Source organism: Eupeodes corollae, chromosome 1, assembly GCF_945859685.1.
Source record: "Eupeodes corollae chromosome 1, idEupCoro1.1, whole genome shotgun sequence".
In the NCBI taxonomy this organism is placed as follows: Eukaryota; Metazoa; Arthropoda; class Insecta; order Diptera; family Syrphidae; genus Eupeodes; species Eupeodes corollae.
In genome coordinates this window covers 62,495,612-62,639,790 of record NC_079147.1, presented here as the reverse complement: position 1 = coordinate 62,639,790, position 144,179 = coordinate 62,495,612, and the positions used below count along the sequence as shown (strand labels likewise).

Sequence of the window (144,179 nt, the reverse complement as noted above, 5' to 3'; positions counted from 1 at the left end):
TTATGCTCCCATCAACCATTGTAAATATCAACTTAAATGAAATGTTTAAACTTTAGTCGTTTTTGGTTATGGTCTTGGGAGTGGGTTGCTCTATAAAAAGGAAAACAAAAAATAAAATATTTTTGCTACTGAAAAACTGATCATAAACAAATTTACCGATCTCAGATTTCATTTTGGTTTCATCATTTCTTAAAAGTTCTGGGCATTAATGAACATGAATTCAATCGGACGGCAAAACATAGAAGAAGAACATCGAAGATTTTTCCATGATTCAACACCGGTACTTTCTTCAACCTATTTTAAAGGTGATAATGCTATCAAAAAAAGATACTCATCTGTGTTTTTCGAATCGGAAAAAACTTGTTTACATTGGCTATGGCCGGAACTTCCGTCAAAGCCCCGTTTACATGTGAAAATGGCATGTGTATCACCCTTTACTTCAGAAATATCGGCAATACTTTCAACAGTTTTTTCCAGAAGTTACTGAAGGTCAACAGTGGCAGTTGTTTCCAAAATGTCTCTTTTTTTCGGAAGCATTTGCTTTTTGAAATTTCTCAACTTATATAAACTAGGAAATAAATCCTTATGAAAATCATTAACTAGAGATCACGATGTATTATATTTTGTTCGGAAAGATCAAGATCTAAGTATAGTGGTAACGTATCTTTATCATCTTACAAGAATCAACTTCAATACCAGATGAATATTTGGATGAATTAGAGACTAAATGATTAACAATTCTTCTCTTTTTCGTCTTTATTGACGCATCTAAAAATGGAGTTTGGGGTCAACCCCGACTAGTATGTGGTCTATCATTAGACGATGTACTTTGTGAGTGATTTAATGATGCTGACAACACGTGTAAGATTATTATTAAGCCAAGCTTCGTGTCGCTTTTTGAAAAGAATATGATTCCTTGAACATAGCTTCCATTTCCGTTCCAAGTTTTCATCAAAGTTTTTAATTTTGGACCATACATTATTAACTAACCAAATTGAAAATTTTGACATTTCTCAACGTTTAAAGCTTACTAGAGTCGAAATAAAAGATTTTTAGAAAGATGTCTATGCGTGCGTGTGTACGTACGTTCGTACGTCCGTACGTTCGCGACGTTTTTTCGTCCTCCATAGCTCAAGAACCAGAAGAGATATCAACTTCAAATAAATTTTGTTATACAGATAACAAGGCAGAAAGATGAAGAAAGGGCTCTCAAGAAAATTGCGTGGGTGCTTTTTTTACCATAGCAGTTTGAAAAAAAGGTGAAAATTTTGGTTAACCCTAAATATCTCACGAACCAAAAACGCTAGAGACTTGAATTAAATTTTATATAATATATTGTAACGTGATACCAAACAGGTATATTTTTTGAAAAAAATCAATATAACGGTTTTTTTATAAACCAATAAAACTGAAAAAAAATGTGTCACCTCCAAAATTTTTAGACTGAAATATGATTTCATCTCTAAAAAAATTTTGTGCAACGAAGAATAATGTTTTTGACATTTGATAAAATTTTGAGAAAAATCTAATTGACAGTTTTTCTTTTTTTTAACAAAAATCTAAGAAAAAGCATTACTTTAAGTTTGTAAAAATTGAATATTGATTCAAATATCTTTTCAAAAACTTGAAATTTGGGCTTTAATCTTATTTTATTTTATTAGAAATATTGTTTTCAACATTTTGAAAAATTTTGAGAAAAATCGAATTGACAGCTTTTTTTACAAAAAATAAAAAACCTAAAAAAAATGTATAAAAGTTGGTAAAAATTGATTTTCGACTGAAATATCTTTTCAAAAATTTTAAATATAGGCTTCCAACTAATTTAATCTTATAAGAAATATTGATTTCAACATTGTATAAAATTTTGAAAAAAATCGAATTAATAATTTTTTTACAAAAAATAAAACTTATAAAAAAAACAATACTAAAAATTGGTAAAAATTAAAAATATTGGCTTCAAATTTATTTTATTTCACAGATAATATTGTTTTTAATATTCAGTAATTTTTATATAAAAATCCAACAGCCTGTTTTTTCATAAAAAAATAGTACGCAAATTTGGTAAAAATTGATACGAGTACATATAGACAAACTTTTAAGCAAGACAAATCGACAGACGGGATGGGAAGTTATCAGTGTGGGTCGCATCCCAGCCTCTTTTTGTTTTATTTTTAAGTATGTAAACCTTAAGAGTATACACTAACACTATTCTGTTCGATACATTTTATTACTCAGAAAATAAGTAACGTCTGGCGGCCCTGTTCTCTTACTCTATCAGCTTTTTCATTAAATTCAAGAAACAAACATATTTTCAAAAGTTAATTTTTTAAAGCTTTGTCTTCTAATATCAGCTCCAATCTACCAGTAAGCAGACTAAAAATCGTTTAAATAGTCTAAACTCCCAGAAATTACATAAGATGAAAATATACCAAAAAAGCCTGAAAATTCTCCATTTTAAATTCTGTTTTATTTTCCTAGGAAAAAAAATATTTTTTTCTGGCATACTTTTTCATTTTGTTTCTTCTTGCTTCTTTATTTTGCATTTATAAAAATGAGAACAAGAACAGAATACACTTTTTTTAAAGGCACAGAATTTATAATGGTTCTACATAAAAAAGACTTGAAATCCCTCTAAACTAGTGCGTTTAAGCTCTTAAATACATATTTATAAAATTGTTGCAAAATTAATAAATATACGTTTTTCATTTAATTTTCGATAAGAAATATTGCCTAGTTTTTGAGATAATGAATATTGAATCAAAAAACGAATGTTTTTTTTATATCCAAAAAATAAAATGTTACATTTTTTTCATGAAATATTTTTAAGACAATAAAAGAGCTTGTGCAGAAAAAAACATCATTAAAAACTTAAAAACAAAATAACGGGTCTATGGGGTTCAAAATAAAAATTAAGAGAATTTAATAAAAAGCTATCGGTTCGTTCTTGAAAAAATACGAATTTTATTTTTTTGACGAACAATTTGGTATTATTACAAACTAACGGAATGGGGGACCAACTTTTTTCAACTTCTCTACCATCATGTTTGATTAAACACTTGCCAAATAGTTCCTATATGAAAGTTATCTTATAACAAAATGTTGGCACTTTAATCTTTGCAATAATGTATGCGGTCAAGATACCAATTTTGTATTTTGATTTTCTGAGGCTACTTTACAGAACATTTTGAAGCAGTTCCCAAAAACTCGTCTATATATAAAGTGTGTGAGTCCACTGATTCAAAATCTGGAGCCACACTTGTAATCGTGGCCATATAGTGGTCATAATTAACGTTCTGGCCATCATTGTCCTTAAAGAAGTACAGAGCAATTATTCCAATGGGCCATAAAGCACACCAAGGTGTCAGTTTTTGTGGATCTAGGACAATTATATTTTTTGAAGTATCAATTCAACTAAAAATGAGTTTTTCGCTAAACAAGGTGTTAGTGTATTCATATTGAATTGTCAAACATAACTAAAAATAAATCACGTGAGAACTGATAAAAAGGCCTCCAGCTAAAATAGTGTTGCCAACTTAAATTTTTAAGACTCCAACATAAAAAAACAACCCATTATAAGGAAGTGTCAAGCTGAACAGCTGTTCATTAGTTATCTCACTTCCCAAGAAAAATAATAAAGAATTCAAAAGGCAGCTGAATATTTTCTCTAATTTGATTTAAGCAAACGCAAGCAATTGCTAACTTGGATGATTTAACAAGTTTAATAAATTAGTCTTTTAAGCTTCTTTAGGACAGCTGTCTTTAGTTTGTCGAACTTTGAAATGGGCCTACAAATAAAATTAACAGAACTTTTGCTATAAATTTGATAATTGTTTCTTACAACAAAGATAAAAGTTCATTCCGAATGAAGAACAGTTTTAAATATCATATCTGGCTAAATTTGTTGAGAAGAAATATAAAATGTTGTTAATATAAAAAATTCAAACCACCAGAACTCATGATATCGTCCGCAGCAATTATTTGAAGCTACCTTTCGCTTTCATTTCAGTTGCGAATTTCAACACGAAAGGTTGTTGCTCGCGCTTCTTGTACCGCAACTCAACGTTCTAAAAACAAAAACTCTTAAATATGTATACAACTTATCATTTTGGAAAATATCGCGTTGTTTTTGTTGCAATATGTGGTGAGTTTAATATTTAGAAAAACAAAACAAAAAAACACTTGTTTAAATTAAATTGAAATTCCAGCGAACATGATGAGTTTTTCCATTGGAGCCTACATGGCATGGGTTTCACCTGTGATGCCAAAACTGCGTAATCAGTCTGCAGACAGTCCATTAAGTTATAGAGTAACTGCCACACAGGAAGGTTGGATAAGTTCTATGGCTTCAATTGGAGCTTTAGCTGGTAAGTTCAAAATGTATTTGGTGAGTTTAAAAGTTTTAGTGTTTACTTTACACGTTTAAATTTCACTTGAAGGTCCTACATACAGGGGGATTTTCAAAATGAAAATTGTTGATAGGGAGAAAGATAGGATCAAAAGGATATTGTTTTAGTTTTTCCACTTTGGTAGGATAATTGGGAAATAAAAACAAGATCATTTTTGAAAAGTCAAACATATATATAATAAGTCGAAAGATGATTTAAACATTTTATATTGCTCTGTTTTTTTTTTTACAACCGACATAAATAATTTATTTGAAGAAAAAAGATAAAAATTTGATCTTTTGTTCTTAGTTCGACATCTTCAGTTTCATCAACTTCGCAGTCAAATTTGTATTTCATCAAATAAACTGTTTGTAAACATACAAACGCGTTTATTTTATTTATCTCTGCTCATAAACAATTATTAACAAAAAATGATTCCAAATAATTATCTATATTTAGATTTAGTCAATAGTCAAAGTAGGTACCTGAATTAACTTGTTTTAAAAATTTTGGTTTATTTCACGCAGTTTTTATACAATTTTATAGGCTTTACTGTTTTCTTCAGCTCTAATCATAAGTTAGGAACAAAATACTAACTTATCAAAATAGAAGTTTATTGACCCATTTGAATTTGATACAGGGCATATCGTAAAAACAAATGATATTTACCATTAACTGCACATTGACTTCATAAACAATTTAATGTCAACATTTTAATTCAGTAAATAGAAGAGAGCCATATATCTGAAGTTAGGCCGTAGAAAATGTCAACTGTCAAAAACCAGAAGTATTTCACGGCCTTCAGTTTGTAATCGGCAATTGCTCTTGCAAAATATCGACAAATAGCACTCTCGATATGATTCTCAACACACAAACATTTATGAGCTTATTAGGGAGTTATTGTAATCGGTCCTATTTGTTCAGAGGAAAAATTAAGACCATTTTATTAGTTGTTTTGTAATTTTAGTAAGTTTTTGTAAAAAAATGTCAAGTGGATTCTTCTAAAAGCTGAAGTAACTTTTACCAACAATATTTTAAATGAATTAAACATCATTCTACAAGTTCTTAAGTCAATATCAACAATTACTTATTAGTCGGAAATCAGTTCTTACAAATTTTGTGTACAATTATATTTTTTTGTAAAAAAAACAATCAATTTCATTTTTCTAAAAATTTAACAAAACAACGTTTTTTATAAGATACAATTAATTTAAAGCCGATGTTTTAATTTGTTGATACCAAATTTCCTTCCAAAATCAATATTTTTGGAAATTTTATTTGTTTTTATTTTTATTGTTTTTGCTGTCAGAAACACTATTTTTTGATGCATATTAAAATTTTAGATTTTATAAACATTTTTTCGCAAATATTCGAGAGGAAAAATATTTTTTTTCAATTTTTTACCTATAAAAGTATAAGAACTTGATATCACGTCACGGCCTTCCTTTACGGCGCTATTCTGTGGAGTGGAATCAAAGACTTACCGAGCCAGAGCATTGGTTTCTATGCGCCGTAAATGATCCAGCTATCTTCTATCCTTCTGTCTAAGTCTACGTCGCTGTACTCCATTCACCTTCTATGCAAACAGGACAGTAGCTCACGCATAAACTTTTCCGCTTTCATCCGGTTTTGTCATAGTTCATGGTTTTTTCCCAAACAAACAGCGATTAGCAAGAGTAGGTAAACAATGTCCTTAACTACCTCAAAGTTACGTTTGTCTATGGTGACCTTTTTAACCGAGACGTCAGTGTTGAAGGCCCTTTCTTGATGACAATATATATTTTGTTTTGCCCTCATTAACCGCTTAAACCATTTTTGCCACCTCTTACAAAAAGCTCCATTAACATGACTCTGATTTCTTCCGGTTATGTCAATATCATATTTATATGCTAGTAATTGGACAGTATTTTGGAAGATAGTGTTAACGTAGGGGCATTATTATCTCAAGAACGAAATCGCTTGACAGTCCATCACTTTGTCTAAAGCTCGTTTTTGCCATTGAAAGGTTCGGTTTAGATGCTTTGAAGAGCGCGGCACTCAAGCCATCTGCTCTAGCGGCTTTGTTAGACTTCATATTATAAATATATGGTAATCTAAACTTCGTCTAAGCCGGGAAGACGGGATTGTTGGCTTGCGTCATCGATATTGAATGGATCGTCCTGTCTGAAAGCGGAATTCGGTTCGTGCGTCGTCGTGGTTATACGCTCTGCAGAAGTGGGCCTTCTTTATCCTCAGCATTTTTTTATATTATGCTCACACTCAAGGGGATATGAATACCCTTCTAATGTACACAGTGCGAGAAATTAAGAAGGGAAGATAGGATTAAAAAGGTGATACCGATTCACATTGGTTTTGAATGTCTGTACATTGTAATGAGTGGGAAACTGGGAAATATTGAGTCTGCGACTAAAGAAAGAATCTCTGTACTTTACAGTACGTTCGAAATTGGGTTCAGGGGCAAACTGATGAGCATTTCTAGAAGAATGGATGTTACGGTTCAATTCTTTGAGAGGAGGAATCCAACTGGCTATTTCATTAGAGCATTGCTTAAGGAAGTAGCGATTAAATAATAAGAAACATGAAACCCTACGACCAACGGTGCTCGAGAGATGCAAAAGTTTCAGTAGGACAACGGTCTCCTAACATTTTTAGAGCTCTCTTTTGAATTCTGTCCAAGAGATTCAAGTGGGTAATAATAGCACCTGCCCAATTATAAGAATTGTACTCGAGTTTCGGTCGAATATAGGCTCTATAGAATATGGATAAATCAGAAGGGGTTAAATACTTCTAGCATCTTCGGAGAAAGCCTACACACTTAGCAGAATTTTCGCGATGTCAAGTGGTTTGTAATGCTCATACCTAACACTGAGCTGTTCAGTCTCGTCGATGCAAGTACCACTCATGGATAGTAGCATTGGGGGAAGGCTACGCTTTTGACGTGAGGAGACAGCATTGAGTTTTCGAAGCATCAAATTCTACACACAATTTAATCAGCTTATAATACGCTGCCGTTTGTAGTCCACATCCGAAGCACAAGAATGAAAATCTACAAACGAATATAAGAAGCTGTCATTAGAGAAACAATTAAATTGGCAAGAAGATTCAGACAAAAGTTCATTTATACATATAAGGAAAAGTGTCGGAGACAAAACGGAGCCCTGGGGCACACCAGCGTTTATTTTGTGGATATCAAATTTGAACCCGTCCAATACTACTTGAATTGAATGTTCCGAAAGGCAATTTCTAACCCAACGAAGAAGGGATTCATCAATACCAAATGCACGCATTTTTGATAAGCCAGCTTGGTGCCAAACTCTAGCAAACGCCTTTGAAATATCAAGTGAAATAATCTTACTTTCTCCAAAACGATGTAAAGATTTGTTCCACTGTTCGGCTTTATCATGGTTCATGGTTTATCCATGAGATCACCAGTGGATCTATTGCAACGAAAGCCATACTGCCGGTCATTAAGAAGCTTCCGTTCTTTAAGAAATTTTTTAAGCTGAAAATTGATCAGAGTTTCCATGACATTGTAAAGAACGGACGTAAGTGCAATTGTACGATGGTGCTAATAGTGCATGTCACTCATTGGCAGCATCGAATTAACAGCATACTGTGCTGCAAGCAAATTGGCTTTATTAATCAAGCTTACAAAAGGATTGCCATTAGAAACGAGCGTAAAAAGTGACGATGACGCACATTTGCGTGCCTGTTGTTTGGCAGTATTTGCCTGCCGACATTCCTCATCAAACTAACAATTCGTTATTTGAAGTCAATATCTCTGCTGGTTTTTGAAATATGGCTGATGAAACGTGAAAGAATGTCAATTTTTCAATTTTGCAAAACGAACCGGTTACATTAACTTTCTATGAGAATTTAATAATTGATGTGGATTTGGCATCTATAGCATCAAAAATAAGGCTGATGCAGAAGTCTCTTTGTTCGAAAATTCTTATTTCCTTACTTTGTTGTGTGTTTTATTTAATGGCCCAAAAAGCGATGTCATATCCATGCTTGCTGCAATTTTAACAGAAACTAACGACAATATGTCAAGATGTTATTTCAATCTGTCACTTACACATCTCTAAAACTTCACAAAATCATTTTCTTTCTCTCACAGTCCCGTTCTTTGTTGGATCATTGGCAAATACAATTGGACGAAAATGGACACTTCTCTTATTCTCGTCATTTATAGCAGTTTCGTACATATTTCTAATACTAACCAACGATATCTGGTTCATATATTTAGCACGGTTTTTGCAGGTAAGTCAAATAAATATGGCACACTTTTAACTAAAAAAGTTCTGATCTTAAATAAAAAACAATCTTATTTACAAATCATTTAGGGTTTCGGGGGAGGTGGTGGAGCAGGTGTGATTCCAATGTATATTGGTGAAATAGCCACCGACGATACGCGAGGAGCTCTGGGTTCTCTAATGACAATCTTCGTAATAAGTAAGACTATTTTAACTTGCTTTAAGATTGACATAACTAAGTAGGTTTTTTTGACAGGTGGGAATCTCTATACTTACATCATAGGTCCACATGTAAGTTACTTGACGTTGCAATATTGCTGCATGGCTGTACCAGTGCTGTTTTTTGTCATCTTTGTCTTCATGCCGGAAACACCATATCACTACGCCATTAAAGGACAAGACGCTAATCTTATCAATTCTCTCCGAATCTTGCGAGGAAAAAGTGACATTGATGTTGAACAAGAAAGAATTAAAATTCAGAGAGATGTCGATGAGTCCATGTCCAATAGAAGCCGAATTATTGACATTTTCCGCAACCGTACTTACAGGAAGGCCCTATTCATTACATGTGGTTTGCTATTTTTCCACGAAATGAGTGGTGCCAATGCAGTGACACTCTATAGTCAATCGATTTTCATGAGTGCTGACTCATTTTTGGATCCAGCTTTTGCGACAATAATTCTTGGAGTAGTTCAGCTGATATCGAATTTCATAACTCCATTTGCCATTGAACGTGCTGGACGTAAGAAGACTCTATACATATCGTCAGTTGGAATGGCGGTACCATTGATTGCACTTGGATTGTTCTTTTATTTAAAAGAAACCAATGGATTGAATATCATTTGGCTTCCAATTCCAGCTTTGATGCTGTTGAAAGCTTCATATGGCTTCGGTTTTGGACCAGTGCCTTGGGCATTGATGGGTGAAATGTTCCCTTCGAATATCAAGCCAAATGCAATGGCAATAGCGTGTGCATTAACTTGGGCAGTTTCTTTTATTGTTACACGTTGGTTTGCTGAATTGTATGTTTTGGGAGCGTTTTATGTATTTTGGCTGTTTGGCGGATTTTGTGTCTTGGCGTTCTTCTTTGTTAAAGTTTTTGTCATTGAAACTAAGGGATTGAGTTTACAAAAGATTCAGGAAAAACTACAAAAACCCAAATAATTTGAAAAATTTCGAAAAAAAAATGTATTGTACCTAATGTTTAAGTAGTTCTTTAAGATTATAATGAGGATTGACATTACAAAGAAAGTTTTACTTGACTATCTCCAACGAATATGAAAAAGACGCAGACATATTTCTTTCATTCCTAAACGTGAATCGAATATCAATCTTGCTGGCACTAGAACCCAAACTCTTCTTGTGCCATCTAAAGTTTTTTTACGGGTATTGCGAGGAATTGACAATTCTTCGAAGAGTTATTCTTGTTATGAAAAGTGCTTTATCAAATAAGCCGTAAATTGTAGGAAAGTTAAATCTAAGGAAATAAAGCTAAACAATTAAACTTTCTTCCATGTTCTTGAATTAAATATATTTAAGTAACTTTTAAATCGTAAGGTTAAGTTATATTGAAAAATCTGTTCAATCGCAACTATAAATTTAGTTTTAAAAATGGATTTATGATAGGTAATACCATCATCCATAAATGAGTCTTAAGTGTAATGCGGCCTTATTCAAGTATTGGTATTTATTGCATATTATGAATTATGAGATAAGAAGTTGGTCCAAATACATGTTTACTACAGAATTCTAAGAACTTTATCAAAAGTGAGTCAACTCGCTCACTAAAATAAGAGTTGTAATACTGAATTATGAGATTCACTCAATTATCGCTATGTTAACCCCTATAATTTCTGACATCTAAAATTCAATTCAATAAACAAAAAAACTATAACGAATGAAAAGAAAAACTAAGTGATAAAATGAAAACCCTAAATAAATTTATTAATTTAATGATTTTAAAAATGAACAAAATATGAATTCTAATGCATTTTTTATAGAATTTTACAGACCAATCTGCTAAGAGGAGTAGATTGGAGCTATATTTATATATTTTTTTTTACAGGGGGAAATCTTCAAAAGACACTTGGCATTATTCGGCACCAAGTAGTGTGGGACTTTTAACCACTAAAACCACCTCTTCATCAGGACCAATCTTTAAGGATCGACTACAGATTTTTCTTTCTTAACTTTGTACAATCACTTTGGGGGAAGTTTAAACTTTTAATACTTTCCCATGTTTTTTTAGACCATAAGCTCATGAGGCTTTGTTCTTCTTAATCTCCGAAAATGGTTTATTATATTTAAGACGGACTCCATTTCAGAATTAGTATGACTTTGCAGTCTCTGGTTGTGCGATACAGAGTATTATTTAACAACTTTTGTAACCATTTCTATTTGTAAGTCACGATGTAGATCGGTATTTCTTATGTACCAAGGTGCATTAACTATTCCACGAAGGACTTTGTTTTGTAATTTTTGGATGATGGTATTTGATGATCGGTATTTGTTTTCTTTGTGCAGCCCTATAATTGGATTCCATAGGTCCAAACAGGATTATACTTGATTATACAGCATTATTTTGTTTTGGATTGATAAATCAGAGTTGTTACCACGTAACCAGTACAAAGTCATTACAAGGTATTAAGCCGTATTGGCGTAAGGTACAGCTTGATTATTAATGAATATTATTTATCTTTTTATTTGTAAAGTTTAAATGTGAAGATTTTGTTTCATTGCGTTTGATACGCCGTTTTTCAGTCCAAGGTGTCAATGTGTCGACGGCATTTGGTAGTTTTACTGCTGCCTTAGAGACATATTTGACAGGTACCAAAATTGCGGTATCATCTTTTGCAGATGATGCCATAATGGTGTGATTACCAACTGAAATATCCCTTGTGTATAGTTAATACAGGGTAGGACCTAGGACACTTCCTGTGGTACACCGGCTTCTATTTTCTTCAATTCCGAGTATTCTCGATCTTTCCTTACTCTAAACAATCGGTCTGAGATGCAGACCCCTCTTTACCACTGGGCCCAGGCCCAGGGCCCCCAATCACCAGGGGCCCCCACATTGCTAAAACATCACTTAACCTCTATTGGTCTTTTTTCAAGAAAAAAATATTTCGATATAATTTAAGATGCATAATGAATGATCAGAATTTGTACTTTCCTTGCTGAACAACAACCTTTGGTGAACAATTTAAATCACATTCCCTGCGAAATTATATGTGTGTTGATCCGAAAAAAGGAAGAAATCTAAACAACAGAAAGAATTAATGGAGAAATTACCGAAACTGACATTGTATTTCACTTCAATTGCAGGAGAAACGTCTGCAAGTAATCAATAATAATCAATACATTAATCTCTACACATACATCATTGTATTCGTATGTGGTCAGCCTTATTGTGAGTGTCACTTTTATAGATTTCCATCCAGAAAATATGTCAAATTACATACAAATTTTTATTTTTCCGGAAATCCGAAAAAGTAAAAGTCCAAACTTCATTTGTAAAAAGAAATTAAAAATGTTCAAACACACATTTTTATTTCATACCTAAGTCATTTTCTTCAGAAATATTTATACATTAAAGGGGAGCTGCATGACAATGAGTCGTCATCTTCCCAAGTTGAAGAAATTTCGTCCTCCACATCTTCTAAAAATTCCGGAGATGAATCAAAAAGCCAGGGGCAGGGCCCTAATCATGAAACTGCAACAACTCGGATTGTAGTTGTTGTAAGGTTTTTAGCTTCGAGTGGGCTTCCATTTTGCGGTGCTAATGAGATCCTCGGATCTCCCAATAACGGGAATTGTTTGGGATGCATTGAGTTGCTTAGCGAGTTTGACCGGTTTTTCGCAGATCATTTAAGAAAATTTGGAAATCCATAAAGTGGTCATGCGTTTTTTCAGCAAATATCTGTAATGATTTTATTCATATCATGGGAAGACAGGTTTTGAAAATCATTGTAAAAAAAGTCAAAATGGCAAAACATTTTTCAGTGAGCGCTAATGTTGATCAACTAACATTTATTATTCGCTACGTAAAACGAGCCTGTTGGTTTTTGGACTTTATTCCAATTAACGAATATAGATCTGATTATTTAGCGGAAACCATACTGAAGTTTTTGGAGGATCATGACATTTTGATAACAGATTGATAACAGATTTCAGATTCCAAAGCTACGGCAACGCGGCAAATATGTCAGGAAGGTTTTCTGGTCTGCAGGCAAGAATAAAAGTAAATTGTAAATTTTCCACTTTTGTAGAATATGCAGGGCACTCATTAAACTTGGTAGGAGTGCATGCGGCTGGGTGTGTCTTAGAAGCAACCAAATTCTTTGACATTATTTAAAAATTGTTAAACTTATTTTCGGTATCTTCTTATCTATGGAGTGTGTTGACTGCTCATTTAGGCCAGAGAGGAAGCATTTAGTCTTTGCAAAAAAATGTCTAAGCTTGAATTTACCATACTTACAGAACTTTGGAACTCTGTATTGCAAAAAATTAATAAAACAAGTACTTTACTTCCTAACCAAAATATTACCCTGGATATTGCAATAAATTTGCTGAGTGAGCCAGACAAAAACCCCGGATTCTGAATATAAGGACCTTCCTGAAAGGATGAGGTGCAGAAGCTCACGATATACTGTTTTTGACGGCTCTGGGACGTCAGTAATTCTGAGTTCAAAAGAAAGATTTAAAATTGAAACCCTTCTTCCCATTGTCAACACACTAAGCGTTCATTTGAAACAGCAACTAGGTTCGTATACAAAGATTGGCAAACGTTTTCACTTTTTTTCGATTAAAAAATCTGAATTCAAAAGACTTAAAAGAGAACTGCAAATCTTTTGCTAAATTTCACACCGGAGATTTAAATCGAGATGAACTACATGCTGAATGCCTGTATTTAAAAGACTACTTGAAAATTAGTCGACACGAAAATGAAAAAAGACCGATTCATTAAACTTTGTTTATTTTAGTTTTGAATTTTTATATGAGATATTTATTTTCTGTTTTTATTTTTAATATGTTTATGTTTATGTTTTAATTGCTGCAATAACTAATTATCTTTTTAATGAACTAAAAAAAATGTATTTATTTCCAAAACAAAAAGAATAAATATCAATTCAAAGCTATATGATTTTTTCTGTATACCTTTATTACATAACATGACATTTTTATATAATCATAAAGGGGCCCCGTTTTCGAACAGTGCCCAGGGCCCCCAAAGGAGTAAAGACGGCCCTGATTAGATGAACGATTTAAATATTTCAAAGTACTGCCTGGGAAGACCCCTTTGCAGTTTAAACTCAAGTCTCTCATGCCAAACCTTGTCAAAAGCTTGAGCAACATCTAAGAAAATAGCTGAACATACTTGTTTTTCTTCTATTGCTTTTTCTATAACATCCGATATTCTTTAAACTCGGTCTATCGTGGAATGTTTATTTCGAAAGCCAAACTGATGGTTTGGGATTAACCTTCTTTCTTCTATGATTTTGCTAAGTCTCTTCAGAAGCAGTTTTTCAAAAACTTTTGCCATAATTGGTATAAGCGATATTGGTCTGTAAGCCGTCACTTCTGTACGTGGTTTACCTTGCTTTGGTATGACAATTACTTCAGCAGTTTTCCAATGGTGGAGATCTTAAATTTATAAAACTAAAAGCCTTTCTCTAAAAGCACTCCAGTGTGTTTTCTTATTTACAAGCTTTGGATTACTTTTTTCTAGTACTTCCGATTCACTTAGTGATAGAATCACTGAAGTATGATCTGATGACAGGTCATAATTACCTTCGACACTAATGTGATTTCGTTTGGTTCCTTTAGCTGCGAAAAAGTCAATAAGGTCCGGTATTTTGTTAGTATCGGAAGGCCAGTAAGTTGGCGACCTGGAGGAATAGAATTCGCAATTGTATTTACGGCCTGCTTGGAAAAGTCTTTTGCCTTTTGTTGAACCCCAATGGGTGTGTTTTGCATTAAAGTCTCCACCAACAAGAAAGTGATGCCCACGAAGATTAAATCTGTGTAAAGTCACCTTCTGTCGGAGCTATATATGAAAACTTAATATGGCCCAAAGCATCTACAATATCATAGATGATGAGTAAGTACATGTTTCTGTATTCTGTGTTCTGTTGTTTGCTAGGAGTTTCGTAAAGGCACGTATTGCTATAATAATGGTTGGTTTTGTTTGAATTTACATCCCTCAGAAAAGTTGATTCCAAGATATTTGACGGATTTTTTTTGGGTCTTGATACAGTGAGAGTCAGGGATAAGAGTTGTTGAATAAAACATTGTCTAACGCATCCAATAGAACCCATCACAAAAACATGGAACGCACCTAGTGTCCATTTTATTTTTATCCAAGCATATCTATATCAATCTCATTCACGCGATTCAAATCTTTCCTTAAGCGAACAATCAGCTTACATTCATTATTCTCTAAATAAAATTCTATGTATACTTGGTTGTACATTTTTTCTCTTTTATTTCAACAAGAGTTTTCATTTTGTTTCTAAACCATTCTTTGAGGCTGTTCTGAGCCAAGTTAGTTCTTTTATTCTATAGAATAAAAGCAGAGAACGATTTCAGGGCTTATAGAATGAACTGAATCGTTATCGAAAAGAAGTGTCGCTGTTTGTATGTTATTGACAATTGGTGGCGAAGTTTAAAGCCACCACCGATTATAAAATTGGAATGGTTTTGGAAGAATGCTTAATGTTCGTTTGGGATGCGCTTATTTATTTATTGTAAAGGGACACAAGGAGAAAGTACTCATTGTTGTCCAAAGTGAGGCCTACGCAAGTCACCTCGAAGGTGGTTAAACCAGGAAGAAAGACCTTACCACAATGAAGAAATGAGTTAACTAAAACAGCAGTGCAAGTTTTAGTAGAAGTATTTTTATCCATTTGGAATAGAGAGTATTTTGCAAAGAATAGCTAATGCCTTGAGTCTAATCCAGTCTTAGAGAGCATAATGACGTTGGGTTTATTTGAATTGTATTTTCATAATTTCGGTCACACCAATTAATAGGAATCAACGATAACGAAGTTTGTTACTCTATTACTAGAATATTCAATACGAAAAAAAAAGCTCTGATTTCTTTAGTTCTTCATGAGCTCGTATTGGCAAAATTCTGAGTTCAAATTCGCTTAGCAAAAAAGGTATAAAACAAATATTTATTTCGAAAGTGATTCAGTTCATCGAAGCAGCTTTTGACAGTGTTTCTATAGAACGATTTCTATTCATACTTTCGGATTTAGTACTGTCGAATCATTTACTAAAGCTTATACAAAATTTGCATCATCAAATAGAAGAATTTGGGCTGAAGTAACACGAGGATCAACAATTATACCGCTAACTAACTGGGCCAACGTTTCTGACCCAAAGACGAAGCTTTGTGCAGGCGATTCAATCACATACGCAACAGATGATGGTGCATCTCCAGAAATCGCTGCCAGAAGAATACTCCCACAAAACACCTATATAAATACTACCTTCAGTGGGGAAAGTCAACAGTATCAAAAAAGAATTCATATGCTTCCGGACACCAGTCACAATCATCAGAAGAAAATAAGTATTGCTACACGCTGTGATGAAGTGAAAGTGAAGTTTCCGAGTTAGCAGCCAAAATAACAACTAAATACCTAGAGATCAACTTTATTAACAAAAATAAGTTCAAGAAGCATGATTACCTAATGTTGAAAACATCATTTGCATTTAGTACAACCATTACTCAAGAGGCGACCGGGATTGAGTAAAAATACGAAGCTGCTTGTATAGAAACTGATAATCTGACCAATCTTAACGTATGGATTCCTTATCTAGGAGTAAGATACTACGAATCTGCAAAAGTTCAACAACACCTCAAGCAACAATTAGAACCAAGTGAAAGGTTCTAAAATAAACAAATTTAAACAAAACAATTTACTCCGAAAAAAATTTAATGTTAAAAACCAATGTCCAAACTTTTTTTCCGAATGCTAATACCTATTTTGGATATCCAAATATGGTTGGCCAAACAATTGAAAATCATCTATCAAATCTTTTTAAATATGATCTTTAAGCAGTCTAAAAAGTATTGATTTATTTCCTAAAATAACAGCTCTTTAAATACATACTTTCCATTTGGTAAAACAGTTTCTCTATTTACTATAATCCCGAAAAATATTTCTAAAAAAATCTTTTGTCGAAGTTTTGTTACGCTCCCCAGGAAATTCGAAACAATCGATTCTTTTCTTTTATTATCAATGGGAAAAATGTGTCTTATATTATGGCAATTCAAGTGACAGATGAAATTAACAGTTGTCAAATGCCAGCGCTATGAAGTTCATGAGACTTCTTAGACGATGCTAAAGACGCGCTATAAGTTAAACATTTCACTAAATATCAGTTTTGCGATAGTTATCAGAGGGACTATCGAATTTTCTTAAACTAATGATTTAGTATATTAGGGAATTCTGTTTTTAAGAACGTCAGAAACATGAGTAATGCCAAAAAAAGATCAACTGTGATTTTTTTTATCAACAGTGTTGGCTGCAATGATTTTCCGCAGTGAATTTAGAAATAGAGACAACACGCATATGCAGATCTACTGCACGCAAACTTATTACATTTATCTGTCAGTCTTAGGTAAATATTGCATAATAATTCAGATATTTGAACTTATAATCTCTAAACAATGGGGAATAATTTAAGACAGAGAATTGTGCATGCACTTTTTTCAAAAATGATGTAATAAAACTGGTTCTAACAGTGAATTCTGTCAGTAAAAAAAGAAAGTAGATACTTCTCTTAAATATCTGTTGTAATGATTGATCTGTTTTTCTCATCGAATAAAGCTGGTTTTTCATTTTCACTCACCGCCCCGTGTTGCCATCGCAAAATAATACAGATAGATGCATTTTTATCTGGAAATTATTTGAGGAACAATATAACTTTAGTACGTGATTAACTTTCATAGAAGTTGGAGTTACAACGATAATGGTTCTTATATTTAAGCAAGCTTTTATTTAAATAACTCAGCATTTTGCTTGCAATGAGTTAATTATTGAATAATTAATGATTTTTTAAAGAACAATATAGTTTATTTAAATTCGAATTCCTTACAAAATGTATATAAAAGGATTTTTTGGAAAATATCGTATTTTTTTAGTTGCAATATGTGGTGAGTGTTTGTGTTTGAAATAAAGTGTTCCTGAGAAATAAAAATGTATCCAATAATCTAGAAATATTTTAATTAATTATTTAAAATTCAAGCCAATATGATGGGTTTTTGCATTGGGTCTTATATCGGATGGACATCTCCTGTAACCCCAAAGCTGAGAGAACAAACCCCTGATAGTCCATTAAATTTTTCAATAACTGCCACTCAAGAAGGCTGGATTGGTTCTTTGATCTCAATTGGAGCGTTCATATGTAAGTTACAAAAATATACGCCAAAAGCTTATAATAATAAAATCGCAGTTCATTTTTCATTACTCGATAAATTTATTTGTTTACATAGAATATTTCAGTCTTCAAGACTTGTGCAAATTTATTTTAGTATTTAATCCGTGCCTTAGAAATATTAAATAACCAAATTTAGTGATTCAATTAAAATTTGTTAATCTTACGACATCACTGATAAAAGATTCAAACTAAACCCACTCTATAAGTTTTAATCCGTCTTGTCTCTTTGTAAACTAAGATTCAGTTGAGATGTGCTTAGTTCGTCTTCGTCGATATTTATGACTGAGAGACTATTTAAATATTTAAAATACTTTTATTTCCGTTTGCTCTTTTATTTTAGCATCCCTATTTGTTGGAGATGTGGCAAATGCAATCGGGAGAAAGTGGACCCTTCTCTTCTCTTCACTTTTCATAATAGTTTCGTACATATTTTTAATACTTACAACTGATGTCTGGTTTATTTATGTGGCACGCTTTTTACAGGTTTGTATGGCGTTCTTTGTGTTTACCTTGACTTAATCATATTAAAAGTTATAACTTCAGGGCTTAGGTGGAGCTGGTGGAGGAGCTGTGGTCCCAATGTACATTGGTGAAATAGCCACCGATGATAACCGAGGAGCTTTGGGTTCACTTATAACTATTTTCGTACTTAGTATGTGTTTTTTTCCTCAGTGTTAGCAAAACCTAACTATTTTTTTAATGAATAGGTGGAATTCTTTATACTTATATAATAGGGCCGCATGTGAGTTATTTGGCTTTTCAATATTGCTGCATAGCTATTCCAATTTTGTTCTTTGTGACATTTTTATTTATGCCAGAAAGTCCATATTATTATGCGATGAAAGGTGATAAACCGAATCTCATAGATTCGCTACAAATTCTGCGAGGAAAAAGTGCCAACGAAGTGGAAGATGAAGCTTCAACAATTCAGAAAGAAGTCGATGATTGTATGTCGAATCAAAGTCGAATTGTTGACATTATCCATAACCATTCCTACAGGAAGGCTCTTCTTATTGTCTGTGGTCTGTTGTTCCTACAACAAATGAGTGGTACCACTGCAGTGACATTTAATAGTCAATCGATTTTCATCGATGCCGGGACAAATTTGGATCCCGCTTTGGCGACCATCCTTCTTGGTCTAGTTCAACTGATGTCAAACCTTTTAACACCATTTGTCATCGAACGTGCTGGACGTAAGAAAATGCTCCTCGTTTCATCGATAGGAATGTCCATAGCTTTGATAGCCCTCGGCGTGTTCTTTTACATTCAAGCATTTGGAAATGCATCAAAAGTTATGTGGCTTCCGATACCGGCGCTAATAATGTTTAATATATTTTTTGGATTTGGTTTTGGGCCCATACCTTGGGCGATGTCTGGTGAAATGATCCCACCGAACATCAAGTCAACAGCAACAGTTTTGGCAGGCACAAGTACGTGTGTGGCGCTTTTTGTAGTAACTCGGTGGTTTCCTGAACTAAATGCATTAGGTTCATATTATGCATTCTGGGTGTTTGGATTATTTTCTATTTTAGGATTTGTGTTTGTGTACTTTTTTGTCATAGAAACAAAGGGCTTGAGCTTACATATGATTCAAGAAAAATTACAAAGCTCATAATAAATTTAAGCTTAAATTGAATTCGTGTAATAAAAATATCTATTAAGTTACGTTTTACTCAGGAAATTATTATTAAATGCAATAATTAAGTTGAACTAACAACACCGTTTGCTTTTAAGAGACGTCTAAAGTTGTTTAACGAATTAAGTTTAATATTTTAATAACCATTTGTCATGCCAAGCCAAGATTTAAAATAAAGATTACCAAATAAGTTTTTATCTGAAATGACATAAAACACGGATGCATTTAATAATAATAAATAATTGTGTAAATGAATAATAATGAAAAAACCACATTCATGTAGAGTTTTATAGCATGTAAGGTGTAAGAATAAAAATAATTAAGATTTTAAAAACGCTGAAAATCTGTTCTTGTCATTTGAGAGTATGTACTTGATTTTGTTTCTTAACAGAATGTCTTAGGTCGCTTCAACAGCGCAGTGCTTAAAGCTAAGCAGTTAATCAGGAAACCTTCTGAATCACTTACAAACATTCATCGAAAGTGAAAATAAATCACAGTATTACCACTTAAATGCTTGGTCAACGTAAAAGAAGATTCTGTTCTTCATTTAAAACTGCCTAAAAATGTTATTAAGGAGTTCTATGATCTACAAAACCTAAGACGATTGTGAAATAAGCATTATTTTAAAAGGCTTTTCAAACGGCAAAGCTGCACTTCGTTCATTCTTGGTGATTATCACGATTAGGATTTGTTTGTGCTGTTTTATAGTAAGAGCAACGTCAGGAGAGATTATTGCCTGACACTTTTGTTAAAGAATACTGTTGATATGCCTGCCTAGCGACTTTAGGCATACATTTTGCTGATCGGCAAGACTACGCAGGAGGTGACTATTTGAAGGTATTTTGATACATCTCTTCATTATTTTTATTGGTCGCATTGAGAAGGTCAATCCATTAAATTTTCCACATACCACAAATCAACACAGCTAACTCATAACTCCTATTTGTCAATAGCTTAACTTAGAAGCACCAACAAAAAGTGATTATATAGTTAACTAAAAGAATATTGCTTTTTAAGAAACGATAATTTTGTTCATTCGTATAACAGATTATCTTTATCGTGATATACAATAATCACAGTTCTGTTTTCTAAAAACTATCACATTTCAAAAACACCGTTCTTTTTGATTCTCATCAAATAATGTCTAAAGTATGATTTGATTCAAGGACGCATGGTACTGCACACTACACGCTACAAATTATCATTAAAAAGTAATTAAGCTTGTAATGTAAGTCTCGAGAGAATATTTAAAAATATACTTTAAAATTTAACTAATGGTCGCAAATTCTTATCAATGACATAGCTCGTTTCTCCAAATTGTGCAAAATAACCATAATTAACTTTGAGCTTATAATAAATAGCATTACAGAGTGGTGGTTTTTATTTGATGTTGGAGCAGTCAACCTAGCCAGAGAAAGAGAAGGCAATTTCTCTCCATTCCAGTAATGAGTTCAATTTTAACAGACGGAGGCGATCACGATAAAGGGGTCAGATCAAACAAGGTTTTGAAGTTCAAAATCAAGAAATCTTTGTTGGATGTTTACTATTCTTGATATGTGTATATTTGATATTGAGACCAAACCTGCGAAGCATATTAAAGTAGAAGTCGGACAAACACAAACGTCATGTTAGGCTATTGGGGTTCGTAAGGGTTGGAACATTTTTTGGGCCCACCTTTAAAAAAAAATCTTTCGCAGAGTTGGCCCTTTGAATTATTTTGTCAATGTGAAGTTCAGTTCACGGTCAGATAAAAGGCCTAGATCTCGTATTTTTTCTAATATATATATGGGAAGATTATGAAGACAGTAATGACAGGGAGCTGTTTCAATTTGTTTACGCGAAAAGGTCATTGTTTGGCACTTTCTAATGTGAAGCTCTTAGCAATTTTTAGTACACCAGGTTAAGAAGTTGTCAAGATCTGTTTGTATGAGAGACAGTCGTCATGAGTTACAATGATTTTGAGAAAAATTGTTTAGTGACCATGTCATTAATTGTAAAGATAAAGAGGGGATGGTCTAAATGACAACCTTGGGGAACGCCAGAAGTAGCTAGAATAGGATTGGAACGAGCGAACATAATATTCCAATTTTTGAGGTAAGAAGTAATCCATTTCAGGAAAGGAGTTGCTAAACCTTAAGAGGAGAGTTTGAAGAAATTTCGTCAAAACGCTTTGCTGAAGTCAGTGGAGACAATATCAACTTTATTGCCGTTTTCTAAGGCTTTTAGAGTGAATAAAAAGAACTCTACGAATTTTGTTATGGTAGATCAATTTTGTATGAACTCGTGCTGTGCTGGGGTAATTAGAGATCTGCAACGGAAGCCGAGGAGTTCTTATAAAATGGTTTCAAAAATGTTTGAGATATGCTAAAATTTAGCAATAGGTCGGTTAATTCTTATGAATTGGAATTATAAATAAAATATGTTTTCCATATTTAAGGAAATGTTCCTTGAGATAAGGGCAAATTAAATTTTTATATAGAACAGTTGTAAGAAAAGAGGGTAATTTTTTTAGTAAAATAGCAGAAAGGCTAGGCCTCAAAATGAACTCATCATAATTTCTTTTCATTATCTGATGGAGATATTCAATCGGGTAAGACTAAGAATGGGCCCAACGAAAAATTCTGCAAACGCTCCAAAATAGGTCCGATCTGGTTTAAGAGAATTTTGTGAGAATGAATTTTTAAAATATAATGCAAAGTAGTTTTGTGTTATTATTTTATAATAGGAGGTTTGATTGTTGGAGGACAATGAGGATGGGTACTTAAGGGTGGGTGGAATTTCAATTTTTTGGATTTTTAACAGGGCTCAGCGATTAAAAGGTGCTAAGGGTCCCCTTAGCTTATACGTGAAGTTCCATTTTACTATTAAGAGCCTAAGTGCTTCCGGATTGTTGTTTAAGTTTTGAAGAAAAGCTGAACTTTGCCTTAAAATCTCCAATCCCTTGCTCCACTTATTTTTATCAGATTTCACTAGAACGCGAGGCCTGATTTTTTGGTAAAACCTTTCGAAAACTAAATAATATTACTTTTATAATATAAAATATCGTCATTGAAATTAAAAACATTAATTATTGTAAGTACTTATCGGGAATTATTATTTAAATTATGATGAAAAAATTTCAAATCACGCGAACATCGGCCATTTTCAATTTTAATTTTCTTAATTCAAACGTAGAAGAAGAAGAAAATTAAATAAATATTCATTCTTTTCGAGTAACAGCTAAAAGCACCACTCATCACTTCTTTTAATTAGTTCGTTTCTTCGCTTTTGAATTTAAGAAAAAATGTAATTTTGAGCTCCTAATACATCCGATTATTATTGATTTCATTCTGTGTTAAGTAATAGAAAAAGTTTATGTGTTTCGTGTCATCAATAAAATGGAACGCAATTCTGGGCCACAGACGTTTTTATGCGTTATTGTGAAAAACTACCATTAACTCAGTTCCAACCTATTCCGACGAACTTACCTGCACTTTCTGCTGATGATATATGCACAGACCAAAAATACTTGTACGGAATAGTTGAAGCAGTTTCATCCGCTATTTCGCACATCCGGAAAACTTATTGCTTACAATGATCACAAATGCCCAGCTTCATATTCGTGAATTACTTGCTCGTCGAATTTTAAAAGCTAGATCAACAACTTGAAAAAAATTGCTCCTGTTCCAAATCCCGAAGGTAAATTTCAATGTTTTAACAATTCAACATATTACGACCTTTTGAGTTGGCAAGACAAAATTATTGAGCCACCGAAATTAAAAACCCATAACCGAAGAAAATCTCATAATGTTTGTTAAACAAAAAGGAGATGGAAATTTAGATTGGATGCGCCTTCCTTGTCACACTTAAATTGTTGAACGGGCAGTAAAAGCTGTTACTGAAGCTTCAGTTACTTTGTGTGATAGTTTAAGCAGACAAGGATTCATAATAACAAAGAAGGAAAGCTGAAAGAAATGATAACGAGTTAAAACAAACATGTTTAAGTTAGAGAACATCAGCTTTATTTCAGTTTTTGTTGTATTTCTTGTAAACTAAGTCCTTTTGTTTCGATCACATAAAAAAGAACAAAAATTAAACTTAAACCACATAATCCTGCAAACAACCAAAAAGCATAATAAGATCCAAGAGCATTTATCTCCGGATAGAAACGTGTTACCAAAAAAGTTAAAGCCCAATTAAGTGCAAAAGCGAATGATGAAACGTTGGCTTTTATGTTGGTCGGAAGAATTTCGCCAAAAATCACCCACACCACTGGTCCAAATCCAAGTGCATACATAACATCGAATAAGATAAGTGCAGGAATGGGAATCCAGAGAATTCCCGAGGCATCTCCGAAAGATTGAACATAAAAGAAAGTACCCAATGCAAGCAAAGCCAATCCCATACCTAGATCGGATATCATAAGCATTGTCTTTCGACCAAAACTTTCAATAACAAACGGAGTAACCAAACTTGCCACCAATTGAGTAATGGCAAGGAAGATGGCAGCAATTCCGGGATCTAGAGGCGACTTGGCACTGATGAACATTGATTCACTGTTAAATGTCACTGCATCGGTGCCACAAAACTCCTGGAATATCAAAAGTCCACAACATATGAAGAATGCTTTTCTATTGGCGGAATTTCGTAGTATCTCCATAAATGTTCCCTTACGTGACATGTCTTCATCGACTGCTGACTGAATTTGATGGAATTCATTATCAATTGTTAATCCGCAATGACTTCGAAGAAACTCCAGAGACTTGATCGCTTCGAGTTTTCGTTTTTTCAAAGCAAAGAAATAAGGTGTCTCTGGCATGAAGAAAAACGTTGCAAAAAATACTACCGGTACAGCTAGACAGCAGAACTGGAGAACCATGTAATTTACAAATGCTCCAATCGTATAAACAAAGAGGATTCCACCTTGAACCAAAAACGGAAAGAATTTTTTAAAAAAAGCTAGTTTTCCAATTGTTCCCAGAAACCAGGACTTACCCATCATAAAGAGTATAAGCATAGAACCTAAAGGTCCTCGAGTATCATCGGTGGCTATTTCAGCAACGTATATTGGCATCACTGTTCCCACAATTCCACACGCAATTCCCTGAAATTAATGTAGGTTAAATTCAACCAAAATAAAAATGATAGGTTCTTACCTGCAGAAAACGTCCTACATAAATATGCCACACTTTGCCTGCGAGCAAAAACAAAGTATATGCAGCAGAAAATATAAACGCACTCAGGAGTAAGGTCCATTTTCTTCCAATTACATTGGCCAATTTTCCCGCTATTGGACATCCTTAACATGAAAGAAAGAAACACAAATTATTAAAAATTTTTGAATGATATGAAGATTATTATGACGAAAAATTAATGTAAATAGTTTCAAAACGAAATGTTTGAACTTTTAAATTAAATTAATTAAAATGTTGAATTAAATAAATTGGGTGGTACAACAGTCCTTTGAGAACTAAGGCGTAATGACTTACAACTCTTAACAATTCCTATGTGCGAGTTGTCAGGGATGGAGAGGACCAACAGTTTTAATACGAATCCGAACGGCTTATTTGAGAAAGCACTTTTCATGACAAGTTTAACTTTTGGTTAACTTGTCAATTCCTCTCAAGAGCCAGTACCCGTGAACAAAACTTTAGATGACATAGGCAGGGATCGAACTGGCATGACAGTCCAACGGGGTAAATATAATGCCACGGGTGGATTTGGAGACTTTCCGGGCGGAGAATTGGTTTCCATGCGCTCTTCATGACCCTGCAAACTTAGTCGTTGGACTTTTACCCTTCTTGCTAAGTGTACGTCGCTGTAAAGCCCGTACAGCTCGTTGTTTCATCACTCAGTTTCGATTCATATGGGAACGTAGAACACACGAAGAGCTTTTCTCTCGCAATGGCCCCAGGTGCTTTCATCCGCTTTTGTCATAGTCCATGCTTCTACACCGTATAGCAGGACTAGGATGAAAAGGGTCATATAAAGCGACACTTTGGTCTTTCGAGAAAGGACTTTATCACTCAATTGCTTTCTTAGCCCAAAGAAACAGCGGTTAGCAACAGTTATTCTGCGTTTGATCACAGCGCTGGTGTTGTTTTCTGTGTTTACAGCGGAGCCTAGGTAGACGAAGTCCTTGACTACCTCAAAGTTACGTCTGTCGATGGTGACATTTTGACCAAGACGTCGGTGTTATATGTCCTTTCTTGATGACAGCATGTACTTTGTTTTGCCCTCATTAACCGTCAAACCCATTTTTGCCACTTCTGCCTCAATACTCACAAAAGCCCCATTGAAATCACGCTAGTTCTTCCGATTTTGTCAATGTCATCAGCATTTGCTGGTAATTGGACAGACTTTTGAAAGACAGTGCCTCTCGTGTTGACGTATGAGCTCCGCACTATTCTTTCAATAACGATGTTAAAAAAATCGAACGCAGCGCATCACCTTGTCTAAAACCTTTTTTGACATCGATAGGTTCTGCTAAGTTGTTTCCTAACTATAAATAGCAGCGTGAATTCTTCATGCACAAAGAGACGAATTTGGCAGGGATGCCAAAACTACACATGGCTCTTACACTTCGTCTGTAAAGGCTGTTATATGCGGCCTTGAAATCGATGAAAAGATGGTGGGTGTTGATTTGGTGTTCTTGGGTTTTTTCCACGATCTGCCGTAATGTGAATATTGGATCCACTGGGGACTATTATGTTGTTGACGATGGGCTTTACACTTTCACATGTAACGGCAGAGAAGATTTTGCAAGCGTTGTAAGTAGACTGATTCCTCTATAAATGGTGCAGTTTAGAGGGTCTCTATTTTTCAAGATCGGGCAAACAATACTGAGGTTCAATTCATCGGCCATGCTTTCTATCGACATGAATGTTCCTAACCAACTTATCTTTAAAGACTCGGCATTTAAACCATTTGATCCAGCGGTTTTGTTAGACTTCAGCTTAGATATATCAATCTTTACTTCGTCTAAGTCGGGAGGACAGGATTGATGGCTTTCGTCGTCTATGTTGAATGGATCATCCTGCCTTACAGCGGAATTCGGTTCGTCGTAGCTGCTATACAGTCTTCAGAAGTGGTCCTTCCATATCCTCAGCATTGACTGCGGTTCCACAATGATGTTTTCACTTTTGTCTTTGCAGTATTCGGTTCTAGGTTTATGTACTTGTGAATTTCGTTCCAACTGTTCATAAAACTTTCGAACTTCACTTTTAAACCTCTCAATAACGACCACACGCTTCTCTTGTTCTCTCTTTTTCCTTCTAAAAAGTCGATATTACTTTTGCCTCTTGTGCTCATAGAGCTCATGAGCAGCTGTCGTCCTTTTATGCAGCACCGCTTTGCGTGCCTGTTGTTTGGCCGCATTTGCCTGCCGACATTCCTCATTAAACCAGGGGTTCCTTGAAACCCAGCACATCAGAGGCGGCTTCTCTGATTGCATCTTGGCAATGTTGCCACTGGTTTTCGATATATTATGTTGGCGGCAGAGAACTTCGAGATAGGTTGCTTGTAACTCGGTCGGAAAAGCATTTAGCTATCTCTTGCGATTGTAGCCGTTCGACGTTGTACCTTCTCCCATCACCTCCCTGTTTTGCCTTGGGTCTGGGAACCCAAAGTGCTACCTTGGCTACAACGACGTAGTGGTCCGAGTTTATGTTAGCTCCTCGGAAAGTTCATGATGCTGGAAGCGTGTCTGGCGTCGAACGCCCAGGACAATTTTAATATCGTAGCTAAGGACACTGCTTATATATTTTGTCTAAGAGCTCGAAAAACATATCTTTGGTGTTATAATCCTTCTTCTTTGTGGCCGAATTTAGCCTTGATGCGGATGGTCATGAGGCGCTCGTTGATGCACCGATAGCTCAATACTTGTTGCCTTAGTCTGGCTCCATCCAAATAAGTATTGCCGTCTACCCCAATGAGAATCTTTAAACAAGGTTCTTAATTATTGTAGTCTTAAATTTTGATAACATTCAAATAGATTATAATATTTTAAAAGAAAAACGCAAACAAAAAAAATACAATATAAATCATGTGCTCTAAAACTTTTTCTAATAAGTTTCGTTATGTATTTGGATTCTGTAACTCAAAGCATTTCTACAAAAATGGTAGGGATTCATTATATTTCGTTTGCAGTTAAGAAGCGATATTACATCGTCACAATGGATCTCATTCCTACCAACAAAGGTTCTTCTCAACTCTTTTAATATTGTACATTTTCCAATGAAATGTTTTATATCTTCTCTTACCGACATATTATACATTGTGCAAATAACCTGAAGATCTTCACATCTCATTTTGAAAACCGCAGTTATTATCTTTTGAAATCGATCTTAAAATAATTTCTTTTACAAAGACTATGTTACTATGTACTGAAAAACTTGCAATACATTCCTTTCCATTGCAAGCTTGAACGTTAAGAATAAAGTTAATATCACAGTAAAATGCTTATTCTTCTAACTTTCAGCATAATATTTTTAACAAAATCACTTTATATAATCTGTCACCATCCGTATTGAAAACTCTTAAAAGAAAGTAATGTGCTGCTCAACTGCTTTGATGAAAAGTGGTGATAGCCAGGTTTAAATAATTATCATGTAGATCAATTTGTCTTTGAAATAGCCTTCCATAATCAAGTTGCACGTCCAGATATTTCTGTTTTTACAACTTCGTGGTTGAAATTTATAGCCAATCTGCCAAACCCGTTTTTAAATACCATCGCTTTTGTTTAAACTGGACGTTAAATTCCACAACTTGCAGTATACTTCGAGAGCAGTTAATCATTAGTTGGAGCGTTTCTGGAGAGTAAACAAACAGGACAACATTGTCTGGGCTTTTATTAAAACGCCAGCAAACTTTATACCCTTCGATAAATCATCAATGAGATCATCAATAAACGAAGAAAACAAATGAGAACTCGAGGGGCATCTCTGTTTTGCACCCATTCTTGTTTCAAACTAGAGCTTTTATCACCATTCCACATCGTCGTCGCAAAACCAAATCAAAAAAGTTTCCTATCACCATTCCATACTTTTTGGACAATCCTTTGCTGTAGTACTAGTAAAACAAGGCTTTTCTATCGATCGACAAAAAAGACATAAACTTGCTTTTAATGCTCCAAAAGAGTACCAGCAATAGTTGTCAAAATGAATCTATTGTCCCTTCTAGAGTAACCGCTACGAAAGCCCTCTGGTATTATTTAAGGTAGTTTTCTGGATCAGTCATATAGCCTTTTTATGGATTGGAAATATAATCGCTTGCTACAACTGATTCCAGTTTGTAGTATACATATTTTCGTATATCACGGTAAGGTTTTGAATAAATTTAAAAACTTCTATCGACTCCTGGACCTTTTTCATCTCTGAGTGTTTTTAGAAAGTGAAATTCAAAACTAGTCTACTTTAATAACGATAAAAACCAAATGACGCGGGAGCCATTTGGATCTCTTAAAATCTAATATTTGTAGTTTCAAGTCTGGGGTTATATTTGTATTTCCTTTACATGGAATAGCTCTATAAGTAAGGCTATTAAAGATAATGAAGATAATATTATTCAATATTCTATACAATATTAATTTCATTTTAAGATTTTTATATTATGAATTTGTTTTTAAAAAGTATGTAGTAATCTCTCACCAATTAATCCTCCAATTGATAAAACCGAACTTATCCATCCTTCCTCTTGATAATTCACACCTTCTGCCAATGGACTATCGTCTGTTCTATTTCGAAGTATTGGCATTACTGGTGATGTCCATCCTGTACATGTTCCAAAAGCTAAATAAGCTATATTAGCTAAGATATTTAAAAAGAACACAATTAAAAATTAAAAATAATTCAATGATTTTAAATTAACTTAAAAAACTTTCCACTCAAACTCGCTAAATAAACATTTAATTTTCCTTTTAAAAACATTTAAAACAAATAACTTTTAAGCAAAGTAACTCTGTGGAATGGCCAGAAGCAAATACTACTTTTTTATCATGCACAAATTTAGAATAGCTTTTAAATTTAAAACATAAAAATCAAAATGCTTCAAATATATATCTTATCTGCATAAAATGTTCCTAAATACTTAAAATAATAAATCAAATATAAGAAAAACAACTATGAAAATAGTTTAATAAATTTAAATCAATGTTTCACACTTCAAAGTATAAAAAATAAACTCTTGAGAGTTCACTTGAAATTTATTATAAGCACTTGCAGTTAAAAAACCAGCTTGAATATCAATATTAAAAAAATGCTGACAAGAAAGCAAAGTAGGTTGTTCCCTTTGCTGATGCGTCAAGCGTAAGCAACTGGAACTTTATCAATGAACGCCGGTTGTTGAAAATGTTTTCTTGATAAAGAAAGTAGCGAAGACTTATCTTTGCAGTTGCATGTTTTCTTCATGAGTGTAGACAGACCACAAAACGTCTGATCACTTCATTGATAACGCAGCTCTCAACAAAGTAATATTTAGATTGAAACGATTTCCAACGGCGGGAGTAACTGTGGCTACCTGTGGTTTCGGCTTCTTCAATCTTCAGTATCGAGCCCTTTCCGTCATTTTATCGTAGATATTTTTGTTAAAATAGAGAAAATAATTTATTAAAATATTTTCATGTCACTAGATATGATATGAAACTTGTTGTCCCTTAAAGTCATGTAAGATACTGTCAATAATATCCAATGCTAAATTAACACATAAATAGTTATTTAAATAAGTCGTTTACGATTTTTTTTCGGCGCCTACGATACTATGGCGGGAGGTTGACTAACAAAATAATAATGAGCCTCGGAAATACTCTAGGAACCCAAATACTACTAATACTGAACTACTCCTCAATTACCTAATTTCACTTCGATAAAAATGCAGCTCCTATAAAAGGGGTAACAATATGACTCAGTACGATTAGAGCTTCTGTGATCTTGAGTTTTTTGAACAAAAACTAAGGTATTCAGCTTACTGTCAAAAGAAGTAAGGTCCCTTAATAGACCACATGCATCCGAAGAATTAGCAGAGGCCCTAGTTTTCTATAAAGCAGATATCACCGCCTCTGTCCAAGAAATGCGATGGGATGGGCTGGTCAAAAAGAGGATGAATAAGTAACAATAACAAAACCAACAACAAGGCTAAATTCGGCAACATAAGGCGCACACGCCCCACAGAAAAGAAGTGAGACAACATCAAGGAGCTCTTGGACAAAACATATAAGCAGTGTCCTAGCTACCATATTAAAATTTACCTGGGCGATTTTATGCCAAGCTAGAAAAAGAAAACATCTTTGGTGAAATAATTGGGAAAAACAGCCTGCACGACAACACGTCCGTTAAGGGATTCAGACTCAGCGAATTGACTCCTCGCCGAAACGCGTGTTTCGTACCCCAGCTTCTAAACAGGAACTAGGAGTTCTCCGGATCAATCTACCGTAGATAATCTAATTTCATGTCCGAATTTTCGAATTTTTCGAGCAGCTAAAATCATTGCGGACCACAACCTTGTTGTAGACAAGGACAAGTTAACACTTCGGGTTTCCAGACCCAAGGCAAAACAGGAAGATGCTAGGAAAAGATAAAACGTCGAACGGCTGCATTCGTAAGAGATCGCCAAATCCTTCTCCCGCCGAGATACAAGTAACGTCTTTCGAAATTCAATGCAGCCACCACAATTGATGGAGACCCAGTGGCAATACTGCCAAGGTGCAATCAGAGAAGCCACCTCTGACGTGCTGGGTTTCAAGCAGCACATATAGAGGTCTAAGATGTTGAGAGTTCAAAAGCAGAAATGAAGTTCGAAAGTTTAATATGCAGGTGAAACGAAATTCACAAGTGCATAAACCTATAACCGATGGCTGCAAGGGCAAAAGTGGAAATATCATAGAGGCACCGCAGTCAAAGCTGAGGATATAAAAGGACTACTTCTTCAGACTGAAATTGTGACGACGAAAAGGAATTACTCTATCAGGCAGGATGATCCATTCAACATAGACGACGAAAGCCAACAATTCCGTCTTCCCGACTCAGACGAAGTAAAAATTGGCATATTGGAGCAGATGGCTCGAATGCCGATCTCTTCAAAGCATCTGGAGATGGAAGAAAGCATTCCCGATAAATGGAAACTCAATTTGTCCGATTCTGAATAAAGGAGACTATAGACCCATCAGTCTACTCAACGTCTTCGCTTCTTCTCTATGTGAACGTATAAAGCCTTCTTTCACCAACCTGATAAGTAGATCGTTATCAATGCGGTTTTACACCGGGAAATTCTACAGTCTATCAAATACTCACATTTCGGCAGATAATGGAAAAAACCCAAAAATCGACACCCACCATCTTTTCATCGATTTCAAGGCTGCATATGACAGCACCTAAAGGGAAGTGCTTTATAGAACCATTTCTAGTTTTGGTATCCCTGCCAAACTCGTCCGTTTGTGTAGGATGACCAATGCGAATTTGCATTGCTCCATAAAGGTTGGAAACAATTCAACAAAACCCTTTGAAAAGGCTTTGTTGAATTGGCACTATCTTTCAAAACTGTCCAATAACTGGCATATGAAGATGACATTGACATTATCGAAAGAACTTACCGTGATTTCAATGGGGGCTTAAGTGAGTATTGAGGCTAAGGTGGCAAAAAAGGGTTTAACTGTTATTAAGGCCAAAACAAATTACATGCTGTCATCAAGAAAGGCCTACAACAACCCCAACATCTCGGTGAAAAGGTCAATTTCGGCGGTGAAACCTTGAGGTAGTTAAGGACTTTCTCTACCTAGGCTCCGCTATGACAATAATAAACAATTACTCTTGCTAACCGCCGTTTTTTTGGCTAAGAAAGCAATTGAGTAGTGAACCGCTGCTTTGGGCGACCTAAGAGTCGCTTTATAAGACCCTCATCATCCCCCTCCTGCTAAATGGTGGAGAAGCATGACGACAAACTCAGATGAAAGCACCTTGGATCGTTTCGAGAGAAAAGTTTATCGGGTGATCTATGGTCCCGTATGCATAGAAGGTGAGTGGAGATGGAAAGACGACCTGTACGGGCTGTACACTTAGGCAAAAGGATAAAAGTCCAACGACTGAGATGGCTTTATCACGTAGAGCGCATAGAAACCAATGCTCCGGCTCGAAAAGTCGTTAAATCCACTCCCATAGGACAGAGTAGGAAAGGAAGCCTGCGGTTCAGGTGGAGCGCACGTGTGGAAAGTAAACTCACCCAACTTGAAGTGTGAAACTGGAGACATCTAGCTTGGGACCAAGCCCTTACCTTTGTTAGGCAAGGCCCTCAAAGGACTGTAGCGCAACCGTAAGTAAGTCAAAACAACTTGACGTGAATTCGAAAAATAATAATATCTTCAATTTGCAAAAATAAATTGGACAAATATAAAATAAAAGACATGAAATCTCACTAACCTTAAAAATGTATTATTTGTCTTAAAACTCTTCTTAAGTACGTAACTTCTGAACATAATTTTGTCTTAACCTCTAAAAACAATATCAACTTTTGTTCAATTTCTCTTGTATTTCTTGTAAACTTAGTCCTTTGGTTTCGATGACATACAAAAGGACAAATAAAAATCCTAGACCACATAATCCTGCAAACATCCAAAAAGCATAATAAGATCCAAGCTCATTTATGTCCGGATAAAACCGTGTCACCACAAAAGTAAGCACCCAATTGAGTGTGGTAGCGAACGATGAAACAGTAGCTTTAATATTTGTCGGAAGAATTTCGCCAACAACAATCCAAGTTACAGAACCAAATCCAAGTGAATACATCACATTGAATAGGACGAGTGCAGGAATGGGAATCCAAAGGATTGACGTTGCATCTGAAAATGTTTGAACGTAGAAAAACAATCCAAGGGCGAACAGTCCCAAGCACATTCCCATAGCCGAAGTCATAAGCATTGCTTTGCGGCTAAATCGTTTGATAATAAATGGATTAGCCAAACTTATAGCTACTTGGGTGGCAGCCACAAAAATAGCTGCAATCGCTGGTTTCAGAGGTGATTCGGCACTTATAAATATCGATTCAGTATTGAATAACACTGCATCGGTTCCACAAAGTTCCTGGAATGACAAAAGTCCACAACAGATGAGGAATGCTTTTCGATTCGGGGGATTCCGTAAAATCTCGGGAAGTGTTCCTTTATGCAACATATCAGCATCCACTGATGATTGAATTTGCTCGATCTCATCTCTAATGGCTGTTCTACAGCGACATCGAAGAAATGCCAAGGACTTAACAGCTTCCGATTTTCGACGTTTCATAGCATAAAAGTAAGGGGTCTCTGGCATGAAGAAAAATACTCCAAAAAATATAAGCGGTACAGCTAGGCAGCAAAATTGCAATTTCAAGTAACTCACAAATGCACCGATCGTGTAAACAAACAGAATTCCACCTGAAATGAAACAAGATCACCGGAAGAATTAAATCGTTCGAATGAACTCTTTCGTGTGCATAAACCTACTCGTCATGAAGAGTCCAATTGTAGAACTGAGAGGTCCACGAGTATCATCGGTGGATACTTCAGCAATATACATTGGCATAACAGTGCATACAAGTCCTGAAGCGATTCCCTGAAGTAAATCAAAATAATACACTTTACTTCACAAATACTGAGATTTCAAAATGTCATCTTACCTGCAGTACACGACCCACATAAATCTGCCAGATCGTGCTGGTTAGTAAGAATAAGAAATATGCAGATGCAAATATGGAGGCACTTATAAGCAGGGCCCATTTTCTACCAACTCTATTTGCCAATGGTCCAGCCAAGGGACATCCTAGAAAAATTTTGAAAATATAATAATTATTATTTGCCTACCATTTCTGTTATTTTACGATGAATTTTGACATTTGAATACCTAAGCCCAGAAGTGTTAAGTATTTGCGTGGTCCGCTGTCAAAATAAAAAACAGATGACGTCTATGAAATTTGACATTTTATCATTTCATCTTGCTTCCAATCAATTTTTTTATTTAAAAATGTCTTCTTTATTCTTCTGTCACTTTTAAACTTTCAAGTGGGAAGAATATGTACGAGATTCCAAAACATGAAAAAGAGCTCAATGTAAGCACTGTATTACGTTCAGGAAATTATTGTTTAAAAAAAATCTCATCTTAAATCAACATTTATTTCAGAAAGGCAAGAAGAAAACTTTGGAATGTATAATTTTTAGCGTCTGTACCTGTTAAATATTACACTTTGTTATTATCACTCTACATAAAATATTAAATTATAATCACTTGATCAGTTTATTGAGAATCAGAAAATTTTCTTTTAGTTTTTCTGTCTGAATAAAATATTGTTACCTCGAAGATGTTCAAATGGTAGACATGTGCATTTAAGAGGACACAAGCGTCCACAGGTTTTTCTCAAAACCCAACTCTGTCTATCAACTCCTACTCTCACCTCCCCGCGGTGAACATCGGGTGCGTAGTACCTCAACTGGAGATTGGGTTACAACCCCAGTGGAAAGTTGTTGGGGGCAGCAAACTTGAGAGGGGGGGAGAGGTATTTCAACTAAGGCACCTCTTCTTATCCATGCGGCAGCGAACGAATTCTCGAGATGGAATCAACGGTGGCGTCTACAGTTCTAGTAAGGTTGAACTACTAAGTGAAAACCTTAGAGGGCTTCTTCGACTTATTCGGAGCCCAGGCCTGTAAGGAGCGGTTTATCCGGCTCCCCTTCCTTGGAGTTATGGTAAGGATCTGGCCCTCCAGGTTGGGGATTTTTTTTGACTTCCTGGCCACGTAAAAAATACCTTAAGTTTCGAAGCACCAACAAGCAAGGATTCACTGTTGACAACCCATGCAAACGAAGTAAGGACAACGAACTTCGGATATGTACGTGGAATGTTAGGTCCCTTAACAGACCACGTGCAGCAGAACAATTAGCGGAAGCCGATCGAGTCTCTAATAACCTCTTAAGGAGTCCTGCATTAAGCATTGAAAACCAGTGGCAACATTGCCTCGCAGCCATAAGAGATGCCGCCTCTGAAGTGCTAGGTTTCAGACGGCCACCACAGCGAAACCCCTGGTTTGACGACGAATGCCGGCAAGCGCACGGAGCGAAACAAGAGGCAAAAAAAACGGCGCTGCACAAAAGGAATAGAGCTCTTTGCGAGCTCTACGAGCAAAAGAGGAGAGAGGAACACCGGCTTCTTAGATGGAAAAAAAGAGAGCATGAGAAGCGCGCAATCGAGGAGATAGAGGGATGTCACAACAAGAATGAGGTTCGTAAATTTTACCAAAAGGTAAAAAAAACCTCCCAATAGTACCAGCCACGAACCGAAGCCTGTAAAGACGATTAGGGGAACATCGTAGTAGAACCGCAGTCGATGCTGAGAATATGGAAAGATCACTTCTCCAAATTATATAACGGCGATGACGAACCGAATTCCGCTGTAAGGGAGATAGAACCACTCAACCTCGGCGACGCAGATCAACAATTCCGCCTACCCGACCTTGACGAAGTGAAGATAGCTATATCTAAACTTAAGTCAAACAAAGCTGCTGGAATTGACGGCATCGCTGCCGAATTATTCAAAGCAGCAGGCGATGACTTGGTATGAGCATGCACCAACTCATCTGCAGAACATGGTCGGAAAAAAGTATGCCCGATGAGTGTAATCTCAGCATAGTGTGCCCGATACATAAGAAAGGAGACCCTCTAAACTGCGCCAACTACAGAGGCATCAGTCTCCTTAACATGGCGTATAAGATCCTCTCTGCCGTATTATGTGAACGTCTGAAGCCATTCCTCAACAACCTGATTGGTTCTTATCATTGTGGCTTCAGACCAGGAAAGTCTATTATCGACCAAATATTCACACTACGGCAGATCTTGGAAAAAACCCAGGATCTTCAAATCGATACCCACCACCTCTTTATCGATTTTAAAGCCGTGTATGACAGCATCTAGACATTGTTGTCAAAGAAAGATGAGAGCGCCTTAGGAAGCTTCGAGAGAAAAATTCTGCGGGTGATTTTTGGTCCCGTACGCATAGATGAAGAATGAAGTAGAAGATATAACGACGAGCTGTACGGGCTGTACAGCGACACTGACCTAGTTAGCAGAATTAATGTCCAACGGCTTAGATGGCTAGGTCATGTAGAGCGGATGGACATCAACGCTCCAGCCCGGAAGGTCTTCGAATCCAATCCCGAGGGACGGCGCAGTAGAGGAAGACCGCGACTCAGGTGGCGCACACAGGTGGGAGAGGACCTCAACCAACTTGGCGTGCGAAACTGGAGACAGCTAGCTAGGGACCGAGCTGGCTGGAGACGCTTAAGTAAGTAAGTACCTCGAAGTCGTTGTTTTCCTTATAAAGGATTTTTAGAAATCTAATAAGCCAATAAGTTATGAGCCCAGATTTCTAGAAGGAACAACGTAACAGATATACAACAAAAAAAAATGCCCGCATCTCGAAGGACTTTAATAACAAAATAGGGTCAAGATAACTACCACATTTGGAAGTACAAGCTAGAACTTTTGTTGAGAGAGGTTGGCCTTTTGGGAAGTGGTTCTTAATCAAAAACCTGAACCACCAACAGCAGAATGGACCGAAAAGGACAGCGATGCGAAAGTTCTCATCGGCTTGTCTGTTGAGGACAACCAACTTCACCATGTCAGGAAGGCTGACACAGCAAAGGGTACGTGGGACAAGCTTAGACATCATCATGAAAAATCGACACTAAGCAATAAGGTACAGCTCATACGAAAAATATGTAGCTTAAAAGTGGAAGATTGAAGCATGGAGGAACACATTCGGACAATGACGACACTTTTCGACAAACTAGCAACATTGGGTGAAGATCAGTTGTCGGAAAGTTGGAATGTTGCAATGGTTTTACCCAGTCTGCCCAGGTCATACGATACACTTGTTACAGCTCTTGAAACCAGAGATCAAGCGGCATTAACTTTGGATCTAGTAGAAGTAAAATTACTGGAAGAGTTTTCAAGGCAAAATAAGGGGAAATATTCGATCAAATCTACTAAATGTTTCTTTTGTAATAAAAAGGGTCATACGCAGAAAGATTGCCGCAAATACATCCAGTGGAAAAATTCTAAGAAACAAGGAAAAGTTAACACCGTAACTTCGTCCAATGAATTTTGTTTTGGTTTGAGTGACGGGATGTATAATAGGTGGGTTATTGATTCAGGTGCAACAGTTCATATAACCAACAACCTTAACAATTTCAAAAGCATGGACTCAAGTCATAATGAAAAGGTAATAGTGGCAAATGGTGAAGAAATTATTCCGAGGAAAGGAATTTGTGTTCTTCAAGAATTGAACGGCAATAACGAGGAAGCAACAATTCGAATCGAAGATGTTCTATATATCCCTGATCTTCAAGGCAGTTTATTATATGTGAAAAGAATAGCAGACAAAGGATTTGCGGTGACGGATAAAGGACAAGAGGTAGCAGTAGCTGACTTAACTGGCAACCTATACAAATTGAGGCTTAGATTCAAGTTCAACAATTCGAAGGCACTTTTGGTGAATGAAGGAGGGGCTCAAAAACACTGTATTATAGGCATCGTTTATTTGGTCACAGAAGTACTGAAGCTATTAAAAGATTTTCCAAAGATAAAATGGTGAGTGATTTTAATATTATTGATTGTAAGCACAGTGAAGATTGTGAAATATGTGCGCAAGGAAAAATTACTCGTTTGCCATTCAAAAAATCATGCAGTGAAAGTCATTCGTCTATGGAATTAATAATGTACTTGGGACAATGCAGACAACTACACCAAGCGGGAATGGATATTTCTTGATGTTTATTGACGACTTTAGCCGTTAAACTGTAGTATACCTTTTGAAAGATAAATCTGAGGTATTTGAACGGCTTATTCAGTATGTTGAAACTGTCAAAAATATTTTTTCGCTAAAGTCATAAGATCTGACAATGGCGGTGAATTCACTGCAGGAAGAGTTTTAAAATTTTTAGAAGAACAGAGCATTAAGTATCAACATAGTTCACATTACACTTCTCAACAAAATGGGACAGCTGAACCCAAAAACAGATCTTTGGTAGAGATGGGTAGGTATATGCTTCTGGAGGCGAACCTAGGATATGAATTCTGGGGAGAAGCGATTATGACCGCGAACTACTTGCAAAATAGACTACCCTCGAGAGTACAATTCCAAAAACACCCTATGAAAGATAGACTGGAAAGACACAAAACATAAGTCATCTTCGTATTTTTGGAACAAATCTTTTGTCTACATCCCTAAAGAAACTCGAAGAAAGTTAGATGATAGAGCTGAGGCTAAGATTTTTGTTGGTTACGACGAGCATTCAAAAGCTTATCGTTTAGTTGACAAAAGAACCAAGAAAATTACAACTAGCCGAGATGCAAAGCTCTTTGGGCTATCAAAGAATGAGGAGGTTCATACAGAAAAGGGTATTTGTACCAAGGCGAATAGTTCAGAGCTAATAGTACCAATTTTTTTAAAAATCCAAGACAAATTACGCCGAAAATATAGTAAAAGAGGAATTAGAACCAAGGCAAGAAGATCTACCAAGCACTTCAAGCAGACAAAATAAAGGAGTCCCACCACAACTCTTTATAAGCGGTGCAAATATGGTATAGGAAGACCTTGTGAAAGAGCCTAGGAACTATAGGGTATCCATTAGTTGTAAGAATAAAGAAGAGTGGAAAAAGGCATTGACAGAAGAAATTCAAGGACTTGTAAAAAACCAAACATGGGAATTAGTATTTCCAATAAGTGGCCCAAACATAGTCGGTTGTAGATGGACCTATAAGATTAAACGAAACGTTCAGGGAAGTATTCAGAGGTTCAAGGCTCGACTTGTAGCGCAGGGATTCAGTCAAAAATATGGACAAGATTACGACCAAACTTTTGCACCAGTCATCAGGCAGACAATTTTTAGACTTCTTCTCTCTATAGCAGGAAAATGAAAAATGAAAGTTCAACACATGGATGTAAAGTCAACGTTCTTAAAATTAGAACTCAAGGAAGAGATTTATATAAAACAATCGCCTGGGTTTGAAGTTGGAGAACAGGGCTTGGTTTGCCGATTAAGGAAGAGTCTGAATGGTTTGAAGCAAGCAGCACACTTGTAGAACGAAGTAATTCATAATGTTTTCATTGGAAGTGGTTTCATCCAGAGTAAAGCCTATGCCTATTCATTAGTTAACGAAAGGTGAAGGTTTTTACATACTGGTGTATATCGATGACATTTAAGTTGCTAGTAAGGATGAATCACTTAACCAGAAAAAAGAGGTGTTGCTAAATCATCATTTTAAAATGAATAATTTGGGAGAGATTAATCACTACTTGGGGATTGAAGTCTCCAAAAACGGCAACATGAATTACAGAATAAGGCAAAAACAATACATTAATAAACTAATACAAGACTTTGGACTTAAAAATGCAAAGAACTCAAAAGTTCTTATTGAACCTGAATATGACAAGTCAACTGAAGGAAAAGAACCGTTACTACAAAACAAGGAATACCAAAGACTAATTGGATGCTTATTATATATAACAATTAACACCAGACGGGACATAACAGCAAGTGTATCAATTTTGGCAAAAAAGACTTCGTCACCAAATCAAGCTGATTGGATCGAACTTAAAGGGGTACAAAGGAACATCTGATTTGCAAATAAATCTCAGTAAGGACAGTACAACTAAAAATAATTTTATCGGATATGCTGATGCGAATTGGGCAGCAGATAGAGAAAACCGAAAATAAAACTCAGGATACATATTCTCCATAAACGGAGGAGCTACATGCTGGTCTTGTAGAAAACAAACTTGCGTTTATTTTTCCACAGCTACAGCAGAGTTTATAGCTTTATCGGAAACATGCAAAGAAGCAATTTGTCAATTTGACTGCTCTTAAGCGATCTCGACATTCTCCAACAACAACCAACTTTAATCTACGAAGATAATCAGAGCTGTCTCAAGCTCTTATGTTAAAAAAGATTAAGCAACCGATCCAAGCATATTGACACCAAATTATATTTTGTAAAGTATTACGTGTAGCACCCGTGGCATGATAGTTAGTGCGTTGCACTAATGTAGTATATTATCCAGTACATTGGAAGACCGCTATGGTTCATCCTCTCCCGAAAAAGGGAAATGACAACTTCAACCCGTCAAATCTTCGATCGATAAGTCTTCTTCCGAGCATCAGCAAAGTTTTCGAAAAGATCATTAATAGGGCTCTGACTAAGTGGGCTGCAGACAACAAAATAATTCCGGATAAACAGTTCGGGTTCAAGGCGGGTCATGACACAATTCATGCTGCGTCTAAACTCGTTTCTGATATCCAATGGAATAAATCAAAACAACAATCCACAGGTGCAGTTCTGGTTGATTTGGAAAAGGCCTTTGACACCGTATGGTTAGAGGATCTTTATCTAAAACGGAGCAGGCAATGTAACTTTTACCACAACATTCTCAATTAAAAATGGTCTTCAACACGGAGCGGTGAATTCGCCGATTCTCTTCAGCATTTACACCAGCGATCTGATAGGTAGTCTTACAAAGGCAATTGCGTACGCCAACGATCTAATTGCGTACAGAACGGCCCGAAAGGTTGAGGTTATTAGAATTCTCTTGCAGCGTGATCGAAATCAAGATTCAGCGATATTGCGACGACTGGAAACTGAAAATAAATGTCCAGAAGTCGGAGACAATTCTGTTCCGGACTCCGTTGGCTGGGGCCACGAGGATTACATGTAAGAATTGGCGCAAGATGGTCATCGTTGATCTTCACGGGTAGCGAGCGAAAGTGTAGTGAAGTACCTCGGTATCTGGTTAGATCAGTATTTATATTTCGACAGACATATAAATGCTGCGCTGACCAGGGCCAGAGAAGCCTTCGCTCTGACGAAACGGCTGTTTTTTAGCAGTCGACTTGACCCCAGAGGAAAGGTAATTTGCTACATGGCCCTCATACGGCCGATGATCGTTTATGGTTGCCCTGTGTGGTTCAACGTTGCCCCTTCCCAGATAATTTAAAAAAAAATAATTTTCGCGGGTACTGCCTCTCACGAGGAATTAACAAATCCTTCAAGAGTAATTCTTGTCATGATTCGGCCTAAATTTGTAGGTCCCTTATATTCCTGACAACAGTACTTGCACACAGGAATGGTTGAGAGTTGTAAGTCACTAGGCCCTGGTTCACAACGGACTGTTGCGCCACACAATTTATTTATTTATAAAGGATTACGTAGACAAGAATTTTGTTAAGTGTCAGTACTGTCCAACAGAAGACAAACCACTGGGAGCTGTGCGAATTAAACAACTTAGAACTAAGTGTTGTCTCCAAACGAATGAAGAAGAGTGTTAAATATTAAATTCGTTAAGTGACAACACTTTGTTATTATCACTCTATATAAAATATTAAATTATAATCACTTGATCAGTTTTTTGAAAATCAGGAACTTTATAAATCTAACTAGCCTATAGTGCCTGCGTATATTAACATCAAGTACTGAATTTATTGACAAATAACCCACTTTCATTTAAACATGGCTGTCACATAAAGTCCTCATTTTGGTTTTTCAAATAAATTGAATTTCACTTTTGTTATGCTGAGTATATAATTTTCGTTGATAATTTGAACATTTAAACACTTTATTTAAGTTGAAATCACATAGTGGTACCTCTTTTTTTTGATATCATAAAATTTCATACGATCTGACATTTATAATGTAACAAGAGCTTTGTTTGTAAACTGTTTAAGGTGCATTTAGTTGTAGTTCCTTAAGAAAATTGCTTTATTAGGACAAGCATTATTAATAATTTAATTTCAGGCTGTAAACTTTTATAATACAAATATTTAAGACTCCATAAAACTCTTTGGCGGTAACACTGACAAATACTAAATAAAGGCCACCTGGTCTTTATTTATACTAAAATGTCGATAATGAAGTTCTTACGCTTTGTTTTTAAGTGACGAAACCAGAGTGATAGATACACCAATTCCAGATAAGGATAGGAAATGATAAAGTTCCTATCAATTAACAACATTTTGAAAAGACCTTGAGAAAGATAAGCGTCTAAGTTACGTGAGTTAGGTATTATATTTATTTTTTATTCTGCCGGAGGTATTGTAACGTCAACCGTATTTGAATATGGAACAACTTGAAACTGAACTCACCAATTAAAGCTCCAATTGTCAAAGCAGAACTTATCCAACCTTCTTCCTGATAATCAACACTCACTTTCAACGGACTGTCTGAGGTGATATTTCGAAGTTTCGGCATAACTGGTGATGTCCATCCTGTGCATGTCCCCAGAGCAAAATAACCAATATTTGCTAAAATAATGGATTTAAAGAAACACAAAATTATAGTGATAAATTTATAAGTTCGATTTAAAACTTTCCACTTAGACTGGATAAATAAATATTAGATTTTTTTGATGAATCCATTTTCTGTCAAAGACACTAAAATAAACAAACCATCCACCAACACCTTCGGTAAAAGTTTGTGACTCTAGACTGAACGGGTAAATAAATAAAACAAAAATAATGAAAAAATGTGTTTATCATCGAAAATCCGTAGCCTTTAAATTGAAAATTTAACTCAGAGATTAGAAAATAAAATTTCTGAAATTTATCTTGTACAATGATATAGCACTTAATGTGCTCTAATAAAATCACAGTTAAGACAACAACAAATTTTACTCGTCTTTGTTTATTAAAATTTAATCGATGTATTTTTTACATGAGCATATATACAAAATCTATCTTATCTTAAAATTTCTTAAGTAATTAAGTTTTTGTTCTATGCCTATCCTACACTATGGAGATCAATTATTTTGTAGATTATTTTTATAGCTTTTTAATAATAGTAAGCTATATTTTTTCGCTATAAAATCACAACTTTTAGTTGTTCGGGAAGTGAATAGCGTTGGGGATAAGGCCCTGACACCAATCCGGAATCAATTTAGGCGGCAATTTTAGACAAAGAGTGACTACTTAAACTTTAAGCAAACTCTCTGAAATCTTTTCTTAGAAGGAAGTAGACAAGAAAATGGAGTGAATAAAATCACAACAGTTCGAGATTGAGGACTTGCGTCCACCCGAAACTTAGTTGCCTTCAACTTTAATTGATGACTTACTTTCGGATTTTTTTTTTTAGAAAGATAATTTTCAGTTACTTGTTTATCTTTGTAGTAAGGGACATGGGGTGTGTTAAAAAGGGTTAAGTTTTGACAACAAGCATACATTCGAGTAATAATTCTGAATCATTTAAGTACGTTCATTATTAATCTATTAACTTAGTATTCATTTTGGAAATTTTAATCCTAGGTTATGTCCATTTTTTACTTGCGAGTTGCGACATATAGGAACTATTAGCAAGTTTTGCATTCGTACAAAATTTTACTCGAGATTTTAATCAAAAGTGACATTACAATGGTAGAGAAGTCGAAAATATAAATAATAGATTGACGTCAAATTCCAAACTTAGTTAGAAGTTTTTTTTCATTTTCTTAGACTAAAAATACAAGCAGTTCCCATACCTTAAGTACCATTTGTAATTGTAATTATAAATTTTTCTTGACAGTTTAGAGAAAAAGAAAGCTTTATTTATAATTCAGCAAAATGTAAGAAGTCTTCGGCGAAATTTCGATTTATTAGTTGGCAATCTGGACGCTTTTGAAAACTTACCGGAAATTATCTTTGTATCTGAAATTTGGATTTATTCATTTGAGATTAATGATTACAGTATTCCTGGCCATCATTTTTATGCCAATACAAATGTTCGTATGCTGCTGGTGAAGTAGGTGCTTTTGTAAGAGATGCTCATAATATATGTGATATGAAATGCTATATAAATTGACGAGTGCTGATGTTTTAAAAATTTCTTGTTGTTTTGGAAAAGAGTTATTTGCCTTTATTTGTATATATAGATTAAATTCTCAGCCGTTCAATACTTTTTTAAATGAAGTTTTGGTTCTCTTACGCAATGAGAAAACCAACTGGGACGGTCTCAATGAATTCTTCAGGAACTTTAACTGGTCACTATGCTTCCTCGATAGTGACGGGGATTCCAGCGCAGAAATGGTAACAAAATTAATTCTTTGTGGAATGAGAAATTTTATCCCGAATAGGGTGAAATCTATCAAACCCAAAGAGAACTCATGGTTTAATTCGAGCTGTAAAGAGGGTATTAGGTTCACAGATGTAAGTTTCCGATGTTATAAGGCCAACCCGACTGAGGAAAACCGGAATAAAATTAAACAAGCTAGAAAGACCTGTAATGGTCATATTCGACGAACCAAATTTTTGCATGATCAGAAATTTAGGCAAAAAATACTACAATGTCCCAAAGGTAATACAAATTTCTGGTCATTTGTAAAAAACGTACGAAACACCACGTCATCCTCGGTTCCAACGCTCGTCCACAATGACACTCCCTATGTAAGCTCGATTGATAAAGCCAATTTGCTTGCAGCACATTTTGCTGTTATTTCGACGCTACCGGATAGTGTCATGAGTCCTCCTGTTCTTGAGAGCGTAAATGATTCTATGGGACGAATCTTCTTTCGCACTCGTGCCGTCGAAGGAGTACTGAAAGACCTTGACATACACAAATCCGCTTGCCCGGAAAGTATTCCTCCTATTGTTCTGAAGAGGTGTTCTTCAACGCTGGTAAAACCACTCCGTAAGCTTTTTCATCTGTCCTATTCTACAGGTCCCTTCCCGAGTGGATGGAAAACTGCATTTGTCCAGCCTGTCCCTAAAAAAGACGAATCCTCCTCTCCCTCAAACTATCGTCCAATTGCACTTACGTCCCTTCTTTCTAAGGTCATGGAAACGCTGATTAATTTTCAGCTTAAGAAATATCTTGAAGAACGGAAGCTTCTTAATGACCGACAGTATGGTTTTCGTAGCAATAGGTCCACTGGTTCATCTCACCGAACAGTGAAACAAATCTTTACATCGTTTTGGAGAAAGTAAGATTATTGCATTTGATATTTCAAAAGCATTTGATAGAGTTTGGCACCAAACTCTCTTATCGAAAATGCGTGCTTTTGGTATTGATGAATCTCTTCTTCGTTGGATTAGAAATTACCTTTCTAACCGTTCAATACAAGTTGTAATGGATGGTTTCAAGTCTGAAATTCATAAAATAAATTCTGGTGTACCCCAGGGCTCCGTTTTGTCTCCGACTCTCTTCCTAATATTCATAAACGATCTTTTGTCTGTCACTTCTAATCCATTAACCTGTTTCGCCGACGACAGTACCCTCAGCTTTTCATATTCGTTTCTAGATTCACATCCTTGTCCTTCGGATGTGCAATTTAAACGGCAGCGTATGATAAGCTCATTAAATTCTGATCTTGACAGCATGGGACACTATCCATAAGCGGCACTTGCATCCAGGAAACTAATCAACTTTCAGTACTCGGTATCAATATCACAGATCACCTCTTATGGAATGATCACATATTCGATATCGCCAAAAATGCTGCCAGGTGCTGAGGATTTCTCCGAAGATGCAAGAAATATTTCACCCCTTCTGATCTGGCTATAATCTACAAAGCTTTTATCCGTCCAAAGCTTGAATATAATTCGCATATCTGGGCAGGTGCCCCCAAAACATGTTTAAATCTCTTGGATAGAATTCAAAAAAGGGCTTTAAAAATGATAGGCGACAGAACTATAATCGAAACATTTACATCGCTAGAACACCGTCGCAATGTTTCATGTCTTTCGTTATTTTATAGATATTTTTACAAAAAATGTTCTGTCGAATTAGCCAGTTGCATTCCACTCCTTAAACAATTCAGCCGTAATACTCGCACTTCTAGGAATGCTCATCAGTTTACCCTTGATCTTAATTTCGGGTTTTTTTCTTAAATCGCACATCGAGAATGTGGAATGCTTTGGCCCACTCTGTTTTTCCCTCCCATTTTGATGTTCAGAACTTCAAGACCAATGTATCTTCTTTTTAATCCTTCCCTATTTTCCTAACGCTCGCGCTGTGTTTGAATATAAACATATAAAGGGTACTAATAACCCCTTTAGTGTTTGTGAATATAAAAAAAAATGAGGGTTGGTAATCTGGTAGTTGTAGGTGACCTTAACTTGGACTTGCTTAACTCCTGTCCTATTTTGGATTCATATCTTGCCTTAATTTCCGATTATCGGTTAACTTCATTTGTTAATGATGTAACAAGACCGACATCAGATACCTGTCTTGACCTCGTATTAGGCCGTTTTATTAATATTCAATCCATTCAATGAGCTGGCATTCATTGTGATCTTCAAATTACTGACCATTGTCAGTTCTCCGCTCTGAATAATAAAAAGGAAGATGATTTACTCTAAAGCGAAGAGTTGAATAACGCATCGCTCTTCTTTAATTGGGAAGTAATTAATGAACAAGAAAATGTCTTCAAGGCTTATGATTTATTTCTTGACATTCTTAAGAATTCCATTGCCATGTATAGTTACGTTAATGTACCACGAAAGTCTGTAAGAAAGCTTAAGCCTTGGATGAACCGGCTTCTCCTAAAAAAAAAATAAAAGAGAAACATAGACTGCGCATAAAATGTAATAAACACCCACAAATTTATGTTTAAAAAATCGCTAGAATCGAAATGATGAAATCAAAACATGTAGGGAAAATTATTATCATAATAAAATAAGAATGTCCCAAGGGAACATATAAAAAGAATGGAAAGTGGTTTATAGTGTTATTAATCGAAGTGTTAATGATCAAAATAGTTTGATAGCGTTGAACAACGGGGATGAAATAATTTCAGACCCTACAGCTGTAGTTAAGGCATTCAATGAGTTCTTTGTTTCAGTTGGACAGGAATCATTTTCGAGGGGAACCTCTTTTCTAGGATATTCTTGTACTAGTTCCAGTTCTTTAGTTTCGTCTTTTCATATAAATAGTTTTTACTTCGAATCAACATCTGGCCTTGAGATACTAAAAGCCATTAACTCTCTAAATAACTCTGGTATTTCTAACACTGTGTTAAGGAAAATTGCTTTGAATGTTGTGGATATTTTGACATATATTTTCAATTTGAGTATTTTCTCTGGAATCTTTCCTGATTAACTTAAACACGCCATTGTGATACCCCTGTTTAAAAAGGGATTAAAAAAGTCAAAAATAATTATACGCCAATTTCGTTGTTACCTTCAATTTCAAAAATATTTGAAAAAGTAATTAAATGTAGGTTTTTGAACTTTCTCAAAAATTATAATTTTCTTAATTCAAAACAGTTTGAGTTTAGAAGTGGGCTCTCTACTGAGAATGCTTTGTTGGATTTTTGTTCTTTTATTCATAAAGGATTGGATGAAAGAAGGTTTTGTAGTGGACTTTTTGTGGATATTACGAAAGTCTTTGATATGGTAGATCACAATATTCTTTTGAACAAATTATTTTATGCGGGCTTCCGTGGATTTATATATGAATGGTTTGCATCTTATCTGAAAAACAGGGAACAAAAGGTCAAACTCGGCAGCAGTCTGAGTAACTCCAAGGTTATAAAGCCTGGAGTTCCTAAGGAACCTGTTTTTCACCCTTTTTCTAATATATATTAATTCTATTTTTGATCAACCGTTTGTTAGTGAAGAAAGGGCGTTTGCAGATGATTTGGCAATTGCATACAGATCCGTTCAAATGGTAGACATGTGCATTCAAGAGGACACAAGCATCCACAGGTTTTTTCTCAAAACCCACCTCTGTCTATCAACTCCTACTCTCACCTCCCCGCGGTGAACATCGGGTGCCTAGTACCTCAACTGGAGATTGGGTTCCAACCCCAGTGGAAAGTTGTTGGGGGCAGCAAACGAGAGAGGGGGGGAGAGGTGTTTCCACTAAGGCACCTCTCCTTATCCAGGCGGCAGCGGACGAATTCTCGAGATAGAATCAACGGTGGCGTCTACAGTTCCAGTAAGGTCGAACTACTTAGTGAACACCTTATAGGGCTTCTTCGACATATTCGGAGCCCAGGCCTATAAGGAGCGGTTCATCCGGCTCCCCTTCCTTGGAGTTATACTAAGGATCTGGCCCTCCAGGTTGGGGGTTGTGCCGTCGGGGTGACTTCCTGGCCACGTAAAAACATCATAGTTTCGAAGCAACAACAAGCCTCGGATACGGACGGATTCACTGTTGACAACCCACGCAAACGAAATAAGGACAACGAATTTCGGATATGTACGTGGAATGTTAGGTCCCTTAACAGACCACGTGCAGCCGAACAATTAGCGGAAGCCCTAAACTGCTGCAAGGCAGATATTACAGCCATCCAAGAAGTGCGATGGGATGGACCGGGTAAACGCAAACTAAAAGACTGCGATATCTACTACGGCGACTGCTACCGAGAACAAAGACAGCGTCTATTTGGGTGTGGATTTGTTGTTGGAACTAGGCTCAGGCAAAAAGTCTTGAGTTTCAACAGTGTGAGCGAGCGCATCACGACAATCCGCATCAAGGCTAAATTCGCCAACATAAGCCTAATATGCGCGCATGCCCCAACAGAGGAGAAAGATGAAGACACCAAAGATATGTTCTTCGAGCTCTTGGACAAGACATATGAGCAGTGCCCTGGCTATGACATTAAAATTGTCTTAGGAGATTTTAATGCCAAGCTAGGAAGAGAAGACATCTTTGGTGGCATAATCGGGAGATACAGCCTGCACGACACCACCTCCGACAACGGATTCAGGCTGGTCGATTTCGCTGCGGGGCGAGACGTTCTGGTAGCTAGTACGCAGTTCACGCATCTTAATATCCACAAGGGGACATGGAAATCTCCTGATCAATCAACCGTCAACCGTCAATTCACTTCTCCAGTATCCAGGATATCCGAACATTCCGAGAGGCCAACATTGACTCGGACCACTACCTCGTTGTAGCCAAGGTACGGCTACGGATATCCCGATCCAAGCCAAAACAAGGTGGTACTGTGAGAAGATTCGACGTTAGACGGCTACAATCGCAAGAGACTGCCATGTCCTTTTCCGATCGAGTCTCTAGTAACCTCCTAAGAAGTCCTATGCTTCCTGCATTAAGCATTGAAAACCAGTGGCAACATTGCCTTGCAGCCATCAGAGATGCCGCCTCTGAAGTGCTAGGTTTCACACGGCCACCACAGCGAAACCTCTGGTTTGACGACGAATGCCGGCAAGCGCACGCAGCGAAACAAGAGGCATACAAAACGGCGCTGCACAAAAGGACTAGAGCTGCTCGCGAGCTCTACGAGCAGAAGAGGAGAGAGGAACACCGGCTTCTTAGACGGAAAAAAAGAGAGCATGAGAAGCGCGCGATCGAGGAGATAGAGGGATGTCACAACAGGAATGAGGTTCGTAAATTTTACCAAAAGGTAAAAAAAACCTCCCAAGGGTACCAGCCACGAACCGAAGCCTGTAAAGCCGATCAAGGGAACATCGTAGTAGAACCACAGTCGATGCTGAGAATATGGAAAGATCACTTCTCCAAATTATATAACGGCGATGACGAACCGAACTCCGCTGTAAGGGAGATAGAACCACTCAACCTCGGCGACGCAGATCAACAATTCCGCCTACCCGACCTTGACGAAGTGAAGATAGCTATATCTAAACTTAAGTCAAACAAAGCTGCTGGAGCTGACGGCATCACCGCCGAACTATTCAAAGCAGCAGGCGATGACTTGGTAGGGAGCATGCACCAACTCATCTGCAAAATTTGGTCGGAAGAAAGCATGCCCGATGAGTGGAATCTCAGCATAGTGTGCCCGATACATAAGAAAGGAGACCCTCTAAACTGCGCCAACTACAGAGGCATCAGTCTCCTTAACATTGCGTATAAGATCCTCTCTGCCGTATTATGTGAACGTCTGAAGCCATTCGTCAACAACCTGATTGGTCCTTATCAGTGTGGCTTCAGACCAGGAAAGTCCACTATCGACCAAATATTCACACTACGGCAGATCTTGGAAAAAACCCAGGAGCTTCAAATCGATACCCACCATCTCTTTATCGATTTTAAAGCCGCGTATGACAGCATCTATAGGGAAGAGCTCTACCGAGCAATGTCTAGTTTTGGCATCCCTGTCAAACTTATCCGTTTGTGCAGAATGACGATGGAGAATGCACGCTGCTCTATCAAGGTCGGAAAAGATCTTACCGATGCATTTGATGTCAACAAAGGTTTTAGACAAGGCGATGCACTGTCATGCGACTTCTTCAACATCGTTCTGGAAAGAATTGTGCAAAACTCAACCGTAAACACTAGAGGCACAATCTTCCAAAGATCCATCCAATTACTCGGATACGCAGATGATATTGACATAATTGGAAGATCAAAGCGTGATGTCAGTGGAGCGTTTTTGAGCATTGCGAAGGAAGCGAAGAAGATGGGTTTAGTGGTCAATGAGGGCAAGACCAAGTATATGCTGTCATCAAAAAAGGACACTGAACGACGACGTCTTGGGCAAAACGTCACCATGGACAGCTATAACTTTGAGGTAGTTAAGGACTTTGTCTACCTAGGCACCGCTATTAATGCAGACAACGACACCAGCGCTGAAATCAAACAAAGAATAACTCTTGCAAATCGCTGCTTCTTTGGACTTAGAAGGCAATTGAGAAGTAAAGTCCTCTCTCGGGCATGTAAAATCACCATCTATAAGACACTCATCATCCCGGTTCTCATTTATGGCGCTGAGGCCTGGACCCTGTCAAAGAAAGATGAGAGCGTCTTAGGATGCTTCGAGAGAAAAATTCTTCGGGCGATTTTTGGTCCCGTACGCATAGATGGAGAATGGAGGAGAAGATATAACGACGAGCTGTACGGGCTGTACAGCGACACTGACCTAGTTAGCAGAATCAAAGTCCAACGGCTTAGATGGCTAGGTCATGTAGAGCGGATGGACATCAACGCTCCAGCCCGGAAGGTCTTCGAATCCAATCCCGAGGGACGGCGCAGTAGAGGAAGACCGCGACTCAGGTGGCGCACCCAGGTGGGAGAGGACCTCAACCAACTTGGCGTGCGAAACTGGAGACAGCTAGCTAGGGACCGAGCTGGCTGGAGACGCTTGTTGGTTGAGGCCCAGGTCCGCCCCGGACTGTAGCGCCACCTTAAGTAAGTAAGTATACAGATCCGTTAGATTATTGAACCTAGTAGCTGATTTAAATCATGATGTGCACTTATTGAGAGCTTGGTTTGATGCACATAAACTTTTGGTAAGCAACAAAACTAAACTAAATGCTAATGATTCTTGAGACACCAACTGCTTTCAAATTGTAAACGTTAACTGTTTTAAATACTTGGGTGCTCTAATCGAAAGAAATTTGAGCTGGTCTGAACATATTTTAGAGTTTAAACAATATTTCCTTTCCACAATCCGTTGTTTTTATCGCCTTAGAAAGTATTGTTCTGATAACACCACGAAAACTGTTTACTATGGGATTTTTCATACTCGAGTGTAATACGGTATAAGCTGTTGGGGAGGTGCTTATCAGAACAAAATGAAGCCGCTTATTGTGCTGCAAAAATGCGGTATAAGAAAAGTGTTTAACTCTGCGGGTACTTGCAGAGTCCGCCTTCCAGCTAGCCTACGCAACCTACCAACTTTATTCGCCTGAAAAAAAGTAAAACTATGGCTTCTTGATTTCGATCATAATGAAATCGAAGTTTTGTTGAGCTATAGTGTTTAATTCTATTAATACTGTCAATGAATTTGAATTTGTTTTATCTTGTTTCCTTTGAAAATACATTTTTTATTTAATTTTTTTTTATATTTTAACTTAACTTTGATTATATTCTACACCCAATGCTGAATTTTTGTTAAGTTAATTATTAATTATCTTTATTTTTATGAAATACCAATGTCACTAACTATTCTCTCTTAAAATCACTATTGTAATTTTGTTACAGCAATCTTAAGATTTACCAATTGTTATAGTTATTAAGATGATTAAATAAAAAAAATTGTGTTGGTACAAAATTGAAAATTTGAATTTTTTCAAAACGAACCAATACCTTTGTAATATTTTATCCAATTTTTTTTCTTGGTTTGGTTTCTCTAAACATAAAAAAAGAAGCTGTCCAGCTTAAAAGTTTGTAGGTTTTCGTTTTGTGTTAAAAAAGTTGTCAGTTGAATTATTTTTAAAAATTTATTACCAACAATATTTTTCGTATAAAGAAATAGTTTAGTTCAAAAATCTAATTTTATTAAATCAATTTTTAGTCGAAAATAAATTTTTACCAGTTTAAGAAGCATTTCTTAAATTTTAACAAATTGGATGAATGAAATTAATTTGAGAGATATCAGAACCGACCTCAATTTTTACGAAATTCGCGTACTTTTTTTGGAGATTTTATTTTTTTTTATGAAAAACTGACTGTTGGATTAAAAAACTAAGTAAATGTTGAATATCGAAAACAATATTTTCTGTGAAATAAAAAAAAGTTTAAAGACAATATTTTTAATTTTGGAAAAGCTATTCGAAAGTAAATTTTTCCAAGTTTTAGTATTGTTTTTTTTTTAGGTTTTTATTTTTTCTCAAAATTTTATTGAATGTTGAGAACATTTTTTTTTAAAGATAAAAGTAATTTAAAGCCAAATTAATTTTTACCAAGTTTTATTATTTTTTTTGGTTTAGTTTTTATTTTTTGTAAGAAAAATGTATATTCGATTTTTATCAAAATTTTTCAGAATGTTGAAAACAATATTTCTTATAAACTAAACTTAGTTGGAAGCCATACCCACAAATTTTTAAACAGATGTTTGATTCGAAACTCAATTTTTAAAAAGTTATATTAAATTTTTTTAGCTTTTTATTTTTTGTTAAAAAAATGTCATACGTTATTTCTTAAAATTTTACCAGATGCTAAAAATATTTTTTTTGTTACACAAAATTGTTTTGGAGATAAAATCATGTTCGAGGTGACAAATATTTTTTTTTTTGGTTTAGAAAAAAACGTGTATTGGATTTTTTTCCAAAAAAATATTGGTTTGGTATCACGTTACAATATATAATACAAAATTAAATTGAGGTCTCAATGGTTTTTGGTTCATGAGTTATTTAGGGTAAACCAAAATTTTCAAGTATTTTTTAAACTGCTATGGTAAAAAAACTACTTACTTACTTACTAAAGGTAGCACTACAGTCCGGGGCGGACCTGGGCCTCAACCAACATGCGCCTTCAGCCAGCTCGGTACCTAGCTAGCTGTCTCCAGTTTCGCACGCCAAGTAGGTTGAGGTCCTCTCCCAGTTCGTCGTTATATCTTCTCCTCCATTCTCCATCTATGCGTACGGGACCAAAAATTACCCCAAATTTTTCTCTCGAAGCATCCTACCTAAGACGCTCTCATCTTTCTTTGACAGGGTCCAGGCCTCAGCGCCATAAATGAGAACCGGGATGATGATGATGAGTGTCTTATAGATGATTAGATGCTCGAGAGAGGACTTTACTTCTCAATTGCCTTCTAAGTCCAAAGAAGCAGCGGTGCCTAGAAAGACAAATTCCTTAACTACCTCAAAGTTATAGCTGTTCATGGTGACGTTTTGTCCAAGACGTCGTTGTTCAGTGTCCTTTGATGACAGCATATACTTGGTCTTGCCCTCATTGACCATTAAACCCATCTTCTTCGCTTCCATCGCAATGCTCAAAAACTCTCCACTGGCATCACGCTTTCATCTTTCAATTATGTCTGCGATTTCGAGTAATTGGATGGTACTTTGGTAGATTGTGCCTCTAGTGTTGACGGTTGAGTTTTGCACAATTCTTTCCAGAACGATGTTGGAAAAGTCGCATGACAGTGCATCGCCTTGTCTAAAACCTTTATTTGACATCAAATGCATCGGTAAGATCTTTTTCGACTTTGATAGAGCAGAGTGCATTCTCCATCGTCATTCTGTACAAACGGATAAGTTTGACAGGGATGCCAAAACTATACATTGCTCGGTAGAGCTCTTCCCTATAGATGCTGTCATACGCGGCTTTTAAATCGATAAAGAGTCGGTGGGTATCGATTTGAAGCTCCTGGGTTTTTTCCAAGATCTGCCGTAGTGTGAATATTTGGTCGATAGTGGACATTCCTGGTCTGAAGCCACAATGATAAGGACCAATCAGGTTGTTGACGAATGGCTTCAGACGTTCACATAATACGGCAGAGAGGATCTTATACGCAATATTAAGGAGACTGAAGCCTCTGTAGTTGGTGCAATTTAGAGGGTCTCCTTTCTTATGTATCGGGCACATTATGCGGAGATTCCACTCATCGGGCATGCTTTCTTCCGACCATATTTTGCAGATGAGTTGGTGCATGCTCCCTACCAAGTAATAGCCTGCTGCTTTTGAATAGTTCGGCAGCGATTCCGTCAGTCCCAGCAGCTTCGTTTGACTTCAGTTTAGATATAGCTATCTTCACTTCGTCGATGTCGGGTAGGCGGAATTGTTCATCTGCGTCGCCTAGGTTGAGTGGTTCTATCTCTCTTAAAGCGGAATTCGGTTCGTCATAGCCGTTATATAATTTGGAGAAGTGATCTTTCCATATTCTCAACATCGACTGCGGTTCTACTACGATATTCCCCTGATCGTCTTTACAGGCTTCGGTTCGTGGCTGGTACCCTTGGGAGGTTTTTTTTTACCTTTTGGTAAAATTTACGAACCTCATTGCTGTTGTTTCATCCCTCTATCTCCTCGATCGCGCGCTTCTTATTCTCTCTTTTTTTCCATCTAAGAAGCCGGTGTTTCTCTCTCCCCTTCTGCTCGTAGAGCTAGCCAGCAGCTCTAGTTCTTTTGTGCAGTCCTTTTTGGTAAAAAAAACTACCCACGTTTTTATCTCCCAGGAAGAGAGCCTAGTAGCACAGAACACTTATTATATATCGGTTAATAATTGTTTTATAAGCCTCAAACTTGACATATTTTGAATTCACTTCAGTGGTGGAATGGATCACATGGACCATTCCATGTCTATTTAATCTTTGTCCATTTTTAATTTTTATTTTAATCTGAGTCAGCCTAGCTTAAGAAGAGCATTTGCCTTATAATTATTAGCTTATCAAACTATGGCGCTTAAACTGCTCTCAACCATTAATCAATAAAATAAAAATCAATGAATTATCCGTAAAACTAATTATTTTGTCTAGTATTTTACATTTATTTATCAAAACACATTTAAGTTAAAATTCTTAGTTCCAAAATATCTATATCTAAGCCTTATATTCCAGATTGAATAGTAAGGGATGGTTACATTTTAAGGAAAGTACCTGCCTGACCAGACTCTTTTAAGAAATATTACCACCTGCTGCTCATAAACCGTACCAAATAGGCACTCTTTGTGAGTGCATTGTTTTACGACAATCACTTTTGCATTGTCATTCGTCCAAATGCGGAAATTCTGCTTAACTGCGAAAATGTGCCTCCACTGCGAAAATGTGCCTTATCACTAATCTTCAGTGATCCATTCCACTTCGAAAAATGATGATCCACTCTTGCCATTTCTTGCCACTCTTCTGACCATTGATGACTCTTGAGTTGATAAAGGGACCTTAGATCTTGAGTTAATTTCAGTAATCGTTTAAATGCAAGTCTTTATGCAAAATGTTCAACAACGACGATCGTGAGAAGTGCAAATGTTGGGTTCGATGATAAGTTGAGGTGGACGGTTTTTAACCACACTATTGCGAAAAACAGCAATATTTTCTGCAAAACGAACTGCAGAAAAAAACTTGAAGGTGCGGTTCACATTCAACATCGGTACTTAGAATTGAACAACCCTTTATTTAAGATCGATTAAAAATATGATAAAAAAGTTTAATACGCCACTTTTTCAACTTACTTACTGTATAAGTTTTCCAATATTTTAATACATTTATTAAAAGAAAGTGAAATAATTTTTAATTTCCATGTAATTTTTCTTGAATCTTTTGTAAACTTAGTCCTTTAGTTTCAGGTACAACAAAAATTATAAATATGAATGCCGCTGCACATAATCCTCCAAACAACCAAAATGCATAGTATGAACCTAAAGCATTTAACTCAGGATACCAACGTGTCACAGTAAAAGTCACCAGCCAATTTAATGTCGTCGAAATCGAAGAAACTGTTGATTTAATATTCGATGGAAGAATTTCTCCCATTACAACCCAAGGAACAGGACCAAATCCAACAGCAAAAAGGGCATTGAAAAATATCAGAGCAGGTATTGGAAGCCAGAGAATTCCAGATGAATCAGCAAAAGCCTGAATGTAGAAAAATGTGCCTAGTGCAACCAAAGCCAAGCACATTCCCAAAGCTGAGGTCATGAGAATTGGCTTACGCCCCAGACGTGCAACGATAAATGGTGTGATAAGATTTGCCAAAAGTTGCACAAGGCCAATTAGAATGGTAGCAATTGCAGGATCTAATGTAGATTTGGCACTTGTGAAGATCGATTGACTGTTAAATACAACTGCACTGGTACCACTCAGCTGCTGGAATGTTAGAAGACCACAACATATAATGAATGCTTTTCTGAGGATTACACAGAATAGTTTTGAAGCTCCCAGTAGCTGTCATATCAGAGCTGACTGCGGCTTGAATTTGATTCATTTCATCCTCGACTGTTTCAGCACTCTGCCCTCGAAGAAATTGTAATGATTTTATAGCCTCGGGTTCGAATCCCTTCATAGCATAGAAGTAAGGAGTTTCTGGCATGAAGGAGAACGTCACAAAGAAAATAATCGGAATAGCTAGACAACACCATTGTAGCGTCATATAGGTGACAAATGGTCCAATGCAATACACATAAAGAATTCCTGCTGAAAAAAAGGAAACATATTAATCTTAGCTTTTTTATTGTAGAAAGGTTTAATATTCCAACTTACAAACCATAAAAACTGTCAATAGAGAACCAAGTGGACCGCGAGTCATATTTGTCGCAATTTCAGCGATGTAAGTTGGCATCGTTGTACAAACAAGTCCGACTGCTATACCCTGAAGAAAAAATGTTTGGTAGAAAAGAAGCTGACAAAGTTAAACTTTTGAAAGTTACCTGCAGAACTCTGGCTACATATATAAACCAAATATTATATGCAATTAGAAAAAGAGTAAAAGCCGAGGTAAAAAATGCTGAACTCGAAAGCAAAGTCCATTTTCTTCCGATTCTAGCAGACAATAATCCTGCAACGGGGCAACCTATAAATTATTGTTAATAATTGATTATCAGTGCAAAAAAAAATACAAAACAAGAATTTGTTTATATTGAGCAAGAAATTCTGTGTTTTAAAAGGGTAAGATAGTGAACATGTCAAGGTCACTGTTTGTAATTAATTTTAGGGACACTTCGTAAAGTGCGAAAATTGAAGAAGTATTGGTAAACTGTAGCGGATAAAATTGTAGCCAAGGTTGTTGTAAAACACATAAAAGAACACCTGCAAGCAACATTTTTCCCTAAACGAACAGGATTCCGAGGTAAATTCTCTTGCAATGATCACATCAGCACCTTGAGGATCATAATCCCACAGTTCCTCGAATACCGATCACCACTTCACCTTCTTTTCATTGGCGCCAAATTTTAAACAAACTATTGTTTAGAGTTCAACAATTTACTAGTTAGCAATTTGCTAATTGTTTAACAATTTACTAAGGAAGTCCAACATTCTAAACCTTTGTTTTCGTTTTGCAAACTAGTAAATTGCGTGTTGCCTTTTATTAAAAGTTGAATTTCCAAACATATCGTTATAGCTCGTGAAAAAAATAAAGAAAATACGCTTAAACGGCCTTATTCATTGGAATTTCCGACAGTTGACTGGACCGTTCCATCCACTGCCTTTATAAGAATAGTAGCCATTCCGTGATCTTAACATTAGTAAATTGTTAAGATATCGTAAAACGTTCAAATTCTTCCAAATTACGTAAATCATCTTTTAGGCTTAGTAAATTACTAAAATTGGCGCTAATATTTTACTAAAAGTCTGCCAATTATATTCATGTTAGGGACAAGTGATGTGGTGCAAGCAGCTTTGACCAGAAATGGAGGAAAAGGATGGATTAAGACAACACACCTAAAACATCTAGACAACGCAAAAGATGTGAGCTTGCTTTCCTATAGGATCATGAACCTCTATCAAATTACAACAAACAAGTTTGGAAAGAGAAACAAAAATTGTGGAATTATAATTCAATACGGGAAGGAAAAAGTAAGATTTTCAGCCTCGGAACATCTTGGTCATCCTCTATGATAATCATTTGCTCAACAATCAGTGCTGAAAGTAGAGAGTTTCCAGGGTCATTTAAGTAGTATTGTGAAATCAAAGGTTGCATTGGGTGGGTTGCCGAATGTTTGAAGCAGTAACTATCTCAACTTGAAGGCAAAACTACGACTGTTTCGCCCAAACATCGAAGTAGTATTATTATTATTATATTATATTATATTATTATTAAAGTATTTTGGTCCAATTGTATAGTTTCGGAAAGCCAACAGTGGAATCCACTTACCTAAGAAGGCAGAAGAGACAGAGGACCGAGAAGAATTTTCGAGAGTAGGGAAGAACTCAAACACATTCCCGAAAACCACACACTATTTTGCGTAGATTAGTTGAGGTATAATGTATCGCTAGGGAGCACAGACGGACTTTGCGGGTCTGATGACATAAATAATTTACTTTTCTCATTGTGTTTGAAGAGCTCGTTACTTAAGACAGTAGGTGTTTGAAATCCTTTTTGGTTGTCGATAAGACTTTACAAAACCAAAGAAGGAACTTACCGATCAATGCTCCAACAGCAATAAAAGAACTAATAAAACCTTCTTCTACTTTTCCTATACTCTCATTTAATGGACTGTCGGAAGTGTGATCTCGAAGTTTTGGTATTATAGGTGAAGTCCATGCTATACATGTTCCCAGAGAAAAATATGCTAAATTTGCTAAAAATAGACATAATTAAGAATAAAGTGATATTTACATATTTGTGTTATGTTATAAGTTACCGATTATACTAACTAAAAATATTCGGTACTCTCTTACTGGGTCCATTTTATCAACTACTTGAAAATTTTAACTTGAACTAAATCATTTTTGATCAGTATCTTCAAATCATTACAAGCGAAATGAAACAAATATGACAACAATTAGTATCATAATTTAAGACTCTTTGTTAAAGCCGCAAATATGTGTACTTCAATAAAGAATTTTTTATTTGGAAAAATACGAAATGCCTTGGTTGTGCTTTTGATTTAGTTGCTTACGCCGATACACATTGAATTGAGCTATTTTTACCCACTTTCTACTCGTATTATGAGAACGTTTTTTCCTAAATCTTTGATCAAAAGCTTTGATTATTGTTTTATTGTTAACGCACTTCATTATGACAAAAAGATGTATAAACAATAACAATACCCCATGAGGGGTTGAATTGACATGTTAGAGAAAAATGATTGTAGGTTTATTGTTAGAACAATTAAACCTTTTGTCGTTTTACGATACTTGTTTTTTTTTTATTTTAAAACAAAAACAAAAAAGTCAAAGATATTTTTTTATTCATCAATAAAATGATAAGTCTTAACGTAGCGATATCTCTTCTAGCAGTTAAGCAATAACCATTGTGTATAGGCCATTCAACTTATGAATCACTAAGCTTTGGATTTGATGTATTTCTTCAATTCTCACTTTCGTGTGAAATATTCCTTATGCAGTAAAGATACCTTCCATTAGCTTCATACAAAAGCCTTACAACAGTGTAATAGGGATCAAATTTCTTGCCTCCACTGTTACTGTTGGACTAGTTTTGAGACTGAATCAGTAATATTGTGCATGTTTTCATTTGCATGGAGTTCGGAGTAGTGGAAAACATACATACTTAACAACAATGAATGGTAAAATGATTTTGCAAAGCATATACAAATGTTTGCCTACTAGATATAGTTTAAATCATTTAAGTATCTTGATAAGTTTCTGAAAATTCTCATTACATATGACTGATTTTTAACTTGACTTTTTATGAAGTTTTTAGTTACCTCAAATTTAATGATTTTATGGTTTTGAAAAATGTATTTTGCAAGTGCTTACTTCGAATCCGAAGTTCGATTTAACTTCGATGTAAACTATCTGTTCGAATTTTCAAAATACGTTCTTTTCCTATCAAGTCTCTAATAACCTCTTAGGAGCCCTATGCTGCCTGCATTAAGCATTGAAAACCAGTGGCAACATTGCCTTGTAGCCATCAGTGATGCCGCCTCTGAAGTGCTAGGTTTCACACCACAGCGAAACCTCTGGTTTGACGACGAATGACGGCAAGCGCAAGCAGCGAAACTACAAAAGGACCAGAGCTGCTCGCGAGCTCTATACGAGGAGAAGAGGAGAGAGGAACACCGGCTTCTTAGATGGTAAAAAAGAGAGCATGAGAACCGCGCGATCGAGGAGATAGAGTGATGTCAGAATACGAATGAGATTCGTAAATTTTACCGAAAGGTAAAAAAAACCTCCCAAGGGTACCAGCCACGAACCGAAGCCTGTAAAGACGATCAGGGGAACATCGTAGTAGAACCGCAGTCGATGTTGAGAATATGGAAAGACCACTTCTCCAAATTATATAACGGCGATGACGAACCAAATTCCGCTTTAAGGGAGATAGAACCACTCAACCTAGGCGACGCAGATGAACAATTCCGCCTACCCGACCTCGACGAAGTGAAGATAGCTAAATCTAAACTGAAGTCAAACGAAGCTGCTGGAGCTGACGGAATCGCTGCCGAACTATTCAAAAGCAGCAGACGATGACTTGGTACGGAGCATGCACCAACTCATCTCCAAAATATGGTCGGAAGAAAGCATGCCCGATGAGTGGAATCTCCGCATAATGTGCCCGATACATAAGAAAGGAGACCCTTTAAATTGCACTAACTACAGAGGCTTCAGTCTCCTTAATATTGCATATAAGATCCTCTCTGCCGTATTATGTGAACGTCTGAAGCCTTTCGTCAACAACCTGATAGGTCCTTATCGTTGTGGCTTCAGATCAGAAAAGTCCACTATCGACCAAATATTCACATTACGGCAGATCTTGGGAAAAACCCAGGAGCTTCAAATCGATACCCACCATCTCTTTATCGATTGTAAAGCCGCGTATGACAGCATCTATAGGGAAGAGCTCTACAGAGCAATGTCTAGTTTTGGCATCCCAGTCTAACTCATCCGTTTGTGCAGAATGACGATGGAGAATGCACGCTGCTCTCTCAAGGTCAGAAAAGATCTCACCGATGCATTTGATGTCAAAAAACGTTTTAGACAAGGCGATGCACTGTCATGCGACTTCTTCAACATCGTTCTGGAAAGAATTGTGCAAAACTCAACCGTCAACACTAGAGGCACAATCGTCCAAAGATTCATCCAATTACTCGGATACGCAGATGATATTGACATAATTGGAAGATCAAAGCGTGATGTCAGTGGAGCGTTTTTGAGCATTGCGACGGAAGCGAAGAAGATGGGTTTAGTGATCAGTGAGGGCAAGACCAAGTATATGCTGTCATCAAAAAAGGACATTGAACAACGACATCTTGGTGACGAACGTCACCATGGACAGCTATAACTACGAGGTAATTAGGGACTTTGTCTAACTAGGCACCGCTATTAATGCAGACAACGACACCAGCGCTGAAATCAAACGAAGAATAACTCTTGCAAATCGCTGCTTCTTTGGACTTAGAAGGCATTTTAGAAGTAAAGTCCTCTCTCGAGCATGTAAAATCACCATCTATAAGACACTCATCATCCCGGTTCTCATTTATGGCGCTGAGGCCTGGACCCTGTCAAAGAAAGATGAGAGCGTCTTAGGATGCTTTGAGAGAAAAATTCTTCATGTGATTTTTGGTCCCGTACGCATAGATATAGAATGGAGGAGAAGATATAACGACGAACTGTACGGGTTGTACAGCGACACTGACCTAGTTAGCAGAATTAAAGTCCAACGGCTTAGATGGCTAGGTCATGTAGAGCGAATGGACATCAACGTTCCAGCCCGGAAGGTCTTCGAATCCAATCCCGAGGGACGGTGCAGTAGAGAAAGACCGCTACTCAGGTGGCGCACCCAGGTGGGAGAGAACCTCAACCAACTTGGCGTGCGAAACTGGAGACAGCTAGCTAGGGACCGAGCTGGCTGGAAGCGCATGTTGGTTGAGGCTCAGGTCCGCCCCGGACTTTAGCTCCACCTTAAGTAAAGTAAGTAAGTAAGTATATATTTTTAATACATTCTAAAAACTTGATGTAATAGCCTTATAAAAAAAATGTTGTAACAGTTTAACTTTTTTTTGTAACAAGTTAATTATTCTTAAGTTGCTGGCTTTATTGGTTCGTAAGATATTTGAGGTCAACCCTGTGTTTGCGTATAAAAATCGTTGATTTATATTCTAGACACCTTAAAACGTCGAGAAATGTCAAAATGTTCAATTTGACAAATCGGACCCGATCATCATCACTCCAAATATGTCAGTTTTGTTTATTGACTTATCCATCGAACTTAAAAAATGAGCTTTATTGCAATCAAAATTCAAACGGTACGTTTACCAACTAAGATAGTGTAACCTCTTAACAAGCTCCCGCATTAACATCAAGCCAAATGTTATCAAAATTCTAGTAGTGCATTTTAAAAAATGAATTCCACATTTTTTTTAAGTTCAGGAGAATTTGCAAATGCTAAAGCAAACCCATTGGTTAACAAATTAACTCTGTTTTGTTCACAGTGTTTTCTTAATGCAAGGAATGTTTTTTTTTTAAATCCCAAAAAAATCATCTATATTTTCATAAAACCAATGCCTAGCCCTAAGTCAACTACGAAGAGTACGTGTCAATAAAAAATATTGCATATTTTCAGGAGTTAGTTCGGATGGAAAATTTATACTGGTTTATAATATTAAAATCTACTATCTACATATTTCATTGCATATTTTGTTAAACTGAACGAAACCTTTGTAACAATAATAATGTTGCAAGGGCAATAATACACGATAATGATAAATGTGTGCTTTCTTCAGTAGTTTTTAAAATAGGCTATTTAAATGTCACTTTTTTTCCGATCGATACACACATTGAAAATGTGTTTGACACTAAAAAATACTTCAAAAAAAAAATGAACAAATCTATTCTTCCATTTTCTTGACGAAGTTCCAAAATATATTTTAAACTCGACCTAGTTATTCCCTATTTATATTTTGAACTTATTTTTAAAAATATTTTCGAAGTCAAATAATTTTTCACAATTGTTCATAGTTTTAGAACAACTCGATTTGAAATTATTTTTGAGATCTAGAAATTTATAATCATGCTAAAGCTTTTTTATTAACACATTTTTGCCAATTCTAACTAAGATTTCTGGAATTCTATTTATTAAAAGAAAGAAGTCGTACGGCTATTTAATTCTAGTGCACAAGAATTGGTTATGTCAGCTCCATATTTTGAATTTCTGGTCTGCTTTTCCAAGAAGTACGGCACTATTGACATCGGCTTTTCAACAATCACTTGTGGCTTCTTATGCACCAAAATGTGATAATCCTGCTTGTTAAAAAATCCACTCAGACGAAAGTGTGACAACTCTGCTCATAAAATAAAATCACGAAGTTCACGGAATGCACTGTAATATCAAATTCTATTTTGGTAAAAAGGTTAAGAAATCTCTTAACGGTTAAATTTGTCAATGATTGAAACGAAGAAATGTCAAATAAAGTCGATCCGTAGAAAACTAGGGCCTAGTGACTTACAGCTCCCAACCATTCCCATGTGCGAGTCATTTCAGAGATTCAGGGTACAGCTGATTTGAAAATGCATTTTCAAAACAAGAATTACTCGAAGAGGATTTGTCACTTTTATTTGTCAAAGACAAGGAATGATCCCGTGGCAGTACCCGTGATGGTAAGTGTGTTGGACTGTCATGCAAGGGGTCTAGGGTTCAATCCCTGCCTATGCCACCTTAATTTAAAAAACAAAAAAAAAACAAAAATTCGCGGGTACTGCTTCTTGCGAGGAATTGACAAATCCTTCAAGTGTAATTCTTGTCATTTGATTTGATTTGAAGGAATGATCCCCAAGACGTACGACATGATAATCCTGTGCATTAACCTTTATAAGAAATTGGTCTTTAAATGAGAAAAAACTAACAAAGAGGATAATATGAGAGAAATTGATTTAAAAATAATCTATTAAATTAAACACATTGACGTTATAAGCAATAAATTCTCTTTACAACAAAAATATCAAATATCAATATCAAATCTTATTTTTCTCAAATTAAATATCATTATAACACAATATGATACAAAATTTCTAGTCTTTCAAAGTTACTTATGTACGTCACAGATTTTTTATCTAGAGCAAAATAAATTGTTTAACAAAATAAAAAATAAACAATAATAATAATTGATGCATAAAATAAGGTACACATTTTAAGCTTCTTAGATTTCTTTTACTGCCATAATAAAACATAATAAAAATAACGCAACAGTCTACATCAAAGTATTGACATACTTGAAAGATTTAAAACAACTTTTAGTTTCTTTATTTTTATCTACATTAAGCAACTTTTTAAAAAATTTCAACGGTTAAAGCACTTTTTTTTTTTTAAATTTATATGACAACAAATATTAAATAATGTTACATAAATTAATATTGTTTTATGGTACCCAGCCTCCGACAAAATAACCACAATTGAAGACGCTACATTTTTACCATTCCCTTATCTTGATCATAAAAACTGTTATAAAAGATTTTGTATTGACATAATGGCAAATAGGAGTAACATTGATGTATGCATTTCCTGTATTCATATCGAATTTGTCTTTTTTTGGAGTTGGAACCACCAGCCAGCATTCAATGGTAATTTTATAAATAGCATGGAATTTTCTGGATTTCGGACACATTTATTAAAGAAGTGGAAAGAGCACAATAAAATAAAACAGAAATATAAGCTTAGAAGGAAATATTTTCATGAGTAAGTTTCAATTTTTGATAAGTGCAATTTAACCCAAAATTATTAGGTTTCGTTAAAACTATTTTACTATTTTAATTGACAAATAAGTTATTATTATGTTCACACTATCTTCATTTGATTAAAATTTAATTAAAAATTAAATATATAAACCCTTTCAAAACAAGTTTTGACGTTAAACTGGTTTTAAATAAACTCAATAATATGGGCGTTAAAGTTTTATATAATTAGTTTAAAAATAAATAAATTAATGTCTCTAGAAATTCCATCTTAAAGATGGCATTTTAATAGCTAAATTCTGAAAAAATCAAACAAACATTTCGGAATAAATTTAAACTTTTTGAGTATTTAAGATTTTAGATATTATTTTTGATGTTAAGTTTATTTTTTCCAATACCAAATTGTCATTAAGCAACTACAAAAAAGAAGAGGTTTAGCTGATTTTAAAGAGATTTTTTGATGTTAAGTTTATTTTTTCCAATACCAAATTGTCATTAAGCAACTACAAAAAAGAAGAGGTTTAGCTGATTTTAAAGAGATTTTTTTAGATGCAATTTAGCAATTTAGTAGGACTTTTGATATTCGAGTTAAATTAAAGAAAAATGTAATATTGGTTTTTTAAGGTTTCTATGTTTGTAAAAAATTATGTCAATTTGTTTTTCTAAATTTCACTATGGAGAAAACTAATATCTTTCTACTATCTTGAAGTTAGATAATTTTTTGTTCGTAAGATGTTCAAATTGGCTGTTATTTATTTTTGTTTTTATGTTTATTTTAATAATAAACTAAACCATCAGTTTGTTATTTTTAAAATTAGTAATAAAGTGGAATGAGCTCGAATTGAATTATTTTGGAAAATATAGTTATAATTCATTTTTTGAAAAAAGTGTATTCTAAAATATATAGTACGAACACAATAAAATAACGTTTTAAACCGTCACAAAGATGGCTCTGAAGAAAGTTAGTAGCTGGGCTACAAGCAGTGGACTGACTAGTCCGACTGTAAATCAGAGCAAAACTTAACTAATGCTTTTTATGACAAAATCTAAAATACCTGCCTTCACCTTAGCCAAACTGAACGATCAAATCTGGTTTTTATCTTCAAGCGCAAAATATCTAGGAATATAGGGGCTTCAATCAAAGATTATTTTGTGGACGTACACAGACGTTTTACGTCTTATTTTGTCTTATGGTCGCCAAACAAGAACTACAACTTCTAGAAACTTAGGAAGTATCAAAGAATAGCTAGTATGGGCACTATAGGGACCCTTCGATTCTGTCCAACAGATGCCTTAAATGTTATTCTGCGCTTTCTACCATTAGATTTACACATTATATATTAAGTATCGCGCTATGGCTTAAAGAATCAAACTTTTGGTTTTACAGACTCCATTGGCATGGCAACACTACACAGAACGAAAATGTCATCATATTGACTATTTTGCTAGTCAATATGACCATTTGGTAGTCAATTTTCAGCCGATAACCGCGATAGTCAACAGAACAATTTTCGGTTGTCAATTTTGGGATAGGAAACTTGTTTACAATTTGGTAGTCAATATGATAAATATAGTAGTCAATATGACAACTTTAATTGAAGGAAATTGAAACTACCGGTTGTCACATTGACTAATGTGGTAGTCAATATGACAAAATTTTCTGAAAATCGTAATCCAATTTGACTACTCGATAGTCCATATAACAATTCTCGATAGTCAATTTTGGTAGTCAATATGACTTCTTTTATGGTCATATTGACTACCAAAAATTGACAATCGAAAATTGTTATATGGACTATCGAGTAGTCAATATTTAAAAATAGGGTTGTCATATTGACTATTTTGGTAGTCAATGCGACAATTTGGCCAAATTTCAGGTTGACTATATCGAGGATTGTTAATGTGACAACTTTTTTTCTGTTTAATAAACTGATTCCAACTGAAATTTTTGCGACAGCTAACTACTATTGCACCCCTGACTTGAGCTTCAGTAAAGCTTTTAAAGTTATCTTTTCTGCCAGAAAGTATTGGGAGGATTGCATGGTTACGAAAGACTTCGATATTACTATCTTTACTGACGGTTCAAAAATGAAATGTCAAGTTGTATCGGGAATCTTTTCTGAGTACTAAAATGCCTCTTATAGTCTTTTCGGCTACCTGATTGTGCATTTTAACCTTAAACTATGCTATGACTAGACTACGCTAACACAATATATTCGGATCCTATGGTTGATCTTGGTAATTTTCAGTTATCTGTGGACGACGACTTACAAGTACTTTTATCTCTTAAAAAAAGTTTTTCTATTTCAACAGATAATTTTCCACCAAGTCTTTTAAATACTTGTGCTACTATACTTGCTTGACCAATTTGAATAATATTTAACTTTTCTTTAAGTAATGGTGAGTTGTTAGATGAATGGAAATACTCTATAATAACTCCCCTTCATAAATCAGGTACAAAAAGTTCGATTGAAAATTACAGACCAATTGCAAAACTGCAGTTAATTCCTAAGGTTTTCGAAGCTTCAGTAAAAAACAAATTGTATAATCTTATTCGCAATCACATTTCAGTACTACAAATTTATCAATATTTTCAAATTTTCACAGATCACAGATGGAAATGCGTTCTCAAGTTGACACTACTTACACTGACTTTTAAAAAGCTTTCTACCGCGTTCAACATAGTGTCGGGTCTTCCTCAAGGTAGTCACCTTGGGCCACTTCTTTTTATCATTTTTAGCAACGACTTACCATTACATCTTACTTTTTCTAAATGTCTTTTATTTGCTGATGATTTGAAAATATTCCGTTCCATAAATTCACTTAACGATGCAAAAAAAGTTCAAATTGATTTTAAAAAAATTGAAAACGAAATTGTACAGAGAATTGATAGCCATAAGGATCTAGACGTAATCTTCGCTTCCAAAATGAATTTCTCAAATCACATGTGAACTCAAAAGCAAACTCTATGCTAGGGTTTTTTTTTTCGAAATTCAAAGGATTTCAAAGACCCATATTCATTAATTCATTCTCGTCCGACCACATTTAGAATATTGAACTGTTATATGGAGCCCCTTTACCGCGTCTAGCGTTTGCCCGTATAGAAAATGTTTAAGAAAGGTTCAAATGTTCCATCTTATAAGACGAGGTGTATTTAAATTGATCTAAAACCTCTTGCTTAGAGAAGTAAATTAAACTCAATACTTTTGCTTTTGATGTATTGAATTTTAATATTGAGTTTTGTAATCTATGTTTTTTATTTGTGCGCCTTCTAGAAACTTGCGCCCTCGTCACTGTGATTTTTTAAGTGTTCCTTACCACTGTACTAGCTTTGCTAAGTATAATCCTATCACAAGAGCTTGTATGGATTTTAATGAATATGAATTTGGAATTGATTTTAATATTAATAGAAATGTTTTGAAACATACATTCGTAAATTTCAAATCAGAGAAGTATGCAAAATACCCAAACCAAAATACAAACACGGCTTTCTACACTGATAACCAGACGGCTGTTATGGCTATCAAGTCGGCCACAACATCCTCTATACGAGTCCAACAATTTCAGGATGAACTATAAAGACTTAATATCAACATCTATGTCTGTCTTATTTGAGTACCAGGTCATAGTGGCATTGATGAAAATAATGTACTGGCTGATGAGATGGCCAGGCACTTTATAGCTCACTTGCTTAAAGAGGAAATATTTTCTCAATTTTTTTGACAGAATCCAACCGCCAGGTGGAACAGTCTAACGGACTGTACTATATCCAGGAAGATATGGTGTTCTTATAACAAAAACCCCGTTCTATCGAACTTTTATGCAGACGCATGATATACATAGCAACTTTCCAAGATGAAAATCAGAGACCTGATATCCTTTCTTAACACGACGAAATGGAATGGATCTAGCGTCGCTAATTTTTTCAATATAAATTCATCATAGAATAATGTTTTTTATACTACATAGAGTCTTACGAGTTAATGGTATCAAAACGGCGCTTTCCAGCTCCCAGTGACTGTCGTCTCTACCAAAATACCAACCGACCTTGCCCTTGTTTTGCTCCAGTTAAGTAAATCTTTTAGTTTCTTACCAAATTTGTAAAGCAATTATAATGTTTAGTAGATAAAATAATTTTGTTTGGATTCATTTCAAAGATGATATGATTATCATCAAATATCGATTGACGTCTTCAAACCTTCAAGTTTTCTAATCAAAATTACCTACCCTGCATACTATGTGTGATACTTTTATTTAAATTTTGAACAATCCAGTTGTGGATTTTATTTTATCGTAGGATGTATTCTCTTAATTCTAATATTATTTGCTTAGAATGTGGGTATGGGTAGGTACATAATTCGTTAATAAATAAATGCTAAACAAGTAAAAAGAAATATAAATTTATTTGTACAATAGGAATTCTAAGGAAGTTATGGTTATAATATTGGTTTTGTGAAAATTATTTTGAAATTATTAAACTAAGATATATTTAAGAAATGATAGCAATGGAAACAATCCTGAGAATCAATTTTTTAATTTAACCTAATTTATTGAATATAACTAATAACTATTGAATTAACTATTACACCTACAGTTTAATTTACAGAGCATTTTGATGTAGAAGAAAACCACTTACCAATTTAATTTGAACTAACTTCACAAAATTTTTTCAGAAAAGCTCCAACTTTTGAATGAACTATCCACTCTTTTCTTTTTAAGTTAAATTTAAGCATTATAAATATCTCAACTTTTATTTGTTTCCAAATCCATAACTAATTTCCCATTCAAAGAAAAATAAAAAAAAGACAGGGATGCAATCCACACTGATAACTTCCCATCCCGTGTGTCGATATGTCTTGCTTAAAAGTTTGTAGGTTTTCGTGTTTTTGTTAAGGTTGTCAGTTAAATTATTCTAAAAAATGTTTAAATTACCAACAATATTTTTCATATAAAGAAATAGTTTAGTTTGAAAATCAAGTTTTTTAAAATAAATCTTTAGCCGAAAACAAATTTTTACCAATTTTAGTAGCATTTCTTAAATTTTTACAAATTAGATGAATTAAATTATTTTGATAGATATAAACACAAATTTGTATCAAATTTGCGTACTATTTTTTTATAGATTTAATTTTTGTATACAAAAAACGGACTGTTGGATTTTTATAAAAAAAAAAACTACTGGAAGACAATATTTTTAATCTTTTTAAAGCTTTTTGAGTCGAAAGTAAATTTTTATAAAGTTTTAGTATTAAGTTTTTATTTTTTGTAAAAAAAAATTATCAATTAGATTTTTTTCAAAATTTTACTAAATGTGGACAACAGTATTTTTTTAAAGATAAAAGTAGTTTAAAGCAAGTATCTCATAGTTTTGAAAAGATATTTGAGTCCAAAATCAATTTTGTCAACTTTTATTATTTTTTGTAAAAAAAACTGTAAATTCGATTATTCTTAAAATTGTACCAAATGTTAAAAAAAGTATTTCTTATAAAATAAAATAAATTTGAAGCCATAATCTCAAGTTTTTGAAAAGATATTTGAGTCGAAATTTTGGAGATGAAAATCATTTTTTATTCGGAAAATTTTCGAGGTGACAAATTTGTTTTTTTTCAGTTTTTTTGATTTATAAATAAACCGTTCATTGATTTTTTCCAAAAAAAAAATAATTTGGTATCACGTAATAATATAAAATATAAAATTTTATTAAAGTCTGTAGCGTTTTTGGTTCGTGATATATTTAGGGTTAACCAAAATGTTCACCTTTTTTCGTCGAGAAATGTCAAAATTTGCAATTCGACAAATCAGACCCATTACAATGACTTCCTATGGGAAGTTAAATAATGATTCTTAAACTGTTACCAGTTGATCCAACCTAGATACCACCTTAATTTAAAATTTAAGCTTATGTTCAATTTTGTTCAATGAACAACGACAACGTGACCTGTTAAAATGTGTTTTGGGTTACTCTACCTTTACCAGCTGATAAATTGATATTCATCTAATGAAGCAGTAGCAATAATCATCTTATTCTTCAATTTGTCCACAATTTGTGAAACGTCTTTATTAAAAAAGAAAAAATTAACCTCTTCAAATAGTTGTTAGAATTTAATATTCTGATTAGTTACTTTAAATATTTTGAAGCAGTAAGTGTTTACAATAAAAACATTCTTATAAGTGGACAGTTGAAATAAAATTTTAATCCAAAATGCTTGAGATATTAAATGAAAAACTAATAGAGTGATTTTTGATCTTGAAGTAAATATAATTATTTTATTGATTAAAAAAAAAAAAGTTTTTTTAATTAAATTAAAATGAAAAAGTAACAAAATAGTCGCTATGTAGCTCATTAATAAATGCGTTTCTTTATTATGAAACTTAGATCGCCCGGGTTCCTTTACGAGTTACTGACCTTTCGTACTTTAATCAATGTTATTTATTGTGAAGATATTAAGCTCTTAATTTAATGACATTGCAGTAAAAAGAGTTAAGTAAATAAAGTAACGATCTAAGTTCTATATAAGACAACTAAAATCGCTCTTCAAAATTGAAAAATCAGCATTTTGATCAAGAGATAAGGTTTGAGTTTCGGAAGTTTAAGTGTTTACTATTTATATTACATCGAATATAAGTACTTACAAATATCTTTTGTTTTAAATGAGTTTGCGAATTTTAAAGAATAATACCAAAAAGAAATATTGTTGGAATACATTTCCAAATTCCTAAAAGAAATTACTGAACATTTGTACATTTTTCGACGTTTCAAATCCTTTCTTGGTTTGCGTTTCGTATGTTCGTAGGTATTTTTTATCGGCCGTATCCTAAGAATCAGCAGAGATATCGAATTCAAATAAATTTTATTGATAATAACATCAAAAAACGCAGAAAGGACTTTCAAAAAAACTATAGGTTGGTTTTATACTATAGAAAATTGAAGGAAAATTAAAAATTTGGTTGATTTCAAATACTTTTTCAACCTGTAACACTATCGATTTAATATAATACATTCTGACGTCTTACTTAATTAGTTAAAAATAACTGAAAGCTGTATTTGTCAAATCGAAAATCTTTGGAAAGAACACATTTGGTAAACATTTTAGAAAAATCGAAGTGAGAGTAGAAATAATTTTTTGACTTGGTATTGACTTCAAAATTTCATCATTCTCTACAAAAACCCAATAAGAATTGTTTGTTTAAGAAATAATAACTTAACAAAAATCTGCTTAAAAATGTCGAAATTTTGTTTTTCGAAAAATAATCCTCGAGAACAAAAACAGATATTCAAATCAAACTTTTTAAACTTAAAATTAATAGAAAAATCAACTCAATAAATTGTGTTAAAAAAGATGACAACCTTCAACAAAAACTATACATTTACAAAAAATAGTTTTTCGCTTAAGCATCTTGCTGTTATTTATATTTTGTAAAACCTTTAAAAATATCGACTGATGGACACGAGTGTAGATCACATTAAAGGTTTTTTTTTAAAATAATTTTTTTTTAGATATTTTAATGCCAATCATTTTTTCAGTAAGATTTTCGACTATGAGTTACTCGTATATTTAGTACTTTCGAAAAGCCCAATAAATCTGTCATGGTGACTTGAATAATTCCTTCTGTTTTATAAAAAGCAAATTAAAGGCGTTAAACCAACAAGAACGAGTTGTTCAGTTGACAGGACCACTTCTAGAATAAATGGAAATGCGAACGTAGTTTTAGCTGATAAGTTTTTGTGAACCACAAAATCATTCAGCATGACTTGATTATAATCGCCATTCACCATAATAGCAGCTCTTTTGAATTTCGAATAAACTTTACTGAGCAGAAATGTCTGCACAGTTTTGATATTCTCAACTGTCAAACCTTCAAGAAAGTAAAAATGGCTATATGTAAACAGCCGTTGTTTTAAAAATAAATGTGTTTTCAGTCTTGTTGGCTACTTTCAAGCTTATTTTTGTCAATCATCAATATTCTTGAAGTATCATCAGAAAACTCAAACTTCTTTAACAAAATATTTGGACAAATCAATTGTTATAGTTTTTTATATTATTTTAAGTTTTTTAAACTATATACCAGTTGTTTAAAACATATTTTAAGTGTACATTTTTATTAGCATTTAATTAAATTATACGTTTTTTATTTGCAAAAGTATTTTGATTTTAAATATGTTCACATCAAGGTCTTGTGTTTTTATTTGCAAGAAGTTATTTTGTAACACTATACATAAAAAATACTTAAAGGTTATGAATCATTTCGAGAACTATAGGAATATCAAACAATAATTATACCAATATTTATTCATAAGGAATTGTTTGAATAACAGCAATTTCATTTATATATAAGTAGTCTTTAGATGGGTTTGAGTTTAAAAAGTTATTTTTACCAGTTTTTGTTTGTTTATGTTTCATATTTTTGGTTTGATTTGTTCTTGTTGTTTAAGGCGTCCATAAAAGATATGTTTCTTGAATATTTATTTAATTTCTTGATTCTCATCTTTTGTTTTTAAAAAGCAATTCGTATTCCCTTCATTAATATTCAAGTTTTTTTTTCATTTCGGAATTGTTGAATATTTGTATAATGTGAATTAAAAATAAATAAAAACAAAAAGTAACACATAAAATGCTTAATAAAGGGTCATAAGTTTGTGGGTTTTCCAAAGTGAAGCTATATAAAACACAACTAGCGATGCTTTTTAACAATTTATTCCATTATGAATTTTGACATTGAGTTTACCTAAAGAAACAATTTTAATTAAATTAATGTCTCGGAAAGAATGGCAGCATGCAATATTTGAAGTGATATCCCAGCAACTTTTTAGAACATATCAGGTGAAAAAATTTAGATCTTAATGCTTTTAGAGTTCAGTTATTATTCGCGGCCTTAGCGTTGTTTAACTGAGGAGGCTATTCTAGAAATTTGCTCCATTTTACAAGAAGGTTTAGATGTTATGAAAAAGTGTACTGGACTTTTCGTAGACATAACTAAAGCTTTTGACATGGTGAACCATAACATACTCTTGGATAAACTGTATAAAATTGGTGTTGGTGGATTCATCTGAAAATGGCTGGAGTCTTATCTAAAAATAAGATCACACAATGTAAAAGTTGTCTGCAGCATAAGTTCCTCTAAAAATAATCTTTTGGGAGTCCCACAGGGATCAGTGCTTAGTGCCCAATTTTATTTTTGGTTTATATTAATTCACTTTTTTCACTTTCTATCCAAGGTAAAGTCAGAGTTTTGTCAATGACCTTGGAATTGCATACTGTACCAATAGTTCTTTGAATCTAAGATTTTGGTGTGCTTAACATGAGTTAATTGTGAGCAGCAAAATAAAGTTAATGTTTTTCAGCCTAGGAGGTAGTATCTCTCCGGACCCACATATCATTTTTTATTCTCACGATTGCCTCAATCATTAGTTACTTTGTGGTGAATGTCACGATACTCAATCATACCATCCCAATGTTCAATGCAGTGGTAGCTGTTTTGAAATTGAAAAAGTTGAAGACTTCAAGGACCTTGGCATCTATATTGATCAAAACCTTAAATGGGGCAAACACATTGCTATTTAAAAAAAAAAACTATCTTCTCTTCTCCACCCGTTGTTTCTACCACCTGAAAAAACATTGTTCTTCAAATTTATTGAAGATGGTTTATTTTTGCATTTTTCATTCCAAGTTGCCATATGGAATACCCTTTGGGGTGGTGCATATGTCAACAAACTACAACAACTCACTGTTATTCAAAAATCAGCTATACATAACGTTTGTAAAACCCATCGTTTAATACCATCAATGGAACTTTTAAGGTCTTTATAAATTCTTAACAATAGACATTTATATTTTGTTAAAGTTTAAGAAGTGTTTTTTTTTTTTTTAAAGAGCTGGATATTTGAATAGTCCGATTTCCGACATACGAAGTCTTAGAAGTAATTCCAACTTTATAGTAAATATCCAATATTTTCGTACGACAAGTTCAGAAACTCCTATTCCATTGCCTCCTGCAAACTTTTTAATACGCTTCCTAAAGAAGTTTATAAAAGAAGAAAAATTGGCGTGTTTTTAAAAGAAATAAAGTTATGACTTCTTTTTGTAGACCACCAAGAAATAAAAAACTTTGCTACGTTACACTGTCTTAAATTAATTTCAACAGCGAATATGAGTTAACTTCAAACAAAATAGTTAGCGGATCAGAAATATTTAATTATTTAGCGTTATTTTTTCAAACTTAATAAGGTTAGGTTAGGTTAAAGTGTCTGTTCGTGATTGAGAAAGACACACTTAAGACAATTTAATTGCCCATTGTGATACATGAATCCTCTATGTTCAATGAAATAAGTTTAAGTCTTTTAGGAAACGTAAAAGACTAAATAAGTTAACATGATTGGAAATTGTTGAATTTTATTATTAAAATGCGTGCTCTGTTTAAAAAGTTCATCGCGCGCTTCTTTAATTTTATTGTCACTTTAATTGACCCACTAAAACGGCTGTTCAGGCTATTGTGACTAAATTTTGGATTGAATATCAGCCAGAACCATTGCAAGAGCTACCAATTCATCTTGACAAAGTCAAATTTTGATGCAGTTTATGGGCTGGTGTCATCATTGGACCGTTCTTCTTCAAAGATGTTGCGAATCGTAATGTAACTGTGAATGGTGAGCGCTACTGTGTGATTATATCTAACTTTTTTTGCCCAAAACGCAAGAGTTTAACTTGTATGACATGTGGTTTCAACAAGACGGTGCCACATGCCACACAGCACGCGCAACAATTGACTTATTAAGAGGCAAGTTCGGTGAACATATTATTTCACGTTCGGTTCCTGTCAACTGGTCGCCTAAATTGTGCGATTCAACGCCTTTAGACTATTTTTGTGGGGATATGTTAAAGCTCATGTCTACACAAACAAGCCCGCTCCAATTAACGCATTCGAAGATAACATATATTCGTAAGATACCGGCCGAAATGTTGGAAAGAGTATGCCAAAATTGGACTAAGCGGATGGACCATTAGAGGCGCAGTCAAGGTCAATTTTGCATAAAATAAACTTCAAACATTAGATTATTTATATTTGTCACATCCAATATTCTACGAACAAGAAATGATACTACCTCCAGTATCATTTACAATAACTGCTAAAGTTTTTAAAATTTGAGTTTTGACTTTAATATCCTTACAATAATTAAGGATATTGGCTTCCAATTAATTTTAGAAACATCTACAGACAGGCACGAATGGAAAATTACAGTATGGCTCGGATCCCAGCTAATCTCTTTTACTGAAAATGAGGACGTAGTAACAATTTTCAAATACAAGTATCAAAATATTGTACTAAATGTATACAAGTCTCGGTACTTAAGAATTTAAAGTTTTGTGAAAATTCGTGGTTATAATAAGGATACCAATGAATATTGGATCACCAAACTCAACAAAGTATATTTTATAAGTGGGAAATACATTTTTATCAAATTATTAATATAATAGCATAACAAACTTTTATTATATTTAATTGTTATACTGAAAGCCTTGATTAACTTTGCTCAGTGTCATAAAAGTTGTAATTATTATAATTATTGTGTAATTTTTCTAATTTTTCAATATATTATGGTTCTGATTAAAAATCGAAATGTGAAATATGCACGCACCAAAAGCAGAATTCAAACTTCATGTCAACTAAACAAACGATATTATTTATTTCCTTGAACGTATAGTTTTCTCTTCAGTGTCTCGAAAGAGAGTTTTGGAATTTATGATAGTGTCGAAAACTCATCATAAGTTAAATATTTACTATTTTAATATTCAAGTGCTATACATTTTAAGTATCAAATATTTTTCTCAGCTACTATTATTTATTTACTTAACGAAATAATTGCTTAACATAGAACATTTGTTGCTGGACAATGGACATGGACATTGCAGCCACTTCACATCAATTATTAATTTGAGTATCAATCGGTGTCTAATTAAAAAAAGACATCAGATTAAACAATATCATTTAAAACAAACGGTAGTCAATTCAGTGATGATAATGATGGTGGTGATGAGTTTATTATCAGTTAAAAATGATAATAATAATATCATAAATATATTTGTATATGTTTTCTTCTGATTTTTACTTTGTGTGCCTTCACACTTGAGAATTTTTGCTTATAAAAAGACAAATTGAAGATCCACCTCTTTCATTCCTGCAAGGTCAGCAGAAGATATAATTTTATTATTGAAAAAAATATTAAATTAAATTATAATCGATAATTTAAGTAAGTTATATTAAGTCATGAGACTTTTGTGTTTCTTTTGATAAAAAGCCGAAATAAAACTTAATGTTATCTTTCTATTGAAATCTCAACAGTTTATGGACAAAGGAGATAGTACTTTATTGAAAAAACCTAAACCAATTATGGATCCGGTCAAGAAATATCGAATTTACATGGCTGCACTTAGTGGTAAGAAGATTAGAATATTTAAGACAAACATAATGTAAACTTCTTTTATTTTTTCTTACCGGAAGCTAACATGGCGTATTTTTCGCTGGGTACAGTAGTTGGATGGAGCTCACCTACGATTCCAAGACTAAGAGATCACACTTGGGATAGTCCATTGGAGTTTCCAGTTAGTACAGCACAGGAAGGATGGATAAGTTCTTTAGTTTGTTTTGGATCTTTAATGGGTAAGTTTTTAAATAGAAACATAATTTTAGGGACTATTTATCCAAATATTAGCAAACTAAGTGTGAAGCCCTAATTTAATACATAAATAATTAAAAGTGTACCAAAGTTTTATAAGGGATAAGGGAATAAAACATTAAACCTTTTTTGAATTATGATCATTAGACGTTTTTATTTAAATTCATACCATAGCTTACAAAATTAACCTTAAACTATTTGAATGCGACTATTTTTTTAAACAAAACAAAGACTGAGTGGTACCAGTGGCCTGATGGTTAGAGCGTCGGACTGTCATGCCAGAGGTCTTTTTTCACGGGGGCTGCCTCTTGCGAGGAATTTACAACTTCTCCAAGAGAAATTCTCGTCTTGAAAAGTGATTTCTCAAATAAGCCTTTCGGATTCGGCTTAAGACTGTAGAGTTTTAATTTGTCTGTTTTTTTTTTAAGTATTAGACAGAATCCCAAGTTTTATTAATGAGGAATTAAACTGGACAAGATTAAAGCGTGAAAATTTCAAAACAAAATTATTTAATTTCCAAATTCATAATTTTTAATAAAGTGAGTTTTTTTAATTCAATATATTGGAATTGAGTTTAACAAATCAGAATTTAGTTTAACAGATTGAAATTTAGTTTAATTAAAAAAAAACAAAGCTAAAGAAAGCTTATAAATTAAATCTACAATACTTTTATTTCAATTTTTTTTTTGATTAAGTGTACATTTTACGGAGCTAATAATTTTCTTATTCCCGAAACAACACTTAAATTGTATCAGCACTGCTTCTCCGTAGTGCACAATTTTCCAAGACTTTGTGATTTCTTGATGTTGCAGCTTGTTGTGGTTAATTGGCTCTAAGTGCTTGAATCGTTTCTTCAAAAAAGTGCAAAAGGTTCTTATCGGAATTTCAAGGTGGGTAAAGATGATACGAAACTGTCACTCTTTTCAGATACATTAGTTTCTCAAAAACTTTGTGACTGCGGGTTATTTCCACCCCAATGCGAAATGATTTTTTGGCCACAATCGTTGTCAAATTCAAGCTGCTTTAATGCCCGAAACGAACTTAAAGCGAAAACGAATTATTCGTGCTTCTTAAATTTCTGAGTCAATTGGACCTCATTAAGCGAATAATCCGAGATATTGGCAGAATTACAGGCAGACTTGTGCCTTAAATGTTGAGTTGGGATTCAAGTTTGATGTTGAGAGGATGATTAAGAAGTGAGTCAACAACTTTTTTGCTATAACAGCCACATGGGGTGATTTTTTTTTTTTTTAACCGCAGAGTTTTGGCTATAGCTTTGAAAAAAGAGTTTTTAATATTTCAGCTTTTCAATTATTTAGGACTCTTAAATACTGAATTTTTGATAAAATTAAGAATTAAGAAAAATTGTCAGTTTCACATTAACCTATCACTTAAAAAAAGCACTAGATGCGCACTCTGCATATGAACAGCTGTTATTCTGACAGCTATTTTTTGATTTAAAATAATGTATTATTTAATAGAGTCTTCAATTTTATGACCATGTTTTGAATAATTTTATAATATAGCATTGTCATAAGATCATTATCCAAAATATGGCCTATATAAAATTATATCAAATTACCTTACGTCACGGCAGTGTTTTGAAGATTAATTTTAAAACAAACTTCTGATTGTTGATGGGCATTACTTATATAATCAATTATGGTTTGTAATTACACCGTTCTGTTTGGATAAGATTTCTTAAAAAAATTGCTATTAAGTGAGAAAAACAGTGTTTTTTCTTACACACACTAAACTTTTTATATTTGTATAAGCCTAAATTCTTAGTATCCATTTTAAATGTATTCAATAATTTCTGCAATTTGCAAGACTTTAAAATTTTTGAACTACGTCATATTCGAACTTTAATTCGATTTTTATCTTGTAAACCATAAAAAGTTTTTAAAAATTGTCAGTGTTTTTAACAGATGTTTATACAATAATCAACCAACATTTCATTAGCATGTTCGCTACTCTGAAAAAAAGGGAGTTTCTTTTTATATCATCGGAATCAGATTTGAAAAATCTAAAAAAATGACAACAAAAATATGTTAAAACTCTGTAAATTAATATATCGTATTTGTACTAGAACAATAAAATGTTCTTTGTTATCATTTAAATTCTACTTAATTAAATACAATTTTTTTTTACGTAACACTGCAGAGTTTTTAACAGTTTTCTTTACAAACAAATGTCAAAATTTCAATTTCAAATTTGAATAAGTTTATTCGTTTAGCGCGTTTGTGGTTGCTAGTTTTAAGTACTTAATGAACTTATTGGTTCAAATTGCACTTGAGGTGTTCATTTTGCAAATAAGCATGACAACGGATTAAATAATTAAAATATTGAATATGAAATAATATTTTTGTGTGTTCGTATAATTATGTTTGAATATAATTACATTGTTAAGTCATTGTACTTAAAGTTCAAACATTTTGTTGCATCAGATAATTTTTAATAAATTATGAAATTTTTACTTGTTACTTCCTTGAAAAGAATTCAAAACAAGTATCAATTCCTATGCAAATTAGTTCACATTTTTTGCTTATATTATTTTATAAAATATGATGTTCTTTATGAAAATAAACAACAACAAATATTCAGTATTATAAATAGTTATTAAAAAACTGAATAATTTTTAGAACAGGTGCCACTATCGTGGCTTGTACATATTTATTCTTCAGTAATCGGATCCTACTTCTAAAAAGTGCTAAATGTTAAATAAAATATATGTTCAGGTAATAGTTCATCTTCATACATTTTAGGTATCGGAATAACATTTAATCCCTTTTATATACAAAATTGAAAAATAATTATACTAATACAATACTACATTTTTCCGCTCTTGTACTTGTACTTAGAAGTTGAGAAAACTGAATTTCTGATATATTTTTATTAAGTTTTCTTCAAATCTTGTTTAACAATTATTCGCTTTGTAAAATGTTTATAAATATGAGGGAATACCAAATTGAAAATATTTTTTTTATTAATTTGGTAAATATAAAATTTTTCAATTTTAGTTTCAAAATATTTTATGGACGCAGTTATTTAATTTACGTTTAATGTTTCAATTTCATAAAAAATTAACAAAACCGTAAGCTTGATATAAGGTTTACCAACTTCTTAAAACCAAGCTTTCTGTATATAAATAAGGCAAGGCTGCTTAGTATTTGAGACATAAATGATCTAGGACGCACAACTGTATAATGCTATGCCCTATTGATTTAAATTAGATTTTATTTCTTTACATTATAATATAACATAAGTATGTACATATATTACAATAAGAAAGCATGGCTATTTGCCGTCTGCCTGATTGACAACTTTCTTTTAATTTATATAATTATATTATTCTTTATTTTAAAAAAAATTCTTTTATAATTCTGTTTGTATAAGATAATGCTATTTTACATATTTGTAAAGTATAGGAACATCAATTTCATTAAGATGATGAACCATAACCACTTCTGATAGATAATCCACCCAAAGATATTTCTTCTTGTTTCTCGAAGAACAGGATATCTACCCATAAAATTAAAAATGTTTTCTCTTTCGTCCATATTACACAATTCGTACGGCAAAGGCAACTCATCCCGATGAATAATTGTATTTTTGGCATTTTGTAGTTTTTCAGTCTTTCCATATTGTTATATGTATATTGTTATTATATATATTCGTTAACGACTTAGATTCTCTCATTGTTAAGTGTCCACCGCTCTTGACCACCTACTCTTTCTCCACCTTTCCGAAAAACCATAATCTTCGACTTCTCTAGACTGACAACTAATTTCCACGTTCTGCAATACTCAATAAGTTTATTAATCATTAGTAGCAGCGATTGTGGTGAGTACGCCAACAACACTATGTTATCCGCAAAAGGAAGGGTCTTGTTGATAGTTCCAGCATATTACACTCCTCCCGGCAAACAATCGGTGATATCGATCCATAAAAAGTGGAAATAAGCTTGGATTTAACAATACAACCTTGCCTAACACCTGTCATTGTATTAAACCAATCGGAAACGTTTTCTCCATCCCATACAGCTGCTTTAGTGTCCATATAGATGTTTTGCAATACGCGTCCAAACTTATATGACATGCCCATTCTATACAACTTATAAATACATCAAAGCATTTCGGTCTATTGTGTCGAAAACTGCCTTAGAATCAACGAAAACACATATAGTTTCTTGCTTCGGTCCAAAAAGAAATCAGCGATACTACGTAGAGCAAAAATGTTGTCTACGGTGGAATATCCTTGTCTAAGTCCAGCTTGAAATTCCGTCAATAGCTTGTATGAGTCAATCCACGTTCTAAGTCGACTGTGCAAAACCGCAGTAAATATTTTGCATGATGCATTCAAGAAAGAAATTCCTCTATAGTATGCAGGGCCCATTATACTTACTTACTTACTTAAGGTGGCGCTACAGTCCGGGGCGGACCTGGGCCTCAACCAACAAGCGTCTCCAGCCAGCTCGGTCCCTAGCTAGCTGTCTCCAGTTTCGCACGCCAAGTTGGTTGAGGTCCTCTCCCACCTGGGTGCGCCACCTGAGTCGCGGTCTTCCTCTACTGCGCCGTCCCTCGGGATTGGATTCGAAGACCTTCCGGGCAGGAGCGTTGATGTCCATCCGCTCTACATGACCTAGCCATCTAAGCCGTTGGACTTTAATTCTGCTAACTAGGTCAGTGTTGCTGTACAGCCCGTACAGTTTGCCGTTATATCTTCTCCTCCATTCTCCATCTATGCGTACGGGACCAAAAATCGCCCGAAGAATTTTTCTCTCGAAGCATCCTAAGACGCTCTCATCTTTCTTTGACAGGGTCCAGGCCTCAGCGCCATAAATGAGAACCGGGATGATGAGTGTCTTATAGATGGTGATTTTACATGCTCGAGAGTGGACTTTACTTCTCAATTGCCTTCTAAGTCCAAAGAAGCAGCGATTTGCAAGAGTTATTCTTCGTTTGATTTCAGCGCTGGTGTCGTTGTCTGCATTAATAGCGGTGCCTAGGTAGACAAAGTCCTTAACTACCTCAAAGTTATAGCTGTCCATGGTGACGTTTTGTCCAAGACGTCGTCGTTCAGTGTCCTTTTTTGATGACAGCAAACTTGGACTTGCCCTCATTGACCACTAAACCCATCTTCTTCGCTTCCGTCGCAATGCTCAAAAACGCTCCACTGACATCACGCTTTGATCTTCCAATTATGTCAATATCATCTGCGTATCCAAGTAATTGGATGGACCTTTGGAAGATTGTGCCTCTAGTGTTGACGGTTGAGTTTTGCACAATTCTTTCCAGAACGATGTTGAAGAAGTCGCATGACAGTGCATCGCCTTGTCTAAAACCTTTTTTGACATCAAATGCATCGGTAAGATCTTTTCCGACCTTGATAGAGCAGCGTGCATTCTCCATCGTCATTCTGCACAAACGGATAAGTTTGACAGGGATGCCAAAACTAGACATTGCTCGGTAGAGCTCTTCCCTATAGATGCTGTCATACGCGGCTTTAAAATCGATAAAGAGATGGTGGGTATCGATTTGAAGCTCAAATCGAAAGAGAAGTGATCTTTCCATATTCTCAGCATCGACTGTGGTTCTACTACGATGTTCCCTTGATCGTCTTTACAGGCTTCGGTTCGTGGCTGGTACCCTTGGGAGGTTTTTTTTACCTTGTGGTAAAATTTACGAACCTCATTCCTGTTGTGACATCCCTCTATCTCCTCGATCGCGCGCTTCTCATGCTCTCTTTTTTTCCGTCTAAGAAGCCGGTGTTCCTCTATCATCTTCTGCTCGTAGAGCTCGCGAGCAGCTCTCGTCCTTTTGTGCAGCGCCGTTTTGTATGCCTCTTGTTTCGCTGCGTGCGCTTGCCGGCATTCGTCGTCAAACCAGGGATTTCGATGTGGTGGCCGTCTGAAAACTAGAACTTCAGAGGCGGCATCTCTGATGGCTGCAAGGCAATGTTGCCACTGGTTTTCAATGCTTAATGCAGGAAGCATAGGACTCCTTAGGAGGTTATTAGAGACTCGATCGGAAAAGGACATGGCAGTCTCTTGCGATTGTAGCCGTCTAACGTCGAATCTTCTCACAGTACTTCCTTGTTTTGGCTTGGATCGTGATATCCGTAGCCGTACCTTGGCTACAACGAGGTAGTGGTCCGAGTCAATGTTGGCCTCTCGGAATGTTCGGATATCCTGGATACTGGAGCAGTGTCGTGCGTCGATCGCAATGTGGTCAATCTGGTTGACGGTTGATTGATCAGGAGATTTCCATGTCCCCTTGTGGATATTAAGATGCGTGAACTGCGTACTAGCTACCAGAACGTCTCGCCCCGCAGCGAAATCGACCAGCCTGAATCCGTTGTCGGAGGTAGTGTCGTGCAGGCTGTATCTCCCGATTATGCCACCAAAGATGTCTTCTCTTCCTAGCTTGGCATTAAAATCTCCTAAGACAATTTTAATGTCATAGCCAGGGCACTGCTCATATGTCTTGTCCAAGAGCTCGAAGAACATATCTTTGGTGTCTTCATCTTTCTTCTCTGTTGGGGCATGCGCGCATATTAGGCTTATGTTGGCGAATTTAGCCTTGATGCGGATTGTCGTGATCCGCTCGCTCACACTGTTGAAACTCAAGACTTTTTGCCTGAGCCTAGTTCCAACAACAAATCCACACCCAAATAGACGCTGTCTTTGTTCTCGGTAGCAGTCGCCGTAGTAGATATCGCAGTCTTTTAGTTTGCGTTTACCCGGTCCATCCCATCGCACTTCTTGGATGGCTGTAATATCTGCCTTGCAGCAGTTTAGGGCTTCCGCTAATTGTTCGGCTGCACGTGGTCTGTTAAGGGACCTAACATTCCACGTACATATCCGAAGTTCGTTGTCCTTATTTCGTTTGCAGGGCCCATTATACTACCTTTTTTGTGGATGGGAAAAATTAGAGCTTCCTTTAATTCCTGTGGTATCATTCCATGATCCATGATGTTGTTAAATATGTCCGTTATCTTGTTGATCAGCTAGTCCGACCCATACTTGTAGAATTCCGAAGGTATTCTATCGGAACCAGCAGCTTTACCATCCTTGAGCCTTTTAATGGATGCATTTACCTCATCCCTCTGGATTGTTCCGTCTTAAAGTTCCTCGTTAAAAGCTGGTTGTGCAAATTGAATCGTATCACTGCTCGTAGACAAGTGATTGAGCAGTCCGAAATAATGCATTTTTAGAGTCTCACAATTGAAATTTCTATTGATAACATAAACCTTGCCATTTATTTTTTGCGTTTTCTTCCAGAACTCACTCGTGTTCTTACAACTTACTAGCCTTTTAGCTTCATTTTCATAGTGAGATAATTTTTTCTGATTACACAATGTTTTAAATTTCCGGTTCAGCAGTACGTAATTCCTTTTTTCAAACTCATCGTTGGCTCTCCTGTACCGCTTGTTGTGGCTGCGAGAAAAAATGAAAGAAGAAATATTAGTATATTTTTTATACTATGTTATTTGAGATAGTGCGGGCCAATGGTAACAAAGAATCGATACATAATAATGATGAGGTGATGGGGTAGGTAGAAAGGTACAGTAGATCGACAATTTTTACCATCGTCATCGGTGCGCTCGGAACTAGGCCAAAGCTAGCAAATCACTAGTCAAGTGAAAGGTAGTGAGGGCGGTCGTTGTGCTCCATTGAATTTAGCAACAAATAGTTTGTGTCGGTAGAACAATTAAAGAATCGAAATTGTGCTTATGGTTAGAAAAGCTGAAGAATAGCTTGATTCAAGATTTTTGATCAAATTAGGGTGAATTTTTGGTTGGACGTAATCCAAGCTAGAACCGAAAGACGAAGGACGGTCGGCCGTATAAATTGGTGTCTAGCTGTTTGAGGGCCAAAAAGAAGCCCCGAAGTTTAATCTGACCCGTAAAGCACCCGGGTCCACAAGTAACCCTATCCTATTAAGACATCATATTGTTAGTGTAGTGACTAAGTGGGCAGCTCAAAATAAGCCTCCGCCGAATTTATTATAGCATGCAGACAAAAGAAAAAGGAATTTATTATTGCTCAAGCAAACGAAAGTGCCGTACAATAGTCCGGTAGTGAAGCCCCGGCCTTGTACAGATCACCGGCATGCAAGAGGCGCCTGAGCACGCATGGAAGAACGACGTTTTTGCTTGGTCATCTTCATTACCTTGGCTACTTATTTATATAATTATTATTGATTCATTTATTTATTCAAAATTTTACTTATTTATTATCTTTTTTTTATTATATTCTTCAATTATTAACTTAATATTCAATCCTTATTCCTTTTTTTGTTGTTATAATCTTTTTGTTTGATCGTAATTCTCACTGTGGTTTTTTTTTAAACTCAGTTGAGATTTTTTTTTGTTTCAATTTAAATCTTATTTCGACTTGCCATAGGGAGTGTTTGCTAACGTGGCGTAGGTTTCAACAGTCTAGGCGAAGAATGCCAAAGCAGCGCGACGGTAACGACGTCGACGACAGCGCGCGCTTAACGCAACATTTTGCTCCTCCCCTCTGATACACCCGCATAAGAGCTCTATGTAGGTAGGAACGGTGGATCGTAAGTAAAGCCCTGGATTGGGCAATAGTAAGACCCCCACTTTATCGAACCGAATCTTAGGTAGAGTTTGAGATATATATATTTCTAGTTAAATTTGTTTTTTTTTTTTGTTAGTACCATTTTGTTAGAGCCAACTATTCTGTTTATTTGGATGTTTTTTTTTTGAAGAAATAAATTGAATCTAAATTACAAGTTAATCCTAGAATGTCTATTCAGCTTCGATTCTTTTCCTTTTTCGTTCATGTCTGAGATCTTTGTCATTATGAAGTGGTGAGTCAATTGGAAGTAGGTGCGGTGAGGTAAGCGGGTTTTCGAAGGGGTAGTATGTGAGACCACCACTGACTTGTCTCTAGATTTGAGGAATCCGAGATTCCGGCCGAATAGATTCCAGGCTGTGAGGAAACAGGCCAAACCGTGACGTCATCAACGGTGTGCGAGAAAAGCGAACAAGTAGTGGTGGTGGCATGATCTATGTTTTTGGAAAAAGGTGAGGTCCAGCTACGGTGGCAAGACCCCCCCCCCTCCGACGAGTATAGCTGAGCAACGCAAGTATGCCGCAGCTACGGTAGCGGACATTCCTTCCCTTCCTCGATTCCGCCCAAGTCCTTCTCCAGAAGATTCCTTCCTCGCCCGTCCCTCTCCTACCCATACCCTCCCTCTAGCCTCCTTTCACGCTTAAGCTCCGCGTAGGATTGCTTCCTTGCTATACCATGCACTCTGAGTCAAACCAGTACTCTTTAAACTCACCACTTCGAATGTGCTTCTAAAGTACCGGAGCCTTTTACAATCTCCGACGGATGTAAGATCACTGTTTTATTGCAGTGGAAACACTGTGATTTAGATCAACAAGATTATTTTGACCTGGAACGCACCCATTACGTCACAAATCAAATTATTTTGGTTGTCATAATAAAAGTGTTTACTTTCTACGACTATACGGTTTTTATAAATCTATTTTTGCTCAGAATTCCAGTTTTTAAAGTAAATAGCCGGTAGATCTAGATGCAGATAAATTCCTGTGTTTTGAAGTGCAGTTGAAGCTTTTAGAAGCCGGCCAACATCCTCATTTTTGTGCAACTTAACGATGACATTTGTTGTGTTGTTATTGCTGGACCTCAAAAGCCTCGTTGTTGTTTTCGTTGGTTTGCAATAGATTTAGGCAACATTCTTTTGCTTTTAAACCGGCATCTTCCCCCCTTGTATAGAAAGGTGGACAAAGATATTTTTTTCATTATTCTTTGACTGCAACATTTCGACTTGGCGCTCCAACGCACTCCAACGAGAACCAAAATGTTTTACCTGAACCTGCAATAAGTCATCATTGTTTTTTTGGAGATGTTGAAACTCGATACCCTATTGCGATACACTTCTTTTTTCTATTTTCAATGTTCGTTTTCTCTAATATAAGAGTTTCCAGAAACGTTTTTAGAGTTTAAGGTACACAATCGTCATCAACGTGTTTTAAAAAATCATTGCATGTTTTCCTTAAATGCCTATAGAGTTATTTTACAAACTAAAAAAATTCAAACAAATTATATCATATCATATTTCTTTAGAAAATTGAATAAGTTCTAATTTTGTAGAATATTATTTTTTAATACGACAAATAGTTTTTAAGATAAACCCGAAAAACCGAAAAAACCGTATGTTTCTTTTCACTGGACTATAAGAGCTTATGTGAAAAATAAACTTATTGAAATTGGTTGATTAGTTTTTAAAAAATAACAATTCTATAAATAAATTGTATGCATTTAACGAAGCCAAATTAAGAATTATTTTTTAGACAAAATATGTTTTTGTTTGTTTGTTTTTGAGAAAATACGAATTTTCGATTTTTGGCCAAAATATTTGTATGGGGACTAATGTTAATTTTAGTCTTAAAAAAAAATTGAATAGAAAAAAACGCCTAATATGAATCGGCCCAAAATCTTAATTTCCAAATTTGAAGTTAATCGACCCAATGCTTGTGGCTGTAGGAGCCAGGACAAACAGACAGATAGTGGAATCGGGGGACCCACTTGTTTCGACTTCTCTAAGATCGTAATGTCATGTTTGATTAAAATGACGAATTTCAAATTCTTTACGAATGCAAAACTTGCCATATACATATGTAGTTCCTATATGTCGCAAGTAATTAATTAAAGTTTCAAGAAAAGTTTGTCCTTAATAAATACTACCTTTAAAGTAGTATTTCCAACGTTCAAAATTTGATATATTTGAATATATTAATATTCAACAAAATTTTATATCAAATATTAAAAATTCAAATTTATATAATTGGTAAAACTTGTGCACCCCTGGAGACACTTTTTTTTTAAAGTTTAAAATTATTCATATGACTCAAACTTTATGCAATAACTCTCAGTTTTTCTTGCCTTTTATAAAGTTAGCAGAACCGTATTTGATTGTTGGTAAAAAATAAATCTTTAGAATGGAATTACTGGCAGTTTTAAGTTTTCACTTTTCAGTCTGTGAAAACTAAAACATGGGCACTCTAGTGGTTTTCCCAATATTCAATTCTTCCACTTTGAACTGGATAGTATCTACAGCTACATACCTATCACATTAAACCTTTCTAAATACTATCCTCAATTATTAAATTTGGTCAAAACCTCCCTACTAATTTGTATTAACTTAATGCACCTAAATAAATAAATCTTTGTACATACTTCAATCTTTCTTAACATCTCAAACTTTAGTTTTCAACGTAGTTTCTCTTATAAAAAATATATCCATAGAGAAATTCTTACGCAAATTTGAAAATCTGTTACACCTTCATTCAAGTTGACGAAGCACTTAAAACTTATTTGAATTATGAGGTCTTTGACGCTGAGGTATACTTTTATTACAATAAAAAGTTAAGTTATTACACAAGAATAAAAATTGCTACCCAATAGATAAAATCCGCATTGTCTACAGAAAATTTTCTTTCTTCTTCCACCAAATTTGTCAAAATTGATTCGTTATTTGAGCCGGAAAAGGGAAATTTACTATAGAAATATCATCTATTTTATGCCTCACACTTTATTTACATTTACATATTTTATCTATCCATTAGCATCTCCAGTAGCTGGGCCATTGGCTGGAAGAATTGGTCGAAAGCTTACTCTTCTTTCGAGTTCTATATTTTTCACAGCTTCGTACATCCTTCTGATGGTTGGAGGAACAATTCCAGCAGTGTATGTTGCACGATTATTTCAGGTAAGATTAAGATTTTGAATCTTCGATCTTGAATATAAGGAAATTATAAAAACTTTTTCAATCACCAATAGGGCCTAGCATCAGGAATTTCAGCGACCGTTATGCCAATGTATATTGGAGAAATAGCAACCGATGATTGCCGTGGAGCTGTAGGATCCCTGATGACTTTGCTTATGGCAGGTACTTACAATTTCACTTGAATATGTCACTTCAGTTAGTAAAATACTTATCCTTTTGTTTTTTCGGCCATAGCCGGTATTCTCTACGTCTACATCATTGGACCCTTCGTTAGCTACATAACACTTCAGTGGTGCTGCATAGTCATGCCAATCACCTTTTTCGCAACCTTCATTTTTATGCCTGAAAGCCCATACTATTACGCAATAAAGGGACAAACGAAGAAAGCACGTAACGCCCTTCAGTTCCTCCGAGGGCAAAGTGCCAAGGCTGTGGAAGAGGAATTGCACGAAATTCAAGTATCTGTGGACAAAGACATGTCAAACACCGGAACTCTGCTGGACATTTTCCAAAGTCGAGGCTACCGGAAGGCTCTACTCATTTGTGGTGGTTTGCTGATGTTCCAGCAGTTCAGTGGAACAACAGCTGTCTTATTTAACAGTCAATCGATTTTCAGCGCTGCCAATTCAGCACTTGATCCTGCTTTGGCCACAATAATCATGGGTTTTGTTCAACTTGCAGGCAATCTCCTCACTCCATTTGTGGTCGAACGAACTGGACGAAAGATGATACTTCTCACCTCAGCAACCGGAATGTGTGTGGCCCTTCTGGGACTGGGAACATTCTTTTATGTTCAGACTTTTGGTGATCCTTCGAGCATCCTTTGGATTCCAATTCCAGCTTTATTGTCTTTCAATGCGTTTTATGCATTTGGATTTGGTCCGATTCCATGGGCTATAGTTGGTGAAATGTTCCCATCCAATATCAAGCCGGTTGCCACATCTTTCGTTTCGGTGATAACATCACTTGTGTCTTTCATAGTAACACGATGGTATCCAGAATTAAATGCCCTAGGATCTTATTATGCTTTCTGGTTCTTCGGATTTTGTTGTATTTTAGCATTTTTATTTACTGTCTTGGTGGTAATAGAAACAAAGGGGTTAAGTTTGGAGACAATTCAAGCCAAATTGCATTCGAGAAGACGACCGGTTGAAAATTCAAGCGGGTCAAATAGTTAAGTTTAAAGTATTGTACAATTATTTATAATAATTTAGATTTTAAATAGAATTCCTGAATGTTTTTAAATGTTAATCCTGTAGTAAGAAATGTTTATATATTTATTTAAATTTAATTTGTTTCTAAATTTAGATAATTTCAATTTCCAAAGACTTAATTTGTATTTAATAATAAGTTGCGCTTCAAATTTTCAAAATAATGTAACAGTTGTTTATTTTGATAGTAATAAATATTTAAAAAAAAAAAACACTAGCTGACCCGACCACGCGTTGCTGTGGCTAACGTTATTTGTCATATTACGTGGTTGTAAACTATTTAAGGGGAACGGTAGGAAAACACCAGACATGGGCACCACCACTCTTTTTTATATACTACCTACTACCTTTACCTCTTATTATAATGAAACTATAAGATATTTATGAACGAAGACAGAAACGTTAAAGTTTGTATATACGTTTACTGGTTTGAAACTTGAAGGGGACTTTGAACAAAATATATCAATGTAATTAACTAAATGTATTATTATTTTTATTCAAGATAGTAAGAAATGAGTATATTACAAAGTTTTTAGTAAATTACAATTAAGAAATTAAATGTATAATACATATAAATGTCTCCAACTTTTCTCTCGAAACGACCCAAATCACTATAGATTGAGCTGTTTTGACAAGACATCGATTTTGTACGTTCTTCCTTGACGAAAGCATGTACTTTGCTTTGCCCTCACTATCCGCTTAACAAGTTTTGCCGCTTCTGAGTTATGTCAATGTCATCAGCATAATACATGACAGTAATGTTAAAGAAAGTGCCTTTAGCGTTGACGTTGGATCTCTGCACTATTCTTTCAAACACAATGTTATAGAAATCGCATGCAAGTGAAACACCTTGTCTAAAGTCTTTTTTAACATAAAATGGTTCTGTTACCAAGCTTAAGGAATCCAATTCTCCATGGTCATCCCGCAAAAACGGAGGAGTTTGGCAGTGATGCCAAAACTATACATGGCTCTCTACAGCTCGTTCCTTTAACTGTTGTCATATGCGGACTTGAAATCGATGAAGACATGGTGGGTGTCGATTTGATGTTCTTGGGTTTTTTCCAGGACCTGCCTTATGAGAATATTTGATCGATTATGGACTTTATTGGTCTACAACCGCATTGATAAGAACATATCAGGTAGTTGTTAAGTAGACTGATTAATCTATAGTTGATGCAGTTTAGAAGGCCTCCTTTTATCAAAAGCGGGAAAACAATACTATGCTTCCATTCATAGGACAATATTACCCATATTATGAAGACATAGAGTGGGCACTAGAAAAGGGAGAGAGGGGTTGAAAAGGGGTGTTGGTGCACATTGGTTTTGAATTCCTGAATATTGCAATGACTGGGAAAGACAGAGTGTGGCAAGTCATTCCACATTCGCATAGTACGGCTAAAGAACGAAGCTCTGTACTTGACAGTACGACCGAAGTTCTGCTCGACGGTATATTGATGAGCATTCCTAGAAGCGAGAGTATTACAGTTGAACTGTTTAAGGGGAGGATTGCAGATGGCTATTTCAATAGATCACAAACCGTTAAAATAACGTTAAAAAAGGGTCAGACCAGAAACTTTACGGAGATTTTCAAGGGATCAATTTAAATGCTCTGATAATGGCAAGGGGGGTATATCTCGCTATGATACAAGGCAGCATTGGGTTTTCGTAGCATTCAATTCCACGCGATTTTTTATTGCCCATTGAACAATGCTGTTTAGGTAAGAATTTAATGAGCTTATCATATTTTATCGTTGCATTTGCACATCCGAAGAAGAGGGATGTGAATCTGAAAACGAATATGAAAATCTAAGAGTATGATCGTCGGCAAAACAATGTATTGGATTAGCAGTTGCATACAAGAGATCATTAATTAAAATGAGAAAGAGTATTGGAGATAGGACAAAGCCCTGGGGCTCACGAGCATTTATTTTGTGGTTTTTATACTTGAATCCATAAAAAACTACTTGTATTGAACGATCCGAAAGGTAATTACTAATCCAATGAAGCAGGGATTCATGAAAACCGAAAGCACGCATTTTCGATAAGAGAGCCTGATGCCAAATCCTATTAAATGCTTTTGAAATATTAAGTACAATAATCTTACTTTCTCCAGAACGTTGTACAAATTTTATCCACTGTTCGGTGAGATGAACCATGAAATCACCAGTGGACCTGTTGCTACGAAAGCCGTACTAACGGTCATTAAGAAGCTTTTGATCTTCAAGATATTTCCTGAGCTGATAATTAATCAGCGTTTCCATGACCTTATAAAGAAGGGATGTAAGTGCAATCCGGCGTTAATTAGAAGGTGAGGAGGGTTCCCCTTTTTTGGGAATAGGCTGGACAAATGCGGTTTTCCTTCCGCTCGGCACGAGACCTGAGGAGTAGGACAGATGAAAAAGCTTACGCAGTGGTTTTGCCAGCGATGAAGAACACCTCTTCAGAACAATAGCGGGGATACCATCCGGACCAGCAGATTTGTGTATGTTAAGATCTTTTAGGACTCTCGCTACAGTACGAGTGCGAAAAAAGATTTGCCCCATAGAATCATTAACTCGCTCAAGTACAGGCGGAGTCATAACACTCACTGGCAGAGTTGAATTGGTGGCGAACTGCCTAGCAAAGAGATTTGCTTTCTCTAAAGAGCTAACAAATGGAGTGTCATTCACAACGAGCGTAGGAACCGAGGAAGAGGAAGAATTCCTCATATTTTTTACAAATGACCAAAAATTTGTACTGCCGTTTGGGCATTGCAGAATTGTTTGCCGTAATTTTTATATATGTACAAATTTGGTCCTTCGAATATGGTCGTTGCAGGCCGTCCTGGCTTTTTTGAACTTATTTTGGTTTTCCTCAGTTGGATTGGCTTTAAAACAAAGGAAACTTACTTTCTTGACCCTGATAACCTCTTTACAGGACATGCTTTCTTTCGAACATATCTTACAAATAAGTTGGTTCAGCTTAGATATCGCAATTCACTCACTTCGTCTAAATCGGGAAGAGAGGCTCGTTGGCTTTCGTCGTCTATATTGAATGGATCAGCCTGCCTCACAGCGGAATTCGGTTCAACGTCGCCGTTATACAGTCTGCCGAAGTGGTTCTTCCTACTATGATTTGTATACATTCGTCTTTTCAGCCTTTTGTTCGAGGTTTATGTAATTGTGAATTTCGTGAGCAGCTCTTGCCCTTCTATGCAAGCTTTTATGTTGTATTTAAAATATTTGATGATAAAAAATGTCAAATTTTAATTTTTGGATTTTTAAATAACATTTAATTTAATTCAAATTTCTACATTCGTGTTCTTTTAGATTTTTACAATTTCAAAGTAAAAAGTATTCCAAAACTGACACAGGTTTTTAATTTTACACCATTTTTTTGGGCCACCCTTTAAATTCCAAACTATACAATTTACTTCTTCGACTGTAATGCATTATAAAGTCAAATGTTTTATCTAATAAATTTATAATGCAGCTTATATTTCTTTATTTCTTTAAATTCAAATCAAACATATCATCTAGGAAATAGATATTAATGTGATCGTAATACTTTCTATTTTAAACAAACATTTTTATCTTAACTGCGATAAGTGTGTTAAAAAAAAAGAAATTATTATGTATTTGAACATTTTGAGAGATAATCTGCTGATTATTAAACTGCCTACAAGACATTAAAATAGATAATATAAAATAAATCTTGAAGTTCTGCGGGACAATATCTGTGAACAGAAAATAAGAAGTTTAAGAAGTATCAATCAATTCAGTGTAAAAACTATAATGGATCCAATAAAAGTATATCGTGGTCTTTTAATAACACTCTCTAGTAAGTAAATCTAAATAATTTATTAAAATAATCTTATATTTTCATATTCAATATTGTACACAGTTTGAAACATATTTGTAATAACTTAATCAAAACAAGGACAGTCACTTGTTTCATAAGATTTATTTTATTTTAGTTTCCGAAATGATTCGATGTAGTCCATTTATCTATAAAGAGAATCAAAGGGGACCAAAAATTGATCCCTGGGGTACACCTCTTAAGTCTTGTCTTGATGTTGAAAGAAAATATGTCTAACCTACCATTGACCATCACATCCTGCTTTCTTTCAGTTAGATAGGTATAAATCAGACGAACTGAAGAATTTGAAAAGTTGTACAGTTGCGTTAACTTTTGGAAGAGGTTCAAATGATGAACTGTATCAAATGGCATTGAAAAATCCAGAAGTATTTAAAATGTTACGTCCCCTTTATCTTATAGACCGCTTATGTCTTCTATGACATTTATAAGTGCTGTGCAACAGCTGTTTTTTTGTCGAAATCCAAATTGCTTTTTTAATAAAAATGTTTGTTCCGCACATATAAATAAATTTGGATTTGTTCAAGTTTTCCGAAAACTTATAATAAGAAGGGAAGTATTGAAATTGGTCTTAAATATTTGTCCAGGGATAAATTCATGTTACCAAAATTGTATAAAATATGTGCCTAATGTGTGTGAATAAGATCGAAAAAAAAAACTTTTAAAAATTTCAGAGATATATCATTTACACCGGTGGCATTAGATTTAATCGACAAGAAACATTCAACGACATCTGTACTCTCCAAAAAATTTATTAAACGACAAATTTGTGTCTTTGGATGATCAAACAAAAAGTTAAGGCAAAGGTAGAGAAACAAACTTTTGTTTTAAAATATCCCCGTCAATGTCAACCGATAACACTTTGTAAAGTTATCTTACATTTAGAAATGAGTTGAGATTCGCACTATGAAATAACCATTTATGTCGTATATTATCTCATTTCAATTCTCAACTGAACATCGCTATTTTCGTCATTTTAAACTTCTTGAAATATAGTTGTAAAATATAGTTGTAAAAATTAAGTTCATATTTGTTTATTACATAATGTTAAAATTTGAATAAACTTGAAATCACAATACTTTCGCTATCATTTATGTTTACAACCCGCAGTATTTCTCCTTCAGTTTTTTTTCTCTAAAATTATTGTAAATATAAAATACCAATCTTAAAACAAAAAATGAATTCAAACTTGAACTTGAACTTTATGAACATAAATGACTATTGTTACCTATGAAACAAATATTCATAATTCAAAAGATTTATAGCCACATAAAAATAATTACGATAATTATTTTTGATAACAAATATTTACTTAGTATCAGCTAATTCATAATTCTTATCATATAAATCTTTACACACAATCTTTAAAAAAAAATGATATCGGGGGCCTAAAAAATCGATTACTGGATAAATTATTGTCGCCTGATTCATTCTAAAATAAATATAATAAAATATATATGTCATCTTTAAGAATATAGCAATCAAAGAAAACGTAGAAAATTAAATATTAATCTTAAGAAATATTCAAACAAAACTTTATACGTTATTAACACTCCTTAAATAGTTCTCTTATCTTAGACTGAAGCAATCATATAAAATGGAAGTAATAGGGTTCTAGTTCATTGGAAATAGCTTATAAAATAAATGTTTTTTGAAAAAAGTTTACCTTATCGACATAATTCTAGACAAAAATATCTTTTTTACCAAAGTCAGCATCGTTTGTGTTGTCTAGATGTTTCAAGTATGTTGTTACAGTATGCAGCTTTGTTTGAATTCACTTTGGACTTCAAGCTTTTCTTCTAACCTAGCTCCGTGTATGACGTGGCATTCGGACCCCTCCTAAATCGTCTTTGCAATAGAGATGGGCTTATTAGGAATACCCCTCCTTCCCAAAGCAGGCCATATAAACTCCATGTTAACTAATAGAATCCCTTTAAATCTAATACCTTAACCAGATGGAAAATAACAATGATAATTGCAAAGAAGTTGATGTTGTATACACTGATTACAGCAAAGCCTTTGATAAAATATCCCATAAGATAATTTGTATCAAACTAAGAGCCCTAGGCTTTCAATCTATATTTATAAACAGTCCTATAAATGCAACTTCTGGAGTCCCACAAGGTAGTCACCTTGTCCCCCTTCTCTTGGTCTTATCTGTTAACGATGTGTGTCCTTAATTAAAAAACTCAGACATCCTAATGTTTGCGGATGATAAGAAAATTTTTAAGATTATCTCAACTAAATCTGATTACTTACTTTTGCAAAATGATCTTAATATCTTTTCTATTTGTTGCACGCATAATTTCCTAGAGTTAAATGTAGGTAAATAGAGTATACTACTTCTTTAATGACGCCGTCAACGTAGTCGATTCTATTAGTGATTTTGGTATTCTGTGTGACAAACACCTGAATTTCCATTCCCATTTTGACCAAATTATTAATAAAACTAATAGATATCTCGGTTTTATTAAGAGATGGTCAAAAGAGTTTTCCAACCCTTATGTAACTAAAGCGCTTTACATTTCCCTAGTCTGTCCTCATCTTGAATATGCATTTCAAGTATGGTCTCCCTTTTATGAAAACTATTCCCTCTGATTGAAAATGTTCTTTTCGTTTGATTTGCCTTACGTGACCTCCACTGGGATGATACATCCAACTTGCCTCCTTATGCCGATCGACTAAAAATAATTGGTTTGCAGCCCTTATATATAAGACGCAAAAACGCTGATATATTTTTTGCTCACCAATTGTTTATGGGCAATATAGATTCTCCGACACTCCTGAGTGATATTCATCTTAACACCAACCCTCGAAATCTACGATCTGTCTCCCTTTTCTATATCCCTCATCACCACACTAATTACGGGCACTTTGAACCAATGTCCAGTATTCTTCGTCACTGCAACGATGCTAAGCTAGTCTTCGACTTAAACATTTCCAAATACCATCTGAAAGACACGCTTTACTTTTTCCCTTTTTTGATTCCGAATTCCTCGTCCCTTTTAATTTTTAGTCTAATAAAATCAAAATTGTTAGTTCTTGTACATTAGGGCCCACACGAATTATTGTTAAAGCTGAAAACAAAAACTTAAAAAAAAGGGTTAAGTTAGTGTTAAGTTAAGTTAAGTTATGTTAAGTTATGTTAAGTCAGTTAGCTTGTACTAAGCTCAATGAATAGGTACATTGATGCTTAGAAAAGCCTTCTCAAAATCGATCAAGAATAGCTGATGTGGTAACCGATACTTAATCCGCAACATGTTGGTGTAAATGCAGGAGAATTCAGTACAAAAGATTTGTCTCTTAAAAAAAATGGAGATTAAAATAGAGTATTCAAAACAAGTTGTTTGTGTATAAAATGTGTTTAAAAAAATGTCAACAAATATTTGTAATATGTTCATAATGTAATAAAATAAATATCAGTTAAAGATTATATCATCTTTCTTTCAACGAAAATTGATTAAAATAATATTACAAACAAGATAATAACATTCAAAAGTGGCTTCCATATTATATCAATCGATATATGTATGAATTTTATCTTCTATTCAATAAAACTCAATTATTCCAATGATTAACTTTGATAAAATCATGTACCTACTTAAAATAAGAACAACACAAATATTTGAATGGTTCCATTCAATTAATAATGTTCAGTTCGATTTAGTCCTTTGTTTCCCATCATCTTTGTAAGAAGTTAAAAATATCATCTAGAAGTTTCGTTCGGTTTGAATTACCATTACTTGTGTTTTGTTTTTTTGTTAAGTATTTAACTTTTCTGAAACTGTAGTTTTTGAAGTGTTTAAAAAATTTTAGTCTAAAGCAAATTCTGTTTTATATTCAACTACATGACATTGAAATATTTAAAAATTGTGAAAAGAAGTTAAATAAACCAGCTGTTGAGTAATGAATTTAAATTGAAATCTAAATAATAACATTATTCCTAACTTAAGTTTTGGGATTCTAAAAGGAAAAATAATCAACAAAATGGAGCCAACAAACAATTATCGTGTTTTTTTAATAACCCTTTGCAGTGAGTTAATAAATTACTCTTACTTTTTTGTTACTTCTTCTAGCACAAAGGAACTTATTTGTTACAAAAAATTCGAACTCGATATTTTAATCAAATATGACAAAACATGGTAGAGAAGTCGAAAAATGTGGGTCCGCCACTTCCGTCCGTCTATCTGTCGTCCTGTCCACAGACGAAACCATTAGCTCCATTGAATTTAAACTGGGAACTAAAAATAACAGTAGTTCGCATGAGATTTTGTTTGTCAAAATTGAAAAATAAAATTTTCACAAAAAGAAACTAAAAGATTTTATTGTTTTGTTTCAATATATTATATTTTTTTGGACATTCGATATCTTGAAAATTGGTCTTAATTTTTTACGAAACTTCAATGTTAAACGTATAACAATAAGGTCTAAATAACTACATATGTATTTAAAATATTTTTAGACAAAAAACGCTCTTACGATTTTCAAATCAAAATTTTAAAAAATTTCTTCTGTAATAAATTAATTCCAAATGAAATAAAACCATATCAGGAGGTCCTATGAAATGAATACTTTAATATTTTGATTTTTTTGTTATAAATAAAAGATTAAGCTTTATGGTTGTTGAATCAAACAAAACACTCTGTTACTAACTTTAAAATTTTAAGAAAAGTTAGTCAAATATAAATTCTGTTTTTTAATTTTAACTTCTTCATATTTAAATTGTGTGTTTTTTTATGAAATGTCGATCAGGCAGACGGCAGAATTGGCATGTCCATATTCTTAAAGAAAAACATTTGATGATAATTTGTATCTTAAAATAAAGAAACTATCTATATATATACATTCTATTTCAAAAACATAAAGGTGAATTTTAAGATAATGTATAGAGACATGATGGCAAGATATATGTACACTTCATGTCCTATTGGGGTAGAGAAAAGGTTTTTTCGTCGTTTATTTGCCGATATTTTACTTTATTTTAATTTTATTTATTTATCTACAAGCGATTTGCTTAACAGATGCAATTACAAAAATTTTTACTTATTTATTTAAAATATAATATAAAATAATTCAATTTTAAATTTATCTCAAGATAAATGAAAATTTAAAATAACACATACTTCATTATACGAGGAAATTGCTGGTGATATTGGTTAATTTTTTCCATAATTTGTCCTATGCAGTTTTTCAAAAAGGACACAACTTGTTCTTAACTGTCTAGATGGTACATAAATGGAAATCTGAGAAAGCAGAAACGGACTTTTTATATGATAGCAAAGTATATCTCTCACAAACATTACATCATGAATTTTTCTTCTAGATTCTAGGGATTTTATCCCTAGCAATTGGCACCTAGCTTTATAGTCTGGACTAAAATTCCAACGCATTTTTCTAAACACAAATTTAATAAACCGCCTTTGGACCTGTTCAATTCTATCAGAATGAACTCTATAGCATGGGTTCCAAATCACATCAGCATATTCGATTGTTGACCTAACTAGTGAGGTATAAAGGGTTAGTAAAACACAAGGATCCGTAAAATCCTTACTATTCCTTTTAATGAAACCAACTAGGGTGTTCGCCTAAGCCACAATGAAATCTATATGCTTTTTTGGAGACAAAGTATTATCAAAAATAACGCCTATATCTTTGATATTGTTAACTTTAGTCAAAAGATTCGATTCGATTTTATATGAAATATTAAGACCTAATGCAGATTTAGAAAATGATATAGCTTTGCATTTTCCAATATTAAGTTTCAAACTGTTCAAAGAACACCACGTAGAAATATGTTCCAAATCTTTTTGAACTCTTACGCAATCATCAATGGTTTTAATTTTAAAGTACAATTTTAAATCATCAGCATATAGTAGCTTATTAAAATTTTGTATTATGTCAACTATATCATTAATATATATTAGGAAAAGTAAAGCGCCAAGATGACTCCCTTGCGGAACGCCGAAGGTACATTTTATACTTCTCGAAACTTTGTGGTCAATAATTACTCGTTAAGTTCTGGTTTCTAAATACGAAGAGATTCATTGAAGCATCTCAGAATGAAAACCAAAATATTGAAGCTTTTTCAATAAAATAATATGATCTACCGAATCAAAAGCTTTACTAAAGTCGGTGTGAATAGCATCTACTTGACATTTATTCTCCATTGCATTTAGGACATGTGAAGAGAAAACAGCCAAATTAGGCACAGTAGACCGACCTGATACGAAGCCATGTTGTGACTCAGATAAGCATTCCTTTATCATAAATTCTATTTTATCTTTAACCAGACTTTCGAAAAGTTTGGGGATGGCTGAGATTTTGCAGATTTCTCTATAATTTTCTACTAGATCTTTAGAACGTGCCTTGAATATAGGAACAAGAAATGATTCTTTCCATTCTGGTAAAAAGAACCCCATGGACAATGAGTTGTTGAACAATTTCAACAGAGGCAAACAAAGAGAATCACTACAATTTTTCAAAATGCTTGATGGTATTCCATCGGCACCGCAACTATTATTTATTTTAAGGGCGTGAAGCCCTACAGAAACCTCATCGAAAGTCAATTCCATTGAACCAATGTCAACTTTTTCTTCAAAGTTTGAAACAAAAGTGTTAATTGAGGAGGAGTTAACAGATCCAAAGAAGTTAGCAAAAAGTTCCAAATGAGTATCAACATTTCACGAATTGAAACCTTTATAACTAACATTTTGAGGAATCCCAGATGACTTTCTTTTGGAGTTTATGAAAGACCAAAACGATTTACTATTATTTTGTATGTTGTTTTCAATATTCACAATGTAATTTCTGTAGAGGAACTTATTTAATACTGAAAAATCTCGTCTAAGGTTACTAAAAACCGTATATCGTATGGTATCGTTATTTTAAATTTCGCTAATGCTTTATTTTTAATATTTTTAAGGTGTAAAAGCCTTTTGTTATACCATAAAGGTTTCGAAGATTTCTGTTTTTGTACACGAAGGACAAATTGATTAAAGTCCATAAACAAAATTTCTGTAAAACGATTATAATCGCGCTCTAAGCCAAAAAAATTAAGTTCAATATTCCAATCAATGCCAGAAAAGAAATTTCCTAGTTCAAAGAAGTTAGTTTTTTTTGTTGGTAATCGTACATAACAATATTAATAATAATTCCTTTATGGTGAAGAGAATTATTAAGTAAAGAAAATGGAGCTTCTATAACACTAACGTTAAATTCATCAGAGCAAATAAAAACAAGATCTAATATTTTCATTAAACAATCAGTAACTGAATTAACTTGGCAAAGCCCTTATGAGCAAATAAAATCAATAAAACTTAACCCTTAGGTTTTTTTGGAAAACCCCAAATGTTAAATGAATGAGGTAAGTTTATATTGCAAAAATTGTTTTGATGTAGTTGATAAATACAAGTTTTATGACGGGTTTTCCAAATACAAAGTACCTACTTGTTTTTTTGTGTGACATGAATAGGAACAAGATCAAAAATACTTCATTTACCAAGATGGGAATCTTTCGTACGTTTCGCTCTCCAAAATCCGTTTTTTTACATTGTTGTATTTGTAGTTTTGACAATAAGTACATGAATAGATGTGAGAACCAACAACAAATCGATGCCGTGGGCTAGCGTTACTTTGCAAAGCAACAACAAAATGGAGAGGTGAATAAGTTTCTTCAGATTTTTATTTTTACTTTTTCCTATTTAAAAGTCAGTTTTAAGCTTCGCTTTTACAGTAATTTTGCTGATAGCGAACCAATGTACATTTTCGGCTTGAAAAAAGCATGTTCAACATCAGTTTATTATAATTAATGCATCAATGTATAATAATCACCACGAAATTATTTAAATTTCACTATTCACCTCGGATTATTGTATCAAGGATGCGTTCGAAGAATCATCAAGTTAAGGGTGCGAGCGCAATTTATTGAATTCTACTAAATTTTCGTTAATGAACGGCTTAAATATTTTGTTTGCATGTGATTAAAATGTGTATCAAATTATTTAGTTCTCTCCATAAATTAAGCTTGACATTGATTAATAAATATTAGATTTAAAAAAAAGAGTTATAAGCGAAAATATACCTTATCCATAACATTCTTGATTGATGGAAGCATACGTGTATTTGCCATTAAAAAAACTACATTTGTAACATATTAATAGAAAAACAATGTTTTTAAAAAAAAAAATGTTTTACGTTTACGTTTTTGTTTTTCTTAATATAATTAAAACTATCGTAGATAACATTATATAAATGCAGAAAATATTACAAAATATACATACAAAATAGTTTTGAGATATGAAGCATAGGTTAGTGTAGAAAAATATTCTTGAGAAAGCCAATATTATTTTAGGTATTTTCCTTAAAGAAATTTCCGCTTCAGCTAACCATCATGCTCCAAATTTCATAATTTTAAAGATTTTTACAATTAAAAAATGATCAGATAATTTTATATGTTTTTTTTTTTGCAATTAAAAAAGTTTTTGTGATTACTTTTAAGTCTGAAATTAAGATACATCTCAACCACCAAAACAGACCAAACATTTTCGGAATGACAGAATGATTTATGTACCAACTTAATGAAAAATAACAAAAAAAAACTTTTTCCCGAAATGTTTACTTAATCCAAATCTCCATTTTCCAACGACTTACTACATTGAGCTGATTCATATGGTTTTGAGTTTAATTGTTAGTATTCAAATTGGTTTTAAGTAAATATAGACGTTTTTTACTTACCTTAAAACTACGTTTCTATTTAAAAATTATTGTTTATAGTTTAATGTACTAAATGTAAAATTAGTCAAAAGATACAATTAAATGCTTGCACCTACAATCTTCCAATTTAAGACCATGTCAGCACTTCAGATTCTGTTGGTTAGGATTGTTTCATTTTTGAACGAGGCCATGAAACATTCAAAATGAAGCATTTTGATGGGCCTGCATCATTTCACGCACACTTTCTCACATTTAGTCCTCAGTAGCTTGTAAGCAAACCGAAATGTCAGTCTCAGATTCCCATCTTGTTAAATTGAGTATTTTTGGACAAGATTTAAATATACCTGTAAGACCCTTTAAAGTAAAAAAAAATAGCAACAAATCTTATGGTTTAGGTAAATACTATTCTTATTGAATGGATTACAATAATTTTTGATAGTGTGTGCTGCATGCTAATTTCTAAATTTTACTTCAAGTAACCTGTGGTGTAATAATTCATAGAGTGCTGTCTGATAATTGAGCGAATTTTGGGCCAAGGACCGTTTTATAGCTTCAATAATCTATTCGAATTTTTGGTGTGCCTTCCTCCTTTGTAGACTTTTCTTAAAAGCCATCATTACACTTTTTGATTCTATCAAATTAATACTCGTACTTAGCTCCCAAATAATCAGACTATTTTCTTATCTGATTTAAAATACGCTAATAGGTGAATTTAGATATTGTGACACAAAAAAACATCTACTTTTTATGACCTTGTTCGAAAAAACAAAAAGTTCAATATTTACAATAAGTAAGCATTTTTATCAAATGAAATTTAAATAATCATGACTTTTTTACAAAACTAATAAATTATCTTTCAAACTACTTAAAAAGTATTAAGGTAATTTCCACTATACACTAATTAATACAAATTTTGTCGAATTCACAATATTACCATTGTTTACTCTTTTTTTAAGAAATTATTAACAAATGTTTATATATATATTTATTAGTAAAGTCATAAAACTATTGTTTTTTTTCTGAAGTGTTTTTATTGTTTTTTTTTTTGAATTTATGGCAATGTAGATATCATAAGTTTTTATTTTTAAAAGTTGTGGAACATTAAATACTGTGAAACATACATTTGCAAAGCAATATAAGGCGTAAATTAATTTATTACTCAATTTATACTTCATAATAATAATATAAGTTAATTTTCGGGTATTTTCAAGATCAATCGGAACTCCGTTTAGCTTTATCGGTCTTTAACTCAAACGTGTGCCTCTGATAATATAGTTTTTTAATATCTTATAATTTGTGTGTTTTGGAAACAGGCTTTAAAATGTAAAACGGTAATTATCTTCCAATAGGAAATCATTTTAATAGGTCCGATTTGTCGAATTGAACATTTTGATATTTTTCGACGCTTGTACATGCGTACGTTCGGGAATCTCTTTTTATCCATATCTCAAGAACCAGTGGAGATAAAATAAATTTTGTTAAAATATTTAGAATAATCCCAAATAGCGTAGTGACTTGAATAAAATTGTATATTATGTATTGTGACGTGGTACCAACCTAGTTTATTTTTGAAAAACAAACAAATGTACGTGTTGCGGCTAAGCAATGCAATTTTCAAATTTTTAGCTTATGACTTTTCTCAATTAAAGAATTCACAAAATAGGGCTTAAAATTTCGGAAAAATATGTTAATTATAATAAATGAAAATAAAATTTTAATTATAAGTAACGTTTAAGTCCTTTTGCTTAGAGCGCAGATTTTAAGAAAAAATATTTAAAGGTTAGGTTTTAATCAATGTGAATTAAATTTATCTTTATAAATAGCGACAGTAGAACATGTACAATGTGTTTGACTCTTTCTTTTAAAGTTCGAATTTAACGTGGGGCATTGGCAGGTGCGGCAACACTCCCTCTTGATAAGACGGAGACGTCTTGTTTGGATTATCAATTGCTAGCTGACCCATATCGAGAACTGCTAACCTGGGGACCGGGCGCGTACCGTACTTGTCCATCTAAGTTTGTTAAAGTTTTTACTACTTTCCCTTTCGGCCAGGTATTTCTGGGACTATTTTCATCTACAATTATCACAATATCCCCCACTTTTAAAGTTTTAGTCTCAACGAACCACTTTGACCTCATAATCCAAGCAGGTAGGTACTCCTTTAACCAACGTTTCCAGAAGCGGGTTTCGAAGTTTTCACATGCAGTCCAGTTCTTCCTCAAGGTTTCAGCACTGTCATCTATTTCACAGAAATGTTAAATTCAGACGAGCCCAGAAGGAAATGATTTGGTGTTAAAGCCTCTTTAGTTTCGGTATCGACTAGGACATAGGTCAAAGGCCTAGAATTGATAATGTGTTCGATTTCGCCCATCATACTTAAGAGTAACTCATCTTTGATGTTTCGAGTAGTTGTTATTTGCCCCAAGGCTTTTTCAACTGAGCGAACCAGGCGCTCACAGCTTTTTCCCATATGAGGAGAAGCTAGTGGGATGAATTTCCAATTTATGCCTTGATTCATGACTTTCTCCGATAGGTCGTTATTATTCGATAGACTAGCAATTGCATTCTTAAGTTCTTAGTTTGCCTCCTTGAAATTAGTGACGTTGTCATTCAAAAGCTCAACCGGTTTGTTTCTTCTAGAACAAAAGCGTTTAATCGCGGGGATACAGGAGTCGCTATAGACAGGCCATGTGCGACCTCTATGTGGATGGATAGTTAAAACCCCCAACGTTTCTCCAGACGTTAATCGATGCCGACATAAGAAAATGGATTCGTAAATAAATGAGTCTTTCTGGAGGTAAGTCGGCCATCAATGGAGGTTCAGGTTCAGGTGATTATTAGGTACAATGATAGTTTTTTTGCAAGCATTGTTGACGTCTTCTGCTGCGTCTATACGACCCTTAATTCTAATTACATTTTTTGAGTCCATGTATGGGCTGGTCTTATATAAGGGGATTGATTTTTCCAGCGTTATATTTTTTGCGTTACCATATTTGTTTTTCTTGAGTACGGACCACTCTTTTGAAAACGATTGAGATTGACAGAGTCCGTAAAGGAAGTTCTCCGCAGCAACGATTTCTGTTGGGGTTAAAGAGACATCCAATCCAATAGTTCCTTGTCCCATCTTGCGAAGTTAATAAAAGGTACCCTAACCTCTTCTTATGTGGATAACTTATCAATAGCTTTTGGCCAATTATCTTATGGTAGGCATAGGAATTTTGTATCTTATCTGCCAACATTTTGATACAAAAAAAATCGTCCTTATTAATTTTGGGCAGCGTTGTTAGCGATATATATAAATATAATCTATTTTGCTCACTTTTTAAGTGTCAGCAAGGCTTTCAAAAAATCCCTTCAACTCAATTGTTTGTCGCACAATAAGTTGAAATTTTCTGCCAACCTTTTGAAATGCTTATGCTAAATACCTTTTGAGAGATATTTACTCTTAATTTATTAGTCATTTTATAATCTTATTTTCTTAGCAAGCATTTTATACTTTACAATGGGAACAGCTTTTGGATGGACATCACCAACAATGCCAAAATTACGGGAGCACACAATTGACAGTCCTTTGGAAAATGCAGTTAGTATCTCAAATGAAGGTTGGATTGGTTCATTGCTGACAATTGGTGGCTTGCTGGGTAAAACTTTTTTATTAATTTAAATAATGACAAATAAATTAAAATTGACAGTTTATAGCATCTTTTTTTTCTGGACCATTGGCTGGTCGAATTGGACGAAAACCTACGTTACTTCTGAGTTCGTTGTTCTTTTCAGTTTCATTTATTCTTTTTATCTTTGGAATGAAAGTTTGGATTCTCTGTCTTGGTCGATTTATTCAAGTAAGTAAAACATAAACGTGAAGGTATAGAATCACAGTCACTAACGTTGAGTTTTCAGGGACTAGGAGCAGGTCTGGCTTCAAGTACGGTGCCAATTTACATCGGCGAAATAGCTCCTGATGAATGTAGAGGAGCCTTAGGAACTATCTACAATCTTTTTTTGATTGGTATAGAATTTGAAATTTTTTTTTGTATGTTGTAAATATATTGATCTTTTTCAGGTGGAATTATTTACATCTATGCAATTGGCCCCTATGTCAGTTACATGTCATTGCAATGGTATTGTCTAGCTATTCCCGTGATATTCTTTTTCATCTGCTTTTTCATGCCAGAAAGCCCTTATTTCCTGGCAACCAAAGGACGGAAGGTAGATGGAATAAAATCTTTGAAAAGCATCCGTGGCCAGAGTATGGAAGCTGCCAAAATCGAGATGAACATGATTCAGAAAGACGTTGACGAATCGATGTCTAATACCGGAACAGTATTTGATATTTTCTGTAATCGAGGCTACAGAAGAGCTCTGATAATCTGTTGCGGTCTGCTGATTTTTCAAGCACTGAGTGGAACCACTGCGATCACCTTCAATTGCCAAACTATTTTCATGAGTGCTGAATCTACTATTGACCCTGCCTTAGCAAGCATCCTGCTAGGAATAGTACAATTGCTTTCAAGCTTCCTAACTCCGCTTTTCATCGAACGACTAGGGCGGAAGATTATCCTCCTAATTTCTGCTGTGGGAATTTGTGTGGCATTATTTGCACTCGGAACTTTCTTTTACGTTAAGACGTTCGATGATGCATCGCAAATCCTATGGATACCTGTTCCAGCTTTAGTCTTATTCTGTGGTGCTTTCGCTTTTGGCTTCGGATCAATCCCATGGGCTGTGTTGGGGGAAATATTTCCTCCCAACATTAAATCTATAGCTACGTCAATTGCAACCACAAGTGTTTGGTTAATGACATTCATAGTGACACGTTGGTATCCAGAGATAGACGCTTTAGGATCGTATTATTCATTTTGGATTTTTGGCTCCTTGACTTTTGTTTCTATATTCTTCATCATTTTTGTGATGATCGAAACAAAAGGTCTGAGTTTGAGAGAGATCCAGGACAAGTTACACAGCTCGAAAATCTCAATGAGAAATCAAAAAATTTATGAAAGTGTTCAAACAAATACAGCGGGGAAAATATAATTCAAGACAAATGTTACGAGTAGCTATAAATGAATACATGTATTATTTATAGGAAGTAGCCATTAAGAATATTTTTAAATAAGATTGAAATAAAAAAGCTTTGTTTTATTTTAAACAGATTTGAATAACATTTAATACTTTAAAATATAATTCTTTAAAAAACAAGAGCAACTATCTAAAATTAAGAAAATCAGAGTGGCTACGTTTGCAATTTTCGTAAAATTTTCAAGATTCATCCATGTAAGGTATTTGGAGCATCCTATTAATCTTATATATCGTAGCCTAAAATAAGAAAGCGAACTTCGATTTCATCAAAAAATATTGGTGGCTAATCGTGATCACTTTTCCCAGAAATAACGCAACGAAAACTGTGATTGTATTTTTCTACTATTTTCGAAGTCTATTTTAATGGGTATTTTGCGATTTTTAATACAATCCGTTCTGTCCAGCCACGATAGTTGGGGGCATAAGTTAGATGCCACTGCGCACCTTAGCTTTTTAAGACGCATTCGTCGATGGCTAGTGACACTGATGTGCTGTAAACCTAGTACATTTTTTTTTGAATCATTTCAATTCTGTTTGAATGAATGTTACGGAATGGATTCCAAATAACATAGCAGTATTCTAATATTGATGTGACATAAGACGAATAGATCGGCCTTTGAAATCTTTACTATTGCGTTTAATAAAGCCTAGCATGGAATTTGCTTTTTAAACACTGAACTCTATATGTTTGACAAAGTTTAATTTAGATTCGAAAATCACCCCCAGATCTTTCTTTTCACAAACTCTATCAAGAACATGGCTATTAGTTTTTGTCAAAGATAATTTAGGAAAAGTTACATCAAGAAGAAAAACATTCGCATTTAAATATAATTGGTTTACAGAACACCATTCAGATAATTTACTAAGATCATTTTGCAACAGATGACAATCCGTAATGGACTTTACACTACTAAAAAAACTTTAAGTCATCAGCAAATAGAAGTTGAACATAATTTTCGAAAATATCAGGTAAGTTATTGATAAAAATTAGGAAAAGAAGTGGCCCAAGATGGCTACCTTGGGGAACACCTGAGGTTGCCAAAACTGGAATTGAAACCATATTTTCAATTCTAACAAATTGATAAGACTCCAACTATTAAAAAAGATTTGAATGAAAACCAAAAGAAATTAATTTTCTCAACAAAATTGAGTGAACTTTATATATCAAAAGCTTTCGCAAAATCTGTGTAAAATTAATCAATTTCGAGACCTTTTTCGAGTTTATTTAAAATAAATTTGGAGAAAAGAGTCAGATTGGTTGTTGTTGATCTTCCCGATACGAAACCGTGTCGAAATGGTGAAATCTGTTCTTAACCGTGGGTTTTGATAAATTCGGGCAATTTGAGATGAAGATGAAGACAAATTTGAAGCTTATTGAGATAAATCTTTTTTTTTAGGTGTGTTGATGGATGGCGTTGGTAGGACAAGATTTAGAGAGTCCAAATTAAATGATGTGATTGAGGATGAGTCGGTGACTCTCTCAGAGTTTGTACAATATTTTTTTGCGGTTTTACGTGGGGAGAATTGATTGCAAATAATGACTTGAGAGCACTGAGATCGTTTTTGATATCACTAATACTTAAAGAAAGATTATGGAAATTATTGATGAATGCTGAGAAGTTAATGTCCAAGCAAGAATCACATTTCCAAAACAAATTTCGATTAGTTAATGATTTATGATTTTCTTCAGATAACTCTACACAATTTTTGTGAAAATGACGACTACAGTGAAAACCGCACTCAACGGATTCAGAACTTTTCGAAGCCTTTATAGCAAGATTGTAATTAGCACAGATCTTCAGACATTTTATAAGATAATCTCTGACAGACTCGGAGAGAATTTATTCGCAGACTATAGATCTATCCATAGTATACTAGGATTTTACATGAATAACAAAAACAATATCCATAGATTGAGTAACACCGATAAAAGTTAGAGTAGAATCTTACTATGGATGGCTTTTTGACACTTATACTAGTCTCGAATGGATCTTATGTGATTTCGTTCTAAAATATTGGAACGATTGATATTGCATTTGTATCTCGATGGCTGTGTTCGTTGAGCAGGTACTTGTACATTTGGAATCATGTGTGTTTTCCAATGTCGAAAAAATCAATCTATTACTGTTGATATTATTTAGTTTTGTTAGTGAAAATGGACTAACTGAGCTAATTTTGCAAAAGAAAACAATAGAAAATATGTGTATGTTTTGCTATTTTTCCACTAAAGGTTTATCACAGATTATATTAAATAAATCTTCATGGTGTTTTCACCGCACAAGAAGATTTAAAAATGATTAAGTTTGACAGCACTTTCTGAAATGCAAATGGTGTTTCGATGTTTCTTGTGAAGTGCAAGGGAGATAGTTTGATTCGTGTTAAACAATGAAAAACTAAGTAGTTCATCACCATATAAGAATATGCTACCTACTCCATGTGCATTTTTTTTTTAATTTGATTAAACCAAAATTATATTTTTGTACACAAACATGTAAATAAACTGACCATAACGCATTATCTTTAAAACTAATTCTTCCACACAGGTTTTTCTTCACAAATTTTGACTCAACTCCGATCCTCCACCGGAACCAAGTCGAATCAAGCTAATTTTAACTCGATTTAGGTATATGTATATAGAATTGAAGCAAGCTTCAAGCTGGCTTCAGCACCACATGTTAATGCAGCAGTCTTCTAATAAACCCCTTCCTTGACCCAAATGTTAAATGAACTTTTTTTATATAATCCCTTTCAGTGGTACCAATTCTGGCTACTGCGGATCGTTTTGTTGGCAATTTATCACTGAACTATATATGGAATAACAAAAAAACGCATTTATTTATAATGCATTATTCTAGCTTATACCATTTCTAGAAATAGCAAAGTTTTTATTTTTCAAATATCAAAAGATAATGGCTTTAAGAGAAACTGGGACCAACTTAAACAACGTCCTACTTTGTAAACCTCTTATTGCAGAACGCTATAAAGTTGGCTTCAAATTAGAAAAGTCTTGGTCTCGTTTCGCGTGTACTTCATGAGTTGGTGAAATAAGTTGTCCGTACTTCTTTATGACATTATGGAGCTTTGGTTTTAACAACACGACCGAAAATGTCAAACAACTCGTCACACAATTCATTTTTTGTGTAAATGCTTAAATGGTAATCGCATAACGAATTAACTGACAAGATCGTGCGATTTAACTCCACTTTACTATTTTTTGGGATATTGACACAAATGACTACTTAATATTAAATATTGCCAATAAGACCAACAAATTTTGAAAAAGTCAATAAAAACATGACCTCCATATTAAACTTCGTCCGAACAAGACTTTGGGGTCATTTGTCAAAAATCGTACCTAAATTATAATTCCAGAAGATTATCTTACGATTAAATGTAAATTTCATGTCAATTTAAACAACTAATTTTTTTTTATTCCATTTCAAAGTTCTGTATATTAATAAAGACACTCTTTACTATATTTCGGACTCAAGAGTCAAGTCCACCGTGTCGTGTTTGATACAAGTTTGTATTCCAAGTCATAAATTGTCAAATATCATTGAATTTTTCACTATTTTTGTGTTATGTTTTATCACATTTTTAAGACATTAACTTAACCTAAGACTTTAAAATCCAGATATTAATTTACCTAACGAAACAAAGACTAGACGAAACAGGACTAAGAAGTAAGCTTTTCACAGAAACGAGATTTAAACTAGTCTCAGTTAAATTTCGCTTTTCATTTTTGACTCAACTGAAATAAAATAGCTAGAGATAGCTCTAATATAGCTCTGTACATGCCCTGCTCTAGCTCAAAAACTCAAGAATTACCTAGGAGAATTCTTCTTAACGATCTAAACGATCTAAATCATATGAGCATAATCAGCCTCTCAAGTTTCGTAAGGGACTCCAACTGGTTCCATTGAGCTTAGCAAGAAGTCTCAAGATTCATGTGGTATCACAATAGGCCATTAAACTGGCCTTAGTGCGTCCGTTTCCATCATAGACAGAACAGCCACTTTAACCTAACTTAACCTTTCATGGATAGTAAGGAGGAGAAATTTTATTATTATACTTTATACTAAAAATATGCTTCAAAAATGATTGTTGTAGTAATGAAACTATTAATAGGCGCTTTGTGTGCTAAATTTTTGTTGCATAACACTTGGCTGAATTGATAAAAGTGGTTATGTTTTCAAAAACTTGCAGTTTCTTTCCTGAAGTTCATAATAATTTAATAAAAACTAAAAATATACATAAAAACAATTTTTAAATAAAATTTTTCTAGTGGAAATTTAAACAAAAGTATAATATATTTAAAGTATAAAAATAAAAAATTCCACATTAGAAGACGAAAAATAAGTTCGAAAATAAATTACTTAAAACCCTTATCCGCTTAACAAAACCATAATGAATAACTTAAAATTGTTCAATGTTGGTGTTGCTTAAAGAAAGGAGACCGAAAACCACAAAGTTAAGATTTTCTAAGAGCAAGCACAAATAAAAAAAAATGGTTGGGATGCGACCTACATTGATTACTTTCAATCCGATTTTTCTAAACCTTTAACAAAATATTAATAACAATATTTTCTATGAGATAAAAAAATTAACACATGAGTCGAAAACGATCTCCTTAATTTTTAAAGTTGTCAGTTGACTTTTTTTTTTTAATTAACTAAAAGTTTTAAACCATATTTTGAATATGATAAAATAAGTTTGATTTCAATATCTGTTGTTGTTCCCGATATTTTTAGTAGAAACCCAATTTTTATCAACTTATTGAACGTTAATAGCAAAATTTTGCATACAATGAAATAATTATCAAGGTAATACCTTCACTTATTATCGAGATACAAGTATTGAAATCGATTATCAGTTTTCAACAATTTTGTGTATACTTTTTTGAAGATTCTTATTTTTTATAAGAACAAAAAAGTGACTGTTAAATTTTTCTAAATTCAATATTTGATAAAAACTGAATTTTTGATATCAACATCTTAAATTTTTGACAAAATATTTGTGTCGACAATCAACAACTTTTAGTATTGTTTTATTTGTAGGTTTAAATTTTTTGTAAAAAAAAACTGTTACTTGGATCTTACACCGAAGCAGGACAATAACTTCTAGCATGAGAAGTTTTACTATCACCAGATCGGTGAATCGAGGGACCACCAAAAGTGGGGTCCTTTCGCCTCTTTTATGTAACATCATTGTAAGCAGAGGGTTTCAAGGTGATTGCCTATGCTGACGACGTTGCAATATCCGTATCTGGCAAGCACCCCCAAGTTCGCTCGGAACTTCTACAAAATGCCCTAAATAGGCTAATAAAATGGGCTAAACAATGTGGCTTGGTCGTCAATCCACATAAAACAGAATTAATACTCTTTTCGAGAAGATATAAAATTCCTCAGATAAGCCCACCCAAGATTAAAGGGATACCATAAAGCTTTTCCGACCAAGCTTAATATTTAGGCCTCATTTTAGACAAAATACTAAATTGGAAGGCAAATGTTGATGAAAGAGTAAAAAAAGGCTACTGTAGTGCTTTTTACTAGTAAAAAGGCCATAGGATCAAAATGGGGCTTCTCCCGAAAAATAACCCACTGGCTATACACTTCGGTAATCAGACCGATACTCATTTAGGGAGTTGTCCTATGGTGGACTGCACTGGACAAGATGGTAAATCTAAATAAGCTCATCAAAGTCCAGCGGTCAGCAGGTATGTGCATGTGCATCACAGGAGCACTACGCTCAACACCAACCGTAGCACTGGAAGTGCTTTTAAACCTAACACCTCTTAACATCTTCTCCAAAATGGTGGCAGCCAACTCATGTGTGAGGCTTAGAGCAACCTCTCAATGGACCAGTAACAATACTGGACATACTACTATTCTATAGACAGTTTCAGATCTATCCCAGATCGCTTAGACTATACCACTCCAAAAATGGTATTCTGTAAAAGCTTCCATGTGTCCATCCCTTCAAGATTCTCCTGGGAAGAAGAGAGACCCCTGGAAGACGATGCGGTACACTTCCATACAGACGGTTCAAAGACCGATCACGGAGTTGGAAGTGATATCTTTTTGGAACAACTGAATCTCAGTCTATCCTATAAACTTCAAAATCAATGTAGTGCATTCCAGGCAGAAGTAATGTCGATTAATGAAGCACTATCCTGGCTCAAAGAAAACGTTATATCTTGTAAGGATATACGAATCTTCTCAGACAGCCAAGCCGCTCTTAAATCTCTCGCGTCTGTCTCCACAAACTCTCAAACGGTCCACGATTGTCGATCATCTCTGAATGAGATAATGGAACAGTTTAATTTTCACCTCATTTGGGTGCCGGGCCACAGAGACATTCCGGGAAATTGCAAAGCCGATGAGCTCTCCAGAAACGGAACAATTCTGCCTAATGTTAGACAAAAATACAACATAGGAACACCACTTGCTACATGCAAATATCTTCTCAAGCAATATGCTCTAGAATCAACAAATGCTAGATGGTCACAGAGTAAATGTAAAGCTTGATATAAGTGTTTTTTGATTCAAAATTGATTTTCTAATGAGTACAAAAACATACATTTCAAGAATATATATACTTTCGTTAAACTAATTGTAAAACATAATGATCGTGTCATATCTATTAATTTATTATATTAGTAAAAGCTTTGAACCTTTCGAGAAGTAAAGTGAAAAGAAATTCTGCAAAGTGTAATTTGTGAGTGGCACACTAAAGTTTCTTCCCAACTTTATTGTTTGTTTTTATTTAATTTTTAAAAAAATTATGTACTTAAATGCACCTATTTTCTTGAAATTAAGAACCAAACAAAAATCTCCGTAAATTTTTTAAGTGTGTTTGAATCTTTTAAGACCAAAATATTTCCAAAACGTTCACACAAAACATTATTTTTTTTTCTTCAAGCGTCATCTCCAATCTAAAAGAAAGCCGGCTTATAACGATAGTAAAAATAGATTCCTGAAAATTGAGTCCGACAAAATTACGTAAAAAAGAGGCTGGAATTCGACTCACACTGATAACTTCCCATCACATCTGTCGATTTGTCTTGCTTAAAAGTTTGTAAGTTTTCGTATTGTCAGTTGAATTACTCTTAAAAATTTTTAAATTACCAACAATATTTTTCATATAAAGAAATAGTTTACTTTGAAAATCTAGTTTTGTTAAATATATTTTAGTCGAAACAAAATTTTTACCAATTTAAGTAGCATTTCTTAAATTTTTACAAATTGGATGAATTAAATTAATTTGAGAGATATCAAGAACCGAACATCAAATTTGCTTACTATTTTTTGTAGATTTTTTTCATGAAAAAACGGACTGTTGGATTTAAAAAAAACTACAGATTATCGAAAACAATATTTTGTGTGAAATAAAAAGTTTGAAGCATTTTTTTTTTTTAATTTTTGAAAAGATATTTGAGTCGAAAGTAAATTTTTACCAACATTTATTAATTTTTTTGTTAGGTTCTTATTTTTTGTGAAAAAAACTGTCAATTCGATTTTTCCCAAAATTTTTCATAATGTTGAAAATAGCACTTCTTATAAGTTAAAATTAAGCAGAAGCTATAATCTGAAATTATTGAAAAGATATTTGAGTCGAAAATCAATTTTTACCAACTTTTCGTAAATTTTCTTTTAAGTTCTTATTTTTTGTAAAAAAAACTATCAAATCGATTTTTTTTTAAATATTAGCAAATGTTGAAAACAATATTTTCTATAAGACAAAATAAGTTTGAAGCCATTATATCAAGCTTTTAAAAAAAAAAATTGAGTTGAAGTTCAATTTTCACCAACTTTGAGTAATGTTTTTTTCACGTTTCTATTTTTTATAAAAAAAAATACTGCCAGATGTTAAAAACGTTATTTTTCAGTGCACAAAATGATTTTAGAGATGAAACCATTTTTTATTGATAAAATTTTCGAGGTGACAATTTTTTTCAGGTTTTTTTATAAATAAGGTCCACTTTATATTAAGTATGTACCACCATTACCCCCATTCCCCTCAAATAAAATGTGAAAAAATGTCAATAACAGTTATTTTCAATTGCCAGTATGGTTATTTTCTTATACATGTTAAAAAAAATATCGGGCCATTCCTAATTGTACTCGGGCCCAACTTTCTCCAGTTATGGTCCTGACAATAATCAAACAATTTGGGCTTCGCCAGAGTGTCTACAAGTTACCTAAATAGTTTATTAATTAACTAATATAAGTTTCTGATAATTATTTACACTAACAGGTAGGTAATAAATCACATCACTTACAATTCAAATACTTAGCATAGATAGGTAAGTATAATGTACCTACAACTCGTCTGGCGTTAAGCGCGTTATCATTGCAAGCAGAACCCAGACCTTGTTAAATGGATATGAATTGTTTTTGATAAGTGGAATCTCTTTAGATATACAGATTGTTGTCATTCATATATATCAGACATACATATGTATAGATAAATCAAATCATATGAAATGTCATAGTTTCTGAACTGAGAACAATTCAATCGTTTCTGTTTTCTTGCCTGTGGCAGTTCATAAGTGCTGTGTTGTTATAAGATCGTTATAAGATTTTTTAAACGCCTAATTTTTGCTCGTATAGCGAATAAATTTTAACTCGTTTTTGTTATTGTTTTGGATCGAGATCGATTAATCGATAATCTTATCAAAAATTGGTAATTGTATTCGAATCATTTTCATAAATCTTTTTAAAATAAAAAGGGCGGAAGCATAGAAAGTTTATCTGATTGTGACTTTGTTTGTTTCAAGTTTAATTTAAAAAATACAAATTGCAAGTGTCAAGTTCCAAATTTTGAAAAAAAATAAATTAAGAAACAGTTTTGAATGTTGTTGACATTTATTCCGAGATTTATATTCAAAAAAAGTGAGACAAGAACTAGGCAAGTGTATATTAATAACCTAAATAATAATTTTCTATCCCACTTATGATCTCGATATTAAATAATAAATTCCCCACACTTATTCTCCTGTTTAAGCTCCAATTTTGTTTTTAAAATTAATTGATTTATTTTGTATTTAAATTAATATACACATTAGTTGGTAACAACTTCTTGGGCTTATGAAAACAAGGAATTTATCTAATTAATTGAGTTAGGTATCAAAACAAACGTCGCAAAAGTTGCCGGCTACCGATAAGAACATCATTTTTTGATTGCAAAAACTGGTTAACCGGCCACGAGCGACGCGACGCACGCCTTGCCGGTAGGTTTTAACCGGTTGCAAAATGTGGAAGCGCAAAGCACAACAAATAACTTTTCTATCTTTGAATTTTAATTTATTGTTTACCATTTCATATCTGAAATTTGTATGGGAGTATCGGAACAATCCATTAATTACGATGCAAGGCACACCAAACGGAACAACTTATTGACCTTAAGTATTTTTAAGACTCGGAAAAATACGGAAATACGAGTAAACGAGTATTATGGTCAATAAATATTATTCAACGCACGCATGTCTAAGGTTGATGACACATCTAAGTATTGTTAGTATTTTAAAATAATCTGTTTATATATTTATCAACGATTGAACGTGTTCTGCTTCTGATTACGTAAAGTAAGATTTTACGTATGTATTATATATATATTAACTGCACGTTAAGTATCCAATATGAAACAAAATTAAAACAAACGTGCTTAATGTTTTATTAATAAAAACACAAAATATTTATTGTTTTATAATAAAGGCTTCTCGATACTTTTTCAAGCACCAGTTGAAATTGAAAGTGCAGTATTAATGGAATGTTAAACACCTTATACTTGGATTGGTGGTGTGTCAATTCATAATTTGTTAATTTTTGTGAAAAAGTCGTTTACAAATTTATTTAAAAGATATTTAATCACAACGTGCATACAGTTAGAATATACATATTTCTTAAAATAAGTGAGTTGTAATTTTAAAATTTATAAATTTATTTCAGTTATATTTGTAAACCATTCAAAAATTTAAACAATTCAATAAATTTTGTAGAAAATGTTGTTTTTCAATTTCAGGCCGTGAATACAATATTTGCTTAGTTGGAATTGATTTTTTTTACAAAAACGTAATCTGTGTCTAATAACGAACCCTTTTGCTTGTTTTTAACTTCGACGTTTTAAGAATTAAAATCAAATGTTTTTTGAGAGATTACTGTGTTTTGTGTTATGGATACCATTTTTTTGTGGGTTAGGCGCCAGTTATAGATATCATTGGTTTTCATTATTAAAAACAAACATTGGAATTTTTTTGGCAGGTAGTTTATAGCTTTAATTAAAAATGTCTGTCATTGAAAAAAAATTCCTGATTCAAAGCCACAGACAAATTTTTACCGACAAAAATCTGTCATTCGAATTGTGTGAAAGTGGAACACAAATCAGTGCAACGATTCGTTTTACTTTTGAACATAAAAGTATCAGCTGTTCAAGAAATGAATTTACGTCCGGAAAATAGAAAAATAAATTTTCAGACACAAATAAATACGTAATTACACTTTTTTCTCAAAATGTGTGATTTCCGATCGGTCAGTATATAATTTTCATTTCTAATAAAAGGGAAACACCGTTAAATATCGATTTAAATATTTTTCCGGATCAATTTCAATGATAGCTATTACTGGCGCCTTATATCTCAAGAACCAGTGAAGATTTCGACTTCAAATGAATTTCGTTTTACGAATAATAATATCAAAATATGCAAAAAGAATCTCTTAAGAAATAACGTCCAACCAAAAAAAATGAAATAACCTCTCAAAAAATTTAATAGTAATGGTAGGTGCTTTATTTTTGGTAAAATAAGTTGCTGTTTTTTCTCAAAATATTGAAATAAAATTGTAAGATAATTCTCAAAATTTCAATCCTTTTAATTCATTATCTGCTTTGACGTATTTTATGCCTTTTTGGGAGTTTATTTCCCTTTATGACTGACGTTTACGAGTTCAGCCATAGAAATTCAATGTATGCTATCATAATGAAGCTTTGACCTCACGTTTCGTTTGACAATCGTAAGGAAAGAACGTTACGTTACGTAATGTGACTCCAAACGGAAGCTCTAGTTAAAATTTTCTAATCATTTGTTTTGTCTGACAGCATCAAAGCTGTACAAAAAAAAGTCAACAAACAAAATACGTTTCCTTTTGGAGGGATTACCATTGTTTATAATATAAATATCATTAAAAGCAACCTCGAAGCAGGCCCTCCGTAACGCAGACGAAGCCGAAGCTGAAGGGTGTTTGTGTTTCAGCCATTAAAGTTTTAGGATTAATTTCATAAATAAATAAAACTCCAATTATAGCGGTTATTTTTCGAGAGTTATTTCACTCCGCTGGCCGCAGCAAAAAGAACTTCCAAAAAAACTTTTTTATTATAGCAATAATAAATGAGAAATTTGATTGATCAACACTGATTTTCGATTACAATATCTCGAGACTAAATGATGTTATTGACTTAAAAATTATATTGTTTTGTATATCGTTGTATTAATATTTTGTTAAACTTTTAGAAATAAGAACGGACGTGCACGACTTGAAAATGATCAGTGTGGGTCACATACCAGGCCTTTTATACTTGAGCAAAAAACAAACAAATGTAAAATAAAGTTTGAGTGCAAGAGTGGCTTATTTACCGCCTAGGCCACATTATGAGCTAAAATATTTATTTTTATTGTTTTGAAACTAAGTAAGGCTAGTTATGAAATTCCTGCTTGCTCAAAGGCAACCAGTAAATTCAGTAAACATGAATCGTAACATTTCTTAAGGTTGTAAACATGTTTAATTTCAACTTAGTTAACCATTTGAACCACTTTTTTAAATTCCCATGGGAAGCTATTGTAATGGGTCCGATTTGTCAAATTGAAAATTTTGACATTTCTCGACTTTTCAAGTTCCCTAGAGTCGAAATAAAAGAATTTTAGAGAGATGTCTGTGCGTGTGAACATACGTTCGTCCGTACGCTAGCGCCATTTTCTTCGTCGTCCATAGCTCAAGAACCAGAAGAGATATCGACTTCAAATAAATTTTGTTATACAGATAACAATGCACAAAGATGCTGAAAAGGCTCTCAAGGAATTATATATTGTAACGTGATACCAACTAATATATTTTTGGAAACAAATCGAATCAACTTTTTTTTATAAACAAAAACAAACTGAAAAATAACTTGTCAACTCGAAAATTTTTGTGTGCAACGAAAAATAACGTTTTTAACGTCTGGTAAAATTTTGAGAAATATCAAATTGATAGTTATTTTTATAAAAAAAATAAAAACCTAAAAAAACATTACTCAAAGTTGGTAAAACTTGAATTTCGACTCAAATATCTTTTCAAAACTTTGAGATTTTCGTTTCCATTTAATTTTCGCTTACAAGAAATATTGTTTTTAACATTCGATAAGGTTTTGAGAAAAATCGAATTGATAGTTTTTTTCTCCAAAAAATAAAAACCTAAACCTAAAATTAATAAGAGTTGGTAAAAATTGATTTTCGACTCAAATATCTTTTCAAAACTTTGAGATATTGGCTTCCAACTTAGTTTATCTTATAAGAAATATGTTGTCAACATTCAGTAAAATTTTGAGAAAAATCTAATTGACAGTTTTTTTTACAAAAAATAAAACCTAAAAACGAAAAACAATACTAAAACTGGGTATAAATTTACTTTCGACTCAAATAGCTTTTCAAAAATAAAAAATTGTTTTTAAACTTTTTTATTTCACAGAAAATATTGTTTTCGATATTCAGTAGTTTTTTATATAAAAGAACAACAGTCCGTTTTTTCGCAAATACGCAAATTGAATAAAAACTACTGTTCGGTTCTTGATATCTCTCAAATTAATTTCATTCATCCAATTTATAAAAATTTAAGAAATGCTACTAAAATAGGTAAAAATTTGTTTTCGACTAAAGATGTTTTTAACAAAACTAGATTTTCAAACTAAACTATTTCTTTTTATGACAAATATTGTTGGTAATTTAAAAATTTGTAAGAATAATTCAACTGACAACTTTCTTAACCCAACACGAAAACCTACAAACTTTTAAGCAAGACAAATCGACAGACGGGATGGAAAGTTATCTGCGTTGTTCGCATCCCAGCCTCTTTTTCAAATAATAATAATGGAAGTGCTGTTCTAGCGATAAGCGATTGATGATGTCACCACAGTTTATCATTCTTAACTTTAAAATCATATAAAACAACCATTGAAATTTTTAATGCGTTGGAAAAAATCTGAAAAATCAAGGAAATGGTTTAAATAATATATTGCGATAAACCGTTCAGCGAAAAAAGGAAGCGAAAACGTCGTTTACCTCAGAAACCCAGCGCCGCCGTTGCATCGCCGGCCGTACCTACTTTTGGCACATCTTTACAGATAGACCGAAAGAGATTACCGAGTCATAGGCGTTAAGATGCAATGCATTTGAAGTGATTTCCCTCCCTATTTCAACTTTCGGAAAAGTTGTAGTTTTGATGAATTTTTTCTCAGAAACGCGACCACTACGTGCTGGCACACAAACGTTTCTGTTATCGCCTTTACTAAGACTACATACAATTTTAATATCAACTGGTTTGCTCTCACACCAAAAATTAGCCGTCAGCTCCTATTTCTTTTATTGAAATAAAAAATTATTCTTATTTAAATGTCCAAAAGTGCTTCGAAAAAAAATTAAAGCTGACCAACTATTGCAGCTGCGTATGAAGTTGCATTTGCTTAATGTGTATTTGCAGTGTCGAGTGCTCAAATAAATGCATACTTGAGCCAGTCTGACAAAATGTAAAGCTTTTATTAACGCAAATGACAAAAGTTTAACGCAAAAATTTGTAGCAAAAGTGTACAAATTAAAAATGTACAGGTAAATAATATTTAAACAATTGTGAATTTTTATGGGTAATATCATATTAATTTGACAGTAATCAGAGTGTTGATAACTAAAAACTGTGAGCGCAAATAGTGCCACTTATCTGATGGCACTTATTTCGCATCTTTTTGGTTGCGAAATGTCAATCCAAATTGATACAGCTCCGTTTTTATTGTGTTTTTCAAATTTAACTATTCCGATAGAACTTTTTAAAAAACTAATCAAATAGGCCATCAAACAAGATATTAATCTTAATATTATAACATAAGAAATTAAAAAAAATACGATCAATAAAATAAGAAAATAGTTTATTACCAAAACAATTAGATATAATATCAACACAACATTTTTAGTTAACCAGTCCTTTTTTAATCTAATCTTCGTATACAATTTGGCAATATGAAAGAAGGAAATTGAAAATATTTTGCCAGTTTCGATTGGTGGCGTTTAAGATTATTGACACCCCATCTATCGCCGGCAATTGGGAAGGTAGTTTATAATTTTACGTTAAATTTAAAAGATTTTTGTATTTACTACTTTGTGGAACACATCCTGTAACGCTCCACAATAACAGATCAGAATATCTACCAAATCATATTCACCTAGGTTTAATCATTAGAATTAATTTAAGGCACCGTGCCATAAGGTTTTTGCAGGTCGCAGATCATGTGCAAGGCGCGCTTAAGTACCATAATTTTGTCTATTTCTCCGCTCGTTAACCCCTCAAGTTTCTTGCAGTCTCAAATATTGTGAGTATTAATAATTAACTTATGTATGTTTTAAATATGAAAGAATTTTAAACAAACTGTTTTTGTAAATTAACATTTTGACAGTTGGCTGCTTTGAAAATATTGAAATAATAAATAACATAAATTCAATTAAAAAGAACTTTAATTAATTTTTACACATGTGTTTTCCATTTGTTTACTTAGCTGATATTCTCTTAAGTAATTCTTTAATAAATTGTTTAAGAAAAATCGCATTCTTATTATTTGACTACTCATATGCAAGGCACTCAAGGTTTAGATCTTTCAACCTCTTTCACCACATCACAATAGGAAAGTAGCTTACGTAGCACAGCACCATAAAAGAACAAATATTAAATATTATTATTTGTACCGCAAAATTTGACAACAATAATAATAATGCTATCGGCTGAGTTTTGTATTTATAGTCTTAAACAAATAATTATCGCGTCAAAAAAAAAACATTAAGAAAATGAAATTTAAATAAATAAATAAACAAATTGTTTGCTATCTTTGAAGTAATGTACGGCGTTAAATTATTTTATTGAAAAAAAATTTCCATGGAATTTCTGAAAGTACATTTTACTACTTTTTATCGTACAAAATTTTGTTTACCTAGTTGTTTTTGGTTTACTTTTTAAACATTGTTTTGCTCTATTTTTTAAATAAATTATTTTAAACTAGCTAACCTGATAGACGTTGTTCCGACCTAGGGTTTTGAGATAAGAAAAGCAAGCATTATACAGTTGGAAAAACACGTATACTCCTCATTTATAATCGTTCATTGTTTTATTAGCATTTTTAACCCAGTAGACCTAACATAGGAATCCATACCAGGGAAGAAGAAATAGAAAACAGGACCATATTAACAAATGTTGTATTGGTCTTTAGGAAGACGTATTCAAAACGGAAGAGATGTAAACAGATGATTAAACCCTGACACTTTTCGGATTTCGAAAAATCAACTGTCAAAGAAAAACCTTACTACAACTTAGCAGGCTTTTATTGTCGCTGTGGGTTGATATTAGGTTTAAGCCCAGTTAAAAATAAGAGGTTTCCTTTTAAATATGTCAGCAGCTGTATCTTTTGAAGCTTTTATCTTTTGGCATTTGAGATGGAATGATACATTCTTCAACAACATATTAAAATTAATAAAATATACCAAGAAAATGGTAATCATTTTCGCGATTGTGCAAGAAAAGATTTCTGAAAGTGATATTTTTTGAAGAGGTGATCACAATTCGATGGAATTCGAAGACGTATAGCCGCCAATTTTATTACTTTTGACATATAAGAACTCTATCGCAAGTATTGCATTTGTTAAAAATTTCAAACTTGGAAATAAAGGTTTCAAGCCGATACACGCATGACGTTTTTTTTTATTTTTTTCTAAACAAAAAATAACAACAGTCCCTATACAAATTTCTTGGCCAAGAATCGAAAATTAGAATTTTTCCAAAAACAAACCGATAAATTTGTATTAAATTTTCCCTAATTTTTTTCTTAATATCCCGGGGATGATGAATCATCGGCTTTTCAAACATAACCTATTGTTTTTGGAGAGAATCCTTCAAGGAAATCAAAAGTGTATCTAATAATCGTTCAGGCCCACAATTTATTAGTAACGATTGTTTTTGAGAGGTTTAAGAAAATAACATTACATTAATTAGATTACCAAGGGTTCATTTTGTCAGCTTTCAACTTATTTATTTAAAGTTTAGTTTGACATTTCATTGAACATTGAATACATGTACTTTTTTAAAAGGGAATTTTGTTAAGCGATGAAGCTCACTTATGGTTAAAAGGATACATCAATATACAAACGTATCGTATTTGATATTTGAGTTTGATAACCATATAATTTCACGTTACGGACCCGTGAATTATCATACGGATCCTTGCGATTTTACGCCGCCGAAGAATGTATCGCAAAATTGGACTTTCAGATTAGACTACGTTACAGCAAGACTTGGCGACCATATGTAAGCACTCATATTCAAATTATGATTCCAGAAGATAAACATTCGTATGAAGTAAATTGTATGTAATTTAAATAAAATTAACTTTGTTTTATTGCATTTCAAAGTCTTGTACCTCTAAAAAATAAAGTTTAGAAAATAAGAAATCCAAAATTCTTGAAGAATGTTTCCAAAACGTGAAAGCTATGTATGAAAGCATAAATAAATGTGTTGATATGTTAAACAGAAACCATAAAACCCTGTTAAATATCTGGCTTAAAGTTTTAGATCTTACGTAACCATGGAGGCTAAAAAATAGGTGCTTTGTTCATTTTTTTTAAGTACTTACAAATCAAATCGAAATTACAGAATCCGGATATTATTATCATGTCATACATGACACACTGTTAACAATAATTTTTTAAAGTGATTAATTTCGAAAATGGCGTCTGTGCAACGTTTTCGTGATGAAGACTCCTTTTTGTCAGGGTCAACAGCAGTAAGCATAATGAAGTAGGTAAGAATAATTTCTAGGCGTTTGAAGTTTTAAGTAGAAGAAAATCATGAATCATTGTGCAATACTACTGCAAAAATACTAAAATTCTTAAAACAAGTAATTACGGGTTTTTCTCGGGCATAATCGTTTTTGAGGTACTAACGAGCTTTTTAAAATTTAAAAAAAATAATAATTTCGAAAATTCTTGGATGGCCTTAGATTTTTGTTTGATAAGTAGTGAATCGCAGTACTTTGATAACAGCTATAAATAACTCTGCAAAAAGTGTAACAAAAGTAAAAATAACGAAAGCTACTATATTGCTTCAAGTAACTGACCCACAATGTGCATAACATACACAACAAATTCTCTTCTTACATATAAAATAAAATATAATGACATTGATAACAATAATAATACTTTTCTTCCATCAACTTATTTGCCAAACCTACATACATGAAAATATTGTATGACATAAAAACTTAATTAAATTTAACTCATCATATTATATTATGATTTAAAAGAAATTCTAAAAATAACAACACAAAAGATCACACGTAATTATTGAATCAGATTATACTTTTATCTTTTTACTTATAACACGTCTTTGCAATTTAAGATAATTTTCTTAATTCGTATTGCACAAAAATATATGATCTTATCATTAGTTAAACCATTCACTAAGTAATTAACAGAAGTCTGATAGTCTTGGAAAATAAGTTACATATCTCCTTGAGTACACTGATTCACTGTAACAGTCAATTTTGCAAGTGGAGTTTTAGCAATATGGCTACAATAACTCGTCAAAGTTTTGATTTTTCTAGTTGAAAGATTGTTAACATTGACATATACACTACCAACCACAAGCATGAGGCCACAAATTTGTCAATCGATTTTTATACCTGTTGAGTGTTGATAGCTTTGTACCCAGAAACGTTGACTGTTTATGAAAAAAATTATAGACAAATTGGAAATGAAAGTTTGAATTCCCCAAGAGAAACAAATAAACTAGGTTATAAAAACGTGCTTCACTGGGATGAGACCATAACTTTTATCAACCCTGTAGGAGTAGATGGAAAGTTGTGTTGCTTGAAAATCCAATGCTGACGTCCAAAAATGTTATTCATTGACCGTTCCAGCTACCATTTATAGTTTTTCCCTTTCATTCTTGCGGACAATAGCTCAAAGACGGTTGTGCCACAGCGGATTATAGCTTCTCACACCTTTTCACCTGATGAACGGCTATGATGTCTTTTCAAAATAAGCTTTTCCGTCTTTTTCATCAGCTAGCTTCTAAACTTCACTTTCACGACTCAAAATATAAATTATAGTTCTGAAATTCACTTTTATTGATATCGATTTCATTTTTTTCGAACTCAAAACGTAGAGAATATCCGTGTTCTACATTTCGATATTTGCGATTTTCAAATAATTTGAAAACGACCATAGTAAGTTGGTGCGTTTCGAATTCGACAAGGTGAAAAGTTGCAGTTTATACGGAACGGACAAACTATTCAAAATGATTTTCAGCACTCCAAATGTCAATTCCATAACATTTCGAATCAAATAATGTTGTTTTTAAAACTGACACATTCAAAAACTAAGCTTCCACAACAGAGTTTTTCCTAAACTATTTATATCATAGGAAACTTCTTATCGCAAAGAACTGCATACCTAGATCTATCTGGTATGAAAAAGACGGAACAAATAAAAACATAGGAATTTATGAAAATCAAGTTGTAATCGCCCTTCCTATTATAGAAAAGCTTTCGATCTTGATTTAGCTGCGATATTCTATCATGGGTACGTACCGTCAATGCATCCAATGACGCCAGGAATATTGAATTTGTCAAAAAAATCTCGTTTTGGTTTACTTTGATCTTCATCGGACATAGGTAGCAAGTTTTATCCAACTTGGGCAAATTCGATTCTCCATTATTTCTAGTACCAAAGCGATATCAGCATCCTTCCCAATTGACCTTTGGAAGCTTCCTCGGCAAGAAACCGCAAAACTATGGCTAGCTCCAACGTTGTAGGAATTGAAGATTGTTTATAATGTAGCTCAACAGTTTCCAGCACCATTAGGAAGGCACTTTCAATAAGACGGTAGTATGGAATGAACCTACATGAACGATACAATATAATAATTGCCAGGGGTTAACTTTTGTTATCAGTCTTAAAATAACATTTAAAAACAAATTCGTAGTAACCAAATCGCTCGAAATGCAGAACACTTAAAATAAATTCAATCGATTTGCAATTTCGATTTGCAATTTCGATTTCGGTTTCATTTCACTCGAATTCTTGAACCTAACTGAATTACTTACAATGGTCTTAGTTCTGTTAAGTCTCTTTGTTATTTCAAGTAATGGGAATCCTAAATCCTGGAAAACATTATATAAAAGTCTTTCCGGAACCTACTTGTGTTTCAAAATAAATCAAAACAGTTATTTTCTATACTTTCCTAGACGGAAATCTTCGAAATGGCCTCATACTACGCTTTTTTAGAAGTTCATTATTTATTTATGTAAATCCCAAAGCTATTTAATAATTTGTCCTTCAGTTTTATGAATTTGTATTGAAGGACTCCTAACTTATCCACAAATAATAAAAGTTTATGATTATAAAACTTTCAGCAGGTATGAAAAGCAAGAATATTTTTAAAAATGTTTGGCCTCATTCTAGTGGTTGGCAGTGTACATAATTACTCTAACGACACTCTATTAACTTTTGTTATAAGATTAGATTTAAAGTAAAATAAAACGCATTTTATGTAACTTTTTAACACCTTACAATTTCTGCATTTTGAGATGTGACTCTAAGTTTCTTTTAACCCAGAAAAATAAAAAAATAAAACTGTTTATTCATTTGCAACTCTAACATGCAGACTATTCTTGCAGTCTCAGCGATTCTCTTTTCAGATCAATTAAGAATCAAAATGATGAGGAAGTGTAAAGTGGAAACAACAATTAATCAATCAAAAACTCGCTACTTGGCTTTAAAGTTATCAATTGGATAACACTCTCTTCTAACTGAGAGAACATATATAATTTACCTACTTACCCATATCGAGTGTGGCAAATTTTTAAAACAGTTTCATTTGCAGTTTCCATTACTATAGTGGATTTTCTAAGAGCTTGGAAGAAATAAAATAGTAATGCAGTTTTTTGACAATTTTGTGATTGTGAAGTAAAGTGAAAAAATATTCTATTTGTTTAGTAAAAAACATATTTGAAACAAATAAAATATGTTTAGCTTAATATATTTTATATTAACTAAGTTATAGTTTAAAGTTTGAGTGGGTGTACTTGAATTAAATTCACATAGAGATATTCTTTTGTTTCTACTTAAAATGGTCTTCAATTAATAATTGAAGAAATGAAGTGCAACAAGGTTTAGCTTAAGTATAACAAAACCACCTTCGACTTGGCATTCATTCTATATAGGGGTCTAATCAGCTACTTCGATTTGAGCTGATAAACCACTTTAAAAATGAGTTTGTGGACTAAAAACATAAGCTCGAAGAAGGCCGTATCGAAATAGTGCAAGTGCAAGGTTGGAATTATTAAGAATTTTTACACAAGTGGTCTTTTGCTTAGGACCTTCGTAAATGTTTGTATTGATAAATCATTATAAACGACCATAATAAACTCTATACGTAAAGTCATACTTTCAAATCATCTAGCTCATGAAATTAAAAATAGGGTCCGCCGATTAAGTTCTAATTTTTAACTTCCCATAGGAAGTTATTGTAATGGGTCCGATTTGTCAAATTGAAAATTTTGACATTTCTCGACGTTTCAAGGTCCCTAGAGTCGAAATAAAAGATTTTTAGAAAGATGTCTGTGCGTGCGTGTGTACGTACGTTTGTACGTCCGTACGTCCGTACGTCCGTATGTCCGTACGTCCGTACGTCCGTACGTCCGTACGTTCGCGACGTTTTTTTCGTTGTCCATAGCTCAAGAACCAGAAGAGATATCGACTTCAAATAAATTTTGTTATACAGATAATAAGGCAGAAAGATGCAGAAAGGGCTCTCACGAAAATTGCGTGGGTGGTTTTTTTACTATAGCAGTTTGAAAAAATGGTGAAAATTTTGGTTAACCCTAAATATCTTACGAACCAAAAACGCTAAAGACTTGAATTAAATTTTATATAATAGATTGTAACGTGATACCAAACAGGTATATTTTTTGAAAAAAATCAATATAACGGTTTTTTTTTTTAAATCAATAAAACTGAAAAAAAAAATTTGTCACCTCCAAAATTTTACGACTGAAATATGATTTTATCTCTAAAACAATTTTGTGCAACGAAGAATAATGTTTTTGACATCTGATAAGATTTTGAGAAAAATCTAATTGACAGTTTTTTTATAAAAAATAAAAATCTAAAAAAAAAACATTATTCAAAGTTCGTAAAAATTGAATATCGATTCAAATATCTTTTCAAAAACTTGAAATTAAGGCTTCAGTTTTATTTTATCTTATAAGAAATATTGTTTTCAACATTCTGAAAAATTTTGAGAAAAATCGAATTGACAGTTTTTTTTACAAAAAATAAAAACCTAAAAAAAAATTTTATAAAAGTTGGTAAAAATTGATTTTCGACTCGAATATCTTTTCAAAACTTTGAGATATTGGCTTTAATTTACTTTTATCTTTCAAAAAATTTTGTTGTCAACATACAATTAAAGTTTGAAAAAAATCGAATTGACAGTTTTTTTTACAAAAAATAAAAATCTAAACAAAAAATTTATAAAAGTTGGTAAAAATTGATTTTCGACTCAAATATCTTTTCAAAACTTTGAGAAATTGGCTTTTATTTACTTTTATCTTTCAAAAAATCTTGTTGTCAACATTCAGTTAAAGTTTAAAAAAAATCGAGTTGACAGTTTTTTTTACATAAAATTAAAACCTAAAAAAAAAAATTATAAAAGTTGGTAAAAATTGATTTTCGACTCAAATATCTTTTCAAAACTTTGAGATATTGGCTTTTATTTACTTTTATCTTTTAAAAAATCTTGTTGTCAACATTCAGTTAAAGTTTGAAAAAAATCGAATTGACAGTTTTTTTTACAAAAAATAAAAACCTAAAAAAAAAATTATAAAAGTTGGTAAAAATTGATTTTCGACTCAAATATCTTTTCAAAACTTTGAGATATTGGCTTTAATTATCTTTTATCTTTCAAAAAATCTTGTTGTCAACATACAATTAAAAATTGAAAAAAATCGGATTGATAGTTTTCTTTACAAAAACTAAAAACCTAAAAAAATAATTTATAAAAGTTGGTAAAAATTGATTTTTGACTCAAATATCTTTTCAAAACTTTGAGATATTGGCCTTAATTATCTTTTTACTTTCAAAAAATCTTGTTGTCAACATACAATTAAAGTTTGAAAAAAATCGAATTGATAGTTTTTTTACAAAAAATAAAAACCTAAAAAAAATAATTTATAAAAGTTGGTAAAAATTGATTTTCGACTCAAATATCTTTTTAAAACTTTGAGATATTGGCTTTAATTTACTTTTATCTTTCAAAAAATCTTGCTGTCAACATTCAATTAAAGTTTGAAAAAAATCGAATTGACAGTTTTTTTACAAAAAATAAAAACCTAAAAAAAATGTATAAAAGTTGGTAAAAATTGATTTTCGACTCAAATATCTCTTTAAAAATTTTAAGTATTGGCTTTAAAGTAATTTTATCTCATAAGAAATATTGTTGGTAAAATTTTAAAAAAATCGAATGGACAGTTTTTTTTTACAAAAAATAAAACTCTAAAATAAAACAATACCAAGTTTTACTTGGTAAAAATTTACTTTCGGCTCAAACAGCTTTTCAAAACTTAAAAATATTGGCTTGAAACTTATTTTATTTCACAAAAAATATTGTTTTCGATATTCAGTAATTTTAATATAAAAATCCAACAGTCCGTTTTTTCATATAAAAAATAAAATCTACAAAAAGAGTACGCAAATTTGGTAAAAATTGATACGAGTACATAAAGACAAACTTTTAAGCAAGACAAATCGACAGACGGGATGGGAAGTTATCAGTGTGGGTCGCATCCCAGCCTCTTTTTTTGAAAATGCTATAAGAACATCGAGTGTAGCTTTGACTGTGTGGCAGCGCCGTCCTGTTAAAACCAAATGTTGCCAATATCCTCCTCTTCAATTTTTGTGAACAAAAATTGGTTCAACATGGTTCGATAACTCCTTGCTCATTTTCGAAGAAAAATTGGTTAATTATGCCTCTGGACAAAAATCCGCACCAAACAGTGACTAGTATTGGGTGTATCGGCTTTTCAATGTATGCCTGCGGGTTTTCTGTGCCCCAAATACGACAATTTTTGCTAGTTTACATACCTGCCAAGATCAAAATGAGCTTCATCTGAAAAGATGAGTTTTTTTTTGCAAAATCAGCATCTTCTCTAAGAGTTGTTCCCAGCGTTGTTTAAGCGTATACAAAACCATATTCGATCAGCGGAAGGATAAAACTAATTATCTGTTAAAACAGACACGAGCTAAGCATTAATATTCACGAAAAAAGAGGCTGGGATGCGACCCACACTGATAACTTCCCATCCCGTCTGTCGATTTGTCTTGCTTAAAAGTTTGTCTTTATGTGCTAGTATCGATTTTACCAAATTTACGTACTATTTTTTATAGATTTTATTTTTTATGAAAAAACGGCCTGTTGGGTTTTTATATAAAAATCACTGAATATTGAAAACAATATTTTCTGTAAAATAAAATTAGTTTGAAGCCAATATTTTATAGATTTCAAAAGATATTTGAGTCGAAATTCAATTTTTACCAACTTTTGTTAAATTTTTTTTTGGGTATTTAATTTTTTGTACAAAAACCATCAATTCGATTTTTTTTTAAATTTTACAAAAAAACAACAATATTTTTTGAAAGATAAAAGCAGTAAAAGCCAATATCTACAATTTTTGAAAAGAAATTCGAGTCGAAAATCAATTTTTACCAGCTTTTATAAATTTTTTTTTAGGGTTTTTATTTTTTGTAAAAAAACTGTCAATTCGATTTTTCTCAACATCTTTCAGAATGCTTAAAACAATATTTCTTATAAGATAAAATAAGTTTAAAGTCTAACTTTCAAGTTTTTGAAAAGATATTTGAATCCATATTCAATTTTTACCAAATTTTGTTAATTTTTGTTCGGTTTTCAATTTTTTATAAAAAAACTGTCAATTCGATTTTGTTCAAAATTTTACTGAATATTGACAACAATATTTTTTGAAAGATAAAAGTAAATTAAAGCCAATATCTCAAAGTTTTGAAAAGATATTTGAGTCGAAAATCAATTTTTACCAACTTTTATTAATTTTTTTTAGGTTTTTATTTTTTTTGTAAAAAAACTGTCAATTCCATTTTTCTCAAAATTTTTCAGAATGTTGAAAACAATATTTCTTATAAGATAAAATAAGCTTGAAGCTTTAATTTCAAGTTTTTGAAAAGATATTTGAATCGATATTTAATTTTTACGAACTTTGAGTAATGTTTTTTTTAGATTTTTATTTTTTATAAAAAAAACTGTCAATTCGATTTTTCTCAAAATTTTATCACATTTTTAAAACATTATTCTCCGTTGCTCAAAATTGTTTTGGAGATGAAATCATATGTTAGTCGTTAAATTTAGGAGGTGACAAATTTTTTTTTTCAGTTTTTTTGATTAAGAAAAAAAACCGTTATATTGATTTTTTTCGAAAAATAAACTTCTTTGAGATCACGTTACAGTCTATTATATAAAATTTAATTCAAGTCTCTAGCGTTTTTGGTTCATAAGATATTTAGGGTTAACCAAAATTTTTACCTTTTTTTTAAACTGCTATGGTAAAAAAACCACCCACGCAATTTTCTTGAGAGCCCTTTCTGCATCTTTCTGCCTTATTATCTGTATAACAAAATTTATTTGAAGTCGATATCTCTTCTGGTTCTTGAGCTATGGACGACGAAAAAAACGTCGCGAACGTACGGACGTACAAACGTACGTACACACGCACGCACAGACATCTTTCTAAAAATCTTTTATTTCGACTCTAGGGACCTTGAAACGTCGAGAAATGTCAAAATTTTCAATTTGACAAATCGGACCCATTACAATAACTTCCTATGGGAAGTTAATAAGCACTAGTTGAATAAAAAAAGTTAGATGGCGGACCCTATATTTTATAGCAATTACAAATAGAGTACCAACAATCTTTCGATAATACGTATGTTATTTTAAAACCTATTTGATTTTTAACTTACAAGAATTCTCGTTGTTCACAAAGAGAAAGAACTCCATTATTACTTTTTAACAATGTTTTAGAAAATCAAATTTAACACAGTACGTTCATAACACTGTCCAACAAGATTATGTACCCTGGAAATTGAATTGTATGTTTCCAAGGTACCCTTATTCAGCTAATATCTTCAATATTTAATAAAGTACTTTAATTTCTCATTTACTCTTTAAAAAATCTCGATTAGACTTTAGACTGTCCCAGCATTGAAGAATAACATTTAATCATTAATCTTTAATAACAAGAACATTTTTAGTTTTCTAATAACGAAACCGTTTTCCAAACAAGATTATCACATCAAGTTTTTGGAATATATTTAAAAAAAAAAATGGCTGGGAATCGACCCACGCTGATAACTTCCTATCCCGTCTGTCGATTTGTCTTGCTCGAAACTTTAACCAAATATTCATAACAATATTTTGTGTAAGATAAATAATTTAAAGTCAATACCTTTCTTTTTTTCCTAATATCCTTGAGTCGAAAATCATTTCTTTTTCGTTGTTTTAGTATCTAGGTTTCTGTGTTTTGTTTTGTAAAAAATTAACTTAAAATTACCAACAATATTTCGCATAATATGATGAAATACATAGTTTTATTTTAAAATCAATTTTTGTAAACGAGATCTTTGGTGAAAAAAAAGATTATCAAATTTAGTAGCATTTCTTGCAAATTTTTATTTCTTGTATAAACGAATACAGATTGGATTTTTCTAAGAAATTTTTTTTAGTTAATTAACAATACAATTTAGCGCAGAATGAAATCATTTTGAAGACAATACCTTCATTTAATCGAGTGATATCGAGAATCGATTATCAATTTTTTACCAATTTGCTTATCTGACTGTTAGATTTTTATAAAAATTTGACTGAATTTCGAAAATTATATTTTCTATAATATGAAATTAGTTTGAAGCCAATGGGCCATATTCATAGTTCTTTGATAAGTTCTGATTTTGTCTATGCTAAACCAAACTTCAGTTTATGTTATTCATAGACAATTTAAACTCATTTTAAAAGGTAGCCTGGAGTCAAAAAAATAACCGCGACGGAACCTATGTTTAAGCTGTTTTTAAATCTATAAAACTTCAAAAATAAGGAAACTGATTCAGGGGTGGAATCGGCTAAGGTGATCGTTGATAAATGACAATCAAAATGAGTGAATTTGATCTACATAAGGTGATAGTCAAATTGATTCCTAAAAAGCTGTCACAAGAAAATGTCATAGTCGTGTTTAAACAAATAAGTTTATTCCGAATAGACCTCACAAACGACTTAAAAATGTTCTTAGTTCACTTTGTTACTTTAAAAAAACACATTCCTGTGACCGACAAAGTTTACGACATTCAAAAAAAGGAGGAAAAGTAAGAATTTTATTTAAAATCAGCCAATTTGAAACTTTTATTAAGATATTTTATAAGAATCAATTTAAAATTTCACCAAGGCAACAACGAATTTTGAAAATTTGAATCTAAAATTGTTTAAGGGGGTATTCTGGTCTAAAAATAAAAAAAAAATCAATTTTTTTTTCTTTTCATATTTTTATTGTTTAACTGTTTAAGAATATGTCTACAAGAGGATTTTCCCAAACTCAAATTATTTTCGGAGAAATAAGTATTTTGCTGAGCAGTCATCCAAATCGGTTGGGCTGCAACTAATAGAACAAAAGACATAATGGGGTACTTTGAACGCGTTTTTCTCAGAACTGTCTTTTTGAATCTGATACCCACGATTTCTCAGGTTCTGCCGAACCGATTTACTTGAAATTTTAAGAGAGTCTTCTTTAGGGACTTGTCTACGTCTGGAACTACGAAAATCCCCAAATTTTTATTTTTACTATTTTTAACAAATCGAAGAAGGTTCAAAAAAATTGTAAATTTTTTGAATTTTTCTTTAGACAGCCTCCATTTTGTAAAAAAAAAGAGGCTGGGATGTGACCCACACTGATAACTTCCCATCCCGTCTGTCGATTTGTCTTGCTTAAAAGTTTGTCTTTATGTACTCGTATCAATTTTTACCAAATATGCGTACTCTTTTTGTAGATTTTATTTTTTATATGAAAAAACGGACTGTTGGATTTTTATACAAAAATTACTAAATATCGAAAACAATATTTTCTGTGAAATAAAATAAGTTTCAAGCCAATATTTTTAAGTTTTGAAAAGCTATTTGAGTCGAAAATAAATTTTTACGAAGTTTTAGTATTGTTTTTTTTTAGAGTTTTATTTTTTGTAAAAAAAACTGTCAATTCGATTTTTTAAAAATTTTATCAAATGTTGAAAACAATATTTCTTATGAGATAAAATTACTTTGAAGCCAATATTTAAAATTTTTAAAGAGATATTTGAGTCGAAAATCAATTTTTACCAACTTTTATAAATTTTTTTTAGTTTTTTATTTTTTGTAAAAAAACTGTCAATTAGATTTTTTTCAAACTTTAACTGAATGTTGACAACAAGATTTTTTGAAAGATAAAAGTAAATTAAAGCCAATATCGCAAAGTTTTGAAAAGATATTTGAGTCGAAAATCAATTTTTACCAACTTTTATAAATTATTTTTTTAGGTTTTTATTTTTTGTAAAAAAACTGTCAATTCGATTTTTCTCAAAATTTTTCAGAATGTTGAAAACAATATTTCTTTTAAGATAAAATAAGTTTGAAGCCTTAATTTCAAGTTTTTGAAAAAATATTTGAATCGATATTCAATTTTTACGAACTTTGAGTAATGTTTTTTTTAGATTTTTATTTTTTTTTTTAAAAACTGTCAATTCAATTTTTGTCAAAATTTTATCAGATGTCAAAAACATTATTCTTCGTTGCACAAAATTGTTTTAGAGATGAAATCATATTTCAGTCGTAAAATTTTGGAGGTGACAAATTTTTTTTTTCAGTTTTATTGATTTATAAAAAAAACCGTTATATTAATTTTTTTCAAAAAATATTTCTATTTGGTATCACGTTACAATATATTTTATAAAATTTAATTCAAGTCTCTAGCGTTTTTGGTTCGTAAGATATTTAGGGTTAACCAAAATTTTCACCTTTTTTTCAACCTGCTATAGTGAAAAAACCACCCACGCAATTTTCTTGAGAGCCCTTTCTGCATCTTTCTGCCTTATTATCTGTATAACAAAATTTATTTGAAGTTGATATCTCTTCTGGTTCTTGAGCTATGGACGACGAAAAAAACGTCGCGAACGTACGGACGTACGGACGTACGGACATACGGACGTACGGACGTACGGACGTACAAACGTACGTACACACGCACGCACAGACATCTTTCTAAAAATCTTTTATTTCGACTCTAGGGACCTTGAAACGTCGAGAAATGTCAAAATTTTCAATTTGACAAATCGGACCCATTACAATAACTTCCTATGGGAAGTTAAAAATGTTTGTAACTTTTCCGTAGTTCCAGACATTGCGACATTATTGTAGAATAATAATCTTTTTTAGTTTTTGATTTCAGATTTCTAAGAGAGTTAAAATCGTGGGTATGGTCACGCACCAAACTTTTGAGACGCACCACTCCATCAGCTGATAACTAACGGAATTTTGATTTTTTTTTTACTTTTTTATTTTTTTTGTATGCTTCTAATGTAAATAAATAATGTGTAAAAAAATTGATATTAAAATTGTTGATTGCTTTTTTCTACAGCACTTCAAAAATTACCTAAAATTCATGTCTCTAGACCAGAATACCCCCTTAACGGAATTCAATTTGACTATCAAAAAAATGATAGTCAACTATCACCTGAGCCGATTCCAACCCAGAAAATTACGTTGGGAAAAATTTTATTTGAAAATTTAAAAAATAATTAAAACGTCAAGACTTAAGCATACATACATACATATGTATATCAATATTTTGATATTTTGCTGGATGATGTTGGAATTGTTTCACCCAACAGAAAACCAAAGCTCTACTTAACCGGGATCGACCCCTTTGAAAATGAGGACGTATTTGTATAAAAAGTATCGATTCGAGAAAAAAAAGGCAAGTTTATGATTGACCTTCTAAATTTAAGTCTTGACATTACCAGCGCGACTTGCATACAATTTCTCAACCAACAGCTCTCCAGATTACTCCTTCTCTTTTGTTCCCCTCTACAAACGGTTTTGCATAGGTTTAAGTGAAACTGTACTAGAATTCTAGGAGAATATATGTTCCTTAAACCTGGGGTGTAATCGACTAAGGTGATTGTTGATTGTTGATAGTCAAAATAATCGAATTTGATCTGGGTTAGGTGATAGTTAAATTGATACCTAAAAAGCTTGCACACGAAATATGTGATAGTCATTTTCCTCTAGCTACCAGACGCTCGCAAAAAACGAATGGAACTGTTTTCAGTTAGTTCAGTTACTCAAGGTAAAAAAGCACATTTTTTAGACCGACAAAGCTTACGAATTCGCAAAAACACAAGAATAGTATGAATGTTATTTAAACACAACCAATTTGATAATTTTATTTAAAAATTTTATATTTTTTTATTTTAAAATTTTGTGACAATTGTAATCTGAAATTGTTCAATTGAATTGAATTGAACTGAGTTGAATAATCTTACACAGACGCACGGAATGAAAATCATAGTCAAATTTGACTATCAAAAATATCATAGTCAATTATATACTTAGACGATTTCAACCCTGTTTTTAATAAAACAGAGCTGACGAATTCTTTATAAATAGGAACTGTGTCTAACCTAGATGTTAAACTTAGACTCCAGTTTAAATAGACTTGTGTTTAAAATATGACTATGGATATGTCCAAATATTTTTGAATAGTTTTCGTAATGTTTTTTTTTAAGATTTGTATGTTTGCCATCTATTTGATTTTTCTCAATGTTCAAAACAATATTTTTAATAAGATAAAATTAATTTGAAAAAGATATTTGATTCAAAAATGTTTCGGATACGTTTTTTTATCACGTCAAAATATATAATACAAAATTTAATTCAAGTCGCTAGCGTTACTCGTTCTTGAGATATTTTGGGTTAAATTGCTATGGTAAAAAAAAAACACCCACTCAATTTTCTTGAGAGTAATTTCTGCATTTTTGAACTTGATGTCTCTACTAGTTCTTAAGACATATTAAAATTATCATATCGCGTAAAACAGTTTTATTAACATTTTGTTTTTGTACGATTCGGGCAGTATTACTGAACTTTTGGACATGAAAACTTTTTTGTGTTTTAGAACATTTCAAATAAAAAGAAGTGTTCGGCTTTATTGCTCAATAAAATAAGTACAAGATTTTAAAAGTGTTATATCTCCCGTAAATGGCTCTGTTGCCCAAAAACGGATTTAGCAGAAATTGGCACAAAAAGCCCAAATTGAATGTCATATTGCACCAATCACTTTTTAAATATCATAACGCCCAAATGACTAATTCACATATCGCTCAAAAGATGTATTGTGTTTCTATATTTGGGCATTCTGACAAAATATTTGTTTATTTAGGGCACAATGACATCTTCAGTTTTAAATTTTATCACCCAAATCCAAGTAATAAACAAAAAAATGTCAGATCGGCCAAAAACTCGAAACGTCAAAATGCGTAACAAATTTTTGTGGCTTTATTTGGTAGCTAAGTAAGGCCAATTTTCTAAGTGAAATGAAAAGGGAATTTGTTGCTTGCTCACACCCAGCATTATGGCTTATAAACAGTGAAATTTGTATAGGGGTGTTGCCCCTTGTAAGCCCTCTGCTTGGGCTCACTATAGGATCTGGGGTAGGTGCGGTGTAGTGTGCATGCAAAGTTTCCTTAAATCCATGCAGAGAAAATTTGCATACACCAAACTTCACACCTATCTCAAATATTATATTGAGTTCAAGCAGAAGGGTTGCAGGGGGACAGCGTGCCCCCCATACATACCTTAGTGTTTATACGCCTCAAATCTCAACGACGCAATATCTTTTGGTTGAAATGACATTTCTAAATTTGGTTGTTACGACATTAAAAGTCGTTTTAAGTGATATGACATGATATGATTTGGGCTTTTTAACGTTTTCTTAGTGATATTTTATACGACGTTCCTCTTGTTGGGCCTTATATCATTTTATGTTCTGGGATATATGTCGTCTGGTATTAAGACATAAGAAACGAAAGAAATCATAATCCTCATAAATTTCAAAAAAGCCCAACTTCAGAAAAAAATTCTTTTGTGCAAAGTGACAACTAACAAATTGGGCGTTTTTTTATTTTAAATTAGTTTGGGCATTACTCCATCTGCTTTGGGTTTTTTTGTAATTTTTTTTAAAGTTTTTGTGCTTTGTGACATTTTGCGAAGTATGTGTTATAGTTTTGAGCGTAAGAGACCTAACCTAACCATAACTTATGACAATTCTTAGAAACTAAATTAGTTACTAAAAATATTCGAATTTAATCTAAAAGGAACAATTTGCATTGCGAAATAATTATAAAATGTCTTGTATTGTTTTATTTTAACTTTACCTTTAAAACACGATGCATTTGTTTACAACATTTTTGAGGAAGTTTATTTTCAAACCTTGACCTGATGAAGAATGTAAAAGTCAAATTCGAGAGGCTTGGCCTTAGAAAATCCATTTGAACTATGTTAATATGTAATTAGGTTTTTTTATTTTAGTTTAAATCTATCAAAACGCATTTTCCACTTTCGACTCCATTGGACAGGCCTACAATTTTCTAAAGATCTATATCTCCATATCTTCAACCTTGTAATGGGAACTGGACATAATGATGAGCTGTCAAAATAAGACGAATCAATTATATGAGAAACGTTAAGGAAGACCAACCGAATTTCAAAACAAACCGTTTTAATCATGTTCCATAGACCAAATTTATCAATGGAAAACCCAATATAATCAAAGTACGACTATTCATCTCTTTGATTGTCCTTCTCGTGTTAAAATACTCCCCTTATGATATGACAACATAAAGGACTTGCTATCTAATATGAAAATAACTATTTCAAAGTTTCTTAATTTAATGAACAATTTATTCAATTTTTATATCGCAATTTTAAGATCGCATTTTATTTGCTTAGTTTATTTAAAATATTTTTAACATTTATGTTTTTTTTTCTTTGCAGTTACATGAAACTATTTTGATCGGCTTTGGTTCAAGTAAATATTAAAAACATATTTCAAAATGTACCTGCCAAAAGCTCCCAAGAACTTTCGTTCCTTATTAACAGCTATGTGTGGTAAGTTCAATAACTTAATTTTCTGTTCTTAATCAAAATAAGAAATTCATAATTCTGTTTTTATGTTTTTTGTTATAACAGCTGATATGTCAAATTTCGCTCTTGGAACTTGTATAGGATGGTCATCTCCCATTATACCAAAACTTCGAAATCAAACATATGACAGTCCACTTTCACAGCCAGTAACAACAACAGAGGAAGGATGGATAAGTTCAATGGTCACAATTGGAGCTGTAGTTAGTAAGTAATGAGTTTTAACATAAAAGCTTATAAGAGAAGATTGTCACAAAAAAAAAAACAGTGTCAATTCATTTAGTGTGCTGTCAATGGACAGTAAGTCATCTGAAGTATGAACTGTCAAATATGACAGTAGCCTTAACAAATTTCATGAATTGGACTTGGTTTTCTTATTTTTGTATTTTTTTTAAGCTTCTCTCTTGGCTGGACCGATGGGAGCTAAAATAGGAAAAAAGTGGGTTCTTCTCTTGGGCGCAACACTAATCGAACTTTCATACGTCTTTCTTTTACTTGCAAGTGAAGTTTGGATGTTTTATGCCGCTCGTTTACTTCAGGTAAATTAATATATTTTTGTATTATTAAATTGACATAAAATCATACATTTTTATAACAGGGTGTTGCTGGAGGGCTATTGATTGCGACATTGCCAATGTATGTTGGCGAAATTGCAACAAACGACAATCGAGGATCACTTGGTTCCCTGATGACCCTATTCATGGTTGGTAAGTTGATATAAAATATGCCCAAACGTCAGGAATATTCTTTATCAATTCAATGTTCCAGGTGGTATTCTCTACGCCTACTGTATAGGACCTTTTGTAAGCTACATGGCCTTTCATTGGTGCTGTCTGGCTGTTCCATTGATATTTATTGTATCTTTTCCTTTCATGCCAGAAACACCCTATTATTTGGCAAAAACTGGCCGGAAAGTGGAATTATTGAAATCCTTGAATTTCCTTCGAGGCAACACTGACGAAAAAGCTGTAGAGGATGAAATGAATCAAATACAGAGCTCAGTCGACGAGGACGCATCTCGAAAAGCATCGATCTTTGACATTTTTCACGATCGCGGTAATGTCAAAGGTCTCGTCATCTGCTGTGGCCTTTTGATGTTTCAACAATTCAGTGGCACGACAGCTGTCACCTTCAATAGCCAAACGATATTCGAGAGTGCCAAGTCAACTCTAGACCCTGCTGTGGCTACAATAATTCTGGCTCTTACCCAATTGGTATCGAATTTCCTGACACCGTTTGTTATAGAACGGACAGGTCGTAAACTAATCCTTCTAGCGTCGGCACTCGGGATGAGTTTATCCCTGTTTGCACTGGGAGCATTCTTTTATGTTCAGGCCTTCGGTGATGTCACACCCTTGATGTGGATTCCAGTGCCTGCTCTCATTTGTTTCAATATCTCATATGCATTTGGGTTTGGCCCAGTTCCATGGGCGATACTTGGTGAAGTTTTTCCCTCGAACGTCAAACCAATGGCTGCGTCAATAGCATCGACCTTTTCTTGGACAAGTAGTTTTCTGTCGACACGTTGGTTCCCTGACTTGAATGCTTTGGGTCCATATTATGCGTTCTTTTTATTTGGCATCATGATGGCTATCGCGATATTCTTTATTTTGTTTTATGTCATAGAAACTAGAGGATTAAGTTTGCAAAAGATCCAGGAAAAATTACATTCTTAAAAATGTAGACGAATTAAAGTGACAATTGCATCCAAAAAGTATTTATTTAAGTTATTATTAAGTCTAATGTGTTATTTGTTATTTAAATATAAATAAATTATAAAGAAATGGAAATTTTGTTCTTAATGGAGTTATACTTACTTAATTAGGATGGCTCTACAGTGGGTTCAGGTTCAAACTGCATAATGGCTGAATCACAAACACGCTTCAGCTTCGGCTTCGTCTGCGTTACGGTGGGCCTGCTGCGAGGTTGCTTTGAATGACATTTCTATTATTTCATCCCTCCTAAAAGCAAATATTTTGTCTGTTGACATTTTTTTTACAGCTGTTGAGCTGTCAGACAAAGCAAATGTTCAGAAAATTTAACTAGAGCTTCCGTTTGGAGTCACATTACGTTCTTTTAATTACGATTGTCAAAGGAAACGTGAGGTCGAAGCTCCATTGTGATAGCATGCATTGAATTCCTATGGCTGAACTCGTAAACTTCATTTATGTCATTTACTTATTAAATATGATGTCCGGAATATGTCCGACGCGGTTAAGACCTAGAAGTTTCATGATCCATTTGATCAGTCCAAGTTCCTTTTTCCAATAAATTTGGCCGTTTGGCTTCAATGCTTTTTTTATAATTAGAGAAGACCAAAAGGGCTTTGTATACGTTTAATATACCAAGGACACAGTGTGGGCATTAGGAAAAGAGGGAAGGGTTGGATAAGAGGTGTCAGTGTACATTGATTTGAATTCATGAACATTGCAATTATAGGGAAAGATTGAACTTGGCAAGGCATTCCACATTCGCGAAGTACGGCTAACAAATAATCTCTGTACTTTATAGTACGGCCGAAGTTGGGCTTAAGGGTAAACTGATGGATATTCCTTGAAGCGCGGGTATTACGGTTAAGTTGTTTAAGGAGAGGAATGCAACTGGCTATTTCACTAGAGCATAGTCCGTTAAAATAACGGTAAAAAATCGTGAGACAAGAAATATTA

General features: G+C 33.5%; 8 protein-coding genes across 13 annotated transcripts; 5 read left to right on the top strand and 3 right to left on the bottom strand.

The window, feature by feature from the left end:
* The first annotated feature begins 4,014 nt into the window (after positions 1 to 4,014).
* LOC129941123 (facilitated trehalose transporter Tret1-like) lies at positions 4,015 to 9,903 on the top strand. The gene is made up of 5 exons (XM_056049674.1): positions 4,015 to 4,141; positions 4,206 to 4,364; positions 8,506 to 8,648; positions 8,732 to 8,840; positions 8,898 to 9,903. The coding sequence occupies exons 1-5, from the start codon at positions 4,087 to 4,089 to the stop codon at positions 9,803 to 9,805; spliced, it is 1,374 nt and encodes a 457-aa protein (XP_055905649.1). The 5' UTR covers positions 4,015 to 4,086; the 3' UTR covers positions 9,806 to 9,903.
* Positions 9,904 to 17,568: 7,665 nt separating this feature from the next.
* On the top strand, positions 17,569 to 20,067 carry LOC129941383 (facilitated trehalose transporter Tret1-like). Its single transcript, XM_056050007.1, has 5 exons — positions 17,569 to 17,804; positions 17,897 to 18,055; positions 18,429 to 18,571; positions 18,632 to 18,740; positions 18,796 to 20,067. Exons 1-5 carry the CDS (start codon positions 17,750 to 17,752, stop codon positions 19,701 to 19,703), a joined length of 1,374 nt encoding a protein of 457 aa, XP_055905982.1. The 5' UTR covers positions 17,569 to 17,749; the 3' UTR covers positions 19,704 to 20,067.
* Positions 20,068 to 23,518: 3,451 nt separating this feature from the next.
* LOC129940638 (facilitated trehalose transporter Tret1-like) lies at positions 23,519 to 29,713 on the bottom strand. Of its 2 annotated transcripts, none has more exons than XM_056049030.1 (5): positions 29,585 to 29,713; positions 29,351 to 29,510; positions 24,860 to 25,002; positions 24,699 to 24,807; positions 23,519 to 24,626 (listed from the first exon to the last, which is right to left on the bottom strand). In XM_056049030.1, exons 1-5 carry the CDS (start codon positions 29,627 to 29,629, stop codon positions 23,725 to 23,727), a joined length of 1,359 nt encoding a protein of 452 aa, XP_055905005.1. In that variant the 5' UTR covers positions 29,630 to 29,713; the 3' UTR covers positions 23,519 to 23,724. The 2 variants fall into 2 exon arrangements, with proteins under 2 accessions (XP_055905005.1, XP_055905006.1); XM_056049031.1 differs by having other exon boundaries at positions 29,351 to 29,509; positions 29,571 to 29,687.
* A 3,386-nt stretch (positions 29,714 to 33,099) lies between these two features.
* On the bottom strand, positions 33,100 to 43,216 carry LOC129939698 (facilitated trehalose transporter Tret1-like). The gene is made up of 5 exons (XM_056047806.1): positions 43,082 to 43,216; positions 42,852 to 43,010; positions 34,344 to 34,486; positions 34,171 to 34,279; positions 33,100 to 34,101 (listed from the first exon to the last, which is right to left on the bottom strand). Exons 1-5 carry the CDS (start codon positions 43,122 to 43,124, stop codon positions 33,194 to 33,196), a joined length of 1,362 nt encoding a protein of 453 aa, XP_055903781.1. The 5' UTR covers positions 43,125 to 43,216; the 3' UTR covers positions 33,100 to 33,193.
* A 13,735-nt stretch (positions 43,217 to 56,951) lies between these two features.
* LOC129939996 (facilitated trehalose transporter Tret1-like) lies at positions 56,952 to 58,312 on the bottom strand. The gene is made up of 3 exons (XM_056048210.1): positions 57,689 to 58,312; positions 57,522 to 57,630; positions 56,952 to 57,455 (listed from the first exon to the last, which is right to left on the bottom strand). The coding sequence occupies exons 2-3, from the start codon at positions 57,598 to 57,600 to the stop codon at positions 57,097 to 57,099; spliced, it is 438 nt and encodes a 145-aa protein (XP_055904185.1). The 5' UTR covers positions 57,601 to 57,630; positions 57,689 to 58,312; the 3' UTR covers positions 56,952 to 57,096.
* Positions 58,313 to 77,302: 18,990 nt separating this feature from the next.
* LOC129942732 (facilitated trehalose transporter Tret1-like) lies at positions 77,303 to 91,762 on the top strand. Of its 3 annotated transcripts, none has more exons than XM_056051779.1 (6): positions 77,303 to 77,791; positions 77,949 to 78,042; positions 78,108 to 78,266; positions 89,911 to 90,053; positions 90,125 to 90,233; positions 90,306 to 91,762. In XM_056051779.1, exons 2-6 carry the CDS (start codon positions 77,952 to 77,954, stop codon positions 91,247 to 91,249), a joined length of 1,446 nt encoding a protein of 481 aa, XP_055907754.1. In that variant the 5' UTR covers positions 77,303 to 77,791; positions 77,949 to 77,951; the 3' UTR covers positions 91,250 to 91,762. The 3 variants fall into 3 exon arrangements, with proteins under 3 accessions (XP_055907754.1, XP_055907753.1, XP_055907752.1); XM_056051778.1 differs by having other exon boundaries at positions 77,303 to 77,856; XM_056051777.1 differs by having other exon boundaries at positions 77,334 to 77,402.
* A 3,241-nt stretch (positions 91,763 to 95,003) lies between these two features.
* Positions 95,004 to 108,893, top strand: LOC129940733 (facilitated trehalose transporter Tret1-like). Of its 2 annotated transcripts, none has more exons than XM_056049173.1 (5): positions 95,004 to 95,101; positions 107,332 to 107,490; positions 107,549 to 107,691; positions 107,750 to 107,858; positions 107,913 to 108,893. In XM_056049173.1, the coding sequence occupies exons 1-5, from the start codon at positions 95,056 to 95,058 to the stop codon at positions 108,881 to 108,883; spliced, it is 1,428 nt and encodes a 475-aa protein (XP_055905148.1). In that variant the 5' UTR covers positions 95,004 to 95,055; the 3' UTR covers positions 108,884 to 108,893. The 2 variants fall into 2 exon arrangements, with proteins under 2 accessions (XP_055905148.1, XP_055905147.1); XM_056049172.1 differs by lacking the exon at positions 95,004 to 95,101 and adding an exon at positions 99,097 to 99,170.
* Positions 108,894 to 117,459: 8,566 nt separating this feature from the next.
* LOC129942062 (facilitated trehalose transporter Tret1-like) lies at positions 117,460 to 143,303 on the top strand. 2 transcript variants are annotated; one of them, XM_056050858.1, is made up of 6 exons: positions 117,460 to 117,613; positions 141,367 to 141,480; positions 141,562 to 141,720; positions 141,910 to 142,052; positions 142,112 to 142,220; positions 142,282 to 143,303. In XM_056050858.1, exons 2-6 carry the CDS (start codon positions 141,426 to 141,428, stop codon positions 143,187 to 143,189), a joined length of 1,374 nt encoding a protein of 457 aa, XP_055906833.1. In that variant the 5' UTR covers positions 117,460 to 117,613; positions 141,367 to 141,425; the 3' UTR covers positions 143,190 to 143,303. The 2 variants fall into 2 exon arrangements, with proteins under 2 accessions (XP_055906833.1, XP_055906832.1); XM_056050857.1 differs by lacking the exon at positions 117,460 to 117,613 and adding an exon at positions 129,020 to 129,173.
* The last annotated feature ends 876 nt before the right edge of the window (positions 143,304 to 144,179 follow it).

Excerpts from the sequence above, each read along its gene's own strand:
- LOC129939996 (XM_056048210.1), bottom strand. The coding sequence starts at position 57,600 with ATGCCAACTTACATCGCTGAAATTGCGACAAATATGACTCGCGGTCCA. Across the intron at positions 57,456-57,521 it reads ATTGACAGTTTTTATGGTTT|CAGGAATTCTTTATGTGTAT; the intron begins GTAAGTTGGAAT and ends CCTTTTTTTCAG.
- LOC129940638 (XM_056049030.1), bottom strand. The coding sequence starts at position 29,629 with ATGTTTTTAAAAGGAAAATTAAATGTTTATTTAGCGAGTTTGAGT. Across the intron at positions 29,511-29,584 it reads TTTATTTAGCGAGTTTGAGT|GCTAATATAGCTTATTTAGC; the intron begins GGAAAGTTTTTT and ends TTAAATATCTTA. Across the intron at positions 24,627-24,698 it reads GCTTATACTCTTTATGATGG|GTGGAATCCTCTTTGTTTAT; the intron begins GTAAGTCCTGGT and ends TTTTGGTTCAAG.
- LOC129941123 (XM_056049674.1), top strand. The coding sequence starts at position 4,087 with ATGTATACAACTTATCATTTTGGAAAATATCGCGTTGTTTTTGTTGCA. Across the intron at positions 4,142-4,205 it reads TGTTTTTGTTGCAATATGTG|CGAACATGATGAGTTTTTCC; the intron begins GTGAGTTTAATA and ends TTGAAATTCCAG. Across the intron at positions 8,649-8,731 it reads ATTTAGCACGGTTTTTGCAG|GGTTTCGGGGGAGGTGGTGG; the intron begins GTAAGTCAAATA and ends CAAATCATTTAG.
- LOC129941383 (XM_056050007.1), top strand. The coding sequence starts at position 17,750 with ATGTATATAAAAGGATTTTTTGGAAAATATCGTATTTTTTTAGTTGCA. Across the intron at positions 18,056-18,428 it reads CTCAATTGGAGCGTTCATAT|CATCCCTATTTGTTGGAGAT; the intron begins GTAAGTTACAAA and ends CTTTTATTTTAG. Across the intron at positions 18,572-18,631 it reads ATGTGGCACGCTTTTTACAG|GGCTTAGGTGGAGCTGGTGG; the intron begins GTTTGTATGGCG and ends TTATAACTTCAG.
- LOC129942062 (XM_056050858.1), top strand. The coding sequence starts at position 141,426 with ATGTACCTGCCAAAAGCTCCCAAGAACTTTCGTTCCTTATTAACAGCT. Across the intron at positions 141,721-141,909 it reads CACAATTGGAGCTGTAGTTA|CTTCTCTCTTGGCTGGACCG; the intron begins GTAAGTAATGAG and ends ATTTTTTTTAAG. Across the intron at positions 142,053-142,111 it reads ATGCCGCTCGTTTACTTCAG|GGTGTTGCTGGAGGGCTATT; the intron begins GTAAATTAATAT and ends TTTTTATAACAG.
- LOC129942732 (XM_056051777.1), top strand. The coding sequence starts at position 77,349 with ATGATAGTGTCGAAAACTCATCATAAGTTAAATATTTACTATTTTAAT. Across the intron at positions 77,403-77,948 it reads TTTACTATTTTAATATTCAA|TTTATGGACAAAGGAGATAG; the intron begins GTGCTATACATT and ends AAATCTCAACAG. Across the intron at positions 90,234-90,305 it reads GATGACTTTGCTTATGGCAG|CCGGTATTCTCTACGTCTAC; the intron begins GTACTTACAATT and ends TTTCGGCCATAG.
- LOC129940733 (XM_056049173.1), top strand. The coding sequence starts at position 95,056 with ATGGATCCAATAAAAGTATATCGTGGTCTTTTAATAACACTCTCTA. Across the intron at positions 107,491-107,548 it reads GACAATTGGTGGCTTGCTGG|CATCTTTTTTTTCTGGACCA; the intron begins GTAAAACTTTTT and ends GACAGTTTATAG. Across the intron at positions 107,692-107,749 it reads GTCTTGGTCGATTTATTCAA|GGACTAGGAGCAGGTCTGGC; the intron begins GTAAGTAAAACA and ends TTGAGTTTTCAG.
- LOC129939698 (XM_056047806.1), bottom strand. The coding sequence starts at position 43,124 with ATGGATTCATCAAAAAAATCTAATATTTATTTATCCAGTCTAA. Across the intron at positions 34,280-34,343 it reads ATGTGGGTCGTGTACTGCAG|GGAATCGCTTCAGGACTTGT; the intron begins GTAAGATGACAT and ends GATTTACTTCAG. Across the intron at positions 34,102-34,170 it reads AATTGGACTCTTCATGACGA|GTGGAATTCTGTTTGTTTAC; the intron begins GTAGGTTTATGC and ends GTTTCATTTCAG.